Source organism: Pistacia vera, unplaced genomic scaffold (genome assembly GCF_008641045.1).
Source record: "Pistacia vera cultivar Batoury unplaced genomic scaffold, PisVer_v2 Contig70, whole genome shotgun sequence".
Classification (NCBI taxonomy): Eukaryota; Viridiplantae; Streptophyta; class Magnoliopsida; order Sapindales; family Anacardiaceae; genus Pistacia; species Pistacia vera.
Window position 1 is genome coordinate 250,241 of NW_022196557.1, and position 141,114 is coordinate 391,354.

General features: G+C 37.1%; 16 protein-coding genes and 1 long non-coding RNA gene across 20 annotated transcripts; 9 read left to right on the forward strand and 8 right to left on the reverse strand.

Annotated features, from left to right (window-relative positions):
• Positions 1-25,731: 25,731 nt before the first annotated feature.
• Positions 25,732-29,257, forward strand: LOC116114098. Its single transcript, XM_031400252.1, has 7 exons — positions 25,732-25,818; positions 26,551-26,660; positions 26,819-26,881; positions 26,971-27,018; positions 27,124-27,177; positions 28,848-28,905; positions 29,005-29,257. The coding sequence occupies exons 2-7, from the start codon at positions 26,568-26,570 to the stop codon at positions 29,052-29,054; spliced, it is 366 nt and encodes a 121-aa protein (XP_031256112.1). The 5' UTR covers positions 25,732-25,818; positions 26,551-26,567; the 3' UTR covers positions 29,055-29,257.
• A 2,294-nt stretch (positions 29,258-31,551) lies between these two features.
• LOC116114083 (uncharacterized protein K02A2.6-like) lies at positions 31,552-33,925 on the forward strand. Its single transcript, XM_031400237.1, has 4 exons — positions 31,552-31,729; positions 31,834-33,431; positions 33,560-33,705; positions 33,772-33,925. The coding sequence occupies exons 1-4, from the start codon at positions 31,552-31,554 to the stop codon at positions 33,923-33,925; spliced, it is 2,076 nt and encodes a 691-aa protein (XP_031256097.1).
• A 3,064-nt stretch (positions 33,926-36,989) lies between these two features.
• LOC116114103 (50S ribosomal protein L18, chloroplastic-like) lies at positions 36,990-37,770 on the forward strand. Its single transcript, XM_031400255.1, has 3 exons — positions 36,990-37,171; positions 37,253-37,414; positions 37,492-37,770. Exons 1-3 carry the CDS (start codon positions 37,037-37,039, stop codon positions 37,639-37,641), a joined length of 447 nt encoding a protein of 148 aa, XP_031256115.1. The 5' UTR covers positions 36,990-37,036; the 3' UTR covers positions 37,642-37,770.
• A 1,106-nt stretch (positions 37,771-38,876) lies between these two features.
• LOC116114104 (ABC transporter I family member 17) lies at positions 38,877-40,253 on the reverse strand. Its single transcript, XM_031400257.1, has 3 exons — positions 39,897-40,253; positions 39,329-39,516; positions 38,877-39,182 (listed from the first exon to the last, which is right to left on the reverse strand). Exons 1-3 carry the CDS (start codon positions 40,210-40,212, stop codon positions 38,928-38,930), a joined length of 759 nt encoding a protein of 252 aa, XP_031256117.1. The 5' UTR covers positions 40,213-40,253; the 3' UTR covers positions 38,877-38,927.
• A 685-nt stretch (positions 40,254-40,938) lies between these two features.
• Positions 40,939-44,696, forward strand: LOC116114094 (UPF0664 stress-induced protein C29B12.11c). Its single transcript, XM_031400246.1, has 5 exons — positions 40,939-41,121; positions 41,618-41,729; positions 43,998-44,069; positions 44,150-44,361; positions 44,454-44,696. The coding sequence occupies exons 1-5, from the start codon at positions 41,012-41,014 to the stop codon at positions 44,560-44,562; spliced, it is 615 nt and encodes a 204-aa protein (XP_031256106.1). The 5' UTR covers positions 40,939-41,011; the 3' UTR covers positions 44,563-44,696.
• Positions 44,697-44,812: 116 nt separating this feature from the next.
• On the reverse strand, positions 44,813-46,778 carry LOC116114093 (probable glycosyltransferase At3g07620). The gene is made up of 2 exons (XM_031400245.1): positions 45,903-46,778; positions 44,813-45,630 (listed from the first exon to the last, which is right to left on the reverse strand). Exons 1-2 carry the CDS (start codon positions 46,721-46,723, stop codon positions 45,147-45,149), a joined length of 1,305 nt encoding a protein of 434 aa, XP_031256105.1. The 5' UTR covers positions 46,724-46,778; the 3' UTR covers positions 44,813-45,146.
• Positions 46,779-51,837: 5,059 nt separating this feature from the next.
• LOC116114109 lies at positions 51,838-57,049 on the forward strand. Its single transcript, XM_031400263.1, has 10 exons — positions 51,838-52,131; positions 52,347-52,416; positions 53,406-53,530; positions 53,909-54,017; positions 54,132-54,195; positions 54,289-54,344; positions 54,788-54,895; positions 55,814-55,963; positions 56,246-56,416; positions 56,577-57,049. The coding sequence occupies exons 1-10, from the start codon at positions 51,923-51,925 to the stop codon at positions 56,808-56,810; spliced, it is 1,296 nt and encodes a 431-aa protein (XP_031256123.1). The 5' UTR covers positions 51,838-51,922; the 3' UTR covers positions 56,811-57,049.
• Positions 57,050-57,569: 520 nt separating this feature from the next.
• Positions 57,570-61,399, reverse strand: LOC116114105 (DNA repair RAD52-like protein 2, chloroplastic). Of its 2 annotated transcripts, none has more exons than XM_031400259.1 (4): positions 60,928-61,399; positions 60,802-60,839; positions 60,178-60,269; positions 57,570-57,963 (listed from the first exon to the last, which is right to left on the reverse strand). In XM_031400259.1, the coding sequence occupies exons 1-4, from the start codon at positions 61,275-61,277 to the stop codon at positions 57,826-57,828; spliced, it is 618 nt and encodes a 205-aa protein (XP_031256119.1). In that variant the 5' UTR covers positions 61,278-61,399; the 3' UTR covers positions 57,570-57,825. The 2 variants fall into 2 exon arrangements, with proteins under 2 accessions (XP_031256119.1, XP_031256118.1); XM_031400258.1 differs by lacking the exon at positions 57,570-57,963 and adding an exon at positions 58,520-58,846.
• An 871-nt stretch (positions 61,400-62,270) lies between these two features.
• On the reverse strand, positions 62,271-67,429 carry LOC116114112 (hsp70 nucleotide exchange factor FES1). Of its 3 annotated transcripts, none has more exons than XM_031400266.1 (9): positions 67,091-67,429; positions 66,908-66,999; positions 66,563-66,713; positions 64,224-64,351; positions 63,903-64,061; positions 63,630-63,815; positions 63,321-63,371; positions 62,415-62,565; positions 62,271-62,329 (listed from the first exon to the last, which is right to left on the reverse strand). In XM_031400266.1, exons 1-9 carry the CDS (start codon positions 67,344-67,346, stop codon positions 62,304-62,306), a joined length of 1,200 nt encoding a protein of 399 aa, XP_031256126.1. In that variant the 5' UTR covers positions 67,347-67,429; the 3' UTR covers positions 62,271-62,303. The 3 variants fall into 3 exon arrangements, with proteins under 3 accessions (XP_031256126.1, XP_031256124.1, XP_031256125.1); XM_031400264.1 differs by having other exon boundaries at positions 62,410-62,565; positions 67,091-67,428; XM_031400265.1 differs by lacking the exons at positions 62,271-62,329; positions 62,415-62,565 and adding an exon at positions 63,032-63,084 and having other exon boundaries at positions 63,165-63,371; positions 67,091-67,428.
• Positions 67,430-69,008: 1,579 nt separating this feature from the next.
• LOC116114107 (uncharacterized protein At4g14342-like) lies at positions 69,009-78,474 on the reverse strand. The gene is made up of 3 exons (XM_031400261.1): positions 78,383-78,474; positions 78,177-78,300; positions 69,009-69,259 (listed from the first exon to the last, which is right to left on the reverse strand). Exons 1-3 carry the CDS (start codon positions 78,472-78,474, stop codon positions 69,212-69,214), a joined length of 264 nt encoding a protein of 87 aa, XP_031256121.1. The 3' UTR covers positions 69,009-69,211.
• A 2,128-nt stretch (positions 78,475-80,602) lies between these two features.
• Positions 80,603-84,150, forward strand: LOC116114092 (U2 small nuclear ribonucleoprotein A'). Its single transcript, XM_031400244.1, has 8 exons — positions 80,603-80,827; positions 80,925-80,965; positions 81,053-81,182; positions 81,259-81,464; positions 82,309-82,485; positions 82,904-82,954; positions 83,063-83,227; positions 83,793-84,150. The coding sequence occupies exons 1-8, from the start codon at positions 80,746-80,748 to the stop codon at positions 83,796-83,798; spliced, it is 858 nt and encodes a 285-aa protein (XP_031256104.1). The 5' UTR covers positions 80,603-80,745; the 3' UTR covers positions 83,799-84,150.
• Positions 84,151-84,687: 537 nt separating this feature from the next.
• On the forward strand, positions 84,688-85,654 carry LOC116114110. The gene is made up of 2 exons (XR_004125508.1): positions 84,688-84,731; positions 85,297-85,654. It is a non-coding gene; the product is annotated as an uncharacterized LOC116114110 (long non-coding RNA).
• Positions 85,655-88,092: 2,438 nt separating this feature from the next.
• On the reverse strand, positions 88,093-90,878 carry LOC116114090 (eukaryotic peptide chain release factor subunit 1-3). The gene is made up of 3 exons (XM_031400243.1): positions 90,802-90,878; positions 88,682-90,137; positions 88,093-88,524 (listed from the first exon to the last, which is right to left on the reverse strand). Exon 2 carries the CDS (start codon positions 90,118-90,120, stop codon positions 88,807-88,809), a length of 1,314 nt encoding a protein of 437 aa, XP_031256103.1. The 5' UTR covers positions 90,121-90,137; positions 90,802-90,878; the 3' UTR covers positions 88,093-88,524; positions 88,682-88,806.
• A 2,814-nt stretch (positions 90,879-93,692) lies between these two features.
• On the reverse strand, positions 93,693-97,148 carry LOC116114084 (U11/U12 small nuclear ribonucleoprotein 48 kDa protein-like; the record flags this gene model as incomplete). The annotated part of the gene is given in 7 exon segments (XM_031400238.1): positions 93,693-94,249; positions 94,764-94,859; positions 95,521-95,635; positions 95,864-95,870; positions 95,977-96,363; positions 96,366-96,626; positions 96,629-97,148. Coding segments are annotated over 7 exon segments (1,515 nt in total), but the record flags the coding sequence as incomplete, so codon positions are not given.
• Positions 97,149-119,383: 22,235 nt separating this feature from the next.
• LOC116114106 (histone-lysine N-methyltransferase ASHR2) lies at positions 119,384-122,580 on the forward strand. The gene has a single exon (XM_031400260.1). It carries the CDS (start codon positions 119,417-119,419, stop codon positions 120,566-120,568), a length of 1,152 nt encoding a protein of 383 aa, XP_031256120.1. The 5' UTR covers positions 119,384-119,416; the 3' UTR covers positions 120,569-122,580.
• A 540-nt stretch (positions 122,581-123,120) lies between these two features.
• LOC116114097 (heparan-alpha-glucosaminide N-acetyltransferase) lies at positions 123,121-128,202 on the forward strand. The gene is made up of 13 exons (XM_031400251.1): positions 123,121-123,493; positions 124,994-125,131; positions 125,379-125,460; positions 125,647-125,723; positions 125,942-126,048; positions 126,137-126,254; positions 126,393-126,509; positions 126,603-126,694; positions 127,015-127,081; positions 127,178-127,256; positions 127,492-127,583; positions 127,690-127,833; positions 128,025-128,202. Exons 1-13 carry the CDS (start codon positions 123,137-123,139, stop codon positions 128,052-128,054), a joined length of 1,500 nt encoding a protein of 499 aa, XP_031256111.1. The 5' UTR covers positions 123,121-123,136; the 3' UTR covers positions 128,055-128,202.
• Positions 128,203-129,460: 1,258 nt separating this feature from the next.
• Positions 129,461-130,902, reverse strand: LOC116114096 (60S ribosomal protein L21-1-like). The gene is made up of 2 exons (XM_031400250.1): positions 130,598-130,902; positions 129,461-129,772 (listed from the first exon to the last, which is right to left on the reverse strand). Exons 1-2 carry the CDS (start codon positions 130,832-130,834, stop codon positions 129,515-129,517), a joined length of 495 nt encoding a protein of 164 aa, XP_031256110.1. The 5' UTR covers positions 130,835-130,902; the 3' UTR covers positions 129,461-129,514.
• Positions 130,903-141,114: the final 10,212 nt, after the last annotated feature.

Here is a 141,114-nt window from a genome sequence, read left to right on the forward strand (position 1 = left end):
AAACAACACCCTGAAAGGCTTCCAACCCTTAAAGCCTCCACAATTTTCTGATCTATGACTACAATTTTCCATACCTTGATGCTTGACCTACAATTCCTAAAAGAACAACCTCCAAGACATGCATCTTCACTCAGATTTGAACTTCAGTTTCCAGATCCACTTGCTTTAGCCTTTTCATTGGCAATTTCACTTCAATCATAACCCTAACTTCCATCATTTCTTGAACTATCTTCAAGCTCAGATATGAAAATATGAAGATGAGCGAGAAAGAGTAAGAAAGCAATGAGAGAGAAAGAAATGCTTTAGAGGTTTCCTAAGAACTCTCTTGAATAGTAGATGGAAAAGGTTAATTATATTAGGTATACTTGGATTCAAATCCAAATCAGATTGGTACATTTGTAATTTCTGTAAACAGTTAGGAATGTATTTATAATTTTCATAGGGTGTATTTGTAATTTCTGTAAACAGTTAGGGGTGTCTTTGTAATTTTCATAGGGTGTATTTTTGTGAATATTAGTAACTAGCTGATTCCGGTTTCGATTCCATGGGATGGGCCTGGTACTCAAACCCGCCGATCCCTACAAGCATACTGTGCTACCCTTAGTTAAGGGTAACAAAGTAAAACGAGTTGACATATCGATTTCCTGTTGAGTCATATAAATTTTAATTAAACATATAATATGAGTATGACCCTCCTATCAGTCACCAATATCCCTGTATCCATAAAAAAGTTATCTTGAGGTTGAAGATGATAAGTGATTTATATCCTCTATTAGTCAAAAAGTTGTAAATACCACCTTAAACTTTAATTTGGTTCTAAAATCTCTTAAACCCTTAATTGTATCTTAAAAATTTTGTTTCTTTTTTATATTGAGATACAAATTAATTAACTATCCAATCATCAAAATGCATACCTTCATTAAGTTTCTAATTCCAAATTTTTCATAACATATGTTACTTTCCTTTTTGTTTTCTCTAATAATTATTTAATTTTCCTGTTGTGGTTTACTAGGATCAAGAAACTCTCAAACCACTATCCCCCATTCTCAGCTATGGTTGACTAGTGGCTCATCTAGAACACAAGTTCCATTGGATAGCTATCGAGTAACCCTTTCAAACACTGTCAACAAGTTATTGCTCATCAATCTTGGAATGGTCAAGCAATGTCCCAATTACAAAAATCTCCTTCCATCAATGTTGTTGCCTTCGGGAGCTCGAGAGGAATGGCGAACACTCCTTTTCCCATGTTCCAAAGATGGACTATTGACGCTTAGAATGCATTTACTGTGACGAATCCAAGAGTTCTTAAAGCTTGGAATGCATTTCTTACGATAGATCTAAGAGTTCTTAAAGCTTGGAATGCATTTCTTACGATGGATCTAAGAGTTCTTGAAGCTTGGAATGCATTTCTTGTGGTGAATCCAAGCGTTCTTGAAGCTTGGAATGTATTTCTTGCAATATAACCAAGAATTCTTGAAGCTTGGAATGCATTTCTTGTGATGAATAATATAATTCCTATAGCTTGGAATGGACCTGATGGCACAACTAGCTACATTTCTCCATCTAATGCTTTAAAAGAGGGTCATTCCTCGAGCCAAGACTTCCATTATGAGCAAGGCAATTCTCATTGGTGCAACATAAACCTAAACCCTATTTTAGGACTTGCATACAATCCTAGGAACAACACGAACACAAAACTCGAGTAGAATGGCAAAAGAGGGAAAGTTGTTTAGTCTCGTGGCTCAAAGCCAAAAAAGAAAGTGGTCAGAGAGGATTCCTATTGGAAAGGAGTAGTGGAAACTCTAGACTTCAAAAAACCATTTTTGTTAAAATAATAAAGAAGACTGTTGTGCGGTGAAGATCGCTAGCCCGAAACCAGTTAGAGAGTTCGGAGTATGTCTCCACAAAAGATAGGTAACAAGCCCGAAAATGGAAATATACCGAGACAGTGTGAGTGATCGGCAAACGTCTATGAACATAACATTTGGCGAGCTGGGTTAAGAAACCCATTATAAGAATCATCCATTCGTTTAGCCAAACCATCTCGTTAGGTGTATGCTACCTACCCCGATCAGCGACATGCGGCCAAGTAGACTCCACATGCCTTTCATGCAGCTAAATCTACTAAAAGCCTATAAAAGCACCTACTGTCAAAGGGAACACCATCATTCCTTGCTATCGAGGAGTAAGTGAGCTTTCAATCATCGTTTAAACTATGATGACTCAGTTGATGTGCCTGCCATCATGATAGCCCCGATACTCCTTATGGAAAGAAAAGGGGGTGACATAAGTTCTAACCATAAATAAATGAAGTATCAATGGATGTAGGCTTTGGTTTTTTCTCCAGCCGAACCACTTTAAAAGAGTCCTATTCTTGCATCATTATCTGGGACATCCATCCCAATCTCATCCATCCTTATGCATTAAAACATTCTTTTTAGTTGACCCTCTGGAGTCACGCACCTTTTTGTGAATTGGATGTGATTAAAGTGTTGTGTGTGCTTGTGGAGAGATTTGGAGTATGGTGATTAACTTGTTGCTTAAGTTTGTGTGTTATGGAGTGTTGATTGTGTGTTGTGGGGTTGTTGAAATGTGTTGTGAGTTTGTTTTGGTATGGAACCAAATTTTGGAGTGTGTTGAAGTGTTGTGCCGAATTTTTGAAAAAATTGTGATAGCTCCAATGAAACACCAATCAACCAAGAAGAGAAAAACAACGGGTGAAAGGAGTAAAGGAAAAGGGAAAATGAATGATGATCAATTTGTGAATGATAAGGTCAAACAGAAGTATGAAGAAGACGTTCAAAAGCAAAGGAGTTTTATAGAAAAAAGGGGACTAGATTTCTTGAACTAACCTAGTGTTAATGATATGATAGAGGCTTTAGGATGACTTGATTTCTACAGGGAGCCCAACCACATGGCATGTGCACCATTAGTAATGGAATTCTATATGAACTTCCCTAAGTGTCAGGATGATAAGGTTTATTTTAGGGGTGTTCAAGATCTATGTAACTTGTGGGTGATTAATGACTATGCTGCATTTTTGTAGAATCCTAATTATGATGAGATAATTCAGAGAATAGCCAAGCCAAGAACTACTTGGTAGATTTCACAGCGTGGAAGGAGAAAGTTTCATGGTAGAAACTTGAACACTGACGTCCAAATTTGACAATATTTCATGTCTTCAAGACTAGTTCTAATTATTCATTATAGTACAATGGATAATATAAAGGCAACCCTAATTTACAACATTTACGCAATGAAGAGGATGAATGCGGGAAAGATAATTATGACTTATATTATACAATCAACTAGATCGATGAGAACTAGTTAACCTTTTCCTCATTTAATTATTGCTCTGTGTGCTAAGGCAGGTGTGCAAATTTGTCTTGATGAGATGACACTCCAGCCAGCCCCCATCTTGAACTTGAAATACATGTAGAAGCTAAATAGAGAAGCCGCCAAAAGCCAAGCAGCTCCACAGGGAACCTCCTCCTCCACAGCGACCTCAACCAAGGAGCAAGTGAAGAAGTTGACACATGATGTAGTACCAGCAATGGATGGGTCGCCAAATATAGACAATGTTTGAGATGCAACGTCAATAATGCATTCTTAGTGGAATGGACACAGTAGCGTTCCAATGGCAAGAATATGAGGCTGCCGCACCAGAAATTCCAATAAATGAGGAAGATGAAGAGGACGAGAATGAAGAAGAGGAGGACGATGAAGACACCATGGAGGATTGACCTCCTAAAGCACATTTTGTTGAACTTTAATTTTTATTTCATGTTATTTCATTTTCAGAACTTTACTTGTGGTTATGTTTTATTTCTTTTTGGTACCTTGTGTTTTTAGTTTGAAGTTTGAGCTTGGATATTTTGTGTTTGAGTTAAATAAGCCCTATTTTTAATCTTTATTGTGTCGTAACATTTTGATGCACCATTAGTTATCCTGTTTTGAAAGATTTTATGATGACGAAGATAACGAAGGGATGTCGAGTGGTTACATTGTGCATGCACTTCACGAATTAGATAGGGGGTACTTTTGAACCGAAATTTAGTTTCTCTATTTTTTGTGCATTGATGCATGACAATGAGGACAATGTCATTTTAAGTTTGGAGGTAGGGAGAAACAAAACAATTGTTTGTTTTTGTTTATTTGAGTGAATTTTATTGTTTTTGTGTGCATTGATGTTAGTTTTGTGTTTAGTTTTAAAGTTTATAAGTTTTAATGGAAATGATGCCCAATTGATTCTTATAGATCTGTGATGATTTTTTATTGTTTGGAATTTTATTTTTGGGAAAATATGTAGTATTTCTCTATGATTGAAATTGGGTTGACTCTACTTTAAACTAGAAGTTTCCTAAGTAGGTCAACCATGAAAATTCATTCATTTAACATGTTTTGAGACATTTTATGCAAATCTTGTAGAATGTTGATGATTTTGATGAATTCTAGAACCTATTTGAGAATCGCTTGAGGCAAAATCATAGATTAAATGTTATTGAGGAAATGATTTAGGCATTCTTTGGAATGTTTGATCCTTTCAAGCCAACCCAATTTTTAATTTGTTTTTAGTAACCCTTTTTGAGCCTTTCAATAAAAATCTACTTTATTTTTCTTGTGCAACCAATTTGTCCAAAATCTTTACACTAAACACTTTATCATACCTTTAGGAGAACTCTGGACCAATGTATAACTTTGAAGAGCAATGTAGGTAACGACTAAGTTCTCGATCGGAAATTCAAAAATTTGGGGATGGTGAAAAGGTGTTAAGAAGAGGCAACAACCCCAAAAGTTTTGCCAAATACTGTAGATATTGTTGCCTTAATTTAAAAAAAAATGGTTCAATTCAGAATCAAGAATAAAAAACCCATAAGTTTGAGGGGATCTAGAAGGTGTTTATTATAGTTTGGAGGTTGTGTGTTGAGGGAATGTCATGAATTATAGTAGCTCTTAGAGAATGCATGAGGAAAACCGAGTTTCCCTATTTTGTTTTCCTATCATTTCTTTGGAAGCCCACGACTTGAGCCTAACGATACAATCTTGAAAAGATCTTTTGATCCTTACTGATGTTGAATCTACATTAGTGGAGAGTCATTCGAAAAATAGGCTTAGAGTTTGTTAAATGTCTTAGACATTTTACTTGTTTACATAAAATAATTCGATAAGTTGAATGATGGATTGGATTGAGGATTGCTTACTTGGGGAATGGACAGAGGAATATATTTGATTATCAATTTCGACTTTTTGAAACATTAAATATTTTTCCTTAAATATGGTTCACTGACAATCTCTAAGACTTGCATTTTGTTTCAAGTTTTTGGTTTTGTTTATCATTTCTTTTTATTTTATTTTTCCTCTTTGCTCGAGAACGACCAAATCTTAAGTTTGGAGGTATTTGATAATCCTATTTTTCATAGTGTTTATGCATCATATTTCAATAGGAATTAGAGTACTTACCATGCATTTTGAGCTTAATTGAATAATAATTCCTTGTATTTGTCCACTTTGCAGTCCCAAAGGGTGTTTGAAGCAAAAATAGTGATTTTAAGCTTTTTAACTCAGAAAGGATCCAAAATTTAAAGAATTGAGAAGTTCTGAGATTGAAGGGAAGTATCTTGAAGACTTTTTCAGAAAGAAGACTAAAGAGATGAAGATTCAAGGGATTAAGTCAAGAAAGGGCATTTTCAGCATAATTGTAGAAAAGCTTGATTTTACCTTGGCAAAAATCCTACTGGATTGTCTGGTTTTGGAATTTTTGGGTTTCGCTTTGGCGAAACTGCAATTTTAAAGAAAAATTCAAAACTCTCTGTTTTGGACTGTAGGGTTTTCAACCACAAAAGGAAACACTATATAAAGGATGAAAGAGGAAATTTTGAGGGAGTTCACTCACTTGGGAGGCAAGAGAACGTGAAGAGAAGTAGAAGGAGCAAAGATTCATCATCTTAGAGAGATTTTCTTAATCCTTTACTCTCTTTTTTCCCATGATGAACTCTATTTTACTTTGTTTGTATAGTTTTATTTTCATTTCTATGAGGAACTAATTGTTTATCTAGGGTTTTGATGTAGCCTTGATACAATTACTCATCAATACATATGATTTAATATACTCTTTTGTACTAACTTTATTGATTGAGTGTTTATTTATATGTTTATTATATCTTTGAATGATTGGCCACCATGCAAATGATATGATGATCATGATGAGACCGAGAAGTGATTCATGATCTTTGCATCTTGCGATAAACACCATAGGTTGAGCGAAAACAAGAGATAGACAAACACGATCTATGTGACCCATATAAAATCTCATCTAGCTTAATGGATGCTTTGAACTATTAAACTTCAATTATTGGGTGTGGACGGTTAATAGGAATGAGTGGGCTAGCATAATCGGAGAATGAGTGCTAAACAATATGGGGGATTCGGTCTTCAATCAAGAAATTAGGAGTTTGGGTAGAAAAATCTATGTATTGGTTAAGAATATCTTGGTGAAATCAAATACCCTAGAGTTTTGAATCATTTGTGAATTTGTATTGATTAATCTTGCTTTAAATTTATTATTAAGTGTCTATATTTAGTTAACTTGTAATTAATTGTCAATATGGCATCTTTCCAATCTTTATTGCTTCAATTAGGACTCATTCTAGATAAACCGGTAATTAATACACTATCCTCCACTACAACAAAAATGGCTTACGGTAACATCGGACAGTAGCACTTTTCCTTAAAGTATTACTGTAGACTATTTATGGTCAGGGGCAAACCTAGCCCTTTTGAGCCTACCCTCACATTTAAAAAAAAAAATTGTTTATATAGCCCCACGAAAAAATTGCTATTAATATATATATCAAGCTTACCCTCATATTAAAAAAAAAAAAAAAGAGAGAGAAATGAAAACTATTATACATATATCCAGACCCACAAAAAACTTGTTATTAATATATATATTCTAAGTCCACATCATATTAAAAGTTTAAAACGCTCTCCACTCTTCTCCACAACTTCACCTGCTTTTTATGATTTTATCCCCAAAATCCTTTACTCTCTCATTCTCTTTCTCATGCTATTCGCTCTTAAAACTTTTGAAGATTGAAATTGTTAAAGCTTTCACTACTCAAGATGTTACAATTTCAATTAGCTTCATTTTATGTTTTATCAGTTTTAAGTATGTGTGTTGCTCATTTCAATTTAGTTTATTTTAGGGTTGAATCATACTTGTTTTTTGGAGGTTTTTTTATTCTAATTGGATGGAAAAAAGGCATGGATTTTGTAAGTTTGTTTTATGTTTTGTGCCTAAGAATATTTCTACTTTCCCAAATTAAACCTTAACTATAATTTACTGGACGTTATTCTTTACCTATTAAAAAAATTTGAGTTACTATCTATGTTTATACCAAGAAAGTTCCCATTTCTTTATTAATTCATATTAAAAGTCAATGCAATGTTGACTTGATTTAAGTTTTGGTTGATTTTAGCTTAGGCTAGGTTTGATCAAAGTCATGAAAATTTATAGTATAATCTTTGAAAGCCAAAAATAAAAAAGAAAAAGAAAAAAAGGAGGAGAAATAAGAAATTTATGTAGAATATTTTTGGTGGATTGTGGTTGCTATAAACTCTTTTGATTATATTGGATTTAGGTGGATCGTTAGATTCCTGTAGTTTTTTGCTCTCTTCACATTGAAGAAGTTTTTCCACGTAAAAATTTTCTTGTGTTTCCTTGTGAATTGAATGTTATTTTCAACACATTTGTTCAAGGTTTTGCTTCTCATAGATTTATTCAAGTGGAAAAGTATTGTGTTATTGCATTGTTTCCTTTCAGGTTTTTGATATTGTATTATTTCTTTTGCTTAAAGTTTGGTGATTTTTTTAAAGTTTTCACTAGTTGTTTAACAAACAATGGCGAAGCCGCAGAGGCCCCCCTGGGCAAAAATCTTGCGTCTGTCGCTGTCTATGATAACACTTGATGTTAAAACATTGCAGTAACAATTTTTATATATAACACTTTAACTTTTTGTAACACATTTTATATTAATGGTAACTTTTTTTTTTTTTTTTAAATGTTATTAATATATATCTACAATAGCATTTTTAAAGTGTTACAATAGACCTAATGCAATAGTAGATTTTTTATAATGTTACCATATAATCAAAATACAATAACATTTTATAAGTGTTACCATAAACCCAATTATTTATCGGGAAAAAAAAATATTATTCCTGCCAACATGAAATGAGGTTGATTTTGTCTCATTTTTATTATTAGGGGTCAAATTATATTTATTTGGGGTTTACTTTGTTACTTTTCATTGGTGTAGGGACCAAACAAATTTTTTTACAAATAGCGTAAAAGGAAGATGGAAGGTTATGCAAAGCCAAAAATGTCCACCCATCTTCATCGATTTTCCGGTGACCATCCAACTTCCACCTTTGGCGACCATTTTCCTTCTCCCACGGTCGACCATCATCACCCAAGACCTTTTTGGAGTCCCGCGACCAATAAGCTTCCTTCATCCCTGACCATTCATCTTCCCGACGACTTTAAGTTCTTAGTTTTCCTACAACTTCTAGACATCTTAGGGGCCGGTCCATACTCTCTAAGGTAAGATCCACCTTCCCTAAGCTTGGTTGACTTGAAATCTCGCTGGAAAAAGCAATTTCACCGTCATGACTCTTCACCTTCTTGGCATGATTTCGCTCACTTTTTAGTGTCATTTCGTCTCCCAAGTGTTCGAGTTGTCGACCATTTTAACAATAAGGGGCCACGCATACGCATTCAAGGGTCCTGTTGCCCAATCAATTAGCAGGGGTGTACGGGGCAACGCCCTAGGGCCCGTAAGCAATTTGGGTGTATTAAAATAATATTGACTCTACTAAATCAAAATATGGTAACATGTAAAAGTGTTATTAAATCAAAATATAATAACACTTAAAAGTGCTACCATATTCCTAAACTTTAACCGAGAAAAAACACAAATACCCGCCAACACAAAATTTCCAAAAAAAAAAAATAATAATAATAATAACACCTAATATCTCATTCACTCATCTTCTTCACTCAATTGTCGCAATTTTTACATCTTCACTCAAATTTCAACTGCAAACTTCCCCCTATAATAGTTGTTCGTTATCTCAGTGAAGCCACCTTACACTTAGAACATTTTCAACTCTTCCAGCCTACTCTCTCGAACAAAATACCCTATACTCAATCATCTTCATTTGGAAAAATCTAGTGAAAATCGTTCACTTTATCCAATTTTTAGCTTAAAATCTCCAATTCCCATAACATATTGAACACTAAATTGAAGGCCCCAGCCGTTAAGAGGTAAATCAATGAAGCTACGGTTCAGGTAAATCATTTTTTTTTTTTTTAATCTTGTCAGTTGTTTCCTTATGTTGTTTGGCTATTTGATAGTGAGTATGTTGTTCATTAGGGTATACAAACTCTGGGTGGAGGGCCGCTTGTAAAAAAGGTCATTTCTGGTTGCGTCACATTCTTGTTTTGCTTTAATAGTTTCGCTCTTGCACTCCTTCCTCACATTTGTTACTTTTTTTGTGCATTTACTGTTTATTGTTTTGTGCTTTGTTTGCTAGAATTCAAATTGCGTCAAAAGTGATAATGCACAAATTTTTAAGTTTAAAGCAATCGTCGACAAGCATAGAAGTATATTGAATAGTGACATTGGGGTTGCCACTGGTTGCAATAAAGAATTGTATCAGTTTATGTCATGCCCTGCATTTTTGTTAACTGCTTTGTTCTAAAGAATTGATTTTGACATCTAAATTTAAGGAGCCGAGAAGGTTACTAATTTGAAGCAGTAGATACAGGAATGGTGATGGGAATTTTTGGTTCCTCCAAATTGACCTTATATTTTTTGTTGTATCATCTACTTTCAGTAATTGACTACTTATACTAACTCAAGTCAAGATATCATTATTATTTCATTTGTGTAATTGTTCATCATTACTAAACATGAAGAGTTAATTAAGGTAAACTTAAAACTATGACCATTTTCATTCTTTATAGTATTTTAGTACTATATTTATTCTGATTTCACCGTTTTTGATTAATTTTCAATCTAAGGATATTCATTATGTATGAAAATGCATGAATGTTAGGCTACTAAAGAGATTGGTGGGACCTGTTGCCAGGATCCATACCCATTGACTTTCAATTTTGCCACTTCTCTCATAATAATATCAAACCCTTACTTGCCTTATATTTTAAATTTTACTGTTAAAAATAATATCAAACCCACAGCTGCATTTATAGATATATTTAGCTATTTATGTTGCTACTACTGTTACTGTGGTTGCTATTTGGCTTTCATGTTTGAGTTTTATAGGTTGCTTCTCTTGGAGGAAGTGTCTCTGGAAGCCAAACTGTTGAGCAGGTAGGCTCGGTGATTTCATGTCTTGTTGTATTGTTGAATGTTCTGCTTATGATTGTTGCACTTTTCATCTGCAGGAAGAAGTAGCTTTACGTTAAAGAGAGGTAATTCGTAGCTTTATATTATTTGCAAACTACAGTTTGCAATCTGCAGCCTGCAATTTTTTTTTTTTTTTTTTTCTAGATACTCTAATATCAGTTCTTTTTTAATTTAGAGAATTTAATTTTATTGCATATTTTGTAAGGTTATTGGGTTATTTAATTTTAAGTCCCAAAAAAGTTTAGTATAAAGATTAAAGAGTTAAAAACTTACTTATATTATTTTGATATAGAGGAGTATAAAAGGCATAACACGTGAATCACCTAAATAGTTTTACAATTTTAAATTACCGTCTGAAAACCATGTATAAAGTTTTATTGGTAGTTAATTAATGTTTACCTAATTTTACAATAAGGCTAAAAAGAGATGGAGATTTGACAAGTGAAATTATGTAAACCAACACTTAAACAACTTTAATTACACAGTTTTATGTCCTTCACTAGATTCATGTGTTGGAGTCTAGATTTGAATCATAAATGTTAATACACACTTTATATGATATTTATGACCTTTGAAATATTGTTTTATGTAATTTTATTGCACACAAAATTGTATGTCGTATGAGAACCAGAAAATGCAGCAACCATTATAGGATATAGAATCAACTCATATTCTCAGTTGAGTTTATATTGAATTTTTACCTAATTATAGAACATGTACTGTTACTGAAAATGTAAAGGAAAAAAGATATTGTTAATTATTTGCCTAAATTCGAACAGGTAGGAAAAAAGATATAAACATCCATTGATTTGGAGATAAGAATTGATTCGGAAAAAAGATGTTGTGGGAAGTATAGTTGCTTGGCTGCTGACAAAGTTGTCCTACCTTTTCAAAAACAATTTTAGCTAACTTCTTTTCCATTATATCATCTCTTTTAGGTTTCATCTATTGTAACATATATTATAATGATATAATTTGGAGATAAGAATTGAAAATATGTAATTTTGATATATCTTTTAAACTTGCATGGTGCCATTTTTTAGAACTAGTGATTGTGAAGTTGAAGATTTAAACATGTTATTTTCCTCTTTGTTTTGCATTAAATATTTAGGGTGCTTTTGTTTTAATATTTTCTTGAATTTACATTATATATGTGTTGTCATCTTTGAGAATATGCATGGGAATTGAAGATATTTTTTGTATTAATGGTTTTGTAGGTTGTGAAAATGCAAGAGTACTTTTTTGTTAAAGCACGATTGGGAATGGAAGATGGTATGCATGATGGTTTTTGTTGTTAGAATTTTTTGAATGATTGGAAACTATTAACTATTGTTCATAGTTACTTTTCCAATCATCTAGGTATTATAATGTAAAGAATGATTGGTGTATATTTATTAGGTATATATGAAACTTTTTGTATATGAAGGTTTATATGTTACAAAATATGATATGATATATGAAGCTTTTTGTATTAGATTTTATGGATGTAAAGGATGTTGGGTGCCTATTTATTAGGTATTTATACAAACTTTTTGTATATGAAGGTTCATCATCAATGTTCTTTGAAAAATTAGTGTATCATTGTTTATAATTTGTATTATTAAAATAACAATTATAACAGTTTTAATATATGCTATAACAGATACATTGATAGCACTTTCAAAATGTTATAGAAAATAATTTTGTAACATTTACAAAATGCAATGAATAATACTTTGGTAGCACTTTTAACATGTTATTAAAAACTCTTCTGTAGCATTTTAACAATGTTAAGAAAAACCAATCAACAACACTGTAAAAATGTTATAGATTTGTTATCTATAACATTTTGAGAATGTTACAAAAAAACTAAACTGTAACAGGTTAAGAAAGTTACAGAAAAATTATTTATAGCATTTTCAGAATGTTACAAAAAACTAAACTGTAACAGGTTAAGAATGTTATAGAAAACTTATTTATAGCATTTATGCAGTGTTACTAAAATCATTCGTAACTACGAATATGTGCTACAATGTACTTAACAACAACATTTTATGGCAGTTATTGAAATGATTAGTAACATACAAAATGTGTTATCAATGTCTACTTTTTAGTAACATTGGTTATCACAACATCCTTATAAATGCTACCAATTACCTACGGTAACACTTTTGGATATTATTGTAGGCCATTTTTTTTGTAGTGTTCGTGGGAACGATACTCTTCATCATCATTTTATTACTTGTTACGCCTGGGAAATCAAGGGCTAACGTGGGAAATCACATGATGGGGTGTGACCTGCTCCCATCAGAACGGTAAGCACACATCAGGCCTGCCATACGCTATGGAGCTCCCACGTGTCCATTTCCCTGCTCCAAATCGCGTGAAATCAGCTTGGAAGGTGGGCAATGTGACGTGAAGCCTGATTTTGTCCTGACATTCACACCAACCCATGGATTTAATGATGATTACTTGCACTCATCTCACTATAAAAAGAGGAAGACCCCTTCATTAAGGGGATTCGGCTATTTTACACTCTGAACTAAGCTTTCTCTCTCTCTCTCTCTCTCTCTCTCTCTCTCTCTCTTGTAACTTTGTATTTACTTTTCCCTAATCATTTGTAAGTTCGTCCGCTGTTGCGACCTAACCCATAATACTAATACAAATCAGTGGACGTAGAACTTGCTACCTTAGCATTCGAACCACTTTAAAAAGCTCTCATTGCATTTACTCTACATTCTATCCATAATCACGTGTGTCTCTTGACCAATCAATGTTACGCACGTGTCGATTAGTTGGTGTCAAAAATCATGCATCAACAGTTTGGCGCTAGAAGGAGGGCCCAGATTTAGTGTTCATCCTTCATCAGGAGAATCTCTAACCTATTGGTCCTACAGCAGTAAATGGCCCGCCAATCTGAACCTGAGCAAGCCAACCAGCGCGTTGAGGGAGTTCCCCTGACCCAAGGGGATACCTCTTCCAGAATACTTCCAGCCCCACAAATTGCTGCTGTAGATATCCCAGCAGCTTCGTAGCTTGACCCCACTATCAGAAGCTACCTGGAGAGGCTTGACAATACTCTCCAGACGGTCAACCAAAGGCTAGACCGTCTGGACCAAGGCGTGCCATCTAGAACAGTTGGGGCGGTGCAACCGCCAAAAACGCCTGCAGGTCGCTCAAAAGCGCGGCAAAGGGAAATAGCACGTGCCGCGAGTACTGCAGCACATAGACGTAAGGGTAAGCAAGTGGCAAAAAGCAAGCCTACGGGCTCCAAAGGGCCAGCGAACACAAACCGTGCCCCTAGCAAGGTGTCAGCAAAGCTGAGACTCGACGAAAAAATAAATCCCGAGCTGTCCCATGCCACGTCGCAGGTGAACCCAAGCAAAAGTGCTGGGCGGGACGATTCTTATCACTGCCAGCAGAACGATCCTGATCGCTATCGTGAGGGTGGTCCTTACACCTCGCGGGACGGTTTGTACCATCACGAGGGTCTTGAAAATACCCTGCACCGTCCATCGCCTTCACACGCCTCTAGCCAGCGTGTGTCGAGAGCGGTCAAAAGTGCCGGTCGAGGCGAAGAGGAGTCCGACCTCTGGACTCTCCTGAACCGTAATCGCGAAAGCCGGACCCGCATGGGTGAAAGCAATCCCCAACTGGCTCCGTTACCACAAATTGAGGAGCTGCAGCGAGCTCTGGACAGGCTGAGAGAGCAGCAAAACGAGCAGGCCCAGGTCGCCTCTGCATCCCCCTTCTCTCCCGAAGTGTTAGCTGCTCCACTCCCACCAGGTTTCAGAATGCTCGACATGCGGCCGTTCGATGGGAACCATGACCCGCAGGATCATTTGTATGAGTTCAACGACCTGATGGAGCTCCACCAGGTTTCGGATCTTGCAAAATGCCGTTGCTTAGCCGTGACTCTAACTTCTCATGCCAAGCGGTGGTTAAGGTCGCTCCCAGCGGGATCGATCAGTTCGTGGCCTTAGATGAGCACGACGTTCCTACGGCATTTCCAAGCAAATCGGAAGTTCTCGATGCCTTTGAGCTATCTCAACAACATAAGGTAAGAAAGGGATGAGTCCCTGCAATCTTATATCGACCGTTTCCACAGGGAACTCAACAAGGTGGCTCACGCCCCCGAAGAGTCTATCCGAACACTCATTATAGCTGGAGTTCGCCCGCAGACCGACCTGTGGAAAGAACTACAGGCTGAGGACGATGTTTCCCTCACCAAATTCTATAACCTAGCAGAAAAATATCTCCGTATCGAAAATTCATTGGTGGCACTACGTCGTCGCGATCACGGCTCTTCGAGCAGTATGTCTGGTCAGGGAGAAAGTAGAAGAGCTGATCGCAAAGGAGACATTGACGATCAGCGAAAAGGGAAGAAACCCCGTTACGAGCACAAAAAGTCATATGCTCCCGTTCCTTGTCGCAACCGCGACAGGCCCCAATATGCTCCACTGAATGCCTCTGTATCTGCCATTCTTGATAAATCCGAAGAAGCCAGTCTGCTTGGAGAACCCGAACCCATGAAAGCTCCTGCGACAGCCAGAAATAATAAAAAGTACTGTCGCTATCATCGGGACAATGGGCACCATACTGACGAGTGCCGAGCCCTGAAACAAGCAATCGAAGAGCTTATCAAGAAGGGGCACTTCAAGAAATACATCGATGACTCTGCTCCCTCGAAAGAGAAAGATCGGGGGGAGCCAAGTAAGAAGCGTCGCGATCAGAAAGGGGTGCTCGGTCTCAACTTGATTTTCGAGGGACCGCACTTCGCTGAAAATTCACAAGGTGCCCAAGAAAGGTATGCTCGTGAAGCACATCACGACCCCATTAGAGTGATGAGTGCAGATCGGCGACCACAAAAGGTTCATCAAGAGGAGGAGATTTCCTTCTTCGAGCAGGATGCGGCCAGGTTACACCATCCCCACGACGACGCCCTTGTAATCACTCCCCTAATAGGGCGCTATAACACCCAGAGAATGTTGGTGGATAACGGGAGTGCTGTGAACATCCTGTTCACATCCACCTTCGAAAGGATAAATCTGGACGAGGCCGACCTGAAGCCTACCTCGTTCCTGCTATACGGATTCACAAGAGACAATCTACTCCCCAAGGAAACAATCTCACTCCCAGTCACGCTGGGCAATCTTGACGAAGTGACCAAGATAATTGAATTCTTAGTGGTAGACTGCCTGTCAGCCTTCAATGGGATCCTTGGGCGACCTCTACTAAGACAGTTCAAGGCGGTCACTTCAATTTACCATCTGAAGATGAAGTTCCCCACCCCGACGGGGATCGAGGAAGTCAGCGGGTCTCAGCGCGCATCGCGTGACTGCTATGTGAAAGCAGTCCAGATGGCGCACAAAGGAAAGGGTATTCCGCGAAGTGCACCCCGCCAGGCCATGGCGATCAACAGAATCGATCCACGACCTAGCCCGGCCGAGGATAACCTAGACCCTCGCATTCAAGACTGCCCCTTCAGTGGGCCAATTGAGGACCTGACTGAAGTGCTGGTCTACCGGAAAAGCCGAGCAGGGTGTTAAGAGTCGGTAAAAATCTCAATCCCCAGCTCGCTAGCGAACTGACAGGTTTCCTCAGGGAAATCGTCGATGTGTTTGCCTGGTCGCATGCAGATATGGTCGGGATTAGCCTGGACGTTATTTGCCATACGTTAAACGTCGACAGCGAGGCCAAGCCAGTTCGCTAAAAAAGAAGAGCAATGGATTCGGAGCGGTATGCTGCATTAAAATGAGAAGTGGAAAACCTCCTCCAAAACGGGTCCATCCAAGAGGCACTCTACCCGACGTGGGTTGTCAACCCGGTCCTGGTAAAGAAGCCAAATGAAAAGTGGCAGACCTGCGTTGATTTTAGCAACCTCAACAAGGCCTGCCCGAAAGACAGCTTCCTTCTACCAAGAATCGACCAGCTCGTGGATGCCACCTCGAGGCGCGAGCTGCTAAGTTTCATGGATGCGTACTCGGGGTACAATCAGATCCCTATGTATGGCCCAGACGAAGAGCATACGCCATTCATTACAGACCGGGGGCTGTATTGTTACAAAGTTATGCCTTTCGGCCTCAAGAACGCTGGCGCAACCTACCAGCGGCTGGTCAACCGAATGTTCTCCGACCAGATCAGAAGAACAATGGAGGTCTATGTGGACGACATGTTGGTCAAATCCCAGGTCGCCTCAGAACACATTGCACATCTCGCTGAGATGTTTGACATCCTCCAGCTGTACAAAATGAAGCTGAATCCTCTCAAGTGTTCATTCGGAGTATCGTCAGGAAAGTTCCTGGGGTACATGGTTAATCAGCGAGGGATAGAAGTAAACCCCGAGAAGATTCAAGCTCTGTTGGATATGGAGAGCTCGACCAGCAAAAAACAGGTCATGAGCCTAAATGGGCGAATAGTAGCACTTAGTCGCTTCATATCGAGGCTAACAGATCGCTGCTTGCCGTTTTTCAATGTTCTGAAGGCCAATAAGAAATTCGAATGGACTCCCGAATGTGAACAGGCGTTCCAGAGTATAAAAGAACACCTTGGGAAGCCACCTCTCCTCTCTAAGCCTCTTCCGCAAGAGATTTTGCCCCTGTACCTGTCCGTCTCGCAGTCCACGGTCAGTGCAACCCTAGTTCGAGAAGGGGAAAAAGTTCAATGGCCTGTCTACTACGCGAGCAAGCGCCTATCGGATGCCGAGATGCGGTATCCTGAAATGGAACGATTAACCTATGCTCTGCTGATGGCCTCTAGAAAGCTGCGGCCTTACTTCCATGCCCATACGATCCATGTAATGACTAATTACCCCCTCAGGCAGGTCCTCCAGAAGCCGGAGGCCTCGGGTAAACTGCTCAAATGGGCCATGGAATTAAGCCAATTTGACCTGAAGTACAAGCCCAGGTCGACCATCAAAGGGCAAGCTGTCGCTGACTTCATTTCAGAATTCTCCTATCTCCCGAATGAGTTAGAGCAACAGCCCAGTGAAGTCATCCAAGAGACCATTCAGAACCTATCGACCTGGAGCCTCTATGTTGATGGATCATCGACCAGAAAAAGGGCAGGAGTAGGTCTCCTCCTCTTGAGTCGCGAAGGGGCTCGCATTCATGGCATCCTGCGGTTCGGATTCAAGGCGACCAATAACGAAGCTGAGTACGAAGCTCTGCTCGTCGGATTACAGTCAGCCAGAGAAATGGGCGCAACCGCGATCAGCGTCCACAGCGACTCTATGCTGGTCGTCAACCAAATCCTAGGAGAATACCAAGCCAAGGAAGAAAACATGATCCGTTATCTAAAAGAAGCTAAGGCCGCGTTCAAGCCGTTCAAGCATTTCACGATCACCTAGATCCCCAGAGATAACAACTCTGTGGCGGACGCCTTTGCAAAGATAGCCTCATCGTTGGACTCAGAGGCACCTGATAGCATTCCTGTTCGGTTCATCGAGACCTCGAGCATCAGTTCAACTGAATAGGCCATGAGTGTAACGCAATCAAACTCTTGGATGACGCCCATTTACAGGTATCTCAAGGATGAGATCTTGCCCAACGACAAGGTCGAGGCACAGATCCTGCGAACAAGATCTGCTCGCTACACACTCATCAGGGACCAGCTGTACAGGAGGGGGTTCAGTACCTCTCTCCTCCGATGTGTAACCAGTGAAGAGGCAGATTATATCATGAGAGAAATCCATGAAGGGATATGCGGTAATCACACCGTCGCACGATCTCTCGCAAACAAGATTGTTCGCCAAGGGTATTATTGGTCCCGAATCCAAGAAGATACCCATAATTTTGTCAGGAGGTGTGATATGTGTCAACGGTTCGCGAAAATTTTGCGAGCCCCCTCTCACAAGCTGGTAACGATGTCTAGCCCATGGCCATTTTCCATGTGGGGGATCGACCTTATCGGTCCCATGCCAGTCGGAAAAGGGGGAGTTAAGTATACCGTGGTCGTGGTTGACTACTTCACAAAATGGGTGGAAGCTGAACCGCTGGCCGCGATAACGACCAAAAAGCTGAAAGACTTCGTTTTCAAGAACATAGTGTGCCGCTACGGAATTTCTCACACCCTCATTTCGGATAATGGAAAGCAATTCGACAACGAGGAGTTCAAGCACTTCTGCGACGAGCTGGGCATTCATAAAAAATTTGCCTCAGTTGCCAGACCGCAAGCAAATAACCAAGTTGAAGCTGTCAACAAGACCATCAAGCACACTCTAAAGGCCAAACTTGGGGCAGCCAAGGGAAATTGGGCCGACGATCTCCCGGAAGTCTTGTGGGCATAAAGGACAACTCCAAGAACCTCCACCTCAGAAACGCCCTTTTCGCTAGCCTATGGCTGCGAAGCAATGATTCCTATGGAGGTAGGAACTGGTTCTCTTTGGAGAGACTTGTACGATGAGATTGAAAACGAAGCACTTATGAGGGCAAGTCTGGATCTTGTTGAAGAGCACTGCAGCAAGGCTTCGCTAAAGATAGCAGCCTACTAGCAACGTGCAAAGAGGTTCTTCGATTCAAAGGTCAAGCGAAGAGACTTCCAGGTCGGAGACCTTGTGCTAAAAGAAGTTCTCCTCGGAACCAGGGAGCCAAGTGCGGGGGTACTAGGACCTAACTGGGAAAGTCCGTACCGGGTCGACAAGGTGATCAGACCGGGGACTTACTATCTCAAAAGGCTGAATGGTTCAAAAGTACCCCGAGCTTGGAATGCCGAGCACCTCCGGCCATACTATTAGTAATCCCGAACTCAGCTCTCATTATAAATTAGTTTTTGATTTTTTTAGTTCCCTTTTTGTTGTAAAGTATTATTCTATTCGCTGGCAACAATTCGCATTTATTCTGTTTGCTTGTAACAATTCGCGTGTAATATTGCCTATGTAAACAAACTGAATTGTAAATTGCACTCATGTATGATAAAGCGAACAGCAATTGAAAGCAAAATGTATTTTCATTTATTTACAACAAAAATTGTTAAGACCCTATTAATTTCAATGGAGTCGGTCTCATTGCACTATGCCTGGTCGGTGGGGGGATCCTTCGAAGCAAGACCCGAACCCTCTGCCTGGTCAGATCCTCGGGCGGCTGCTGCTGCTTCATCATCTTCCCTCGCCAAGATCTGCAAGGCTTCCTGCCAATCCCTCGGGAGGTCGGACATATCCAGATCTGGGTTCTTTGGTCGCAGGGCATAGATGGACCCGATCGCCCAGTCGGCGGCCTTATCCTCGACCTTCTCTGACTAGATCCGCATTTCTTCAGTCAAGGAAGTAACTTTTCCCCGACTCTCCTGGAGTTCGGCCTCAAGGTCTAGCCTTCCCTTTTCGGAGGCCTCCCTTTCTTGTTCTGCTCGCTGAGCCCGCGTTAAGGTCATTTGAAGCTCCCGGTCCTTCTCTCCGACTTCCTTGGAAAGTCAAGCGGTTGTCCTTTGAAGCTCTTTCACTTCCTCCGCCCGTCGCTCAAGCTCCATCTTTTGGAAGTCAACTGTGCGCATAGCGACCGTCTTTTGGTTCAAGTATCTGTTCGCTGCCTCAGCGGACAGCGCTCTTTCCGCTTCAACGTCCTCCAGGCTCAGTTTGAGCTTCGTGATCTCATCTTTCAGATCGTTTTCCCCTTTCGCGGCACCCAGCCGGGCTTTCTCTAGGGACATTCTCATGGTGAGCAGAGCCTGTGAGCAAAAAGGAGTTAGAACGAAAAAGGCGGACATTCTTCAAGGACAATTCGTTTACCTTGCTTAAATGCTGAAACGACGTGGTCATCAGGTCAACATCGCCCGAATCGGCGAACTGATCATATGACTCCGATAGCCCACACTCAAGTAGAGAGTAGACTATCGGCTGTAGGTATTCGGGCAGGTTCCCAAGCACGTCCAGCACTGGTGTGTCCTTCGCCTTGTCGGTAGCCACCGTCTCTTCCTCGGGTTCCTTGCCTGACCTCTTTCTGACGTCCCTTTACGACCTTAGGGGTTCGTCCTCAGATTCGATCTCTGACTCGTTGACCTGAATCTGCTTCCTCTTCTTCGACTATTGAGAAATTGCCTTACGCCTCGGGCGAGCAGGCGATGGCTGAGCGACCTGTTCTGTCCTGGTCATCTCTTCCTCAGGACAAGGCTGGGGAGGTGGAACAGTTCGCACCAGCTGTGCCTATGTGGGGAGAGCAGCTTCGGCTCCCTTGGCCCTCCTCGATCGAGGGAAGTTGAATGGCGCTCGTCGGGGCTGCTCGGATTCTTTCGGAGGCATGGTCGCTGCATGCAAGTACATTAGTAACTAAACAAAAATTATTCTACGACCAGAAGGGAATCAGTGTAACTTACATTCTGGGGACTCCAAAGATGCGTTGTTACTAAAAAAACCGTACTTCCGCAAGTTCGCGATCGTCACGAGCTTCCTCGCGTCCCGACTTTCCTCGGGGAGGATTCCAAAAGACACGAGCCTGTCCGAGTCGGTGAGCAGGTCTTGGCTGGTCGTCTTGTTAACTGTAAAAGAATGCAGGTCATTAGAATAAAGGAAGCGTACAGCCAATGAACCTAGCGAAGAAGAACCTACTTGGTTTCTGAAAGCGACAGTGGCCGTCGTAGTAGAAAAAGAAAAACTTCGTCTCGTAGGCCCCCGCGTTGCTGGGATAGCTATGTATCCCTTCGGCGATGGTAGGTCACCGGGACAAGTAATAGGAGTCATTGTCCTTACTCTTTTTTGGAAAATACGCTCCACCGAGCTCCACCGCCGTTAGCTCGCCCAAGCCACTCTCGCGGCATGCGATGTACATTGCAACGGTGATGACATACGCGTTTGACGTCAACTGCATTGGTGCGATCCCGAAGTGATCCAGGACCGACCTAATAAAAGGGTGGAAAAGAATCATCCCTCCACCCTTGAAGATCTCTTCGGAGATCGCAGCTAGGCCATCAGAAGGATGCCGCGACGACCGGGTGGCATCGAGGAACACCTCTGCGCGGACGTCGAATTGTCTTTTTATCCTCTCGAACTCTTCTCGGGTGAGAACCGAGAAGACATCAAGGGATGCGTCCGCAAGAACGTCCCGCGAAGACGAACCGGCTCCTTCCTCGGGTCTGGACGTTGAAGGTTCCATTCCACAGTCTGTAACACCGACAGACAGAAGGTCATTTTAGCCATTGCACGTTGCCCTGCATGGCGGCATGGAACAAATTCCCTAAACCCTAACAGTCACTCGAGCCGCCATCCACGGCTCGAACCCGACGCCAGCGTCGCGTCTCTGATGAAACACCAAGAGACCCAACGCCATTGCACCCCCAAAATAAAGAAAGAAAAAGACCTTACCTTCTGGGCCGCGTGACCGAGGACGGTTCTTGTTTCGGATATCGGAGAGATGCCAATCGGAAAAGAAGAACTTCTGGTTTGCAAAGATTTTTCACTCGAGGCAAAAGGGATTCTGGTGGCATCATCTAAAAAATTTGGGCTTTTATATGGACTATGAACCGATGGTTACCACCCCTCAGAATCGAAACGACAGCCTTCTCTCTCTCCGCATTAAATGCGCCCTACATCGCATTCAATGTTGTGATGAGGGTTGTCATTTCGAGTGTGTCGTGCAATTAATGCTCTGTCAAAACAACGCCGGGTCAGCACACAATGCATTTAATGCGCCTGCCAGACGCTTTAACACGTGCAGAGCGCCTGATAGCGCAGAAACAGGCTCATTGAATCTCCAACCCTAAGGCACGGTAAGAAACGCCCGATGAAGCCAGGTCGCTAGGATGATGATTGTCAGGTCGTTTGGGCAAAGTTTGTGCGAGGTCGTGTTCGCAAAAGGCCCTGTCCCGAGCTTCTTCCATTTAGGTCGATATTATCAGAACCTCCAATCGCGGCATGACTTAGTTTCCAAGGTTCGATCCTCAAACCTTAAAAACTAGGGGACTTCTGTTACGCCTGGGAAATTAAGGGTTGACGTGGGAAATCACGTGATGGGGTGTGACCTGCTCCCATCAGAACGGTAAGCACACGTCAGGCCTGCCATACACTATGGAGCTCCCACGTGTCCATTTCCCTACTCCAAATCGCGTGAAATCAGATTGGAAGGTGGGCAATGTGACGTGAAGCCGGATTTTGTCCTAACATTCACACCAACCCATGGATTTAATGATGATTACTTGCACTCATCTCACTATAAAAAGAGGAAGACCCCTTCATTAAGGGGATTCGGCAATTTTACACTCTGAACTAAGCTTTCTCTTTCTCTCTCTCTTGTAACTTTGTATTTACTTTTCCCTAATCATTTGTAAGTCAGTCCGCTGTTGCGACCTGACCCACAATACTAATACAAATCAGTGGACGTAGGACTTGCTACCTTAGCATCCGAACCACTTTAAAAAGCTCTCATTGCATTTACTCTACATTCTATCCATAATCACGTGTGTCTCTTGACCAATCAACGTTACGCACATGTTGATTAGTTGGTGTCAAAAATCACGCATCAATATTACTTAATGCGACTAGTGCACTTGCTAATATACATATGGAATCACACACATCACTATACTTATTTGATAAACATAGTTATACAAAAAATAATTAGGTAATGCAAGTTATTTATTTATTTATTTCCATTAACAGTATGCAATTAGTAAATTGATTAAGTTGCAAGATAGCATTTTGGAGCGCCGGTCAAGGAAAAAATCTTGTGAACAATTTTTCCGTACATATCAAAACATGTAAAATATGCTTTTAATCTTCTCATTTACATTTTTTTGATTGAAACTGAATGCCATCGGTTGGAAGCCTTATCAATATGTTCAGATGTCACCTTTAAATTTTTATTCTGTTTAGATATATTTACTTGATGGGTTCACCCTGATTATGCTATCTTTGAAAGGACATGCTTCTGTGGTTTCCTCTTGTGTGTTAACATATGGATGCTTGTTTCACTATTTTTGTTGGTAGAGAAGGATACATTTGATAGGAGTAAAGAACAGATAAATGCTAATATTAACTAATATATCTTTTGAATTTAGGATGAAACGGACTTTCATATTCTTAAATTCAATATTAAATAAATTAAATCGATGAAATTCTAATCAATCACTAATGGGAAGAGGGTTTTTAATACTTAGCTATCCTTAAAGGGTGCGTTTGGATCAGGGGTATATAAGATAACAGGGGTAATTTTCGTTTATTTTGCTAGATTCTGGTGTTTGGTTTGCAAGTAATAAAATTTTACGGATATCTTTTATTGCAAATAGGGGCCGTTTGAATCAGGTTAATATTAGATAACTAGGGTAATATTTTTTAAATTATGCAGATGACGATGTTTGGTTGGTTTGTAAAAAATTATTCCCAAAATATTTTATGACAAACAGTAGCATTTGGGGGGTAAATTTCTAGGGGGAAGGGGGGGAGGGGCGCTTGGTTGTGGTTGTTGTTATTAAAACTTACCCTGGGGGGGGGGGGGGGGGGGGGGGGTTGTTGTTATTAAAACTTACCCTAGTATTACAATTTTTTTCCCATATTGCCCTTAAACAGTTGAGCATTTGGTCTAAATTAACCTTATATTTGTTAATATTTACAAAACACCCAATCACTCATGTAGGCTCTTTGCCCTCACTTTTAAAATTTTTCGGACGACATTGCCCTTGTTATTATCATTATTTACAGAAATGCCTTTATATCAGAACTAGCCACCACCGGCAGCCACTGTCGATTGCCACAGTAGGTTGCCAAAAGTTGCCATAATGGCGTACGACTGGCCGTATATGGTCGGTCGTGCATTGGTGATCTATGGCCGTGAAACGACGACTGATCTGGCCATGAAACAACTAGGTCTTTGGTCGTGAAACGGCCGACATTTCACAGCCAAAGACCTGGCCATTTCATTGCCAGATATGTGGATCACGGCCAGATTTGTGGCACTGCTAGCGGCCGCCAACAGTGGTGGCTGGCTACTGGCAGTGGCTTGGGGTGAGTAGGGGTATTTTTGTTAAGTTTAAAACATTTTTGGTTGTTATGGTATTTTTGCTAAATCTGAAAATTAGAGGGTTAAAGGAAATTGTTCAAAAAATTATAATAAAAAATATTGTTATATTAATATTTAAAAAGGAGGGCAATTTAGTAATCTATATAACATACCCATTCATTTATCCTTCCAACCAAACATATTATTCACCAATATATTCGAACTAACCAAACACATTTTCTAAACATTCCCAGTAATCTTCAAGGTGATCTTTTATTCCGTTAATATAATATCCCCCTATAATAAAACATTATATGATCCAAACACCCTCATAGTGTTTATTGTTGGTAATGTAGAAAGTAATTAGATACTCTCCCTAGGGGCTGTTATCAAAAGATTACCGGGTAATATGATTTTTATACCTATGTTGCCCTTTATTAAATACCATTTCAGATACAATTGCCCTCAAAAGTCTACTAAATAACAATTACACCGTCCCCCTACATTTGACAAATTAGCCAAAACACCCTAACCACAAAAAAAGTTTAAAAGTTAACAACATACCCTCAGCCACCCAAGACTACAATCAACCACCGGCGGCAATTGCCGTAATGGCGCAAGACTGACGGGATCTGGTTGACCATGAGCTGATAATGCCATTTCTATGTCCGTTTCACGGCCAAAGATCTGGCCTTTTAACGGCCAGATTTGTGGCTGTTTTATAGCCACATCTTTGGTTGTGAAACGACCATAGATCTGGCCGTGAAACAACTGTGGATCCATGGCTAGAAATGGCTTTTTCGACACACAATTGACCATATACTGCCAGTCATGCTCCATTCTGTTGACTGCCCGTGGTGGGCACGGTAGTGGCTAGCTGGTTGCAGTGGCTTAGGGTGGGTGGGGGTATTTTACTATAAATTAAAGTTTTATACGGCTGAGGTGTTTTAGCAAAATTTCAAATGTAGGAGGTTAAAGCAAATGATTCAAAAAATAATATTATATTAATATTTAAAAAGGAGGGCAATTTAATAATCTATTAACATATCCACCAATTTATCCTTCCAAACAAACATATTACTCACCAATTTGTTCGAATCAACCAAACACATTTTCCAATGCATTTCCTAAATATTCTTAGTAATCTTCAAGGTGATTTATATTTTTATTAATATAACATCTTCTATGATAAAATATTATATGATCAAAACGCCCCAAAGGGATAAATAATAATTAAAAAAAAAAAAACCCTTCCCGGACCCGATTCAATATTTTGCAAGGCCGGGTAAGTATCACCTGGGCTGGGCTGGGATACGCGCATCCTGAATGGATTCTTCAAAATCCAGATTTTGTACCAAACCGCGGCCCCACCCTGGATTTGCCATCCCTAAGTATACCTCTTAGAGTATCAAATCGGGTACCCTTTTGGCTCCTCTTTTATTTCTTAGCTTTTGACAGTTATTGATTTATAATCATTTGTTTCCTTCTGGGTATGTCTCAACTTTCTTATATATTTGTACCTGTTGTTGAATTTTGATTAAAAATAGTTTTTTGTTTTTCATTCATGGGAGCAGTTTAGAAACTGGGTATCATTGAATTTGAATTCTTTTTTTGTGGGTTTGTTTCAGCTGTTTCTGTTTTGTTCAGTAGTTTAACTTTCTGTTGGAAAGGATTGGAATTTAGATATTGAATTACAAATCTGATGGTGTGAAGTTAAGAAGAATTAGAGATTATTATTTTAGAGATCCATTAGATTTTAGTTCCCTCGGTGACATCATTTTGGGTTCTCTTTTTTTTTTTTTTTTTTAATTTTTTAATTTTTCAATTTCTATGTTATTGGTTAATCAAATTTAATTGAAGAGGAGTAGCCTGGCGTGGTTTAATTTGTTGAAAGACTTGCTATAATATTTGTTCTCGCATTATGCTTCTGAGCGGTAAATTATGATTCACTTTTTTTTTTTTTTTTTTTTTTAAATAATGTTAAATCGTTTATTTTCACTTAGATCTCTTTCTCTCTTTAGAAATTGAAAATGAATCAGGTTTTGAATGTTGGGTTGAATATTCTAAAATTTCTTGGAGATTATTTGCTTATTCTGATTATGAATCCGATTGACTTGGTTTTGTCTTGAAATGATATGACTTCATGATGCCTATTGTCAATAGAGTTTAATTGATGAATAATTGGGTTGTGTTTGTAACAAAAAAGTGTTGGGCAATTTCAGTTGCTTTTTGTGGCATTATGTCGGGCACAGAGGACGTAAAAGAGCAAGAAATGGTGGATGAGAGTGCCCCTGAGGAGTCTCAGAAGTCTATGCCATCATCTCAAGAGGAGGTTTTTTTGAAATCTTGTGCTTTATATATTCAATTTGGTTGAATCTTTGAAAGTGAGCTGGTAGAATTTCTATTATGGGATGCTTGATTTCAAGTCATTTGCCCTATTTATATATATGTATATATAGATATAATTTTTTTTTATTCTTAATTTTGTAGGAGGCAGCTGTAAAAAAGAAGTATGGAGGGATCGTGCCCAAAAAACCCCCACTCATTTCTAAGGTGATTTCTGATTAAGAATGTGCTTTTTAATAGTAAAAAAAGTGATTCTGGGTTGTGTTGTTATTAATAAAGATTGAACTTGATGTTAGGACCATGAGCGTGCTTATTTTGATTCGGCTGATTGGGCTCTTGGAAAGGTACTTTACTTTTGATCTTGCACTGTTCTTCTTTAGCTTGACCATGCTAGAGAATATGCATTAAGTTAGTTTCCAGGTGTTTTTAATTCTTTTCAATGATAGCAGCAAGGTGTTTCGAAACCAAAAGGACCACTTGAAGCTCTTCGGCCAAAATTGCAGGTATTAGTTAATACTTTCTTGAACTGATAGGACGGGTTTTGACCTTCTTAAACTAGGTATTAAATGTATATTGGTACGAATAGGCAATGAGCAATGGTTATGTTTATGACTTTAACAAACAATACGTAGACTGCCCCACCATACTAGAATTTTATGTCAGTAGGTAGCAAAGCTTGCTACTTTGAGCCCAGTGCTGATAAATGGAAGTCATTTTCCTAAAAAATAACTCCTAATCTTAATAGTATAAAATCAATGTTAAAGTAACTATTGTATTGCAAGCTTTAGATGTCATGAGATGCTGAATGTCAGACTGATGGTTTGATGGAGTGTAGATTTTGAATTAGAATCCTTATGTCATTTAACACCATCAAACAACCAAAAAAAAAAAAAAAAAAAAACAAGGGCATTCAATTATTTTCATAACATTGCAAACAAAATGGAAAGATTGTTAAAACTTGTATTGAAAAATAATTAGCAACTAGAAGGAATAATTGTTGAATTGGAAATGTACATTATTTTTACCGGAGCAAAAATGAGGTTACAGTGACAGGTGATTGCGTGAGAGTTGGATGTGTTGAATTGACTGCCGTTGGAAAATGTTTTGGAGACAAAATTAAAAATTTCTCTGCTAGAAGAAACAATTAGTGACTTGGAAAATGTACTAATTTGAAAGATATATACTGTAGGTGCAAAAGGAGCTATATAGAGGAGGTTGCCTGAGATTTTGATGTGGTGATAGAAACATCTTTTGAAAGTTTTAACATGCTTGAGTGCCAACTGGGTTTGTGGAGATTAATTCCTACTGACTTTAGTTGGGTGATAGTGGAGGCCTTTGAGGGTGGAGAGAAAAAGTCCTTAATGGTGATTAAATTGAATTTTTGAAGAAGTCCCTGGCCTTCTGTTTCTCTTCTTCTCAGTCTTGTTTATTTCTGGTATTCCAGAAGAGCTCAGTTTGAGCTCTTTGCTTTTTGATGTACTTTCTATTGTATACATTGTGTTCATAGAGTTGCCTTAGTGTTTTCTGATATTTTTTATACTAATGAAGGATCTAAAAGATAAAAAGTTCATTCTCTAGTGAACTGGATGCTTTAAATGGTAAGGAATAATCTGGCTTTTGAATACATTTCAGTTTTAGAAAGAGAAATATGGACTAGCTGTCTCAGCTTACCTGGAATTGAGTTCTTTAAAGTATACAAGTCACATTGAGCTTATGCTCAAGGCTGTTGGGAAACCAATATTATGGGCAATAAATTTAAGATCTTTACAAAAAGTTGAGTAGTTTCTGACTTTCTATCTAGTTAGTGTTTATGTATGTAGAAATAGGTTTCACATTTACAATTAAAATCATTTTGGGTCAGAAAAAAAGCTCATTCAACTGATATCAGTCGACATTCTTCTAATAGATATATTTCGATTTTCATGTTTAAAATGTTTCCCATATCCTTTGAATTTGAGGCTTTTGTTGATAATACTTAAAAGTCATAATAAATATGTGGGATTTAGACTATAGTGACTATTTTTTTTTTCTTGTTTTTAAATTTAAGTGTACTGTAACATTGGGTAATTGTTATACTATTTTCTTATTTTTTATGAGCTTGCTTTTTTTTATGTATGAAACAAGTTAATGTCTACATAATTGCTTATGGAGCTTTATATTTGTCATGTTACAGCCCACACAACAGCAAACACGATATAGAAAGTCTCCTTATGCTCCTTCTGATGGTGAAGGTATGCGTATGCTTTTTTCAATTGCAAGCAATTCATTCAAATGTCATTCAACAAGGGAAAAAGGAAGTCACCAATTGTTTTCCTCTCTCTTCTATGCAGATGCAGATGCAGGGAGTGCTCCCTCTGAGGAAGCAAGTGGAAATGAATGAGAGATTGTTGTTGATGAGGATCATTGATTGTTATTCTAATATCTAATTAGGTGATGATAATAAAGTTGGTGAAAATGATATTAGCTAAAAGGAAACAAATCACAATAGTTTTATGTAGCTGAGACCTTGTGTGAACTAAACTTCTTTTTCTGGATGTGGGACATAATTGCTTGTTCTATGATTCAAAAGCTTCTTTTTCTTCTGAGATTTAACACTTACTGGTAGGGGTGTGCAAAATTATCTGATATACGATCCGATTTGAACTGAAAAAACGGGATCTGGTTTTTTCTGGGTTGGAGGGCTGCTGCTGATGTTCTTCTGGGATATTTTTTATCTTTTCTTTGGATTTTCTTCTCCTGCCTAGTTTGTGTCGCTTTGTGAAGCTGCTGGTGTGCTGCCGGTTCTTGTCTCTTGGCTTTGTGCTGCTGGGTTTAAAAAAAAAAAAAAAAGATGCAGGCTGCTGGGTTTAAAAGCTGCAGGCCGCTGGGTTTTTTTTGGGTGCTGGCTGCTGGGTTCTTTGCTGATTCTTTATGCAGTTGCTGCTGGTGTTTTTATCTGGTTTTATTTGCTTTTATGCAACTTGTGGCTTAATTATTTGGTAATCATGCATTATATAATGTTAAGACCCCCCATACATAAGGTCTATAAATCCAAGGGCAAGGGAAGGAATAGGAATAAGGGGGTGTTGGGTGTGAGTTTGTTAACAGGGAGTGAGGTGTGCAATAAAGGTTGTTAGGATTGTTGAGGCTGTTATGAGTATTGACAGGTGGCTGTCAATTCTGTTACAGAAGAGAATAACTAGCTTATAAAAGGGAGAGAGAGTGGAGAGTAGGATATCAAGAAATATATTCTGGAATTGTGTGGGAGGCCCCAGCTCCTCGAACTGCTGGAAACTATCTGTTATTTCAATTGGTTTTGTTCATTTTTCATTCAGTATCCATTAATACAATTTGCCATTATCTGTTATTTGAGCCTATTGCTGCTCTGTGTGTGTGTTATGTTGTTGTGAGTCTCTGGTTTGTAGGAGGGTTCCAACAGTTTGGTATCAAAGCTAGGTTATGGTCAAATCGAAGATGGAAGGTAGGATGGAAAATATGGAAAAAGAGATGAAGGCCGCTGTACAGGAGGATATGAATTCAGTAAAAACAGATGTGGGAAGCCTTAAGGAGTACTTGACTGAGATGAGGGAATTGATGAGATCAAGAGAGGAGAGGGATGAGAAACGATACCATGAAAAAGAGAAGTCTCACTCAAACTCCGAGAATACAGAATCTGAGAATGGCCGAGAATAAGGACAAGAAACAAGCAGGGAAAGTGGGAAGGAAGAGAAGAAAGGCCAAAAGCTGGAACTTCTGATTTTCAGTGGAGAAGACCCCTTTGGATGGACTTTTCGCGCTGATCGATACTTCACTATCAACAAATTTGGGTCATCAGCAGGGCCGTCTCTAGAATATTTGTGACCCTAGGCAGGAGTTACTTTGGGGCCCTCTAATAATATAAGCATATATTAAAAAATTATTATTATTATTATTTTATTTTTTATTTTTATTTTTTTGCTTTTTGAGATGAAAAATCACTAGGAGAGGTGGACAGCAACCGGCAGGTTAACAAGGTTAGGTTGGTGGGGGGTTTTGGAGAGTAGATGTTGGAGAAGTGATGGGTGATGAAATTGGTGATTTCCAATGCCAAGATTGATAAGAAAATGCTTGAGAAGTCACGGCCCAAAAGGTATCGATGGCCGGCGATTGGCAGAGCAAACAGATAAGGTATGATAGGGGTTTTGGTGAGTGGGCTGAGGGGAGGAAGATGGTGGTGTCGGGGAAGGCCAACAATGTCGAGTACATGCTAAAAAGGCTGAAAATGACTGTCGTGTGGTGGAGTTGGGTTGCGAGATTCATAAAAAATTAGTCAAATCGAGGGCTATCAAGGTTGGGAAATGATAAAATGATGATTTCGGTCGATTTTGGTGAGAAAATCGATCGGAACCAAAATTGACCGAAATCAACTCCAAACCACTGGCGGCAGAAGAGGATTGGAGATGATTTATGTGAATGTCAAATTTTGGGATTGAATTAGGGGTGAGTAATTTGAGATAAGTAAATAACTATTTTAGTCTTCCATTGTTAAAAGAGATTCAATGTGTTAATTTAGGGGTATAAACTAGAATATATAAAACTAAAGGTACAAACTTGCTATTTTGTTAAACTTTGGGTGGGAATATATGTAAAAAGTTTATAATAAATTTAGGTTTTTTTGGCTTTTTTTTTTGGGGCCCCTTGGCTTAGATAAGAAATTATAAACTATTTTTATTTTTGTAAAATATTCAAAAAAAAATTAATAAAAAATTTGGGCCCCCTTTTTTTTGGGGCCCCTTTTTTTTTAGGGGCCCTAGGCAGGTGCCTCACCTGCCTAGCCCTTAAGCCGGCCCTGGTCATCAGAGATGGTTGAAGCCGTGGCAGTTTGCATGGAGGGTAGGGCATTGAACTGGTACCAATGAATGGAAGGGATAGAACCTTTCAAATCGTGGGATGAGTTCAAGGTTGCTCTAATCGCCAGGTTCTGGCCGTCATTCCAAGGTTCTACGCATGAGGCACTGGTGGCATTGAAACAATACTCCACCGTGACTGAATATAGAGAGGATTTTGAATCCTATACGGCGCCGTTGAAGGACTTAGGTGAAGAGATATTGATGGGAGTTTTTATTAATGGGCTTAGAGAGGAAATACGGGCTGAGTTGAGAGTGTTAAAGCCCTGCTCCTTGCAAGAAGTGATTGAGCAGGCCCATCGCGTGGAGGAAAAAAAATTGGGTCATGGATAAGAGTCGGCCCAAAACATTCAGGGCCTAAGGATCCAGGGAAAGCTACTCACGAGTTTCTAGCAGCCCAGACCCAAATCGACCCACATGGTGGTCCAACCCAGCAAAGGCACCCAGAAACCCCGACCCGACCCGTATGGTGGCCCAACTTAACAAAACCACCAGATCCAAGCCAGATCGCTTCTTCGCGCACACCCGATAGGAAAGAGAGATCATCGGAAAATGCAAGCGCAAGTTTCCGAGGGGGATCAGGAGGGGGTTTCCGGTGTTTGTCTGAAGCCGATATCCAATACAAGAGAGAAAGAGGGTTGTGCTTCCAATGTGACGAAAAGTTTGGCCCCAATCATCGCTGTCGAAGCAAATCACTGCAGATCCTGTTGGTGTTGGATGACGATGAGTCTGAGAAGAGTGAAGCCCCATCGGAAAATGACGAAAATCACAACCAAGAGGGAAACGATTTAGCTCTGTCCATGAACTCCATCGTGGGTATAACGTCAGACAAGACATTGAAGGTAAAGGGTCAGATTAGGGGTTCAGAGGTAGTGGTGTTGGTCAACAGTGGAGCGTCACACAACTTTATTTCTCTGGAGTTGGTTGAGAGACTTGGTATTGCAGTGGAAAAAGGGAAAATCTTTGGAGTGATGGTGGGAAATGGAGTCACTGTGAAAGGAGAAGGGGTATGTCGACAGGTTACTCTGGATGTGCAAGGAATTCAGATTAGGCAGGATTTCTTTTCCTTTGAGCTCGAGGGAGCTGACATTGTTCTGGGTATCACGTGGTTGAGCTCATTAAGGGACGTATGTGCTAACTGGAAGAAGTTGACTATGAGCTTTGAGGTAAATGAGGTTAGAGTTAGTTTACAAGGGGACCCTTCCTTGGTGAAGTCGGTTGTCTCCCTGAAATCAATGTTACGGACCATCAGTCACAATGGGGGAGGATTTCTGGTGGAATGTTGTTCACTAGGGAGAATACTCACGACCATAGAGGAAGAACTCTGTCCACGAGTTCAGGCAGTATTAGATCAGTATAGACACCTTTTTGACCAACCCTCCAAAATCTCTCCACACCGTACCTATGACCACACCATAAACCTTAAAGAAGGAGCACCAGTCCCTAACATCCGACCTTATAGGTATCCTTATTTTCAAAAAAATGAAATAGAGAAGTTGGTGGAGGAAATGTTAGCTGCCCGTATTATCCAGCCTAGTACCAGTCCGTTTGCCAGCCCGGTGTTGTTAGTCAAGAAAAATGATGGAAGTTGGAGGTTTTGCGTTGATTACAGGACGCTCAACGATATAACAATTCCCGATAAATTCTCAATCCCTACCATTGAAGAACTGCTGGATGAATTAGTAGGGGCAACTATTTTCTCTAAGCTCGATCTTCGATCCGGATACCATCAGATCAGAATCAAGGACGAAGATATCCCCAAAACAGCCTTTCGAACACATGAAAGGCATTACAAGTTCTTGGTTATGCCGTTCGGTTTGACCAATACTCCTTCGACGTTTCAGTCTCTGATGAACATCATTTTTAAACCAGTTCTACGTAAGTTTGTGCTTGTATTTTTTTATGATATTCTGATTTACAGCCCCGACTTGGAATCCCACATCAGACACCTGCGGCAAACTCTTAGGATTCTGGACGACAACAAATTGGTTGGGAATTTTAAAAATGTTTGTTCGGACAGCAGAAGCTGGAATATCTGGGGCATCTAATTTCAACTAATGGGATTAAGGTAGATCCGCAGAAAATTGATGCTATGGTTTCTTGGCCCACACCCACCAATGTGAAGAGTCTTTGCGATTTTTTGGGATTAATGGGGTACTATCGCAGGTTTGTAAAGGGGTACGGTAGCATAGCCTAGCCACTCACAAGACTACTGAAGAAAAATTCTTTCAGTTGGGACCAAGAAGCGCAACAGGCCTTTCAGGCCTTAAAGGAAGCCATGACTTCAGTTCCTGTTCTGGCAGCCCCGGATTTCAACTCCCCATTCGAGATTCACACAGACGCCTTGGGCTATGGTATGGGGGCTGTCTTAGTTCAGAATAAATGACCCATAGCTTACTTAAGTAAGGCCTTCTCCCCTCAAGCTAAACAGAAATCGGTTTATGAAAGAGAGTTAATGGCCGTCGTATTCGCGGTGCACAAATGGAGTCCGTACTTATTAGGCAGGAAGTTTATCATACACACAGACTAGCGCAACCTCCAATTCCTCAAGGACCAGTGGATTAAAACCTCGGAACAGCAAAAATGGGTGTCCAAATTAATGGGGTTTTCGTTTGATATTCACTATTGGCCGGGAACCACTAATAAGGTCGCTGATGCTTTATCCCGGCGAGAAGAGGGACCAGAATTATCATCTTTGTCAGTGAGTCAATTTACGGAGTATGAGGAGTTGGCAACTGAAGCCCATCAGGACCCCAAGCTTAGACAGCTGATTCAAGATCTGGTTGTGGCACCCAACAGCCGATCAAACTACAGACTTCGCCATGGCTGCCTATTGTACAAGGACAGACTGGTTCTGCCTAAAAGTTCTCGATTCATTTAGAAATTACTTGCTGAATTTCACTCCAACCCAACTGGTGGTCATTCCGGCTTCTTCTGGACGTATAAAAGGGTAGCCAATGTAGCTTATTGGGTAGGCATGAAGAAGGATATCCAGAACTTTGTTCAAACCTGCACCATATGTCAAGTTAATAAACACTCAGCCTTGAAACCGGCAGGACTACTTCAGCCACTTTCGATACCCACTCAAGCATTCGATGACTTAACAATGGACTTCATTGGAGGACTTCCAAGGGCCAAGGGGTTTGATACCATTCTGGTTGTAGTTGACCGCTTGACCAAATATGGCCATTTTCTGCTCTTGTCGCACCCTTATACTGCTAAGGAGGTGGCTCTAATATTCATGAAAGAAATAGTGAAGCTTCACGGGTTTCCTCAGTCCATCATTACCGACAGAGACAGACTTTTCATGAGTCAATTTTGGCAAGAGATTTTCAGGGTATCCGGGACAGCTTTGAAGTTTAGTTCCGCTTATCACCCACAAACGAATGACCAATCCGAAGTGGTGAACAGGTGTTTGAAGGCATACCTTCGCTGCTTTTGTAGCTCACGGCCCCGACAATGGCCGAATTGGCTACCATGGGCTGAATTTTGGTATAACACGACATATCATCGCTCCACCAAGATGACACCGTTCAAAGCCTTGTACGGCCGTGACCCCCTGATTCTCCTGAAGTTCACAGACTACCCTTCTCCGGTTGATGAAGTAAACCACCAGATCCATGAGTGAAATGCCATCCTTCAGGACCTCAAACACAACCTGGAAGTAGCACAGGTTCACATCAAAACACAAGCAGACCGTCATCGAAGGAATGTGCAGTTCTCTCCGGGAGATCATGTGTATCTTCGACTACAACCTTACAAATTTAAATCTCTGGCCACACGGTTGAATGAGAAACCAAGTCCTAGGTTTTATGGACCTTTTCGGATCTTGGATAAAATCGGCCAGGTAGCATACAAGTTAGAACTACCCCCAGTAGCCCGCATTCACCCTGTTTTTCACGTATCCCAGTTGAAGCATAGCCTGCATAGCTCAGTTCCGGTACAGCCTCTGCCTCCCTGTCTCACCGAAGACCTGGAACTGCAAGTTCAGCCTGCTGAGGTGCTGGATGTGAGGTCTCTTATGGATGGATCCACAGAGGTTCTCATTCGATGGCACGATCTGCCCTCTTTCGATGCCACATGGGAACCTTTGATGTAATCAACAGTCAATTTCCTCAATTTCACCTTGAGGACAAGGTGGCACTTCGAGGGGCGGGTATTATTAGACCCCCCATACATAAGGTCTATAAATCCAAGGGCAAGGGAAAGAATAGGAATAAGGGGGCATTGGGTGTGAGTTTGTTAACAAGGAGTGAGGTGTGCAATAAAGGTTGTTAGGATTATTGAGGTTGTTATGAGTATCGACAGGTGGCTGTCAATTCTGTTACAGAAGAGAATAACTAGCTTATAAAAGGGAGAGAGAGTGGAGAGTACGATATCAAGAAATATATTCTGGAATTGTGTGAGAGGCCCAAGCTCCTCGAACTACTGGAAACTATCTGCTATTTCAATTGGTTTTGTTCATTTTTCATTCAGTATCCATTAATACAATCTGCCATTATCTGTTATTTGTGCCTATTGTTGCTCTGTGTGTGTGTTATGTTGTTGTGAGTCTCTGGTTTGCAGGAGGGTTCCAACATATAATTTCAATTTTATTACAAAAATTATTTAATTTTAATAAGCATTTTTGTAAAATTCGAATCAATTTCGGATATTCGGAAAACCGGATATCCATATAATTTGGACCAGATTTGGATCTGGATATATTCTGATCCGAAAATCCGGATTGGATTAGAAATAAGCCCAACCAGCTTGGATATCTGGTTTTGTACCGTACTTGTGTCAATTGAAATTGAATGAACCTTTTTTTGATAGATTGTGCTATATGATAGAACAAAAATGCCCATAAACCTCAGTCTCTGGTTAATAAAAATAATAACTGGATTAAAATAAAATAAGATTTTGGAAAATTGATAAATTATATTTCAATTTCATTTTTCTTATCTTCCTCTTTCCTTGCGCAGCCAAAATGACCATTCCACTGAACGATACAGTGTTCATCAAATCACCAATGCAAAAATTACAAAGAGTATGTTTGTTTTAGTTTTTTTTTTTTTTTTTTTAAAGTAAGAGTTGAATGATTGTTAAAAATGTAAGATTTGAATATTAAAGAAACAGTTAATTTATTAAATAAAATATTAAAAATTAATAAAAATACCCAGTACCTACTCATTAAATACGGGCAGCGTACATGTGCAGGTCCATATCACCCAGACTGAAGATGTGGGTACTGGGTCGTTAGGTTGATTTAAAGTTACTTAACTTTTTGTCTTTTATTTCGGTTATTAAATGACATATGTAACCCTTTAGTTTAGCCGTTGCTTCGATTTCGATTTTCGAAGCTAACGGTTGTCAACTTTAGGGATGATTTTGCTAGTTTTTTAAATTGTTGTCCTAAAAAGTAAGGGAAAATATAATTTGAATCCACTATCCCTAATTTAAAGATCTCGTACCTTGTAAAACGGAAGATAGGATAAGGTGTAAAAGTGGAATTGGAATGGCAATGGCAGCTACTACAAGCTTTTTATGTCTAGGTGGTACTAAGCCAATGCCATCTCTTGTCACGGTTGAAGCCAAAGCCAGAACCAGAAGAGAAGACCGCACTGCCCGCCATTCTCGTATCAGGAAGAAGGTTTATTTTTTCATTAATTATTGTTCATAATCATGTTTTTGTTTAGGGTTTTGTTTTGATGATAAGGCACAAACAATTTAGGTTGAAGGGACACCAGACAGGCCAAGGCTATGTGTTTTCCGCTCCAACAAGAATCTCTATGTCCAGGTGATCGATGATACTAAGATGCACACTCTTGCTTCTGCTTCCACTATGCAGAAACCCATTTCTGACGAATTCGATTACACTTCTGGTCCTACCATTGTAAGTTAACCATATGTTGCTTTAATTTAATTTATTTGACTCTTTACGAACAATAATTTTCGCTTTATTGGCATTAGGAAGTCGCAAAGAGAGTAGGTGAAATCATTGCAAAGTCTTGTTTGGAGAAAGGGATTACCAAAGTTGCCTTTGATCGAGGTGGATACCCATACCATGGACGTGTAGAAGCCCTTGCCGATGCAGCTCGGGAGCATGGCCTTCAGTTTTAACATATCTGTACTCACCCATTCCTTCTTCTCAATGTCAACTTAATTTTTTATTGGAAGAAAGTATGTTTTTGTGAACAAGATATGATTTTGAGCATCTGATAACAAAATTAAGTTTTGCACTTCGATTTCTTTTGCTCACTTGGTAATTAAGAAAAATTTTAAAACTAAATTCAAAATACAGTAAGAGTTGCGCCCATGTTTTTCAATAAATGCTTAATAGTATAGGAACGAAATTTCTTTTGTGCAAAAGCTTAGAATTGGTTATGGTAAGCCTTCCCTGTTTTTCTGCTCTGTTATTTGTAATTAGATGCTGATTCATAAGTTTGTCGTTATGATTGGATTTCTGGACTCTCTGGATCTTTTAGTACATAGCAACTTTAAGTGTTTTGTTTGCTGAAGTGTAGGAAAAACCTATCATATCGGGCTGTAATAGTGGAGTTGAGTCCCGTAGGTTAAAACTTTTTCCATCTTTTAATAAGTATCATATATTGTACCTTCATTATACAAATTAGTCCCTTGAATTCTCCAGTGGATGCTTTGATTTGCCTCCCATGTCTTCTGTTTTGAAAGTAATCTCTCCTACTATTGTAAATATGTGAATTAATGTACTGCTAAAATCACTCTTTTTATAGCCGAGAGTTAACTTTCAAAAGAAAATTGTCTCCTACTTTTGTACGTTTGGGAGTTCCCTTTGATAGTTCAACAGGAGCACTTGCCAAACTGTTTTTTGCTGCATTTATCTTTTCCTCTACCTGCATTTCTGTCGCGGTTTTGTTTTGTATCTATTAACTTATATTATTTTTAGATATCTTGATGCGAGTCTTGCTCTTAGGATAAGATGTGACACGGTTGAAGGGTAAAGAGATAAGACTCTTTTCTTGAGCAAGAACGGCATTTTATTTGATATCTAATATTAATATACAACGTGATTATTTAACTTTAGTTCGGAACCCAAATGGTGTTTGAATCGAAGCTCAAGAACACTTAACTGTGTTTGTGACAATTATTGAGCAACAATTTCAGTGTGCTTCATATGGTAACTAGAAAGCTTTACAGTCACCCCCTTGAGGGTGTTCGAAGCTCAACACTTATATAGTGTTTGTTACAATTCTTGAGCCACAATATGAATTCAACAAAAAAAATAATAAGGCTAACAGCAACTGACAGTAGAGTCTTCTGCGTAAGGTGAAGAAAGCTGTAGGCAGCTTAGTAGAATAGCAAACAACTTAAAACAATGAAAAACGCAAGGCCAAGTACAAACAGATTGCACAAGGGAATGTGAGCTCCTAAGCGCTGAGTTCAAGAAACCTTAGTGCCATAGGATGCTTGGCTTCAGAGAGCATATCAGGTTTTAAAACTTCAACAATCACACCATTGACAAGAAGACAAACTATATCAGCAATCCTCTGGATTTGTTTGATGCTGTGAGAAACCATTACGATTGTCATTTCTTGTTTCTGCTTCAGTTTCACTAACACATCCTCTATATTTTGAGTTGCTATTGGGTCCAAGGCACTGGTTGGCTCATCGAGCAGCAAAACCTATTTTCAAGAGATCAAACTCAAATGCTTAAATAAAGTTCACAAAATAGCGATAGAATTAAGAAAGTGCCACGGACCGTAACCCTAATACAGTTCAGTGGAATGCACATTGTTGGATATGTTTTATGACATATGAATAAGGTTACCTCTGGTTCATTGGCTAGTGTGCGAGCAAGTGCAACTCGTTGAGCTTGGCCAACTGATATTTCACCACTGGTTTTATTGAAGAAAGAGGAATCAAGGTCTGCAAGAGAGAGCAACTTGTAAACCTCATTGTCACTTATCTTTTTTCCTCTCAGTTGTGGTCCATAACGAATATTATCAGCAATTGTTCCTGAAATGTGATATCCATAGTTAGAATTTATAAGTATTAACTTTCCCCATTTGTGGCTGCGACATGTTTTGCCCATCAAAATCCTTAGAACAACAAAGTGTCTTCTTTTTCATTCTACAGTTTGTTTATGTTCCAGTACTCGTATTCTTTATTTTCAGTTTTCAATACAAAACAAAGTGTTTATGATTAAGGTCTAAGGTTGAGAATCTACATTAAATGTAAAATGCTATAAGAACATGATTGATTATCCAACAGAATAAAGAATATTGAATAATTGTGCTAAGATCGATCCAACATAATACATATCATCAAACTCCTCGCTGAAGAAACAGACTGGAACATTAAAATAACAAATAATAATTAAAAAAAAATAACCTGACCTTCAAATAGAACCGGAGTTTGGAAAAGCATGCCAACTTTACGACGAAGATTCAGAACATCAAGATCAAGAATATCACGACCATCAAGAAACACAGTACCAGAAAGTGGCTCCCACAAACGATTGAGTGCTCTCAAGACCGTTGATTTGCCACTGCCACTGGGGCCTATGATCCCTACGATCATACCCTTTGGTATGTCCATGTTGATCCCATTGAGAATGGGAGCTCCGGAATCCGATACTTTGGTCAAATCGCGTATGTGGAATTTGCTTTCACTTGCTGGTATATCAACCACCAAAAGAGGTTCTTGAGACATTGTGTCTATGCGAATACGAGGAAGATAAAGAAGCTATAATATACATATATATATATATGGGGCGGTAAGGAGTAAAACGCCTGCCCCAGTTTTTAGTTGATTGTTGCTCTGAATGCAACCTTTTCCACTTGCTGAGTCAGCGTCGAAGCAAGAATATTTGATCCAATATAGATACCCCCAAAGTTATGGCATTTTGCTAGCAAAATACTCATACTTGTCAAATTATCAGAAGTACCCTTTCGATTTCTTTTGAGTAATTTTACTATTTTCATAAGCAATAAAATAATAAATACTCATGATTGGACGAAAATCCCCAAAGTAACTAATCTTTTTTTTTTTTTTGAGAAATAATCCAATTAAATTTATAAAACAATATCAACATTACATGAATAACTTATAGAATTATTCAAATAAATTGTAAACAACTTCTTTTAGTTAAAGATAACCCAACCGATTACTTTATTATTTTGTTAAATATTAGACTATATGAAATTATATATTTTTTGAGAACATTACATAATTTTTATTTTTTAATCTTGATATTTTTGGTTTTGAAATATGGAGACGGTTATACATAAATAAAATTGTATTAAAAATTAAAATTAAAACCATGGATCATTAGGTAGTGTAACGATGAAACTTTCTTATATTTATTATAAAGAATATTTAAAGAGCAAGGTAATTGACATAAACTGGAGAAGATTGTAGAACAGAAGGGTGCGTTCGATACGCGTTTGCTTGGTTTTATAGTTAATCATATTTAGTCGCACTAGGTCATCAAATTTTCTGTTTTGGATCCATGGCTCTCAATCCTCAACTTTTTCCCCATGGGATGCCAGTGCCCTTCGTCAATGAGCTATTCGTGCTTGCCAGAGATGGCGTGGAGTTTAATGTCGATAAGATTCCTGGGTTTGTTCCTTAATCGTTATTATTATTATTATTATTTATCTTCATCTCTAATTATTTTTTTGTGGATAAGTTTATCGTAGATCAAAGGAAATTAGGGTTATGGTAGATTATAACTGCCTAACATTAATTATATGTCGATTTAGGGCTCTTTAAACTTAATTTCCTGTGGAAATAATCCATTCTAAAGAGAAGTTGTTATAGAGTTTCGTAAATTTATATTTCTTTTACTTGCTGTGCGTTTCAGAGGCTTTATATTTGCATTTGGTAAATTTGATTTTATACTTCTTGGTTAGGCTTATTGAATATTGATGTCTTGGCCATTGAGAAGCTACTGTGTTCTTGGAAATGATGCATTGTTTGGACTTGGAAGAACAAGGAAATATAATGGGAAAAGAAGAAAATGAAATCTTTTATAATGATAATAAGTACCGAGAAGTTTTTCTGATGGAGATGCATTGTCTTAGCAATTTACCCTACTATTGCCTTGTGTTTTCAGAGCTCATGGGGGCAACGTAAAAGCGAAGGGGACAATTTACTTGTCAAATATTCGCATGGTCTTTGTTGCTAGCAAACCTGTTGGAAACTTTTTTGCCTTTGATATGCCCCTGGTACGTGATTAACCCGTGCACTGTTTTCCTGCTTAAATCTTGCCGCTTGATTCTTCTGAAATGCACATAGGGGATTGACACAATTTTTAAAGACTAATATTATAGCCAGCTTCCTTTTTTATTTTTTTCCTTGAGTCAGGTGCTGGTTGGTATCATGCATCTGCGTCTTAAGAGTTTCTAGTGTTACTAAATCACTAAAATTTCTTATCTGATATTATAGCACATTCCACAAATAATTATAGGATACACTCGTCATGTATACATTTTATAATTTAGTCATATTTAATAAAAGTTTAATGGGATTTATCACATGGAATTGATGTGCAAGTGATTGTCTAAATGCTTAAGCAGTGAACAACGTTCTCCATACCTTGAATCATGAATACACCGATGGAGTGCAATGATAATGAAGTGAAAGTGGGATTAATCAAGGAGTGATTTAGCAACTCATAAAAGAGATATGTTTGTTATGATTGTGACTGGTTCTCTAGGAAATTTTTGGTGCAAATTCTGGAAGAAGTGCATTAACTAGTGCATGCAAGCTACTAAAGATATTATATCCCACAAGTTTCCTTGAACGTATTTTATATTTGTGGCATTTTGGGTCTCCCTCTAGACTTTGTGTTCAGCCTTGTGAGTATACATCTTTTAGGTACAAATCTTATGAGGCACAGTTTTCTTTAATAGCTTGACTTGTCTGGCCCCGGACCTTCCTTCTCTTCGTCTTTCCACTTTTGACATCTTTGTATATCATCTCTAAATTTCTTNTTATTATTATTATTTATCTTCATCTCTAATTATTTTTTTGTGGATAAGTTTATCGTAGATCAAAGGAAATTAGGGTTATGGTAGATTATAACTGCCTAACATTAATTATATGTCGATTTAGGGCTCTTTAAACTTAATTTGCTGTGGAAATAATCCATTCTAAAGAGAAGTTGTTATAGAGTTTCGTAAATTTATATTTCTTTTACTTGCTGTGCGTTTCAGAGGCTTTATATTTGCATTTGGTAAATTTGATTTTATACTTCTTGGTTAGGCTTATTGAATATTGATGTCTTGGCCATTGAGAAGCTACTGTGTTCTTGGAAATGATGCATTGTTTGGACTTGGAAGAACAAGGAAATATAATGGGAAAAGAAGAAAATGAAATCTTTTATATTGATAATAAGTACCGAGAAGTTTTTCTGATGGAGATGCATTGTCTTAGCAATTTACCCTACTCTTGCTTTGTGTTTTCAGAGCTCATGGGGGCAACGTAAAAGCGAAGGGGACAATTTACTTGTCAAATATTCGCATGGTCTTTGTTGCTAGCAAACCTGTTGGAAACTTTTTTGCCTTTGATATGCCCCTGGTACGTGATTAACCCGTGCACTGTTTTCCTGCTTAAATCTTGCCGCTTGATTCTTCTGAAATGCACATAGGGGATTGACACAATTTTTAAAGACTAATATTATAGCCAGCTTCCTTTTTTATTTTTTTCCTTGAGTCAGGTGCTGGTTGGTATCATGCATCTGCGTCTTAAGAGTTTCTAGTGTTACTAAATCACTAAAATTTCTTATCTGATATTATAGCACATTCCACAAATAATTATAGGATACACTCTTCATGTATACATTTTATAATTTAGTCATATTTAATAAAAGATGACTGGGATTTATCACATGGAATTGATGTGTAAGTGATTGTCTAAATGCTTAAGCAGTGAACAACTTTCTCCATACCTTGAATCATGAGTACACCGATGGATTGCAATGATAATGAAGTGAAAGTGGGATTATTCAAGGAGTGATTTAGTAACTCATAAAAGAGATATGTTTGTTATGATTGTGACTGGTTCTCTAGCAAATTTTTGGTGCAAATTCTGGAAGAAGTGCATTAACTAGTGCATGCAAGCTACTAAAGATATTATATCCCACAAGTTTCCTTGAACGTATTTTATATTTGTGGCATTTTGGGTCTCCCTCTAGACTTTGTGTTCAGCCTTGTGAGTATACATCTTTTAGGTATAAATCTTATGAGGCACAGTTTTCTTTAATAGCTTGACTTGTCTGGCCCCAGACCTTCCTTCTCTTCATCTTTCCACTTTTGACATCTTTGTATATCATCTCTAAATTTCTTTTTTTAGTAGCGTGAGAAATTTTTACCAGGGAAAGAGGGATATAAGAGAAGGGGTTTTTGGAGGGGGGCTGGTCAATCAGTGGGTAAGTAATTTGATGTAATGCACCTATGACCAATTTACTAATTTTTAAGCTTGTCTATTGACAGCTCTACGTCCATGGTGAGAAATTTAACCAGCCAATATTTCAGTGCAACAATATTTCTGGTCTTGTGGAGCCTGTAAGTATACCATCTAGAGACTTCTTGTTCTTACTATTTTTAATTTATTAGATACTGATTATTGCATGTTTAAATCACAGGTGGTCCCAGAAAATGAGCATAGGGCTCTATACTCCACCCATTCTTTCAAGATTTTGTTTAAGGAAGGGGGTTGTGGTACCTTCATTCCGCTTTTTTTCAACTTGATTTCATCAGTTAGACAGTATAATCAACAAACAAATATGCCAGCAGAACCTCGTGTAGATCCTTTACAAGCATCACAAACTCCAGTTGATGAAATGATGAGACATGCGTAAGTTGCATATTTAGCTATATGATTTAGTGGTGAAGACAATTTTGTGAAAGGTTTGTCAGTTAAAATCTCATTTGTTTGCTTTCTTGCAGATATGTTGATCCGAATGATCCAACAAGAATCTTCTTGCAGCAGCCCACTCCAGATTCTCAACTCAGACGTCGCACCTATCAGTCCCGCCCTGCTGAAAACTCCATCTGATTTTAATCTTAACAGTTGAAGAATGTGATACTTTTTGCCATTGTACGTTGTGTAGTTTGAGTACATAATAAACATACTTATTTGGGTGTTGTATTGCAATAAATATCTGCTTTTAAGTAAGCTCCTATTTTTCCGATCTTAGGACTTCACACATTCAAGTCAACTGCCTACTGTCAAACATAGGCATGCTCCTCTTCTTTTATCTTGTAAAACTGAAGCTTCCAGTTTAGGCTTCATCTTTGTTCTTCCTCTTCAAGTTCTGATAACATATGTGGCGGTGGGTAGAAAGGAGACATCCCATCTCATCAAAATTTATGAATTAATGATATCAAACATGAGATTGAGAAAACCACTAGATTTACAGTACAAATACTGCAGGTTTAGTTGAGTGAATGCTCTTTGGTATATGCAGCAAGATAAGAATGTGGAGCATCATCAGCATACTGCTTAAAAAAAATGAAAAGAGACATAAAATACCACCAAACCCCGCGATTATGAGTGGCACACTGCTTCACAGAGTGCAATCTATGCAGTTGGTATTCTTGCACACCCTTGTTAATTAGATGCATCTTCTCTGCCAGAATTTAGTAGGATAAACGATGAATGTTCCTTCTCTGCCATAACTGATAAGCAATCATATGGAAGGAATCATAACCTCTTGGTGTTTTATGCCACACAAAGTGCCTCCTGACTTGGCAAAGATTATGGTACATGATCAGATACATTTTTCTTGATATGGACAACAGCTTCTCCTTCAAAAATGCAATTTCTCCATGGTTGATGACAACAGAAAATTTGCTCCAGTCCAAGACATCCCCAAATGGGAGGTCATAATAATTGGAGAGTATAACAGGAATACACCCGTATTGTATGGCATCGCTGACCCTTGCTGTGTTGACTTCATAACCTCTAACATGGAAACAGTATTTGCTCCTCTTAAAGCCTTCCTCATAAGGAAAAGGACTCTTGGAGAATATGTCCATAGAAGTATCATTTCCCCATAAAGCTATTAGTTCTTGGCGAACACGAGAGTTTTGTATTCGTCCAGCAAAGTATACAAGTCTATGCCTGCGGTAGACAGACAAGTGAATGAGTGATGTCCAAGCTTGCAAAAGTTAGATAATGTCTGACATTCAAGAAAATGTTTATCAGTGCTAAGTTCAGTTAAAGAGAAGTATTTGTTAGCGTAAACGGAATGCTAATTTTGTATTATAGAATAGAGAAAGTGTCAATTCAACAGACCTTAGTATTAGATTGAAACAGGGCAAGTGAAAATCCATTTTTTTAGATTGACAACGATCATTCTTTTCTAAGTGAACTAGAAAATAAGATGCATTTACCTGGCATGAGGAGGATTCAATGGCACACGATCGGAGCGGGGCCAGACTTGAGGAAGAGCCACATCTTTGTGGGATACATAAAACTTTTGGAAGTAACTAGAAGAGCAAGTAACCTGAACCGCATTGTTATGCAATTCCGCATTTCTGGAAGCAGCCTCTCGTCCCACAGAATGACAGTACACATAGAAATGGTCAGCACCTCCCGACGCATTCCAGAATGCGAACTCTTTGCTTATGCTGCCAGTGTATTGGGCTACAAATTCAGCAATGGAAGCCTCCGACCGGACTCGAGGGTCGTTTCTCAAGTTGTTGATGGAGAAAGGCAAGAAGAAAAAATGGGCATGTTGAGGAGTAGTTGTGATTAGAGAACTATGAAGAAGGGCAATCTTAAACATGTGTTCACTCAGGTAATTTCCCAATTTTGGATTTAAGGGGTTTGTGTGGGGAACAAAAATTCCAGCAAATGGGTCCATGGTGATGTTGCTGTTGTAGACATGAGGGTATATATAGATCTTGAAATTGCTCATCATTTCCTGAAAATCGGCAACAAATAGTTTCCAATTGTGATAAGGGCCCGATTGAATATCCGCTGTGATGTTTGCCTTAGTATTTATACTTGGTCCTAGTGCTTTTGAAGAAGAAGAAGAAAAATTATGATAATGAGGTTGAGTTGATATAAGAGACGGATGTAACTGAAGGGGTTTTGGGGGATTGTAGGCCAATGCCATGACGACTAGCACCATCACCAGCACCGCCAGTAGCCGCCATAGATAATGAACATGAAGGGGTTGGTTTGTCTTTCTCTTCTTCTTATTCTCCATGGTAGCTAGAGAGGGAAATGGAAGCTTTTCTGCGAGATTTATGCAACTTCGAAAGTAGGAAATTTAGCTGTCCGGCCATTCCAAGTTTCCATTTAACAAATGGCATAAAAATCTTTTTGATTTTTTTTTAGATTAAAAAATATGACATGGCATCTTAAGCGTAATTAAAGCAGTAAAAAGAATTTGGGTAAATAAATTTAAATATTTGTGGGTTAGAGTATAATAAAGAGAAGTTGATTTAAAATTTGAAAGGCAGAACACATTTCTCTCAGGTTCTTTCTCTCCCTCGTTTTTTCTTCCAATTTTCTGCAATTTCTCAATTTCTTTGCTCTTTGCATTTTTTTCATTTCTTGTCATTCCCGATTAAGTTATAATAACTGAGTCCTTAAAGAAACAGAAAAAAACCCATATACTCCCCAAATTGTAGGCACGACTAGGTCTACCCAAAATAGAGAAGAAGAAGTTGTGGTGGGAGACTTCTGATGATGAAGTTGCTCCATAGGAAAGGAGACGGTGTCGACGGAAGACATTCTATGGTGAAACAAGGGAGGGCAAGAGTTGAAATTGAAACTGAAGAGGAGGATGCCGACGCAAATTCCAAGCGTCGGACATGATCGCTAAGCGATCTAAAATCGCTTAAGCGACCAAGAGTAAAAGCAAAGAGATCGCTTAAGCGATTTGGGATAAGCGATTTTAGATCGCTTAAGCTATCGTGCATTTGGACAGAAGTTGATTCTGCCCGGACACGATCGCTTAAGCGATTATAACGCTTAAAGCGACCAACGTTAAAAGCAAATGATCGCTTAAGCGATCATGCGTCTGGGCACTTATTTATTGTCTTGTTCATGATCGCTTAACGATCGTAGATCGCTTAAGACCATATAAAAGCGAAAAATCACTTAAGCAATACTTAAGCGACCTGCGTCTGAGCACTTATTTATTGTCTTGTTCATGATCGCTTAAGCGATCGTAGATCACTTAAGGGACCAATAGTAAAAGCGAAGAATCGCTTAAGCGATACACTTAATCGTTAAGCGATTGTGCAGTGATCCTGCGTCTGGATACTTATTTATTGTCTTGTTCATGATTACTTAAGCGATCGTAGATCGCTTAAGCGACCAAGAGTAAAAGCAAAGGATCGCTTAAGCGATCTGGGAAAAGCGATTTTAGATGCTTAAGCTATCGTGCATCTGGATAGAAGTTGATTTTGCCTCGGACACGATCGCTTAAAGCGACAATGTTAAAAGCAAGGGATCGCTTAAGCAATCATGCGTCTGGGCACCTATTTATTGTCTTGTTCATGATCGTTTAAGCGATCATAGATCGCTTAAGTGACCAATAAAAAAGGAAAAAAATGCTTAAGCGATACTTAAGCGATCCTGCGTCTGGGCACTATTTTTGTCTTGTTCATGATCGCTTAAGCGATCGTAGATCACTTAAGGGAAATAGTAAAAGCGAAGAATCGCTTAAGCGATACACTTAATTGTTAAGCGGTTGTGCAGCGATCCTGCGTCGGATACTTATTTATTGTCTTGTTCATGATTACTTAAACGATCGTAGATCGCTTAAGCGATACATTAACGCTTAAGCGATTGTGCATCTAGGCAGAAGTTTATTCTGCCTCAGACATGATCGCTTAAGCGATTTGTAATCGCTTAAGCGACCAAGGTTAAAAGCAAAGGATCGCTTAAGCGATAGAATAAATCGCTTAAGCGATCATGCGTCGGGCACTTATTGATTCTGTCTTATTCGTGATCGCTTAAGCGACCAAGTGTAAAAGCATAGAATCGCTTAAGCGATAACATAAATACAACCAGATCTCTTAAGCGACTAAGTCTAAATACACAGGATCGCTTAAGCCAGAAATGAAATCTTTAAGCGATCCAGTGTATTGGATTATTTTTATGTATTTCACTAGATTGGTTAAACGATTAACACTATCTTAGACAATAAGGTGTACGATTCATTCAGTGGACCATGACCATTATTATATTTTAATTAATAGTTCTTTACGGCTATATTAAACATTTATGGTATATAATATTTACATCTATATTAAACATATCAGGTGTACGATTCGTTCAGTGGACCAAGACCGACCGTATTATATTTTAATTAAATTAGTTCTTTTATGGCTATATTAAACATTATGGTGTAGAATGTTTACGTCTATATTAAACATATCAGGTGTACGATTTGTTCAGTGGACCAGATGTTATTATATTTTAATTAAATTAGTTCTTTTACGGCTATATTAAACATATATGGTGTAGAATGTTTAAGTCTATATTAAACATATCAGGTGTACGATTGTTCAGTGGACTATGACGTATTATATTTTAATTAATTAGTTCTTTTACGGCTATGTAAACATATGTGTGTAGAATGTTTACATCTATATTAAACATATCGGTGTACGATTTGTTCAATAGACTATGACATATTAATTTTAATAAATTAGTTCTTTTACGGCTATATTAAACACATATGGTGTAGAATGTTTACGTCTATATTAAACATATCAGGTGTACGATTCGTTCAGTGGACCATGACCGTTATTATTTTAATTAAATTAGTTCTTTTACGGCTATATTAAAACATATGGTGTAGAATGTTTACGTCTATATTAAACATATCAAGTGTACGATTATTCAGTGGATCATGATCGATATTATATTTAATTAAATTAGTTCTTTTATGGCTATATTAAACATATATTGGTGAGAATGTTTATGTCTATATTAAATATATCAGGTGTACGATTCATTCAGTGGACCATAACCGATATTATATTTTAATAAATTAGTTCTATTACGGCTATATTAAACATATATGGTGTAGAATGTTTAGTCTATATTAAACATATCAGGTGTACAATTCGTTAAGTGGACTATGACCGTTATTATATTTTAATTAAATTAGTTCTTTTCGGCTATGTTAAACATATATGATGTAGAATGTTTACATCTATATTAAACATATCGGGTGTACGATTTGTTCAAAGACTATGACCGTTATTATATTTTAATTAAATTAGTTCTTTTACGGCTATATTAAACACATATGGTGTAGAAAATTTACGTCTATATAAACATATCAGGTGTACGATTCGTTCAGTGGACCATGACCGTTATTATATTTTAATTAAATTAGTTCTTTACGGCTATATTAAACATATATGGTGTAGAATTGTTACGTCTTATATTAAACATATCAAGTGTACGATTCATTCAATGGATCATGATCGATATATATTTTAATTAAATTAGTTTTTACGGCTATATTAAACATATATGGTGTAGATGTTTATGTCTATATTAAATATATCAGGTATACGATTCATTCAGTGGACCATAACTGATATTATTTTTAATTAAATTAGTTCTTTACGGCTATATTAAACATATTGGTGTAGAATGTTTACGTCTATAAAACATATCAGATGTACGATTCGTTCAGTAGACCATGATGTTATTATATCTAATAAATTAATTCTTTTATGGCTATATATAAACATATATGGTATAGAATATTTATGTCTATATTAAATATATCAGGTGTACGATTCGTCCAGTGGACCATGACCGTTATTATTTTGATTAAATTAGTTCTTTTCGGCTATATTAAACATATATGATGGAGAATGTTTACGTCTATATAAACATATCAGGTGTACGGTTTGTTCAGTGGATCATGACCGTTATTATATTTTAATTAAATTAGTTCTTTACGACTTATAAACATATGATGTAGAGTGTTTACGTCTATATTAAACATATCAGGTGTACGATTTGTTCAGTGGACACCTAAACCGTTATTATATTTTAATTAAATTAGTTCTTACGTCTATAATAAACATATGTCCATAAACATGGAAAAAAATATTGAATAAATTACCCTTAATCGCTTAAGCGATCTCGTCTATTTAGCCTTGGTCTACAGAGTGCAGAGCAGATGGTTGTAGAGTTCAATTTTATATCAATATTATTTTTTTTATATTACTTTCTTGCCAAGAACAACAAAAAAATAGAATAACAAAGATTTTTAGTTTTATGTATGGTGCTGATTGACAAAGACCGAAGTGTTCTTTTCACATTCTATTGAAATTAAAAAAATAATTAATAATTAATAAAAAAGACTAAATATTAAATAATCATTATGGAATATAATTTCTCACCGAAGTATATGCTTATGCATCGCTTAAGCGATCCAGTATAGCTTAAGCGATCTAGTACAAATAAGTCTGATCGCTTAAGCGATCTGCTGCCATATACCAAACTTATACCAGATCGCTTAAGCGATCTTCTGTCATATACCAGATCGCAATCATCAGATCCAAAACACATTTCAGCCATCTCCACCTACAATCGGTCCATCATACCCAAAACACATACCCAGAACAAATTTTCAACAAAAATTCACTCCTTTCAACCTGCATTACATCAAACACAACCCACAACCTAAACAAATAATCAAAATCATAACCCAAACCCCATCCATTATTAAATCTTTGTAAATCTAAATATAAAATGTAAAGAGGAGATACACATATTTACACGAAATGTCAGGAAGATGAGGAGGGGGATCTTTGGCGGAGAAGATGTTAATGGTGGAGGAAGAAGAAAAGTGTTAACGGCGGAGGAACAAGAAGATATAGAGGAATGAGGAAGAAGAAGATGTAGAGGAAGAAGGAAGAAGAAGATGTAGACGAAGAAGAAGATGCAGACGAAGAAGAGATATAGACGAAGCTAAGAAGAAACAACAACTAAGGTGGAGATGCGTTAATGGCGGGAGGAAGAAGAAGGTGTTTGGGTTTGTTTGCAAGAATTTCAGGTTTTTGAGAATATAGTATAATTTTTAAAAGATTACATAATACTTCATTAATCCTAATTAAGCACTAATCAAGTTTAATTACCCTTAATCATAATATGGCTATTTAGTAAAATTTTAAAAATTGATAGCCTTTTAATTAAATTCAAAATGAAAGGTTGTTTTAATAAACTGCCCCAAACCTACATAAAGATTGATGATGATGGGAGAAGGGAGAAGGGATGTACACTTTATGGATTCAAATAAAAGGAAAGCAAAAGGTTAGGGGTCAGTCTTAATAAGAAGAAAATTTGGGGACATCAGAAAATACAATTTGATTTGAACGAAATGAATAAAAAGGACAAAAGTGAAAACTTGTTTAGATGAAGAATGGCTACTTTTCTCTGGACCCATCCGCATCTTCTTCATCATCATCATCATCAACCTTGGAGGCGCACTAATTTTCAAAATCGATCAATTAGTTTCTCTAATTCTTCTTATCTTCATCGTCCCCGCAGAATTTACTGTAACTACGATGATAGAGGCAGGAACCAGCAGCCTAATTCTAGTGGAATTCAACTTTACCGTGATATTGAGAGGTTCTTTTCTTTTCTTTTCTTTTTTATCATTTTCTAATAAATTTGTTATCAAAAGAAACTATTTTTGGATCAATTCAAATTGAATTTCTTTTGGCTAAGCTTTGTTCTGATGATGTCAAAGAGTTTTTTTGGTTATACTTAATTCATTCAAAACGTTTACCTTGTTAATTATTATAACTTCATAACATGACGCAAGTGCTTTGTTCTATTTTCAGATTACTTACAGAGACGGTGCAGCAATCACAAGATGCATGGGGTGGTTCAACACACTGGACTGAAGTTGAGGTGTTGTTTCATTACTTATAGGTTTTTGCTTCATAACTTCGTCAATATATTTTCCTGTTACTATTTATACTTTTTGTTTATAAAATTTTCCCTCTTACATCATCCGCTTGTAAATTTTTCTACTAAGTTTTTTAGGTTCATATGGTTTTATTTTCTTGAATTTCTTAGTAGCAGATTTTTACCTGCAGTTACTTCTGCTAGTTTTATTGAAGGTTGCACCCATCCTGATAGCTTAAACTTTTTAACTGTATCTCAACAGCCCTCACCATACTTGTAACTAGATAAATAGCAGTAGAGTAACTGTTGACTATGATATATTGAAACTTTGGGTTTCAGCTTGGTTCAGACCAACTTGAGGACAGAAGCCTAGACTTTGATGGACCACTTTCCTAACATAAGTTATCTTCCTATATGATCTTTAAAAATAACACAACAATTACAGTTGTCAGGAAATTGCCAAAAGAACACCCATGAAATACATGCAATAACTCTAAGCTTTAGCATAAGAGATGCTGGAACCCTTTGACAATACGGCAACTGAATGCTATATGTAAATCACTATTTTATTCTTGTATATTGTCCCATACTCAAAACCCAGAATACTACTGCATCAGGGAGATAACAAAAAACGAACATGTGCTGCAGAAATTATTGGCCAATCTTAACAATTTCTGCCAAATAGCTAAATAGAAGTCCATCGCCAATACAGACAATTACAAGATTTAACTATGCAAAATATTATGATTTCAGATCAACTCACTATAGATTTCCAAAGAAATTTTAGAAAGGTAATGCATGTGGAATGTCATATTTGAAGGTTAATAAAAAATTTCAGGAATTCAAAACCTGAGATGAAGAACAGTGCATATGTCTCAGAGCAATGGCATGTAATGAGTGACACAGATTTTTCTTTTTAATATTCAAAGTTTTTGTTTTAAAGGATGTTACCTATAACATAATTTAACTAGTCCACCATGACAACATCACAGGGAGCATGGGTTCTCAAACCTAGAAGCACTAAACCCTGGTCAGTGGTCCATTTCATTGGTGGTATATTTGTTGGAGCAGCCCCTCAGCTTACTTACCGTTGGTTTCTTGAGCGACTTTCAGAAAAGTAAGTTGCTATTACATATGAAGGTTGTTTATCTGCAATTTCATGCTCATCTCATAATTTATTAGCAGGTATAGGTTCTTCGATAGTGTATATGTGGTACTTGTTGCAGCATATATGATGTCTATTAATACAAGTTTTATGTCCAGTCGTAGTATACACTGTATACTTCTGCATCCCATGCATGATTAAAATGTTTTGCTAGTAAATTGAAATATTTCACTTCAGCTCATGGTTTTTACATCAGCTTGAAAATGCATTCCAGGTTACTGTTCTCTTTTCTGTTAACTCTTTTTACAATTATTGGTGGTGGACTCTAACATAATCATCTATGGCCTAGAACTAGGAAAATGATGATTTAATTCTGTTTTTGTGAGGTAGGGGTGTTTTGGTGATTGCAACTCCGTATCCTAGTGGATTTGATCACTTCTACATTGCTGATGAAGTTCAGTTCAAAGTTGATAGGTGCTTACGGTTTTTACAAGAAACAGTGAGTTTTGACTCATAATCTACAGACTAGCATTCTTCTTATCTAAGGCTTCACCCACACACTCCCACTCCCATAATGAAAAATACATTGAACTCAGAGATGCATCATATACAGGTACAAGATCTTCCTACTTTCGGCATGGGCCATTCTCTGGGATCTGTCATCCACCTCCTAATTGGTAGGTCAAGATCATCCTATATTGTAATACTTTAAGGAGGCAACTACTTTGGTTTGCAACAGTTCATAAGATCATTGACTTGACTGTGATCAGGATCAAGATATGCTGTGCAAAGAAGTGGGAATATATTAATGGCTTTCAACAACAAGGTACTTTAATTATTCATCATACATTAACTTAAAGAGGAGATCAATAGAGAGAAAGACATTCCATGGTCCCACTAAAACTTCCTTTTTTTTTTTTTTTTTTTTTTGCCTCAATTAGAAATCTGAGATGAATCGGTAATTAAACTAACAAATGAAGCACTTCAAAAGAGGTAATTAAACTAACAAATGAAGCACTTCAAAAGATCTACTAGTAAATTCTAGGGTGGGGCCATCCTTCTTTATCTGAATAAACAAATGGATGTAAACAGGAAAACTATTATCCTCCTTTTGTTCTATTAGGTTGCAGATATATTAGAGTACACTTAATTTTGGCTATTTACAAAAATGTTTATCATCCTAATAATCATACTCAGTAAGCTATCATCCTAAGATATGGACTATCTAAACTCTCTGTAACTGATTTGATTTCACTCATAATTACGCAGGAGGCAAGCTTAGCTGTCCCTTTATTCTCGCCTGTTATTGTCCCAATGGCCCAAAGTATAGGACCCCTTTTATCACAAATTGCAGAATCACCAACAATCCGCCTTGGGGTGAGAATCTGAGTTACTAAATCCTTTGGGTTTGAATAGTCATGAAGCATGCTATTAGAGCTTCTGTTTGTTTGTTTTTTTTATTTTTTCACTGCTGTTATTATCATCTCATCTTTTCCAATTAAGTTACAGCATGTTCTTTTTTTATGATATTTATGGGACAGCTCTTTATTGAAATTCGGTTAGGATATTCATAAAGAACCTGTATATGTACTTCTCATGATACTCTAATCTCCAAGGACCATTGATAGGAGGCTTATCCAGCTCTTCCTAGAATTCTCACTCACGCCCAGTCATAGCTTCACTTGCAGTAAAGTGTGCTTATCTCCCATGTTTTGAGGCTCTTTGACTTATGCGGCCAAAGTTCTTCTTTTGATTGGTTCTTTGTCTCTCAGATCTAATATTTCTCCAAACACTGTTAATACTAAAGGTGCTTTGACCTCAAGTTGACTGCTGGATTCTCTAATAGATGGCATATTCTCCTTTGTATTGTTATTTCTTCTTCGTCATCATCCACCTCCAGTATGAATTATCTCTTCTATTTTTACCTTTATCACTGACACAAAGTTGCATCTCGTAGTAGTACATGTTATGATCTGTTTACTTGTCATTTTGTCTAAAATCAACTTTGGATTTATAAAACTCTACTCACAGTAATGTAAAATTTTAGCATTATGAAGCTATTGCTGTGGTTATTTAAATTATTTAATGGTATGAGTCCATGGAGATATTAGCTTGATGTGAACAGTGCTCTTCCTGGTATATACTGTTTGAAAATTATGCTTCCTGCTTTCGCTTATTTTCGTCTCAACATATCTTCTACGTTTGCCTTGGTATTTCATCTATCTTTCCATAATTGAGCTTGCTAACCACTAGCATTTTCTAAACTGATGACCTTTTCTAATGGAATACTTGCAGGCAGAAATGACTTTAAAACAGATGGAAAACCTTAGCCCTCCCATCATGAAGCAAGTTCTTCCTTTAGTCGAGCAACTCCCTCCTTTGTACATGGACTTAGTAAAGGGAAGAGAAGATTTTACTCCCAAACCAGAAGAAACTAGACGACTTGTATGCTAAACCTCCAACTATTTATTCCCTCAAATGTTTTTAGTTATTAAAGTGATGAACGTGTTATTATTTTGTTAAGATTTCCTTATTTTTCAGGCATGTTTGACTTAGCTATTTTGTCAAATTTAACATAATGATCTTTTTACGTTCCATTACTCTCTTTTTTTCATACTTCTAGAATGGATTGAATATTACTGCAATAAACTGCAACTCCCTCTGAACTTCAGTTTTCTTTTTGGAACTTACATGCTTCTTCATGATTGATGCTTATTTCTTCTTCAGATAAAATCATACTACGGCATTTCCAGGAATCTTTTGATAAAGTTCAAGGATGATGGAATTGATGAAACTTCTACGCTAGCTCAGGTGCTTAGCTCAGAATCAGCTATCAGTTCAATGCTAGACATGTCAATTCGCTTGCTGCCAGGAGATCATGGGCTCCCTCTGCAACAGGTACCTTTCTACCAATATCAAATATTCATTTGAGCAAATCTTCATGGCTGTGAACCATACACATTTTGAAGATGTTTCTTGTGTTAATTTGAATATCCCTGGTTTTTGTTCATTTCTTGGTGAAAGAAGCAAACATCTTAAACGTTGCTCAATCTTGCAGGCACTCCCAGATGTTCCACCAGCAATGGCTGATGCAGTAAATCGTGGAAGCGAGCTTATTGCAAATCTAACTATCGGGACACCATGGGAGACAGTTGCCAAAGAAGTCGGCAATTCATTAGGTGTGGACTCAAGGATTCTGCGGGCAAATGTATCCAAGGATTTAGACCTTCTTGTGGATGTGATCACATCTTGGATGTCTTCAAACTCAGGTCCAAAACTTCTGAGGCCATGATATATAGGAGTGGATCACCAAAGCCAAACTACACAGAAAAAATATTTAAAGGTTGCTACAATTGAGAATATGGTGAAAGAATTGATGTGCATATATGTTAATTTTTCTGTACAGTTTTGTATGATATCAGGGCTGTCTATTCGTAAGTAAAACAAACAAACATGAATATCCACCAATTTGAAAGTTCTTGTACATGTTTATTCCACTTGATTGTGGCACAACACAACATGCTGATTGTTTGTAAGTGTAGAAATGTTAATACTATCATATTGCACATTGAGCATATGTAGTTTGAATCATATCACCGGGAAAATGATTGGATTTTTCCTTCCATTCATGTTAGGGCCTTCTACTTTTTTTCTCCTACACCTTCAAATTAGGGATGCCAACGAGTCAGGTTAGGGATTTGCGAAAGAAACAAAAAATTTAGACCTATCAAGGTTTTATTTGTTTTTCCAGATATGATCATTAGGGTTTGATATTCACAGCACAGGTCCCCGATTCCCCTGATGCATTACAAAAAAGGTGTTCTGTTTATCGAAGAAACATAGTTTGCCCCCTCTAACCCAAGTTTTGATGACTTCTATGATCACAATATAGAAGTACTCTACACATGAAACTACATATGAAACTGATGTTCCACCACAGGCTTCATATGTATAAGGGGCTGCCCAGGCGATAGCAGTACCCCCACAAAGTCCTTGATTGATTTGTGTATTGAGAAATTCAGTTCCACAAAATAATCAGAAGATGGTTCAATTTCCTCAATTCCACAAACCAAACTTGATAAAGCTGTGAATACTTCAAATATTTACACCAACTGGAAAATGTATATATTGATTATGACTTTGACTTCTCAACAAAGTAAACAAGTAACTAGTTATATCTCGTCGATAAATTTCTAATCAAAGTACACAAGCAACTACATATACATCGTGGAGAAATTTCTCAACAAAGTAAACAAACAACTAGATATATTTTGAGCAAGTCAACCTCCTCATATTGTCTACAGCATCTATTCTTCATGATAGAGATACAAGCCAAGACCAAACCGAGCACACGCTCTGCAGAAAGCTATTTCCTCTGCTGAAGCAACTGGGTCTACAATGTCACTGTCACTTGATGACACTGTCCCAGTTGACTCACGGTGTGCCTGTCACAGCATAAGATGTCAAAATTTATAGACACTATCAATGATGAATCAATCNTCCTTCCATTCATGTTAGGGCCTTCTACTTTTTTTCTCCTACACCTTCAAATTAGGGATGCCAACGAGTCAGGTTAGGGATTTGCGAAAGAAACAAAAAATTTAGACCTATCAAGGTTTTATTTGTTTTTCCAGATATGATCATTAGGGTTTGATATTCACAGCACAGGTCCCCGATTCCCCTGATGCATTACAAAAAAGGTGTTCTGTTTATCGAAGAAACATAGTTTGCCCCCTCTAACCCAAGTTTTGATGACTTCTATGATCACAATATAGAAGTACTCTACACATGAAACTACATATGAAACTGATGTTCCACCACAGGCTTCATATGTATAAGGGGCTGCCCAGGCGATAGCAGTACCCCCACAAAGTCCTTGATTGATTTGTGTATTGAGAAATTCAGTTCCACAAAATAATCAGAAGATGGTTCAATTTCCTCAATTCCACAAACCAAACTTGATAAAGCTGTGAATACTTCAAATATTTACACCAATTGGAAAATGTATATATTGATTATGACTTTGACTTCTCAACAAAGTAAACAAGTAACTAGTTATATCTCGTCGATAAATTTCTAATCAAAGTACACAAGCAACTACATATAAATCGTGGAGAAATTTCTCAACAAAGTAAACAAACAACTAGATATATTTTGAGGAAGTCAACCTCCTCATATTGTCTACAGCATCTATTCTTCATGATAGAGATACAAGCCAAGACCAAACCGAGCACACGCTCTGCAGAAAGCTATTTCCTCTGCTGAAGCAACTGGGTCTACAATGTCACTGTCACTTGATGATACTGTCCCAGTTGACTCACGGTGTGCCTGTCACAGCATAAGATGTCAAAATTTATAGACACTATCAATGATGAATCAATCATGTGATTAGTTTACACCACTCGAGGAAAATCTAGAAAATCAAATATGCTAAATCTGAAAGAATACAAGTTGAATTTTTGCAATTTCATGAATATCCTATTCCTTAGGCCAGTCCTAATGACACAAAATAAAACTACTCAAATAGATGCATAACAAAGAATATCAAACAAAGACCTGAACTCTCAGTACAAAATTCACAAATCACAAGAATTGTACTCCATATAAAACATATGGTCAATACAAATCACCGTAATAGGTTTTGCTATGAACCAGATATTAAACTGCCCCAAACATGAAACAAATAAATAACACAACTTCTACATATTTTACTTTCAATGAAGAAAAAATAAATTATTTGGATTTTAAAATGATTATCTCACAGATTTTGGAAGAGTGCCTAATGCCAAGGTGTACAAGCCAAAATTCTAATTATGTACTCTAATAAATTGTTTATAATCATTCGCATAATTATATACACATCGAGCAATGCTATTCTTAGAAAGGAACCTACCTAACTTTACATACAAATGATGTAACAACTCATTTGATATAGTTGTATCACTTATCACATCCAATTATTCATATAGTATTGTCAATTCAATTGTCACATCACTTGGGATACTTATTTTAAGTATAGGGCCTTTAACCCATAAAAGCATATCCCTAAAAGATTGTCATAAAATCCTTAAAACTAGTCTTATGCCTTCAGCTAAATGAGCAGAATGACACATTCAATTTTTGCCTTAACTGGTAACTGGAAAGAGAAAAGAAGTCTAATTTATCAAAATTAAAATTTCAAAATTGCCTAAATAGAGAACATATAAGCAAAAGGGAGGGCTCTTAGATTTCTTAGGGACAATGAATTGTTTTGAATAGATTCTAGTTTTAAACTTCCCATACAAATATTAAGTGCATTGGAAAAAAAAAGGGCTGAGTCTTCTGGGTCTGATGCCAGAAATTGAAAATTAAGAACATGAGAGTATCAAGATATCAACCAAAGGGCGTCTTCAAGGCCAGCTATAAAAATTTATTGTCAGCTTAACATTAAAAGTATGTGAACTATAATGGATTAAAAGCTTATGCTTTGTAGCTGGTTGATTTGAGAGAGCAGCGATATTGAATCATTAGTTCTTGCAAAAACTCCAAAAATCTCACAGTAGTTGAGAGCAAATCAAAACTATAAATGACTTTAATTAAAACCTTTCTCATCTATGATATTGCAATAGAGTTATGGAGATAAATGATATGAAATGAATAATTTGGTGTAAGAAGAAGACCTCTCCATCAGATCCTCTTATAGTGAGTCGGTAGACAACAGTGACATTCCCATTGTCAGAAAAGATTACATCTCGCACTTCTCCACACCATCCTGAGCCACAAAGTGGTAGCTGTTAATAAACAATCCTAAAAACAAATCAAAATCTAACATTACCGATGGCAGGGCTAGCACGGTAACCGGGGCAATTGCCCTTATTCCCATGTTAGAAATTTCTTCACATTACCAATTTTTTTCGAAACTTTGTAGAATTCGCCAAGTTAAACAAAGCATTTTGGTTATTTTAATTGCGATTCTGCTCCTCTCGCTTACATTTACATTTAAAAAAAAAAAAAAAAAAAAAGGACATTGTGATATTTAACTTCCATATTTTTACATTTACATTTTTTTTAAAAAAAAAAAAGGACATCACAATTTTAACTTCCACAATAAAAACATGAATATTAATCATATGCTGATTAACATGAAAAAAATTGAATGCATTTCTATAGAAAGTACTCATTTTAGGGATACTTATACTTGACAAGTATGTGATGTTTTCAATATGTGAATATCTGGTGAAGTTAGTTTTGAATATTATTGGTTGATCTTGACAATTATTATGTTTAGAGAAAGAGGTACAAACCAGGCGCATAGAAACTCATCATCCTGTTGGCATGATACCTACAAACCAAAAAAAAAAAAAAAGATCAAATTAGATCAGATCGGATCAAAACATGAAACAACAAATCATTAAAAATGAGATTCCTACCAAGGAATGGATTTATCAAGAGGATTGATGACGTTATCAGGGATCCTCTTATTGAGATCTCGTAGAATTTCAGCGAGCGGACGAGTGATACAGGAAGAATTGGAGGGAGAGAAGGACTTGTTGAGCGGCACCACATAGTTGGAATTGGGAACTCCTTTTTTACTACTCTTACTATTTTCACTTCCATTGGCGTTCCCACTGCAATACGCAACTCCTGACCATCCGATTCTCCTGCTCTGATTCACTCTTACGAGATTGTTAGTGAAGCAGGTCGATGAGGATGATGATCTCGGGTGCAGCACAGCGGCGGCGTTTTTGGTGTTGGTTTGCAAATGCAATTGCAGTGCCATGGCTGAATTGCAAATGCAATAGGAATTGGTAACAAGATTCAACCTAGAATTTGTTGTTGGTGGTGGTCTTAATCTTATTTTCAACTGTCTCACGCAAACGTAATTGCAATTAAATAATTAATAAAATAAAATGGTTATTGGGTATTTGTATTCCCATTGACACACACAAATAATATCTCAACCAAACCCCTCGTGTCTGTGGTGTGGTAGCTGCAGCTGGCAGTCCTTTCTTTTCTTTTAAAACAAAACAAAACTGCCTCTTTTTAGGGTATACCTCAATCTCAAACATTACATATAATTACATTTATCCCCAGGCTTGGGTCCAAAGTCCAATATCGACAGGTACTTTTTGATCCTATGTTGAAACTATTAAATATATATATATATATATTTTTTTTTTTAACAGATATTAACCTTTTTAAGGATGAAATAGGTAATTCACGCAAAATATTGTTTTAAAATTAGAATTTGACAAGTAAGAGGCGGTTATATTCCTAATATTTTAAAGCTAGGCCAAAAATTTACAACCACCAACCACAATATTTTTTTAAAATAAATCTTCAACAGAAGAAGCATGCCACGGTCTACTAAATGTCAAGTCAAAGTGGGTGAAAATATACTAAACACATCAAATAAAACTCTTCTAAACCGGAGCTGGGTCTGGTGACGTGGGTGAACGCAGACCTTATTTCTGGTAAGCAGCACAACTGCATGCCATAAAGAATGACTCTTCAATTCTCAATTTTGGCACAGCAAGAGAAATCCTTATAATCAGCTCAAAATATCATTATTAATAATTTAATAGAGAAATGTCTTGCCATAACGAATTAATTTTATATTGATGATCCTAGCTTTCTTTTTATCTATCAACATTGGACACTTCCACTAGTTAGTACAGAATTTCTTCAAAATTTGCGAGAAGCCCGTTATCAGTCTTTCTCGGTTAAAAAGAGTGAGATTTACATATCCATGATCACCACCAGTGAGACATACATCATATAACCACCGTAGTACAGTTGCCCATCATCAAATCACGTTGGAACCTTTGTCCCCTGTTGGAAAGAAAATAACAGTTATATGAAGTTCTATTCTACCAGATAGCAATTTAAATCCAGCAAAGAATAATTCCTACCATACCCAGCCTTGTATGAAAAACTAGCTCCACTTCTTTACGGAGGGCTTCCAAATCCATAGCATAATCTCTTTGATATTCCTCTAGCATTAAATCCCGCAGCTGCTGCCTTAACCTCTCCAAGGCAGTATCCAAACCACAAAAGTCCTTTAAAACCAGGGCTTNTTTTTTTAAAATAAATCTTCAACAGAAGAAGCATGCCACGGTCTACTAAATGTCAAGTCAAAGTGGGTGAAAATATACTAAACACATCAAATAAAACTCTTCTAAACCGGAGCTGGGTCTGGTGACGTGGGTGAACGCAGACCTTATTTCTGGTAAGCAGCACAACTGCATGCCATAAAGAATGACTCTTCAATTCTCAATTTTGGCACAGCAAGAGAAATCCTTATAATCAGCTCAAAATATCATTATTAATAATTTAATAGAGAAATGTCTTGCCATAACGAATTAATTTTATATTGATGATCCTAGCTTTCTTTTTATCTATCAACATTGGACACTTGCACTAGTTAATACAGAATTTCTTCAAAATTTGCGAGAAGCCCGTTATCAGTCTTTCTCGGTTAAAAAGAGTGAGATTTACATATCCATGATCACCACCAGTGAGACATACATCATATAACCACCGTAGTACAGTTGGCCATCATCAAATCACGTTGGAACCTTTGTCCCCTGTTGGAAAGAAAATAACAGTTATATGAACTTCTATTCTACCAGATAGCAATTTAAATCCAGCAAAGAATAATTCCTACCATACCCAGCCTTGTATGAAAAACTAGCTCCACTTCTTTACGGAGGGCTTCCAAATCCATAGCATAATCCCTTTGATATTCCTCTAGCATTAAATCCCGCAGCTGCTGCCTTAACCTCTCCAAGGCAGTATCCAAACCACAAAAGTCCTTTAAAACCAGGGCTTCTATTGTTCTGAGTTGCAGTAGATTCTTAATCGCAACAAGGGCCTGTACCAAAATGAAATTAAAACGAATACATCCAATCAAAATAAAGCTTTAATCTTAACTCTAAGTAACATTTGCTGAGCAAAGTTTTTGCTAACATCATGCATATGCTTAAATATCAGTTATATAGATATGGTTCTTATTAAAAATATTCACATTCCAAGTTCAAAGTTATCATTTCAGCAACCAAAGCAGCACTGCCAACAATGCATGGACATGTGTGGAACACTAAAAACCAGAAGAAATAAGTTCAAGAGACACCTTCTCCTGTAGATCAAGATCAGTTGATGCTGTTAGATCAACCACAGACTTCAAGAACAAGCGATTACTGAAAAAAGGCAGCTCCACTTTGTGCATATTTTCTAATTGACACTCAGCCAACTCAGCAACAAGAAACACAGCTTTTCTACGAAGTCTGATGTCAATGCTTGAGTTGCTCAGTATGTCCTGAAAAATATTAATCATCAATTGTAATAGTTAGGGAAATAAGTTACTTTATATACACAATTTCTTCATTCTCCCTTCTCTAATCACCTGAAGCATCAAATCTCCAGCTTCAGCATAGAACAATTCCTGACCAGCTACATTATTTCGAATCAAGGCTGAAACAGCATATAGTGCTTTTACAGCTTCTTCTACGAAACTAGATTTTACCATCTTCATTAGCTTTGACAGCGCTCCAAGATCAAGGACCTAAGACACTTAAAATTATTGTTAATAAGTTTTTATTTCGCATGTCTCATTCAAACCAAAAGTCAAAATCCTCAAACACGTTTATGATCATATTCTGCTTTGCAAATATAATTAAGCCAAAAAGGTTACACCTGTTGAAAAATAACAGAAAAAGCAAACTACCTGCTTCTGAACAAATGGGTTATTTTGACTGGCTTTCCCAAGAATCCATGCAGAAACTTTCCTTATATCTGTGTCCGGGTGATTAAACTCTCGTACAAGCACAGCAAAGCCCCCAAGTTTGCTCAGATCTAAGAAACACAAGATTAGCTATGAGAGCCACTAATTTGAGTAAAAGAAAAAAATAACATGAGGACACCCCAATATTTGGGAGACCCTAGAACTCAGAAAAGGATTTGTTACATAAAGAACTTCAGTGTAACAATGCCCTGAAAGCATTTATCATCAGCTGCTGTGCAGATATGTACACTAACTTCCCATCTTTCTAACAAAAGAAGAAAAATGGAATTCAATGGCATTACGGTTACACTCTCCAGCACAGTACTTAGGTGATACTTCTAATTTAAGAAAGAAATTTTCTGTGCAAAGACCCATCAATCATAGCACATTAAGTTATCAGAAAATGTCTGCCGTTTGAGCTCCTTATAGTGAGCAATGTCAGCACAAGAAAATTATTGGAACATATATTTTGACATTTCTTCATTCAAGTTTTTAGCTTTTATGGAAAAACGTGTGCTTATGTAAAAGCATGTGTTTATGAGGAAAAGAAGTAGCTTAAGGAGTGCTTTTGTAAATCAAATAGAAAAGCAATGGTTAAAAATTAGCTTAAGGAGTGCAAGTAAAAATACCTTTGCGAATTATTTCAACCGTTTAAAATTGCTACCTCAAGTTCTAACATCAATGTCAGGAGTCTAATGCTCATCTCAGGAAATTGCAAGACAAACGGAATAGGCCAAGTGGATTGATAGGGTGGCCAAACAAAAACCCTTAGGTGCCCAAGTTATCAGGTGAATCATTAATTATTAAGACTAATACCCTTTTTGGAATGTGTTTATATATTTTAAGTGTTTGTAGAATAAATTTAGTACATAGGAGTGCTGATCTCCAATTTGTGCAGTGTTCACATTTGAAGGATGTGATATGGTAGTACCTTTAATTTATCACAATACTAAATTGTCAAGGAATGAACCCATAATATAATTGTAATATATTCATCTCTTTTAGTAATATCACACTCTTCTAATTCATCCACTAAATAAAACAAGAGAATTTTCAATTTGAAAAAAAACAACCGTAAATGTTATAGAATTGCCACAAATTTCTAATTCTATCCCCAAAATTCATTACCCACCTTTTTCACATTTGTCATATCAAACATCTTCAATATTCAAGAGATGATAATTTTTCCAGAGGAGACAAATACTCACACTTAAAAGCTTTCATAAGTAGAAACTTTCTCAGCTGAGTTAAAGATACCATCGAATATGAGAAATGACCATATAGCTTTGCCTTCATGCTAATGTACATCTAACTTCACTATATTAAAAGGTTGTTTTAAGGCCTCAAAAAGTATTTCATCATTCTCATTCATATTTATGCTTTAAATGTGGGTGAAGCTAAGGGAGGAAACTAAAAAATAAGTGAAACGTCATTTCCAGAATTATTTGCCTCGTTTATGAAAATCTTTATTCCTTGAATTGCTTATGATAACAAATATGAAAAGAGTGGATAATGAATTTTTGGGAATACAAATAAAAAGCAGTGGCACTATCACATCATTAATTTTTTTTTCCCCAAATTGAAAACTCTCCGATTTAATTTGTACGAATTGGAAACTCTTCAATTTAATTTGGATGAATGGGAAGAGTGGAATATACTTAAGAGAAAAAATATTGGAAATATATTAAGGCTTCATTCCTAACCATTGGGAATCAGGATAAATTAAAGGAACTCTTTATTCACTGCAAAGTTAGATATTAGTGACTACTCAATTCTATGAGAACACTACAGAAAGGAGGAGAGTACTGGCACAACCTCATTTGGTGCCTCCCTTTCTAATACTAAGGAATTTAGCTCCACTAAATTTATTTTCCCAAATGCTTCAAAATGCACACAAACACAATGCAAAGTAGTATTTAGGCCCTAGGCCTAGTAATGAAAAACTGTTTTACTGACTCGAGTGTTAAAGGAAACCATTGGCCACCCTGACCTTTTCTATTTGTCTTGCCATTTCTGGAGATGGAAGCACTATTTTCCCAAAAGAAGCATCAAGCACTATTTTCTACTTGAACTAAGTTTAGACATATTTTGGCCACCATTTTTTGTTGATAAAAGAAAGTAACCCATACTCTACTTCCTTTCCCCATAAACACGTGGTTTTCCATAAAAGCAAAAAACCATTATCAACAACATTAAAAACAACACAGTAAACTATATATTCAAAGTTCATATTCATTGTAGTGTGTATGTGCATTAAGATAAAACAGAAGAATCATACATACCATTTGCGTTATCTATGGGCTCAACAAGAATCAAAAGCTCCTGCAATGCACGGTGGCGATCTTCTAAAGATAGAGAAGAATTATTTAAATCATCTATCGCAATTTGCATCAACTGTGCATCTGATGGCATTTTCAACTTCTCCATGAGTTCCTGTGTCAGCACTAAAACAAACATCAAAATCTGAAACGTGCTAAAAATAGTAAAAGCAGTTATCAAACATGAAAAATCCACTTGGCACAGCTGAAATAATTGGTGACAAACATAAATCAATAGTGTTTCAGCACAAGAATTATTATTCTTAAAATAGGCCAAATTGAATTAGCTTTGAAGAGAAGATGTTTGACCTTTATTTCCATTTGACGCTTCTTGAGCTCAGAAGGAGATAAACGCTGGACATCTTGCGCGGATTCCTTCAACTTAGCTGGATCAGAATGACCTAAGAACAAGACGAAACGGAATAAAAATAAAAATAAAAATAAAATTATTAGAATTAAAAATAGAACTAACAATTAGTTAAGTAACCGTACCTATGGCCCACTGTAACATTCCATCAAGAGAAGAAAAACCGCCGTCAAGCTGATCAGGATCGCTGACAACAGAAGGCGCCGAAGAATCGTCGTTAGGTTCAGTCTTACGCAACAGATCCTCCTCTTCTTTGGCAGTGGACCAAAATAGACTTGCCGAAGATGAGTTATTTTCACGCTCCGCCGTCACCGCCGCCGTCAGTAAGAATAATAGACATAGAGTAAGAGAGTGACATGTAGCTCCACTCCGTCGCCTCATGGAAATAATCCAGATACTATCACCGCCAAACCACGTAGCTTCTTTTTTCAATAATCGATTCGTGAAGTTTGTTGCTCTCGCTTTCACAATTTTATAAGCTTGTGTTCGATTGTTAATTTACACGTCATCTCCTCCAATCGAAACCGTTAATTTCCCATCTAACGGTACTAGATCCTTCTCTACTATTACATTTTGATTTTTGATATTATTGGATGTTTATATAGAAATTAAAAATATATGAAAAATAAGCTATTGATACAATATTTAAAATAAATTTAAATTAGAAAAATTGTAAAAATAAAAATTAATATGGTACTTTATATAAGAAAATTAATTTTAAATGAAAATAAACTAGTGTTAAAAGTTGATAAAATAAATAATTTTAGAAATTTAATAATCCAAGAACCACGCCCAAAATGGGAACAAACACCAGCACTAAGTATTTGAAGAAGCAACCAGTTAAAACTACTTGTGAAAAAGAGTAAACGATTTTTTCCCACCTAAGGTTTGCCTTAATGACACTTTCGCATCCAACAAGTTTCAAAATACCATTTTCCCAACCAAAGTTTTCATTAACATCCAAAATACACTTCATTTTCTTAACCGGTGTTCAACGAGTTACCATAAGTCAGAGTAAAAGAAATTCTGTAGAATAGAGACCGATGGATCGAATAGTGATGACTGATTGAATATTGACAACTAAAAATCAACTAATAACAGAGAACCTTAACTTTGTGATGGTTAGCAATTGACAAAAGATCAGGTACTGAAGTGAAAAGAGTTTTGTAAAGAGGAGACAGAAGGTTCAAATGGTGGTGACGAGAGAATTTTCGCCACCGAAATCAACTTTGAGTAGTAACAGAATATTAACTTTGAGTGGAAAAAATGGTATTTTGAAACTTTGTTGAGTGAGAAAGTATCATTAAGGCAAACCTTCGTTTACCCTTGTAAAAAGATACCTGTACATATAAAATAGAGGGTGCAACATACCAATTCCAGGTAATTGATGATCATTTACAATTTATATTTATATGGATGAGAGATGAACACCCGAAATTCACTACCATCCATCAGCAATGGATCGTCGCCTTTTACCGTAAAGCACATAACTTCTCTATTGATGCTCATCAGTATTTGCCGGAGTTATAAGGAACACTAAGATTCACGGATCTCCACTTTCCTCTGAACAAAATACAATGACTTGAACACTTCAGACCAGAAAATTTCACCTAAAATAATGGACAGTAATTTACAATAAAATTCAGTTGATTTTAAATTTCCGATCAATACTTTAGAATAAGGAATCTTTCTTGCAAATTTAATTCACTACCAAGTGTTCCCAGTGTCACATGAAAACCAACATAAAGAGATATTACAAATAGGAGCTATAGACATAACCCNTACTTTATATAAGAAAATTAATTTTAAATGAAAATAAACTAGTGTTAAAAGTTGATAAACTAAATAATTTTAGAAATTTAATAATCCAAGAACCATCTAAAGTATTTGAAGAAGTAACAAGTTAAGGGTGTGTTTGGTTTATTATTTTGAATAGGATTTTAGGGATAGTATTGGATAGTTAGATAGAGTTATTATTACAAGGTAAATTTTAAAAATTTACCAAAAAACCCATAAGTTTACTAATTTAACTAAATACTCCCATATATAAATTTTTTGTAAAATAACAAAAACACCACCACCACTCACAATTTCCACCAATACTTTAGAATAAGGAATCTTTCTTGCAAATTTAATTCACTACCAAGTGTTCCCAGTGTCACATGAAAACCAACATAAAGAGAGATTACAAATAGGAGCTATAGACATAACCCAAAACATTCACTTTCAAGTCTCAAAAGCATGTTTCAATCATCTTCTCTTTCAGGGAGCAGGCCGCAAGGCAAGAGCACTTTCTGCACATACGGATAGAAAGAATGAACATTAGGGAATTTCCATCAGTAAGTTAAGATTTAAGAAGAGTAAATGAAACATTTATTAAGGGTTGTGAACTTTAACTTACAAAGCTTGAAAAGTTAGACACAGAATATATAACCATTCATTCTATTTTTAATCCAATGACTAAAATCTAAATGCCACTACCCAATAACATCATGCATAATTGGATTAAAAGGGGGTGCTAAAGACAATCATCAACACCATTCATTCTATTTAATCCAATCATTAAAATCTAAAAGCGGCTACTCAATAACATTGTGCATATCTGGATTAAGAGGGGTGCTACAGACAATACTCAACACCATTCATTAGTACAGTTACTACCTCCTTGACCTGTTTCACTTACAAAATAACACTTTTATCTATTTATTTGCACCTTAATATCTAAATAAGAACTCAAAGAGAGTCTTTAGAGAGGTGGTTGCACAATGCGTGCAGCACACACATGTTGACATGGCCTCCACGATCTGACAGATATAATTTCACAAACTCATTATCTATCTATTGACAATATCACAACCATGCCATCCAACAAATCAAGCTTGCTTAATGCTTCAATTGCTATAAAGCCAAGTTCCAAACTGTTATTTTTCAAAATGTATTAACATACTTTAGATGACATCATTCCAATGAATATTTAAAATTCTCTCTGTTCTCCACTACTCCTTTATTTACTCACAACATTGATAATTTTTCTTATCTCTTCTCCCTTCTTAAACTTTTTATTATTCCTTTTAATAAGAAAAAATCAGTTTCACTTTGTACTCCCAAACAAGCAAGAATTACTTAGATAGATAAAAAGCAAATTAAGATTTCAATGGTAGGCAACTAGTGCATACTTGCACACATAGAAAAAACATGCAGACAATACAGATGAATTATAAACATCATGCGTATACACAACGCCATGTCAATGTCACTTGTAATAAATAGGTGAAGTCCTCATCTTATAGTGACCAATACTGTCACATGATTGTGCAGTTAATAATCATTTACAAGCTATTCCCACCGTTATTAAATGATTGCTTATGATGAATACCTCCCTCGCAAATCCTTTCTCACACCCAAACAATCCAGAACACAAGAATACACCTCCAAACTATTCAATATACAGTAAACAAAGCAACAATTCACAAATAGCAAAATGGCATGAAATGAAGATAAGTATCACTGTAATATTGCGAATAAACGGAAACAAATGGAACAAATGAAAAGACAGACTGGTCTTCGAGGGCCAGCACCTCCCAGGACAGACACCAACACAAATCTCAGAATTCCTCCTACAAACTCTCATGCTCTCCTTTTTTTTGACACTCAGATCCTAACTACCCTTGCCACCTGTCCATAGCACCCAATTTCCCCTTTTGTCCCTCCTTAGCCCTTTGTTTATACCTAATTGAGATATGATAAACCAGCCATACTAAGGTTTACAACCGTAAAGGGCATATTAGACATAGGAAGGTTGTTAAGGGAGCAGGGTCCACAAGGTACAGTGTCATGGATGAGAGTCTGTGTTGAGAATAGAATTGCGTGAGTAAGGGTAATTGTGGAAAGAACTGTATATAAGAGCAGCGAGGGTCTTGCAGCAGGGGTATCTTTTTTGGCATTGATAAAACAGTGGAGGTTCCTGACTCCTCGAAATGCCAGGGTTTTTGGGTTACATTCCAATCATCACATATCATTTCTGTTTCATTCAAGTTATCAGATTAATACAAATTGTGCTGAGTTTTTATCAGTTCTGTTCTTGTTGTTCTGGTTATGGATTGACAGTGAGTGTGTGAGAACTGTTGCCTTTTGGTTGTGGTTTTAGTTTGTTTGCAGGTGTACTGTATCATTGGTATCAGAGCTAGGTTGGGGAATGGTCAAATCCAAGATGGAGAATAGGATGGATAATGTGGAAAGGGAGATGAGTACGGTTAAAGAAGACATTGGAACTTTGAAGATTGATATGGGTAGTGTGAAGGAATACTTGATAGAAATGAGAGAATTATTGCGCATGAGAGAAAGAGAAGGAAGAAGAGCCAGAAAGGGAAAATCATCTTCATCCGCAGAGACTTGAACTCCAGTAGAAACAAGGAACCAGATCGGGACGACAGTGGGAAAGAGGATAAAAAGAGTACCCGCAAGCTTGAGTTGCCAATCTTTAATGGCGAAGACCCATTTGGATGGTCCTTCACAGCGACCGTTACTTCACCATCAACCGTTTCAGGAAACAAAAATGGTGGAAGCACAGTTTGCATGGAGGAAGAGCACTGAGCTGTATCAATGTTCGAATCCAGAGCACCATTCCAGTCGTGGAGAGTTCAAAACGCATTGATCGATCGTTTTCGCCTTCATTTAAGGGATCCTCATATAGGGCTTTAGTAGCCTTGAAGCAAGATGGGACGATACAGAATATAGGGAACAGTTTGAAGCCAATGCCGCGCCATTGAAGGATCTGGGTGAGGATCTGTTAAAAGGGATATTTGCGAATGGGTTAAAGGAAGAAATGAAAGCTGAGTTCATCTGTCTCAGCCAATTCATTGTTTGGGCTAATGGATCAGGCCCACAAATTGAGGAAAGAAATTAGGTGCTGGAAAAACAAAGGCCCAGGGTGTTTAAAATCAAATGGGCCGTGAAGGCATATTCGCGGGTCAGCCCAAACCCGGAAATCTCACGCCCTAAACTGGTGGACTCCAACGCAAAACACCAGATTCCTTTGCGTTTTCGTCAATACCGTAAACCACCTGACGACGAGAGAGGGCGACTGAGTCTGTGGGTGTCCGTCAACCGGAGGCCAACTTCCCGACTCTCCGATGCCGACTCCAGTCAAGCGAGAGCGTGGTCTCTGCTACCGTTGCGACGAGAAATTCGGGCCAAATCACAAGTGTAAAAACCGATCTCTGCAAGTTTATTACTTTTGGATGATGAAAATCAAACCCACCTGAAATGAGAACAGAAACTTACGAAATGCCATCGGTGAAGGTAAATCTCTTGCTCTTTCCATTAACTCTATTGTGGTATTGCGTCAGGGAAAACTTTGAATTAAAGGGGGAGATTGGGAGTGAGAGTGTGGTGGTGTTGGTGGATAGTGGGGCTTCCCACAATTTCGTGTCCCATGAGGTTGTACAGAAGCTGGGATTAAGATGGATAAGGGAGACCCTTTGGAGTCATGGTTGGAGATGGGTGTACTTTTCGGGGAGAGGGATTTGTAAGGATGTGAGACTGAAACTTCAGGGATTGAGATACAGCAGGAGTTTTCCCCGTTTGAATTAGGAGTGCAGACGTTGTTTTGCGAATTACGTGGTTGAGTAGTTTGGGGGATGTAAGTGCCAATTGGAAGAGATTACAATGGAATTTGTCTGGAATGGCAAGAGTAAACTGAGAGGGATCCTCAACTGGTAAAGACTGAAGTCTCTCTAAAAACCGTAGTCAAGTCTGTGCAGGCTGCGGGAACGGGCTACGTAGTGGAATTTGGAGCCATAGGTCTTAAGGAAGAACCAACGCAGGAGGAAACTGACCCGGGAATTCTGGAGGTGATGAATAGCTACCCAAAATTGTTTGACCAAGATCCTAAATTACCACCCCATAAGACCCATGACCACCCATAAAACTCCACCCAGGGTCCAAACCACCCAATATCAGACCCTACAAATACCCGTACTTTCAGAAGAATGAAATCGAAGGCTGGTTGAAAGAATGTTGACTGCGGAATTATACAGCCTAGTGTTGTCCTTACCCAGCCCTGTCTTACTTGTCAAAAAAAAGATGGAGTTGGCGATTTTTGTTGATTATCGGGCATTAAAAGACATTACAATACTCGATAAATTTCCGATACCGACCATTGAAAGTTATTGGACGAATTGCTAGGGCAACGATTTTCACAAAACTCGATCTCAAGTCCGGATACCATTAAATTAGGGTGCGGGAGGTGACGTTCCCAAGACACCTTCCGCACAAGAGGGACATTACAGTTCCTTGTGTGCCTTTCGGACTCACTAATGCACCCTCACTTTTCAAGCCTAATGAACTCAATTTTCAGACCCGTCCTTCGTAAATTCATCCTGGTCTTCTTTGATGACATCCTTGTGTACACGCCCTGCATATCAACCCACATCCAGCATTTACAACTAACTTTTCGATTTTGCAGGAACACCAGCTGGTTATCAACAAAGAAACTCGTTTGGCCAATCAAAACTGGAATATTTGGGTCATCTGTTTCAGCAAAGGGAGTGGAGGCAGATCCGAAAAAGATCGGCCATGGTATCTTGGCCGCGACCTATGAATGTAAAGGGTTGAGAGGTTTTCTTGGACTGACAGGGTATACCGGGGTTCGTAAAGGTTATGGTTCAATCGCATAGCCCCTTACTCAGCTACTTAAAAGGACTCCTTCACTTGGAATGATTCGCCAACTACTTTGATCGGCTCAAGGAAGCCATGACTACTGTCCCAGATTTAACAGTACCATATTTCACTCTTCCCTTTGAAATTCAGACGACGCATCTGGAAGAGGCTCGGGGCTGTTTTGGTGCAGCAGGCTCGACCTATAGCTTTCCTCAGCAAGGCTTTTTCCCCGACAGCCAAGCTAAATCGGTTTAGGACCGAGTTGATGGCATTGTTTTTTCTCAAGAAATGGAGTCACTACTTACTTGGCAGAAATTCATAATTAAGACGATCAGCACAGCCTCCAGTTTTTAACAGACCAACGATCGAAAACCCCGGAACAACACAAATGGATTTCCAAGTTGATGGTTTTACCTTCGAATTCAGTACTACCCAGGAGCTTCCAACCGAGTAGCAGACCTCTTTCAAGAAGGGAAGATGGGACTGAATTGGCACACTTGTCAGCCTTATCTGCGGTACAGTTCTCAGATTTAATACATGGGCTTCGGGGACACAAACAGATCCAAAACTCAAGGAAGTCATCCAAGACCTTCTCCTTGACTCTTCTAGTCGACCCAACTACCGTCTCCGCAAGGGCTGCCTCTTCTATAAGGACAGGTTAGTTATTCCAAAGACGTCCAGATTTGTCCCCATATTACTGGCCGAGTTCCATCAGAGTCCTAGTGGCGGCCACTCAGGTTTCTTCAGAACGTACAAGAAAGTCTCTTCAGTAGTTTATTGGGAAGGTATTCGGGGGGATATACAACACTTCATCAAAGCTTGCACTACCTGTCAACTTAATAAACATTCCTCATTAAAACCGGTAGGCCTTCTACAGCCTCTTCCCATTCCAGAACAGGTTTTTGAGGATCTATCTATGGATTTTATCGGAGGGCTACCACGCTCGAAAGGAGTAAATAGAATCTTCATTGTTGTTGACCGCTTGACCAAGTACAGCCATTTTTTCTGTCTTGGTCACCCTTACAATGCAAAGGATATGGCTGCCATATTCGTGAAAAACGTGGTCAGGCTCCACGGATTCCCTAACTCCATTGTTTCTGATAGAGACAAACTGTTTATGAGTCAATTTTGGCAAGAGTTATTCAAGACCGCCGGTACTGTTCTGAAATTCAGTTCGGCTTACCACCCACAGACCGATGGGCAAACAGAGGTGGTCAATAGATGTCTCAAAGCGTATCTCCGCTGTTTCTGCAGTTCTCAGCCACGACAGTGGCCAAATTGGTTAACTTGGGCAGAATATTGGTACAACACAACCTACCATGGGTCCATCCAAATGACTCCCTTCAAAGCTCTCTATGGCCGAGACCCCCCCACCCTTTTAAAATTCACAGACTACCCTTCAGCGATGGAAGATGTCAATGTCCACATGACTGAAAGGAATTCCATGTTACAAGAGCTTAAAGAAAATTTAGTTAAGGCTCAAGCCCGCATGAAACACAATGCTGACCTTCATCGGAGAGACGAGTGCTTCCAGCCTGGTGACTCAGTCTTCCTGAAGTTATACCCTTACAGGTTTAAATCCCTTGCCCGGAAATTGAATGAAAAGCTCAGCCCCCGTTTCTATGGGCCTTATACGATTTTGGAACGCATTGGACCAGTGGCTTACAAATTGGATCTGCCACCCACTGCCCGTATTCATCCTGTCTTCCATATTTCTCAGCTCAAAAAGTCCCTACATCAATCGGTGCCCATCCAACCCCTACCGGAATCACTTTCTGAAGACCTGGAATTATTGGTCCAGCCAGACGCGGTTCTCTCTGTGCGCACTCTTTTAGATGGATCCAAGGAGGTCCTCATCAAATGGCAGCATTTACCTGATTTTGAAGCTACCTGGGAACCATATGAAGTGATTCACCAGCAGTTTCCTCAGTTTCACCTTGAGGACAAGGTGAATCTTCAAGCGGGGGGGGGTATTGATAAACCAGCCATACATAAGGTTTACAACCGTAAAGGGCATATTAGACATTAGGAAGGTTGCTAAGGGAGCAGGGTCCACAAGGTACAGGTGTCATGGATGAGAGTCTGTGTTGAGAATATGAATTGCGTGAGTAAGGGTAATTGTCGAAAGGGGAACTGTATATAAGAGCAGCGAGGGTCTTGCAGCAGGGGTATCTTTTTTGGCATTGATAAAACAGTAGAGGTTCCTGGCTCCTCGAAACGCCAGGGTTTTTGGGTTACATTCCAATCATCACATATCATTTCTGTTTCATTCAAGTTATCAGATTAATACAAATTGTGCTGAGTTTTTATCAGTTTTGTTCTTGTGTTTTCTGGTTGTGGATTGACAGTGAGTGTGTGATTGTGTGAGAACTGTTGCCTTTTGGTTGTGGTTTTAGTTTGTTTGCAGGTGTACGTATCAAGATACTAGGTCCAGTTCCATCACATTATGTGCACATGTTTGAGACATAAGGTGAGAAACAGGTGTCCACCTCAAAAAAATTTAATACATAGAATCAATGACCTTAATTTTTACATTAAGTTATATTTCATATCATTACAGTAAAACACTATGAGTCGCCACTCAATCTGACATAATGTCTAAGATAACTAATTATGCATGTTAGACATAATGTCTTATATTGGAAGTGCATTAATCCGATGGTTACAAAATAGGGAAATTTGTATAAGAAATGTGATGCTCTTTAATCTTGCCCCATGCTCTTGCAACCGACTATGAACTATTAATAGGATCCTCTTTCACCAATTATATTATATCAGATTTGCTAAATCAAAGATCATGCAATTCCATCTATCAAATTGGTCAAACATTGACAACCATAAAGGAACAATAAGCTGGAAAGTTTTCTAGCTATTAATGAAGTTGGGGACATCATTTTTCATATTAAGCCTTTATCATGTTGACTCTTCATTACTAAATCAAAGGGTGAGCCAATTATTACAAAAATCAAATATACCACATATGCAATGATAATGGATAGATAGAAAATGATTTCATTCCACTTTTATAACCCTAGTCATGGAATAAACTACAAACTGAATCCCCAAGCAGGCTGAATCAAGTATTACCTCAAAGAAGGCACTTGCTTCAAGCATAGTTCCATTGGGTGTCTTCCCAACAGAAACCATGACTCCACTTTCATTCTCTCCCCAAGAAACAATTTATAAGACATGATTATCAACTAAGAAGCCAATTAACATGTCAAGATGGTTCCCCAAAATCAATGTAAATGAACCTCATACAACTCACTAGGTTATAGGAAACCTTATGACCCAAGTTAAAATACATTGTAACTACAACCAATGAGCATAAAATAATCAATCAGAAGCAGAATCATAATGCAAGTTGAAGGCTCTCAACAGGCAAGACTGTTTCCAAGAAGAATAGAATGCCAAAAGAAAAATCTGATTGCTTGTTAATCTTTAAAAGGATATGGCCTCACATTTATGGAATAAGAAAACAGTCAACTCGAATAGTTGAAATTAAGGATTTACTGTGTTGAGTTAAGCCCAGAATTGCATAATTAAATGATGTAAATTTAGACTCTATTCAAAACCATAAGAGTACAGATGTGAGCTGAAATTTATGCCATTCTCCGCAAGGAGGATTATAATTTGGCGCTGCACCGCTAGTGCACCTACCTCTTGCATACATGTGGGTCACCACTGGATCCACAATGACTGTAATAAACTTGTGCAATATATAAAGACATATTGCCTAACTTGCCAAATAACGGAAACTATTATTAACCAATTCAATAACTAACCCTGGAGATAGGAAACTTTATAATTGCCAATATAAAGAGACAAAACTTAGACAGACAAACTAATATTTCAACTATATATAGCCAATTAAATCAACTTACTTTTAACCCCACTATGCTTTATAAAAGGCCAAGTCTTTCAACTCAAAAGTCATCCAACCTTTATTCATATTCAATAGCATTTATTTTCTAGTTCTAATTATATCTCTATAGCAACTTCAACTTGAACTACACAGGTTCCTATAAAACAACTAAACCATGTAGTTTCTTGAAGATGCAAAATTGGTCATTGTGAACTGAAAAGAATCTAGTTCGCTTCACATAGTTTGTTTACAATTATTTCTTGTTAATGGTTTTATGTTAGTGTTATAGTTAATACACCATTTCTAAGGTCCATGGCATCAATAGCAGTAAATATCAAGAAGAGTATGCCTTGATACGCATACAGATGTCAGCCACCTTCATGAACCTTGAAATCTATTTATGTGGAGAAGAAAGATTATTATAAGGAAACAAGGAAAGTCGATCCCACTAGCATAGTTAATTCTATCTTCACATAAATAGTTGAACAGTTTTGCACCTTGATCACTAAAGTTCGATGCAACCTACATTATGTACGAGAAAATCCAAGTATATTCAAACTCTTATGAAATAGCCCAAGCTACATCTTCAAACATAAAAGTATATTCAACCATGAACAAATAAATTTTGAAAAAGCCAACGAAGAACAAAGAAATTAAGTAATAAATTAAGAAAAGGAAAAAAAAACCTGCATAAAGTTATAGTGCTCTCTTCCAATGGATTCATTCTCAGCAATGGCAAAGTAAGACAAAATGGGGTAGTGCCCAACATAAGACGCATAGCTATCACGCTGAATATTCACTGCCCATTCACTACACAATGCAAAACCACTAATTACAACAACAAACCTTACAAAATACATATAAATGTCATAAAGAATGACTAGAAGCTCACAATCTGTTCAAATCAGCATGGCCAGTACCAACATATTTGGTCTGCAGATGCTCTAGCTGGGAGTTTATGTTAAACCTATCACTGGCCTGCATATTATTAACAAGAAAGCTTCTTAATTTACAGTGTTTCAAAAAAGTAAAAAATAAAAATAAAAAAAAATAAAAAAAAAAAGAAAAAGAAAAGGAAACTTAGAAACTAGAGATTCATGAATAAAAAATTACCTGCATCTTTAATGTACTGAAGAACAATGAACGGAAGGGGAGGGGAGGGTTTACTCGGTCTTGAATCTTGAATTGTAAATACATGTAAAATAAATGATATAAATCTCAGTTAGATGATGCTTGGTAACAGATATAGTTAGGACTCACACTCATTTTAACATGTCCCTGAAACATTATAAAGATGAAACCTTTCACATTTTGAAATTTTGCTTTACTGTAATGATTATTGATTATTAACTCAATTTGTTAGGAATTTATTTAATATTTATTCTTCATTATTGTGTAAATAATTCTATAATATTAAAGAAATTGCAACTATAGTAATTACAAATAATGTAAAACATGTCCAAAATCATCTGGTAGACGGCAACAAAGCAACACACATCATGGAAATATCAGAATGATTCCAGGGTGCAATGTATTACCTCAAAAGCTTTGTGGTAGTAGTCTGTCTGACTCAAATAGTATAACAAAGAAGCACAACAAAAGGTAAGAAAATACTGCACACGGCAAATTTGAACAATTAAAGTGAGAAATATTGGAAGCATCAACCTTGACATAACCCACAATACAGTATAATTAAACTCTTAACATATAAAGTATATAATTCCATTTGTGCAAAATAAATATGAGAGAAAGTAATTAGTTTAAACCACCTTATATAGGTGTTTTAGAAACATAAGTGAATGAATAATTTCTATATATTAACATATAGTTTTACAAGTGTTAGGTGTTCATGAGATATATATAGCTGACTCAAGGCTAGAAATGATTATATAAATAATTTTTATTATGTGATTAAGGAACCATAGTCCTTGATAGTTCCTATATGCATATATGCTTCTTTAGTCAATATTATTCAATTCAACCATATCCTATTGAATATAATCTTGTGAGGTGTCATAGTAAAGAAAAAGATAATTGAAATCCAAGTTCTACCACTCAAACCCAGTCATCAATAAGGGCATGTACTATATTTAGCAATTAAATGCTCTTCATGAAATTTACACAACTAGCCCAACTTCATTTTCTTGCCAATATGCAAAAAAAGACAAATTGCAACATTTGCTTTGACACCCAAATTCATGCATTCTTTCTATATAGAGTACAATTAAATACCGTTTACATATATAATTATCTTTAGAACTAAAAGATATAACATAAATATTCTAAATATAAAGGGGCAAAACAAGAAAAAGAAACAAAAAAATACAATGCAATAATTTAATCAATTTAATTAGAGTATAATATACATCATTCCCAAGTAGTAACCAAACCCGAAAGTGTGAAGGCGTAGGAATATATGTTATGATGTCATCTTTTCCCTTTGTTTATCCTTAAACATATAAATTTAATTTACTAAAAGTACTTCAAAAAGGTTCCTCATACATTTGATCAAATATTACTTGCACCAATCCAGAACAAGAAAAGCTTCATGGACAGTAACAAAAAAAAAAAAAAAAAAAAAATCGAATCAACACTGCTTTTACTCGATTAATTACATCTTTCGAAAGGAAAATAGAAAACGAAATTACCATAAATTTTGTTATTCTAAAATATATTTATGTCTATTTTAAACTAACACGGTAAAACAATAATTAAATAACAAAATTTCTATCGGACACAATGCAAATTTTTCACTCGGGCATTGGGAGAAAATGAAAAAGAAGAAAAAAAGATAATGAAAGAATACTTACCAGCGCGACGGCGTTCTGGTCACTCGGAAACCTTTCTAAGGCGCGGAGTTGGTGGCAGTCCACAGTGGATAAAAATTGAGACGGTATTTCAGAGGAGAGTTTGAATCTTGAGAGGGGAGGAAGATGCATTGTTTTATGAGTGATCGGGTGTGGCAAAGATTACTCTTGAAGAATGAGCTGCTTAACTATAGAAGGCAATAATTTTCTGCCACGTGGGAGGAGAGTTTTTAATTTTTTATAAAATAATTTTAAAATAAAATAAAATTAAAAAGTGAGAGAGAGAGAGGGAAAGACCACCTCTTTTGCACGTGAGGGGTTCAAGTTCTCATTTCTTTAGCGGTTTCGACCGTAGAAACACCCTAAAGCTCAAACGGCTAAACGCAGCGTCGTAGCCAAATCGCCGTCGCCGCACTTGGTGAGTGTGGAGTAGTTGCTTTGCTTAGACATGGTGAGACTTACTGCCGACTTGATTTGGAAAAGCCCTCACTTCTTCAATGCCATTAAAGAGCGTGAATTGGATCTTCGAGGTTCCTCTTTTTTCTCTTTCTTTTTATTCATAACATGAACATATTTTTTTACCTAAAAATCTATAAATATTTGTTTTTTTTTTTTGGGAATTTGTAGGTAACAAAATTGCTGTAATTGAAAACTTGGGAGCTACAGAGGTCAGTTGTATATATTTATAAATGGTGGTTGTTTCAAATAGAAGGACTTTTGTGAGTTTGGTTTTCTTATTGTGGGGGTGTTGGCAGGATCAATTTGATACTATTGATTTGTCCGACAATGAAATTGTGAAGCTTGAGAACATGCCTCTTCTTAATCGTTTGGGTACTTTGATTATTAACAACAATAGAATTACTCGAATCAATCCCAACATTGGAGGTCAGTTTTTTAAAACAAGCGCAATGCAATGTGTTTTTACCTTTTTTTAGGTGTTTGACATTGCTTTCTGCTGCAGAGTACTTGCCAAAGTTACACACTTTAGTTCTCACAAACAACAGGTTTGTCAACTTGGTGGAGATTGATCCTCTCGCATCACTTCCCAAGTTGCAGTTCTTAAGTTTGTTGGATAATAATATCACCAAGAAGCCTAATTATAGGTTGTATGTCATTCACAAGCTGAAATCTCTGCGGGTTCTTGATTTTAAGAAGGTCAAAAATAAGGTAACTCTATCATCACCAGATTATGCACTCAATGTATGTATGTACATTCTTTCGTGAAATGGCACGGCTAAGAATTTAGAAACTTGTGAAACATCCAAACTTTTTCCTCCTGTAATGGAAACATTTTAGTCAATTCAATTGAAGTTTGAATCTCTGCATGCTTTGAAATTAAAACTAAAAGATAAGGATAGAAAGGAAGGGAAATTAAACAATCTTGCTAGTTTTTTTTTTTTTTTTTTTTTTTTTTTTTTTTGTATGGCTTTGTTGATTAACAAGTATGTTTGAACAAAGATTTTATCTCATGCAATGGTAAGTGTAGGGACTTCAAAGCATAATACTACAGATTTTGGTTTAAGAACAGCCTCTTCATATCATGCTGTTTAAGTTATCCCTTTAATATCCCGTTGGACATGACAGTGGCTGAGTAATGATTTCTAAAAAAGAAAAAAGATATCCGCGCAGGATTAATGTGATTATGTTTTTAGCCATGATGATGTGAAATATTGATATATGAGGTGGATAGATTCTAGCTGAAGTCTGTGTCTCCATGTTTTTCCAGACTTTGAAATGTTGTTATCCTTTCTAGTTGCATATCTTATAAACTATTACTCCTCGTATGCTCGTTATGTTACATCCATGGTGTTTGCTTAAGTTATACCTAGCTTCACAAAGAAGATGACTGAGTTTCAAATAGAATGACATCATATAGTGGCTTTGGTGTTATCATAATAGGGATGGTAAAATTCTCGAAAACTTTAGAACCTAACGTTTTTGTTTAGATAGTCTAGAATCCGTTGCACATTTATTTATGAATTGATTTTTAATGCATATTTTCGGGTAATAGGAGAGGCTGGAAGCAGCAAGTCTTTTTGCCTCTCAAGAAGTTGAAGAGGAAGCTAAAAGGGAATCTGCAAAGATGTCCGCACCAGTTGAAGTTCCAATTGTTTCAGAAGTTCCTCCAGAGGATCAACAAACTCCAAAAGTGGTTGCCCCCACTCCTGAGCAAATTATTGCTATCAAGGTATTTTGTTTATTGCATCAAAATACATAGTCATATGAGAAGCTCTATTATGCTTTTCTGTAGATTAGAGTGCAGCAAAAGGTTGAAAATCATATGATTTAAACAACTTGACGTTAGACAGCTAAATATGATAAGTTGTTTGAATTTCCATGCAAAAGAAAAAGTAGTTATTGGTTATTTGAAGATTTGTTAATGTAGGTTCAAACCATGAGAGAGTAAACGTAAATATAGCATAGTTTGAGTGCCTACTGGGAAATTATTTTAAATATTGAAATTCTTGGGTGATCTTGTTGTCATGTGATATTTGCTTCTCTCATAGTGCTAATGCCTTAAAATGACTTCTGCATGTTCTGTTACAGCATGCTCAAACTTATATCGAGGTGATATTGTATCTCATTGTTGTGTCATTTGTATGCAGGCTGCCATTGTGAATTCCCAGACTCTTGAAGAGGTTGCACGACTTGAACAGGTACTTGCTTGCTTAATAGAAAGAATGTTTTTTTGAATTTGTTTTGTTGTCTTCCATTGTCTGTGCTTGATATTAACAGTATCCTTCTACATGGAATATGCATAACAGGCTTTGAAGTCAGGTCAGCTTCCTGCAGATTTTCAAATTCCAGATGATAATGACAAGAAGAATGGCAAAGAAAAAGATGAGAAAATGGTCTCAGACAGTGGAGCTGAAGTTGAGTCCAGCAATATGGAAGAACATGGAAATGATGAACCTGCTCCCATGGAACAGGTATCTCTCATGCCTCTTTGTGCGTTTGTACTAAGTTCTTTTATTTTCATTTGATTCTTTTTTATTCTCTATCCTTTTCTTTCTTCTCTTTGCTTGTCTGTCATGAGGATTATAAAGTCCATGCATTCAGTTGCTAAATCTATGATTTAAGTATTTAATTGGTTTTTGGTTAGTGAGCTTTACTTTAATCTTTTTATGTTAGATAAACTTCAATTTTTAGTAGATTGACCAGTTGCCTGAGTGGACTGAGAGATGTGATTTTATGGGATGCTGTATGTGGAGATAGGGGGAAAAGTTTGATGTCAATCTTCCAATGCCTAGATGTGCATGCACATTGGAATTTGTTAGTGAATTTGGTAGTTTAGTAAACATTTAATCCAATGCTTTTTGTGGTTTTTGTGTGTTCTAAAACCATCTTCCTTTTGTTATGGTACTGGATGCTTATGCATTTCACTTGCTGCTAATTTGTTGGTTTGTTTTTCATTTGCTTCATCAGCAGGCACATTATTATTTGGCATCTGTCCGGGTTTCTGATATTAATGCCATGTTTTTTCTGTTTTGCCAGGAATAGAAGGCTAGTCTGCATTCCAGTCTATGTGAAGTCTTCTCTCTTTGAGCTTGACGGGTTGTATCGTCAAGAGAACATTTGAATTAGTTTTAGAATTTCAGCTTATCAGGGGTTATATGCTTGTAACACTATGCCGGATGTGAAAAACTTTTCTGTGCTTCTTTGACCCCCCCTCCCTGCTCTTTACCCGTTTTCGTTGTCAGGACTGGAAAAACTAAGAGAGGTAGTTTGTTTCTTCAGCTAAAATGTAGGCATGGCCAATGTATAACTTGATATGTTAGGATGTATACAACGTTTACCATGTTCTACCAGAATTTGGAAATATTATACCATTATTTTGCCCTGGATTGGTGGATTTGCAGTTTTAAAATGAAGTATTGCTAGCTTATCAGCACAATGGGAATTGAATTGCTGGACGCCTGAGATTAAATTTGCCAGGTGTTTCAATAGTTGATTATAATAAATAGTTATTGAATCAAATATTTAAGTACTCGAGATATTGATGCAGGGGATGCTCGATGTGTAAGCAAATTAGCTTGTTATATGGCATAAGCTGCAGTTTCAGTTAGAGATTTTGGGAAAAAACAAAACATTTTATGGTCCTTGGTTGTGATGAAAATTCTATAAGAAATGTATTAAACTTATTTTACTTCTGGGCAGACGATTTTTTAATAGTGGTGTTGCATTGAAACATTTTCTTTTTACGGTGATGAAACATTTCCAAATTTATGAGAGAATTGTTAATGGAGGTTGCGTATTATCATTCTCAGATCACTTGAGTTTACTTTACCACCACATCTTTCTTATACGCTTTGCTTTGGCATCTTGAAATATCAGACTTGAACGCCCATTTCACCAAGTTCACAAAGTACAATACAATACCGGGGCGCANATATGGAAGAACATGGAAATGATGAACCTGCTCCCATGGAACAGGTGTCTCTCTTGCCTCTTTGTGCATTTGTACTAAGTTCTTTTATTTTCATTTGATTCTTTTTTATGCTGTATCCTTTTCTTTCTTCTCTTTGCTTGTCTGTCATGAGGATTATAAAGTCCATGCATTCAGTTGCTAAATCTATGATTTAAGTATTTAATTGGTTTTTGGTTAGTGAGCTTTACTTTAATCTTTTTATGTTAGATAAACTTCAGTTTTTAGTAGATTGACCAGTTGCCTGAGTGGACTGAGAGATGTGATTTTATGGGATGCTGTATGTGGAGATAGGGGGAAAAGTTTGATGTCAATCTTCCAATGCCTAGATGTGCATGCACATTGGAATTTGTTAGTGAATTTGGTAGTTTAGTAAACATTTAATCCAATGCTTTTTGTGGTTTTTGTGTGTTCTAAAACCATCTTCCTTTTGTTATGGTACTGGATGCTTATGCATTTCACTTGCTGCTAATTTGTTGGTTTATTTTTCATTTGCTTCATCAGCAGGCACATTATTATTTGGCATCTGTCCGGGTTTCTGATATTAATGCCATGTTTTTTCTGTTTTGCCAGGAATAGAAGGCTAGTCTGCATTCCAGTCTATGTGAAGTCTTCTCTCTTTGAGCTTGACGGGTTGTATCGTCAAGAGAACATTTGAATTAGTTTTAGAATTTCAGCTTATCAGGGGTTATATGCTTGTAACACTATGCCGGATGTGAAAAACTTTTCTGTGCTTCTTTGACCCCCCCTCCCTGCTCTTTACCCGTTTTCGTTGTCAGGACTGGAAAAACTAAGAGAGGTAGTTTGTTTCTTCAGCTAAAATGTAGGCATGGCCAATGTATAACTTGATATGTTAGGATGTATACAACGTTTACCATGTTCTACCAGAATTTGGAAATATTATACCATTATTTTGCCCTGGATTGGTGGATTTGCAGTTTTAAAATGAAGTATTGCTAGCTTATCAGCACAATGGGAATTGAATTGCTGGACGCCTGAGATTAAATTTGCCAGGTGTTTCAATAGTTGATTATAATAAATAGTTATTGAATCAAATATTTAAGTACTCGAGATATTGATGCAGGGGATGCTCGATGTGTAAGCAAATTAGCTTGTTATATGGCATAAGCTGCAGTTTCAGTTAGAGATTTTGGGAAAAAACAAAACATTTTATGGTCCTTGGTTGTGATGAAAATTCTATAAGAAATGTATTAAACTTATTTTACTTCTGGGCAGACGATTTTTTAATAGTGGTGTTGCATTGAAACATTTTCTTTTTACGGTGATGAAACATTTCCAAATTTATGAGAGAATTGTTAATGGAGGTTGCGTATTATCATTCTCAGATCACTTGAGTTTACTTTACCACCACATCTTTCTTATACGCTTTGCTTTGGCATCTTGAAATATCAGACTTGAACGCCCATTTCACCAAGTTCACAAAGTACAATACAATACCGGGGCGCATTTGTAATCAGTCATTCATATAAATGGCTGCAATTTAAAGTAACCATCTAAAGGGAAAGAAATTCGAAAAGCTATTATGAAAAGATAGTTCAAATTTTTCATATAAATGGCTGCAATTTAAAGTAACCATCTAAAGGGAAAGAAATTCGAAAAGCTATTATGAAAAGATAGTTCAATTTTTTTGACAATTAAGCTTGGCTCTGAACCCAACACAAAACTTTGAATAGAAATTACAAAATTTTCATGTCCCTAAGAATCATCTTGTTTGAAAGATGCCAAAACTTATGCAGCCAACTCTGAACGAGAGGCCCATGGCAATGGCATCCTAATAGTTTGTATTCACACCATCAGCTTATCCTGTAGCTTCCATTTCACAAAATCTATTCCACTAAATTTTGCATTTTTAAGCTTCTTTTCTCCCATGATAAATATGTAAGGAAAGAACCCGTCTTCTTCATATATCCTGATTTCGATAGAATGGCCTGGCCTGTTACAATAATTATATAGACGAATCAACAAACAAAATACTAAAATTGCGGAAATGAAATATTAATCTGATGATTATAAAGAAGATTATAAAAGGAAGCTCCCTCAGAAGGATTAGTTTTCAACATATACATTCAGACAAGGCTGAAACTTATAATATATGTAGTTAAATCATTGGGAGGATAAATCATTTCACAAACACCCACATTAATGAAACACATACAAAAACCAAGTAAGGAAACAATCTTGACATTGGAAAACATAAAAACATGAACCGATAATGGATTTAAAATCTGATTTTGAAGTTTCTCTACAAGAACAAAGTAAACAAAAACAATAAAGAGAATCAAAAACTAAATGAAAATCAACAACAATAATTTTAGATTAGATTTATATACACGTATTGTAGACTATACATACATACTGGAAAGAACAGCCCTCCTACCCTCTGAGTTTGATAGGAATCAGGTACTTGGTGTTTTTACTTTTTATAGCAAATTTAAGTTCCAAAACCCTAACCCTACCAGGCGTCAATAAACTAACCATGGTTTACTAATATTGTATTTGTATGAGATGGTAACAAGATTTTACCATTTTCACCCTTTTAAGTGACAAATTTATGGATTTTTTAACGTAAAAGACCCTATATATTATATTTTTTATAATTGAATTTAATATATGTGTTTTTCAAGATGAGATTTGGAATATAATAATTGATTTTATTAACGAATTTGTAGAAGGATTTCATATTATTATGCTGAAGATTTTATTTAATAAAAAGAAACGTTTTAGAATTAATTATAGGTAACCCAACATGACGTGTTTTGGGCTTCAAACCCAAAAATAATATCATGAAGCCTTGTAATGCTAAAACAAATAATATCATATTGATTCATTTACAACACATTCAACACTAAGGAGACGTATTGTAAAGTTCCGCATCACCCCGTGCGAGAGGGGGTGCCCATATATATTGGCTATTGACCTTAACCTAACATGACGAATTTTAGGCCTAAAGTCTAGAAACAAAACCCTGACACCCTGTAATGCCAAAGCTTACAATGTCATGTTAGGTCATTTATAACAAATATGTGATTATTACAATGGATTTGGTGAACAATTCAGAAAATAGTCACATTTAAAGAGATTGTAAATGCATATTCTACCAGTCTAAAAGGAATATGTCCCGAAATCACTGTAAATTAAAAGATAGGTTACCAAGGAAAAACAGATTGACAATTTCAGTAATCCTTGTGGAATTATTGATGATTTGGCAAAACAAATTTACACATTGAATTGATCAATCACTGCCTTCCTCACAAACATAAGTTAAACAACCAATCACAATTTGAATTTTCATGTATAAATGAAACAATCAGCACAGCAGATAATCACCAACCAAAACTTCCCTAAGAATTTCAAATTTCACAACCCAACACAATACAGGATACTCTTACTTTAAACATATATCATAACAATAATCATCATAATATCATCCATGTTATAAGGTTCACAAAAAAGTAAATGTTCAACAGATACTTCCGCCATAACCAAAAATAACAAAACCAAATGAGAGTATGTCAAAGACATAGCATTTTATTACAAACCATCCATAGCTTGCATACCGATGATATATATATTATATATTATATATCTGAAAGGGGTCTTTGTCCCAACAATAACCAAGCGACCAACCACACATGGCCCCTTCCATCCTTAAGCAGTAGCCCTTCTGACCTTTCATTTCCATGATTTCTTTGCGTTCGATCATACCGAGCTGCTCCATCACAAAGTCCATGTGGCATAATAGTATTAAGCTTGCTTTGCAGAGACATCATGCAATTGCCCCTGATAACAAAAAATATAAGATGATATACAGAAAAAGGAAAACTACTAGAAATGAACTCCAATTATAGACAAACATTGTGTAAGCCCAACCAATCAAGATAAGGCTAATACACAAAACACAAATTGTAAGATTAAAGAGGAGTGCAGGAATTTAAACCTCAATAGAACTTTGAAGAACTTTTGGAACACAGAAACTGGGAAGCAAGCGCGACATGTCGCGCACTGGTACAGGGTTTTCACCCCATCTCCCTGCACCAGCAGTGGAGTATGTTTGATTGATTGCTATTCAGAATCACCGTAAACTTCTCCATCATCAGAAAACTCATCAAATGTCCTCATATCAAGCTGGTAACGGAGGATTCCCCCAATCCCACCAAAGCCTCTGCAGAACTGGGATCCCTCTTGCGACTTGTTGGTAACAAACTCAAGTGTGCAACCAAATCGCCTGTATTCATTAGCAAACCATTCGAGAAGTGGCATCTTTTCCTGAACCTCCAATTCAGCATTCGTGCCAGAGTCACGGAAGCTGCTCTGGTTTGTTTCTTGCTCCTTGTTCAAGTGTTTTATTATAACTTCGTTGTTGGTGGTGTTTTTCAAAGTGTACCTATTCATATCCAGATTTTCCCAAACAATAAGTGTCTCAACAGCACCCATTTCCAAAGCTTTCAGTGTGTCATCAACACCGAAAACATACTTTCCAGTGTCCTGACTTATTTCTTCGAAATATTTCCCTATCAGGCGCTTCTCTTGTATAAACTTCACATTTGAAAGGATTTCAGCAGACAACTCAATTGCCTGATTAAACCCATTCTCCCCTCCATAAGAAACATCCACAACATTCAGGATTTTCGCCTGAAGGCGGGGATCAAACATATCAGACTGACTAAGCTCAGTTTTAAAGTCAGCTGAACCAGCAAGTATCAGTCCTGAAACATTGGGCTGGCTAGTGGAAGGATTGATATAAAACTGTGTAGCAAGTTCAGCGGTCTTCCTTACATAGTTGTGGCGCTTTTCCATACGGAGCCGAGCAAACCGTAGTGCTGACTGACCTCCTCTTCCATGCTTCTTAGGAAGGTCAACAGAAAACTTATGAAGGACCTCACGTGTGTTTCCACTTAGTGTACCAAAAAGAGTCCCGTTACCATCCATGACAATAAAACCAAACTTGTCATCAGATTCCAGAAGTTCATTCAGAGCTTCAGTATGAAACTTGTTATCACAAAGGTAAAGAGATGCATTAATAGGCCTGAAAGGCTCAAAGTCAATAGTGACCTTCTTTTCCTTGCCATCATCAGTGACAATTGTTCCCGTGTAAAGCACAAGCCCATTCGGAGGAACCTTGTTGTAAAGCTTCAACCTTTGCTGAGCAGACGTAATGGCCCCCAAAACAGATTGACGATTAACCCTACTTTTGATGTTCGAAGCAGTTCCAAATTCATCACCAAGCATTTTAGTGACACGCGCAATCTGATCACGCGGAGGCATGATAAGAGAAATCATGCTTGTTCCATTGCCTCTTGCTGCCTCAAGTGCTTTGATTAGCTTCTTAATCTTCCATATCTCAATGTTTTTATCAGTCTCGTGACCGTCTGCCATCGCAAAAAATGCAATAACTGCCCCCCCCCCCCCCCCCCGCCCCCCCCAAAAAAAAAAAAAAAAAAAAAAGAGCAATAAATAAACAATAAACAACAAACAAAACCATAATAACTGAGTTTATATATTAAACAACAGCACTTGCAGAAAGATGCTGCATCACTAACTAAATAAAAAATTAAAAAAAGACACTCAACACTCAAAATTATAAATTTAAAAAAAAAAAAAAAAAAAAAAAAGAAGATATCCACCAACACATCTCAACTCGGAAAAGAACACATTTCACATGTACGCAATCATATTAGATTATATTATTTCCAAGAAAAATAATAAATGCCTTTTTCAAGCCAAACATCCAAATATTCTTTTTATCTCTAATAAATAAGAAAATATCGGCTTATTGTCAGAATTAAAACGATCGAATTCAAAGCCATCACTTTAAAATTATCTAATTAAATAACAAATAATAATAATAATCATGTTACGGACATAATACAATTCAGATATCAATCAAATTTCAGAGTTTCAAATCTCAGTAAATCGATATACAAAATCAGCAAAAATAAAAAATAAAAAATAAAAAAATCAGAGAAATTGAAAAGGCTTTCAGATGAATTGATGAATCTACAAACAAATCGAGTAAAAAGATAGACATGTATGCGGATGAGGAGGAAAGAGAGACACCTGAGAATTGCAGATCGAATTTGAGGAGAGAAGGAAGAAGAAAAGTTGTAATTGGCTTAAATTCTAAGAGGAGGAGGATAACATGAGACGCTAAATACAAACGAAAATAATAAAAGGTATTTATAGTGTCACTAATAACCAGGTATCCCACCCTAACCAGACAATTTAACCATGGTTAGGTTTTGCTTTATTTGAGTTTAGTAAACCGACTTAACTAGAGCGTTTGAGATAAAAATTTGTTTCACCTTGGATTTTCTGTATAAACCCTTATTATTAAGAAACTACCAAAGACACCCAACATGTTGTTAATAGAATTGGTTAACGGAGACATCGTCTTTTATATTAAGACTTAAATAACCTTATAATCTCCAAAACAAAAAAAAAGAAAAAATCAAACAATTTAACAACATCAGGGAAGAAAGGAAACATTCCATCATTACTTACTTAAAGAAACACTCAATTTTCCGCCACTGTTTTTGGACAAAAAAGGGGAATCCGATTCTAAAAGAATTTGGGAGGAATAGGGTATTCCGAGAGTGGAAAAGGGTACAAAAATCCTTCTCAACCCTCTTTTTAAATGTTTTTCTATTTTCATCTTTAAAAAATTGTATTTAGATTTTAATTATTCTATAATTTAATTAAATATCGATAATCATCATACTTTAAGAAAAATAAATTATTGTTCTATCCCCACCATTTATATCCATCATCAGTGACAGGTCTATGCCATTACCATTGTAATCAGTTGATCAATGTCATTGATCTAGACTATCACCATGACCGACAAGTCAATTCCACCACCACTGTAGCCAGTCGGTCATCATCGTCAAAAGTGGGAATCAAGTGTCACCTACAACGCATTAGATATATGTGGCTAACAATTTGTCTATCTAGGCAAGTTCCGAGCAACCTATTATATGATGGAGATTACATCACGCACAGTGATCATACTACTACGCATGACATTATCTTCAACATAATCGACAACCTAAACTTGCCCAAATCAATAGATCGTCGCCCACCAATATCCTACACACCAAAGGTGACTGCATGGTTCCCACCTCCAGTGGTGTTGACCAATGGTAGGTCAAATTTGAAAATTTATTTATTTATTTCATTAAAGAGAAAACATTCATTTTAATTGTTAAATAAAATAATATTATATTGATTTCTATTTATAATAGTTTATGTTAATTTAAATATATTTGTTATAAAGTTATTTTTATCTGATTAAATATTAATGATTAAATTGTGTGATAATATAATAATTTAAATTTAGAGGGTAATTTTGCAAATTTAATTCCAGTCCAAAAAGCGAAAAAATAGTGAAATACTTGTGTTTTGATGTTAACTAGAAAAGAAGAAACTAATAAAATAAAAAAAAGAGCAATGTTAGTTTTACAAAGACAATCTCCACCCTTGATTTTCATGATTTCTCTCTCTCTCTTTCTCTTTTTCCATTTTTTCTTTGTTTTTTTTTTTTCTTGCTGATATCATACAACTCTCTTTGTATGTGTATTTGTAAGGATAACATTTTTCATAAAAAAAAAACCATCTGGAAATTTCTACATGAGAGTTGTTGAATCCAAGGTGCAAAACAATAAAACAAAATTTACAGATAGAGAGATTCTACATAAGAAGTATATTATGTTGTGCACCAAAAATCCTAAATCACCTCTCCTTTACAAGAATGAAAAAGCTTCTTATCTTCTCTACCAAAACCTGTGGTATTGTCTTGTGATTGTAAGCAATTCATGATGTGCAGATTGTTGACCATCAGCTTTTATGCAATTGAATTAGATGATAAAAACAATTATAACAAAAAACAAATCCTTGAACATTTTCCGCAAGTAAATTTAAAAGTGCTCTGGGACACCACAAGCACACCTGTAAATCTTTGGACTTTGCTCCAGAGAGAATTTGATTATCCATGAGTTTTAGTAGCTAAATAATACATCACTTATCACATTAACTACCAAAAGAAATGAACCACAGTTACTTTCAAATCAGATCAAGCAATGTAATTTGTTTAGTTCCAAATCAACCAATAAATCATATCAATTTTCCAAAACATGGGATACCATCATGAAGTTTAAATCTGCCAGTGTTAATTACCACCACCTAAAAAATCTTTTTTATCTATATCCATAAGCTAAATCACTACAAACCAATCAGAATTCCTACTATTTTTTTCTCCTTGTTTATCCAAAAATGCTTAAATGCAAAGTTTTCTGCCTGAATGAAAATTAAAATAATTGACTTCGACTCATTTCAACCCCCGTCTAGTTTTAGAGTTCAGTCAACTAATCCACACAAAATGAATAAAGATTTTATGTATACATATCGTTTTAAAAAAAAAAAAAGGGTAATGATTATGGAAAAAGATATGAATGCAAGAAATGCAAAGTAGTTCACATGAAGCCTAAATTCCTGACACTGACAGTCTTATGATCATATAATTTATGATTATGATGAAATGACATGATAGAAATTTACAGAAAAGTGCTATGTTCCTGTCTAATACGAAAAGAGTCAATAATAAACCAAAAAAAAAAGAACTAACCAGATAAAGCTGAGCAACAAACAAAATAACATAAATAAGGATACAGGTGCAGACAAAGTGTTGTAGCATGCTCCAAATTTCTGGGTAAAACACGCACCAACAAAATCCCTACTATTGATCAACTCTTAATTAAAACCATATTTAATATATATATATATAAGTATAACTAGAATGACTTACCCCCGCGGTTGAAATAGAGCAGATTTATCATATTAAAAAGGAGAGGGCCCTTTTGTCTATCAGCTGCTGGTGCATTCATGGAATAATTCCAGAATTATATGGTTACTGCCATTGGATACATCATTGTTGTGCACTTCATGAGATTCCGAAGGCTCGTATCTATCTTCGAAAGCATTTTCTACCACAGATTGTGCATTATCATAGACTTATATTTTTCTTCAATGAGAACTTGATGAATAAGATGATCTATAATTGTGATAATTGGACCTGCTAGATGTTTTGATCTCTTGACGTTTGGTTCTAGTCAACTTCACATCTTCTCACTCTCTTCTATGGTTGCTCTCATGGGACAGGTCATCAATTCTGCGCCTTTCTATGCTTCTAGAATGATCCTCTACAACATGCTTATCACGATGCCCATGAAGGCCCTGCTTCATTAGCACATGATCTCTAGTCAAAGCATCCTCAAATATTGTAGATTTGATATCACGACCATAGTGAGATTGTTTCCTGTAATGGTTTGGGCTACCTCTAGTTGCTTCAAATAAATTGTTATTGTTTTTCCTACAATTCATATTAAGATCCTGTGCAAGGGGTCTTGATGAAAGCATCCATCCCTACCTCTTCATCTCCCTTCACAAAACAACTGATTCCACCTGCTTGCTTAATTTCATCCATGTGTTCCTCTATTATATCCCTCATAACCTCCGAAACAATGTAAACAAATGGAGTATGGAAACTATCATTAAACTTTAAATTTCAAATTGATGACAATGTACCAAAAAAGAACTGCAATAAAAAACAATGAGGCATTCTTTTAGTATGAGAAAACAATAAGACATTAGATACAAGAATATTATGACTCCATCTTTAGTAAGAATACATGAAGATTTTAATCACAAATAATTTTTGTCAAATTGATGGGTTCTCTCATTTAGCTTTCTCCCAGAAAAAACTTTCAAATATTTACCAAAGTTCAAGACTGTGGAGGCAAGTGTTTGAAACTGCACGGATCTATTATGCATAATTTATAATCTTTTCCATCCATAAGACTAACTTCTACGCTAAGAAAATAAACATATCAAGTAATCTCTCCTCAATTACAAAGTTCAACACATGCATTTGACAAGCCGGGATGTCATCAATTAGGTAGGAAGTAAAACATTAGATAACAGAAAATGTAATCGTTAGAAAGACCTTTTCAAAACTAGATTCTTACCTTTAAAGTTGTTCTTTTCAACTTTTTCCCACGATATGACATTCTTCAGCATTTGTAATCTCTTTCTTCAGCCAATAAATCCTCTTTCGTCTTATTCTTACTTGTTCCTTATTTAAACAAACAAAGATTTGTCAACAACAGTTTATTCAAACCATCTTTCATGTAAAAAAGATAATTGTCAAGAGAGAGGACACCAGATAAAATACTAGTAATTTGCTGTTATGTTCCCTGAAGTGCCTCTTTCTGGTTGTTATAAGCATTTTACTAAAACTGTTGACAAGTTAAATGTACTAACCCACTACAACAAGCTGACTCCTTGTGTCATGCATGAGGTTGTTTCCTAAATTCTAATATAGTTGCCAACAGCAATGAACTAAATGCACTTAAAAGAAAACTGACCCCTACCTCATGAAACTTGTGCATAATGATAATGTTTAATGATTGAGAAAGTTAAGGCATATCCTAAATCTAGAATTAGGTAAACATGGTCTCCTAAGAAAAAAGTTCCACACAAGGGAAACACCAAGTTAATGCACTTGCTGTGGCAATATATATGCCTGAAGAACCAGTATGACCAAATAAAGTTTCAATTATCTGAATTGTAATTTAGGTTAAAGCCAGGTATCCTAACCATCCACATGGCTAATGGCATCATCTAATGCTAACAAGTAGCTTTCAGTTTCTTGAATCATGTTTTAAATTGTAAAATAAAACATATGCAACTCATATTACTTACATATTTAAGAAAGCTAAATACCTGGTTAGATGATTGTTTCTTAGGAAGTACATCATGCTCAATTATAGGTCTATATGAAGGACGTTTTTTCCTCTCCTCATTGGCTCTATTAGACACATAAGCATGCTCAGCCATTCTACAGATAAAGGAAAACTCTATCAGCATCAGATCCTTAGATTCAAGATACACATATTTCAGACAATAATACTATCACAGCAAGTTAAAGACAATACAAAGAAGCTCTAAAGTGGATGTCAATTGAATAGGAACCATATAAATAAGACAATCGATTCATACCAATACCATGGAACAATAAAAATTCATGAAAACATAAATGACAAATAAGATAGACAAATATTTATACCTTATTGCTGACATATTCATGAACCAATTCACCTACTTTACTCTCATCTACAACCCTTTCAAGGGGCTTATCAACTTTGACATTCATAATCTCACTATGGGTAGAATGTCAACTTTGATCTTCTTCTTTTAAATCAGAAGACATAGTCGAGTTTTGCTCTAATGGAAACAACAACGGTGAGGCACTTTCTAATATGCATTGCTTAAAAATGTTAAGAGCAAATAATTTTGCACTCAGTTGCCCATATAAAACAGAAAGCTGAGAAGCCAACAACATCAAAGTCTGAGATAAAGCAGGACACTTCAAACTCATACTCTTTAAATTCCCCTCCAATTCTCGGCCCTTCAACAACTCCACAATCGCCGAAGCTTCCCTTATAACAGCTTTCAAACACAACCCAACCAGAACAAGTATATGATCCCTCAAATAAACATTAATCACAATACCAAATTGTGACGAATTAATGATTACCGATTTGTTGAAATCACTCTCTTTCACCCTTTTAACCCCAAAATTGCACAAACAACAGTAAAGGAGTACAGATTTAAGTACTCACAAGCACTCCAACCCTCAATTTCTCTCCTAATAAACCAGAAATCAGAACCTAAAATCCTGAACCCCAATTCATCAAAACCTTCAATCTTTGTCTTAACTTCTTTATCATAATAACAAACATTAGCACATTCTAAAGATAAAAAACCAAGCAAAGTAAAAATTCTTTTACTCCTTAAAAGACTATCTAATAAACAAACAGGACCAGGGCAATCTTTATAAAAGAAACTAGAAAATCCAGGGTAGTAATGTAATCATCTAAAGAAAAGTAGAGCTCCTGGTTTAAATCTTGAATGGCGAAATGGGGATTTTGATGGTATAATGTTGAAAACGATAGTAGGCTATTTTGGTAATTTGGAGAGTCAATTGAGATAGGAGATGGACAGTGAAAAATGTGGTGGAAGAGGGATTCAGGAGGCATGAGATGGTGGGGGTTGTAAGGGCAGGGGAGGAAGTGGTCGTTTTGGGGCTTTGGAGGGAGAAATTTGGAATTTGGAAGAGGTTGGTGAGAATGAGAGATGAGGGTTTTGAGAGAGGAGAGTGTTGTTGAGCGATCATACGGGTTTGGAATTTGGGTTAAATTAGGGTTGGGGTTTAATGGAGGTGTTGAACAAGGGTTCACAGATTTCAATGTTTCGGAGACTAAATGAGAGCAGCCCTGCCTCTGTGAGTAGTTTTCAATGACAAACGAAAACAGGAACTTATCACCACCACAAAACTTAACTTCGGTTGATCAATATTTCAGAAATTTTATATATCCCTATTAGCAAATATCACCACCTATCACCACAAAATTAGCCGCCGCCGCCACCACCACCACCACCCAATATTTCCAAAATTTCTCCCATATCACCCCTGTTACAGTTGCCTACTCAAAAACATTAGAAGATTTTACCTCTTTCTTCCGTTGAATATGAATTTTGGGCGATGGTCATTGGTCCAGATCAATATCTATAGCAAGAAAAAGCCCCGCCTCCTGCAGTGAGAACGAAAAGTGTTATTACCAGCTTTGAGAGTCTCAGAACAAAAACCCAGAAATCACCAAACAAATTCTACAACACCGTGATAGCAACCATCACCACTATTAATTGTAATCCGGATTTTTCACCACCGGAAAATCCGGCGATGGAGTCAACACCTACTAAAAAAACCAGGGAAGGAGTTGGCACCTGAAAAATCCGGCGACAGTACTACACCTACTGAAAAATAGCGCATTTTGGGAATTGCTTTATAATAATAATAATAATACAGGTGTACGTTCCAAAGGTATACAGGTGTACATTCCAAAGGTCTAACATAATGATACGGTAGATTTGTGATTGACATGGTTGAATTTTATCGGCGATGATATAAACAACATTATTATCCTAAAGTATAAATAAATAAACATTTTTAATTATTTTAGATATTGCATTGCATTGCCATCCAGTCTTTTCATATTCAGCGTATATATACTGGGCAGCCTAAAGGCTTCATATTCAGGTAAATACATCTCTAATTTTTTTCTTCTCTTTCTTCGTTTTCTTCCCGCTTTGAATCTTTTGCGATCTGGGTTCGGCTTCTAATATAGGTTTCGTTTCATTGATCCATCACCGAGTGCCTTCATTCTCGTAAGTCTTTTTCCGAAATTTGCTTCTCTTCAATTTGCTTCTGATTATAATTTTCTGCTTTCAAATTCTCTAGTTTTTTCTTCTCTTTCTTCGTTTTCTTCCCATTTGCACAGATTGATGCAGTTTATTCAGCACTTGGTTCTATGGGTTACAAGAAACTTGCGGTTCACATATCGGAAACTGGGTGGCCATCTAAAGGAGATGAAGACGAAGCAGGGGCAACACGAGATAATATGGGACTGACTGATCATATTTGTCTTTTTGCTACACTTTTGTATATATATCATTTACCATTGATAATACCTTAATTTATGTAGGTTCTCCTTGATTGTGGTTTTGTTCTATTGATCGTATAGTGAGTGACTGTAATGGGCAATTTCCTTATTTACTTTGTCTCCATTAAGGTACTTCCGTCATGCATCTGCTGCAGTTATTGTGCTCTCCAAAAATTTAGCTCAGTATATCAACATAAACAGGTTAGTTATCAATTATATAGTTGAGTGTTCTGGTTAATTTTCATTGTGTTTTGCCAACGTAATGCGACATGAGTTCCATTCTTTGTAAATAAGTAGATGTTACGATCAAAAGGTTAAACGCAATGTCATGGGCAATTTCACCGGTTCAAGCCTCCAAGGGCAAGGCAACTGCCTTAGACGTCTCCTTAAGTTCAGCCGTCTAAAATATATGTATATTTAGTCATTTTTTGAATTTAACTCAATCTTCTTATTGAATTAAGGCAAATATATCTATATTCTATCTTTAAAATTAGACAAAATTAATATTACTCTTTCAATATCAACCATCTTGATAAGCTATTTACGTTAAAATTCTATATGTACACATTCCATTTTATAATAAATAGTATAATTTAATATAATTGTCTAATTAATTTTTTTTTTAACTTTTCCTTTTATAAATATTTAACATTTTAGTCTCTCTTATGGAAAATAAAGGAGTTACCTTTCAAAGTTTTTTTCTTCGCAATATCACTCAAAATTATACATAATATTAATATAATCATTCTTTAATGTGAATGCTATAAATCTCAAGACATTCTTACTTAATAATATTCATATATATTATATATTCGTTGTAAAATCTAAAAATATTTGAAATATAACAAAGTAAAATATATTCAGTTTTCCTACCATTTTAATCAATTTTTATTGCATATATAGTATTCTCTTAATAATAAAAATTCTTAGTTATAAAATCTGTATATATATAAAGAAAGCTTAATACCCCCCTTGATTGTTTGACAAGTAGTACATTTTGAACTCATTTTGGGGCTGTAAAATTGTTCCATCTTGACACGTAGGATTTGTGGTTATCATGTAATTGAATTTTATTGGTGAATATGTGAATATATATTAATTGTTGCATTGGTATACAAAATCCAAAGGTAAAAGCATACCTGTTTGAGTGACATGTAGGACATATTTTTCTTCTTTTTTTTAGCTCTAAAATTGCTTTATTTTGGAGCTCTAGAATTGCTCTCTCTTGCCACGTTGGATGTGTGGTTTAATGAGATATTAATGCATTGCATTGATATTCCAAATGTTCATATTAACCCAAACTTTTATTGATTAGGTTTAATGAGATATTAATATACTGCATTGGTATTCCAAAGATTCATATCATCTTGATTACATTACGTAGCACATTATCCAAACTTTTCTTGATTAGATTTAATGAGATATTAATGCATTATATTGGTATTCCAAAGGTTCATATCATCTTAATTACTTTACGTAGCACATTTTGGAACTCGTTTTGGGGCTGTAGAATTGTTTCATCTTGACACATTGGATTGACAAGTAGGATTTGTGATTTAATGAGCAACCATGCAAAGAATGTTCATAGTGCAGGACAAAGGGATCATCAAAATATACGTATGCAACTAAATTTAAGGTCAAAAAATTATATAAGAAAATTAAGCTTTTATATATGGTGTGTAGCTGCGTTGTGTGAACATAAACTAAGTACATTCTCACATACCTTAGTGTGACCCAATTTAAGAAGGTTAGTGTTGATGCTTGATTTTGACACCAACAACTTGTACATGTAAAGTGCTAAGCGGACTTAGAAATTACACGTGATATGGAAATGTGCAACGAAAGAATAAACAAGAGACAATTTTTTAAGTGGTTGTGATGCTCAAAAGCAAATCCTACGTCCACTATATTTGTATTGATAGATGATTACAGTCAGGTTGCGGGCAGCAAGCTGAGTTACAATCTAGAGAGAATTTAAATACATAGAGAGAGAGTCTGCTATTAGAAAACTAAAAATGACCAGATCTTGTAAATGAGAGAGGAGTCATCTATTTATAGTCAAGGGATTCAAGGTAATAACCATGATTTTGTAGTCGGATAGGTGTGGTACAATTCTTACCTTGCTTCCCATTGGCTAACTGTATAGGAGATATCCTAAATCGCGTAGGGCTTGGGCAAGTAGACAATTTCTAGCCACTCACAAGCCAAGCTTTCACCTGCCACACTGACAACAATCTTACTTCTTCCGTTCTTGTGCGACGTGACAACGTCTGGACGACACAAACCTTCCTAAACTCTGATTGACCCTTGCTGTTGTGAGCTTACATCAGCCCTGATTTTTTAGGCATAACAGAAGCCCCCCAGTTCTTAAGGTTTAAGGATTGAACCTTGAGAACTTCATGATTATGCCATGACCTGACTTATCCTGAGTGACTCTTGATCGAGCTGTATGAGACAAGCAGTTAAGATAATGTGAAACTAGTGGTTTAACCCGACCAGTGAAGTATAAGGAGGTTGCAGTATAGGTCTCTAAGAATAGCACAAGCGACTTGAGGCGACCTTCCTCCACAAGTTCAGCGACCTGGGTCAGACATTGCTTAGTGTTATACCAACATGCTTTGGACTCCATCTGTCACTCACGACCTGAAAATACTTAGTATATTTTTTTCAAAAACAAGAGGTCACATCGTCTCGAAATCGATACATGGAGAAGAGTGTTTTACTCAAACAACCTCTTTAGATGTTACCCGTTGCGCTTGATAGCTAGTCTGGTCAATAAAGTAAACTTTATTCTGACATACGTGTCTCTTGCGTAATAAGTGTCAGACATGCTAAAACAACATTCCCTTTCAGAGCATTAAATGCAGATGAGGGCGCATTTAATATGGAGGAGATAACTGCACCGACGCTTGGTTACTCTAATTCCACAAAGCGTGAAGGTTACTCTTCATGTGGATTAACGACACGTGGTTGTAATCAATGGCAAGAAACGTATCCCGCCCAAGCATCGCTTGCTAAGGAAACCAATCGTTGCCTTTCCCCCTATAAAACCCCAGGTTCGCCTCAAGTTTTATCACATAACTCACATTTTCAGAGAGAAAAGCAAAGCTGTTGCACTTGTGAAATCAGTCCATTCTTCTTCCAGTTAATGCGCACTCTTCATTACAACAGGAAGTTCGTCCCCAATAGTCAAGAGGTAAGGAGGACTCTCCTTTATTTCCCTCTTTTATTTCTGTTAAAAGCTTGACTTTACAGTAATTGTGGGTATGAACTGTCTGGTAAACCTACACGATGCATGTTTCTGGACAGTGGTAAAAAAGGAAAACTTTTTTTTTTTTTTTTAGAAGTGAAAACTTGGGGCACGAATTCTTGGGAATTCATTCTCAAGGGTTTTTAGGGTTTTGCTAGGGGTTAAGGAAGGTAAATTAAGGTTTCTTTTACTCTTCCACATCATCATACGGGACACTGTATGGACATTAAGTCATCTCTGTATGTCGCCCCTTTTTTAGATTTTAGGAGCAATGGACACTTCAGCGACCAGAATGGCCGAGGGGACGAGCTCGTAGGCACTGAGCACCTCAGCAGGCCTCATGCAAGAGACATTATCAATGGCCACCAGGGACGAGATACAGAAAGCGGTGGACAGTTCGAGCTTAGCGTAGATGTCTACCAGCACATGATGTACACAGCTCGGAATCCCCTAGAAGGAATGGTCACGATCTTCGAGGTGATGTTTAAGTATGGGGTGTTGATACCTTTTCATCCCTTCATCAGATCAATCCTCGACCACTTCAAGGTTATGCCATTACAGTTGATGCCTAATATGTATATGATAGCTGTTGCTATGTATATCGCATGTGGTAAAAATGGTCTTTGCGAGCTGACAGCGTTAGAGCTCGCATGCTCTAACTATTTGAAGAAGAGTAAAGATAAATACTCTTTTTACCTCTCGAAGTGATCTTCAATCGAGGGAGGAATATTTGGTTACCCTAGTAATGTCGAGGCTTATGAAACCAAATTTTTCTTTTTTGCATACGATGGTGTTTGTCAATTTAGGGAGCTGAGTAGGTTTTCCTTTTCTTTGATTTGTGGATTGTCCCTTTTTCTTCAGCTCCTCTTTGATAGGTGAAGTTAACAAACTTTTTTGTCTCTTTGCAGAAAATAAGACGACCAGGTTAACGACTCTGACAGACTTTAACCGCATTGTGACGTTCGATCGTCTACTCGAACAGAGTCGTGACGCAAGACTATTCGTAACTATTGCCAACTTGCAAAAGTACGGTTTCTTCAACCTGGAAGCATCTTTGGAACCCCTAGCTTGTAAGTATCTTCACGCTTAGGACCTTTTTTTTTTTTTTTTTTTTTTTTTTTTTTTTTTTTGCAGAGGTGACCTTTTTGCTAACATGTTTCTATGGTGCGTAGCGACCATGCCACCCAGGGTTCCAAAGCCATCAACGAGGACTAAGGGGTTCATATTTCCCTAGGTTGACCCGATCGAGCCGATCCCCGATGGTATCCCTATAGGAAGGATACATATTGGTGCAGAAAGACGAACATCCACAGAGCGACGTGGAAAAGCTTCTTGGCCTGTGGCTACTCGCGTCGCGAAGCAGAAAACCATGGGCCAGAAGGCCAACAAGAGGAAGCAGTAACTTGCTGAAGAGGAGTCAGAGTCCAAGCCGAAGGGCTTCGGGATGCTGCCGTAAGGATTGTAGCCTTACTAGGCTTTCTGCTCAGGGGTGCCCTTGAGGAGTGCCCCTAGCACTTCGGCGGTCCTTGAGAGCTCGCGTAGAGGAGAGGGGGAGGTCGCGGTTGCCCAAAAGAGAGCGGGCAAGTAACGGGTTGACAAAGTGTATGTTCCTCTGAGACTAGACCCGCCTGTGCTTGATTCCATGGGGCAACTGCCAGAGCACCTACAGTCGATGGTGTATACCTTGCTGAAATGCCAACTGGCTGCAGCCTTTGAGAAGTTCGTGGCTTCTCGACCCGCAGACCTGGTGGCTACTGAGCTTCAGTTGCAAAGCCGGGTAAAACAGTTTGATCTTGTCAAGGACTTTTTAGTATCAATTGATTTTCTAACTTTTATGATTTTCGAAAAAAAATGAGGCTAACTCTTGTTTCTTTTCTCATACAGTCCTTGCTTGCCTTACACATGACCCAACAGAAGATCGATATGGACTCTACTAGAGGATTCCACGAGCTAAGGGAGGAGAATACCAAGCTAAAACAAGACTTTGCGGCTTTGGACGCAGAGGCGAAAGCTGTTCACATTCAAGCGAATCAGTACTTGGTAGAGAGAAATTATGCTTTCGTATAGTGGACTTCCAGAAGGTCGAGCTTGAGAAGAGATGCGAGGAAAATAAGGAGCTTCAAAAGACAGTGGCAAGACTAACCAAAGAGTGTGGTGAGAAAGAGAAAGAGCTGAAGGTGAACTCTGAGCGTGCCAGGAAGGCGGAGGAGGACAAAGCTCGAATGTGGGAAAACTTTGAGAAGCAGAAAAGGGCTCTGGAGGTGGATCTCGAGCTACTCCAAGGGTGAGTCACTTCATTAACTAAATAGATGAAGCGGCAAAACCTTGAACTCGAGAGGAGAGCTGCTGACTAGGCAATACAAGCCATCTGCAGCTTGCGATCGAGGAATCCAGGGATGGACCTCTCCGACTTCCCAAATGAATACCAGGACATCCTTGCCTCCATGGCCCAAGCTAATGATGCCAAGGAAAAAGAGGGACAAGAGCCTCTTCCGGAGGATGACCATTCGGAGGCATACGTCCCTAAGGACCAAGCAACTGATCAGGCAGTCGACGACCAACCAATGGATATAGAGGTTGTACCCAAAGAGCTTGGAGGCGGGGACCAGTGATTGCCTCTTCTGTTTTTCAAAAATTTTCTTTTAACACTTTTTTTTTTTTTTTTTTTTTTTTTTGGTATCTTTCTGTTGTTCATTGTATTTACTAAGACATATATATAAAAGAAACATTTTCAGCCACTTGCGATAGTACTTCTATAATTCAAGCACTTCACAAGACTAATATTATACATCTGATCAGGGAACTTGTAAAAATATTGTAACGAACAAGATCATTCAAAAGAGCATGATACAAATATTCCCTCAAGAGAAAGCAAAACGATCTTATTCATAAAGATTAGAAGGGAAACTTTACAAGCAATAGAAATGAACAAGATTAAGAGCGGGTTCGAAATTACTGGTAATAAGGGTGAAGATGCTCAGCATTCCAAGCTCGCGGTACTTTAGAACCATTAAGCCTCTTGAGGTGATACGTTTCAGGTCGTATTACCTTAGTGATGCTGTAAGGGCCCTCCCAGTTAGGTCTCAATACCCCCGCACTTGGTTCTCCTGTACCGAGAATGACTTCTTTTAGAACCAAGTCACCTACCTGAAGTCTCTTCTCCTGACCTTAGACTCGAATAACCTTTTCGCCTGCTGCTAGTATGATGCTATCCTTAACCGAGCCTTTTCGCGGCATTCTTCAACTAGGTCCAGACTTGCACGTAAAAGTGCTTCATTGTTTATCTCATTGAATAAGTCTCTCTGGAGTGAACCAGTCCCTGCTTCCACTAGAATCATAGCCTCATAGCCATATGCTAGCGAGAAGGGTGTTTTCGAAGTAGAGGTTCTCAGAGTTGTTCTATATGCCCATAGAACTTCTGGGAGGTCATCGGCTCAATTGCTCTTGGCAGCGCCAAACTTGGCTTTTATTGTGTGCTTGATGGTCTTGTTGACAGCTTCAACCTGACCATTGGCTTGCGATCTTGCGACTAAGGCAAACTTTTTATGGATCCCCAACTCATCGCAAAACTGCTTGAATTTCTCATTGTCAAACTGCTTTCCATTATCAGAAATGAGGGTATAGGGAATCCCATTGCGGCACACTATATTCTTGAAGACGAAGTCTTTGAGATTCTTAGTAGTGATCACGGCCAAAGGCTTGGCCTCGACCCATTTGGTGAAGTAATCCACTACGACCACAACATACTTGACGCCTCATTTTTCGGTTGGCATGGGTCCGATAAGATTAATTCCCTATAAAGAGAATGGCTAGGGCTAGTCATTGTTGTCAGTTGGTGGGAATGAGGTCGCAGGATGTTCGCGAACCGTTGGCACTTGTCACACTTTTTCACAAAGTTGAAAGTGTCTTCCTGAAGTAGAGGCCAATAATATCCCTAACAGACAATTTTATTGGCAAGGGATCGTGCGGTGGTATGATTACTGTAGATCCCTTCATATATCTCCCTCATAATGTATAGTCTACTTCTTCGTCGGTTACACATCGGAGGAGAGAGGCGCTAAACTCCTGCTTGTATAGCTGATCTCTAATAAACGTGTAATGAGCAATTCTAGTGCGCAGGATTTTCGCCATAGTCTTGTCACTAGGTAGAGTCTCATCTCGAAGATACTGAATGATTGGAGTCATCTAGGAGGTAGATTATGTTGTAGCTACGGTCTGCTCAGGCGAGCTGATACTAGGAATCTCTATGTACCAAACTGGAACACTTTTTGGCACATCAGAGTCTAGCAATGAGGCTATCCTTGCCAAGGCGTCCGCGAGAAAGTTACTGTCTATTAGGATTTGCTTGATCGTGAAGCGCTTGAAAGGCTCGAGTGCGACCTTAGCTTTCTTCAAATAGTTGAACATGTTTTCTTCCTTGGCTTGATATTCTCCCAAAATCTTATTAACAACCAACTGGGAGTCGCTGTGAATATTGATCGCATCCAATCCCATTTCGCTTGCTAGTCATAGACTAGCAAGCAGCGCTTCATATTCGGCCTCATTATTCGTAGCTTAGAACCCAAATCGAATAATTCCATGAATGTGAGTCCCTTTGGGACTGAGTAGAAGACCGGCTCCAACTCTTCTTCTATTCGAGGAACCATCGACATAGAGGCTTTAAGTTGACAAGTTCTAAACAGCTTCCTAGATGACTTCACTGGCTAATTGCTTGGATTCTTGATTTGGCTGGTACGAGAACTCCGAAATAAAATTGGCAACAACCTGCCCTTTGATTGTTGTCTTTGGTCTATAATGTAGATCGAACTGACTCAATTTCATTGCCCATTTGAGTAACTTACCCGAAGCTTCTGGCTTTTGAAGAACTTGTCTGAGTGGGTAGTTGGTCAAAACATGGATTGTGGGGCATGGAAATAGGGTCACAGCTTCCTAGGGGCGATCAATAGGGTATAAGCTAATCACTCCATCTTTGGATACCGCATCTCGACGTCCAGTAGTTGCTTGTTTGCGTAATACACTGGCCACTGAACTCTGCCCTCTTCCCGAATGAGAGCTGCGTTGACCGCATACCGAGAGACGGACAAGTAGAGGAATAGAATTTCCTTAAAAAGAGGCTTGGATAGAAGAGGTGGCTTTCCGAAGTGTTCTTTTATACTCTGAAAAGTCTGCTCACATTTTGGAGACCACTCGAACTTCTTGTAAGCCCTGAGTATATTAAAGAATGGCAAGCAATGATCTGTTGCCCTTAATATGAAGCGACTGAGAGCCGCTATCCTCCCATTTAGGCTCTAAACTTGTTTTCGGTTGGTCGAACTTTTCATATCTAGGAGAGCTTGGATCTTCTCGAGGTTGATTTCGATCCCCTTTGGTTAACCATATACCTTAGAAACTTTCCTGAGGATACTCCGAATGAGCACTTAAGAGAATTGAGCTTCATCCTATACTTTTGGAGTATGTCAAACATCTTAGCGAGATGCACTATGTGATCTGAAGCGACATGCAACTTAACCAGTATGTCATCCATATAAACTTCCATCAACTTTCTGATCTGCTCGGAAAACATATGATTAACCAGCCATTGGTAGGTTGCCCCAGCGTTTTTCAGGCTGAAGGGCATGACCTTGTAACAGTACAGTTCTCGATCTGTAATGAACGAGGTATGCTCTTCGTCAAGTGCATACATCGGGATCTGATTGTACCCTAAGTAGGCGTCCATAAAACTCAACAGCTCATGCCTGAAGGTGGCATCAATGAGCTAGTTGATCCTTGGCAAGGGGGAACTATCATTTGGACAGACTTTGTTGAGGTTGGTGAAATCGACACAGGTTCGCCACTTTCCATTAAGCTTCTTTACCAAGACTGGATTGGCAACCCAACTTGGGTAACGCGCCTCCCGAATAAACCCATTCGAAAGGAGCTTATCTATCTCACTTTTCAAGGCAGAATAACGCTCTGGATCCATGGCTCTTCTCTTCTGATGAACCGGCTTGATTGCACTATCAATGTTGAGTGCATGACATATCACATTCGGACTGATCCCGATTATATCAGTATGAGTCCATGCAAAAACATTGACATTCTCTCTGAGGAAGCTCGTCAAGCTTTTGGCAGGTTAGGGGTTGAGATTACTCCCAATTCTCAACACTTGAGTCGACTCATTTTGATTGACTAATATCTCAAATAGATGCTCAACTGGCCCACTATGAGGGCACTCCTGGATGCTAGGTTCCATGTTGTCCTCTACTAGGTCGGGTTGTGGCTCGATCCTGTCGATCACCATAGCCTGTTTGAGGATACTTGTTGGCCTTCTTTTTCCCTTGCATGCCATATGCACTACTTTTACGTAACAGTCGCGAGATTCGCATTGAGATCCTTTCACTTCCCCAATCCCCGTCGAAGTGGGGAACTTCATTTTCAGATGATCGATAGAGGTGACGGCCTTGAAACTTCGTAGTAGAGGTCGTCCTAGAATGCCATTAAAGGCGGATGGACAATCCACTACCAAGAACTTCGTTATCTTGGTGATAATCCGATTTTTCCTATGATTTTGCATTGAATTTCGATAGGATTTAGGATACTTCTCATACAATTTGGGCCATAATTGCTATCTAATTCTATTAATTTGTCTTTGCAAGCCTAAACGATGATTTTGAGCATAAATGCCAGTTTTGAGTGTAAATTACGTAACTTGAACTTGGAAACTCATAATGACCTGATTTTAGAAGCTTTGGAAAGTAAGAAGCAGAACTAAAACTTTCATGTTTTGGGTTTTTCCTAATTCTAATTGGACAATGGTGAAAACTTGGCTTGAAGTCGTGAACAATACGTGGAAACTGAAGAAAAACGTCTTTGGACGTGCTTCAATAATAACCTGAGCTGTTGACCTTGGATTGTGCTGATTCTTGAATGAGTAGAAAGATAATTTAAAGGTCTAAAATTATATGTTTAACACTTTTCCAGATTCAGAATCTTTCATGCTCAAATTTGGCTCGAAAGATTCTCGCCGCGGCGAAACTGCGTCAGATGTGAAAAATAAAACGACGCGTTTTGGTTTGCTAGGGCTTGGTCCTTAAGTGAAAGAGGTATAAATTAGCACGAAAATGAAAGAAAAAAGGTCTTGGTTTGTCATTTGGAAGGCAACTCTTGGAAGGAGAAGATTATTGAAGATTTGGGCTTCAAATTAGAGAAGATTTCTCCATCTTTTGCTTTTTTTTCAATGATGAATCTTGATTCAGTTTGTTTTTGTTATTTTATTTCGTTTTTGAGTATGAACTGAGTTGTTTAGCTAGGGTTTGAGGTAACCTTGATACAATGATTCAAATTTATATGAATTGATTTACTTTGAGTTTTAATTTCATGATTGAGTGTTTATCTCTTTGCTTAATGACTTTTGGATGCTTGATCACCATTCAAATGTGTGTTGTTCACAATGAGACTGAGAAGTGATTTGTGATTGTGTCTCTTTGGGATAAATACTGTAGATTAAGCAAACGCTAGAGATAGGTTTAGCGATCTAGAAATCTAGAGTATTCCATAAAGCTTAAAAGACTTTGAACTATTAATCTTCATTTTGTTGGGTGCGGAAGTTTAATGGGATAAGTAGGGAAATGTTGCCTGAGAAGGCATGTTTTACAAATTAGGGAATTTGATTTTCAATCAAGGAATTAGAACTTGGGTATATATTCTAAATTTGGGTTAGCGTTATCTAGGTGAATCAACACCCTAGCATTTTTTAGCACTGTTTAATTAGTTAAGTTGTTGGGTTTTGCTTTATTCATTATCATTCATTTATATTTTGTTAATTTGTATTTAGTTTGTTAATTTTCCATCAATCCAATTTATTATTTCTTCAATTAGGACTTAAACTAGAGAAATCGGTACTTAGTAACACTATCCTCATGGGAACGATACTCTACTTATCACTTTATTACTTTTTGCGACTAGTACACCTTGCTACATTTGCATGTTTATGAAATCACGCATCACTTGGTCACTCTGTTGGTCTCACCCAAAGTGACAGGAAGTGCGATCATTCCCCTAGGAATCAGATAGATCCATAGTAAAACCGTAGAGAGGGATTAAGGCAGGCTTCAGGTTCTGCCTCGTCAATTGCATTTTTTCGAAACTTGCTAAACCAGGATGTTCACAGCGCTTCCATTGTCCACCAACATTTGTGGACTTCACACCGACCTATTTTAGGCGCGATGACGAGTGCATCCTCATGGGGACGTATAATCACACCGCGTCTTTCTTTGAGAAGGTAATCTCTTCTTCCTTCGAACCTTTGTGGGTCGCGGAGCCATGCTCATCACACTCACAAGGTCATGACGAGTTTCCTGAGCGTACCTTTCTTAGGCTCCCGAGAATTCCTTACGAGGTGTGGTCCTCCAAAGATGATCCCCACATAGTAGAGACCCTTACACCATGATGCTTTTCCCTTTTTCCTCTTGATCCTTTTCCCGAATGGGAGTCGGACCATCAACATACTCCTTGAAGTGCCCCTGCTTGATGAGGTCTTCAATGCTTGCTTGAGAGCCTAACACCATTGGTGTGATGCCCATTATCCCGATGATAGTGGCAATACTTTTTTTTTGTCCTGGCTAAGGAGATTCTTTATGGGCTCTAGCTCTCCGACAAGCTGACCTCCTCTAACTTATCACCAGAATAGCCGACACTGAGGCATTCAAAGGAGTGTATGACTTTTGTCACAATCGCAATGGAGAACTTAGGCATAAGATTTTTTAGGCTCAAATCGCTGCTTCTTTCCTTTCCGTTGATCATCATTAACCCATCTACAATCAGCTTTTCTACTATTCTCCCTCCAGTCGGGAGCACTGGTCGAGGGAACGGAGTCGTGGCGATTTAAGAGCGCCACATAATTTTTTATTCGGAGATACTTCTCAGTAAGGTCATAGAAGCGGGTGAGGGAAACATCATCCTCAGATTGCAGTTCTTTCCACAAGTCAGTTTGCGGGCGAACCCCCACAATAATAAGGTCTGAATGGACTCTTCGAGAGTGTGAGCCACTTTGTAGAGTTCCCTATGGAATCTATCTATGTAAGACTGGAGGGATTCATTCCTCTCATGCTGTATTTTGCTTAGATAGCTCAACGGTATCGAGAACTTCCTATTCGCCTAGAAGTGCCTCAAGAATGACGAGCTCATTTGTTGCCACGAGCTGATAGATCTTGCGGGAAACGATCTGAATCAGCGCTTGGCATGGGCAGTCAGAGTTATTGCACAGCAGCAACATTTGGCCAAGTCGAGACTGGGGTGGGTTCCATGAGGTCGTTGAATTCATAAAGGTGATCCTGCGGATCAGAATTCCCATCGAACGCTCGCATATCGGGTATTCTCAATCTCGACGGAGAGGAGCGCTAACATTACTGGAGAAAAGGGAAACACCTCAATGACCTTCGCACGCTAATTCTGCTGAGCTTTAGTTATCCAAAGCCGCTGTAATTCTTTAATCTAGGTTGTGGAGCTACCTGAGATCACTTTTTGTAACGTGGGTTCGACCCTCACGATTGCAGTTGAAGAAAGACCGCAAATCAGGCTTTTCCTCAACTCGGTTGGAAGCTCCAACAAACCTTGACGCACACTGGCTAGAGTCGTGTAAAGGCCAAATGGTTTGGGGAGTTTTCCCACCTCTGCGGTGGTCGAAACCAACTCGCAGACGACGGGGTTTTCTGTATGATGACGGTTGAGATCATCATTTCGGTGATACTAGGAATCTCCTTGCCTTGCACTCTTGTGGGGGTGCCCATGCGATTGCGTGTGGCTGGGACGCTCATGCTTTGACATGTTCAATGCCACGGGTTTTCAACCCGTTGCATGACCGGTGTTCGCTAGTCCCTCGGAGCCCTTCGGCCCACTATTTGCCACTGGTTTTCCCTTACTTTACAAGCTGCAGTGTGCGCGGTACGGGCTTTGCCCTTTTTCGCACTTTGCCTAACCTGTAGGTGTTTTTGGCGGTGGCACCACCTCGTCGGACTTTGTGGTACACCCAATCTAGCGGTCAACCTTCGACTACTGTTGGAGAGTATGTTGAATCTCTCTAGGTAATCCATCACGGCTGGGTCGAGTTTGAGCTTGAAGGAATATTCGCCATTACTCTACTGGACTAGAGCACTTCGAGAGAAATGTCATCCTGTACCTAGGGGATCTCCTCATTGTCGAGACTAGTTCACTCAGTTTCAAAACCACAAGCCATTTGCTGATGGATAGGACCGATCGGTTAGAGATTCCTGATAAAGAGCGGATCTAAATCATCAGGCCTTCCTTTTAGTGCCAACTGTTGATCTTGATTTTGACGCCAACGACCTCGCACGTGTAAACTGCTAAGCAGACTAGAAATTACACGTGATATGAAATGTGCAACGAAAGAATAAACAGAGACAATTTAAAAGGGTTGGATACTCAAAAGCGAATCCTACGTCCACTATATTGTATTGATAATGATTACAATCAGTCACGGGCAGCGAGCTGAGTTACAATCTAGAGAAATTTAAATACATAGAGAGAGAGTCTGCTATTAGAAAATTAAAAATGACCAGATCTTGTAAATGAGAGAGGATCCTTTATTTATAGTCGAGGGATTCAAGGTAATAATCATGATTTTGTAGTCGGGTAGGTGTGGTACAATTCTTACCTTGCTTCCCATTGGCTGACTATACAAGAGATATTCTTAAATTGCGTAGGGCTTGGGCAGTGGACAATTCCTAGCCACTCACAGCCAAGCTTTCACCTACACATTGATGACAACCTTACTTCTTTGTCCTTGTGCAACGTGGTAGCGTCTGGACGGTACAAAACCTTCCTGAACTCTGATTGACCCTTGTTGTCATGAGCTTATGTCAGCCCTTATTTTTTAGGCATAACAGTTAGTTCCAAAGTTATGGCAATGCTACCGAACAAGTTGATGATAGCTCCAATGACTCACTCTCCCATGGCTCAACAACCGTAAAGCTGGAAAGAGATCCCACGTGCAGCTCAAAATCTGAAGCTGCCATTCAATGTTCACCAATCTAACACAAACATAGATGTAATACCACAGAAGGTACTGTAACGCCCCACTTGAGGTACATAGCTAATGTTTCTCTTCTTTTGCTCTTATTTGAGCCGTTTATTAGTGTTAGTTGTGTTGGCTTTGATTAGTGGTAGTTGATACTTGCCTTGAAATTGGTTGAAAATAGAAGGAGTTTAGTGTTCCGCTTCGCCGAGGCGAAGAAGAATCTTCGCCGCGGCAAAGAGGTGTTGAAACCCCGGGAAGCTGCTAGACAGCTTCGCCGCGGTGACAGAACTCTTCGCCGCGGCGACGTGCCGACCAAATGTTTGTTAAGTTTTAGATATTTTCTTCCCTAAGCAATTTGACCATTCTACATCACCCTAAATAGTAGGAAAAGTGGGCAGTAAAATGTAAGGAATTTTCATGGAGAATATGTTAATATGGGGTGTGTTTGTAATGAATCAAAGGATATAGATAGAATTCCCAAGGAAGAGTAAGGGCAAAATGGGAATGCTTGGCATAAATTGTATTAAAAGGAATTAAGTCATTGCAACCCCTTCATTCTTCTTCTCCACCGCCATTCTCTTTTCTACTTCCTCTCAAATTCTCTTTCTTTTGTTCAAGGATTTTTAGAGGGCTTTTGGAGTGATTTGAGGTAGAAATCAACTAAGGCATCCTAAGGTAAGGATTCTTGCTTTGGATGTGAATTTTGTGAGATTTGTGTATATTTGAATATTGAGGTCTTTTGGTTGAATTGTTTAATTGTTTAAGGGTAGAGAAATCAAGCAAACCAGAGAAAGGATGCTAGTGAGATCTCTCCATCACAGGTAAGTAAATCCCAACCCAAGTAGAGATTTGAGAACTTCTTGAATAGAGAGTTAATAGCAATTATGTATGTATGTATGTATTACATGTGATATGCTATTGTATTAAGATTTAAATGGAGATAATTATTGCTTTGGTGTTGTTCATACACTTCAATTATGAGAAGTGAGATGGGGTTGGGAATGTAGTTTGAGAGGGATTGAAGATATTGGAAATCCTTTTGGAAGTGTTATTCTATGGCAGGATTTATGGCTATGTGAGGGAGTTTTCTCCCATTTTAGATGGTTAGAGAAAGACATAGAATTATTGTTATAGTAGAGTCTTATTATGCACTTGAGTTGTTTGATGAAATGTCTAATAAGGTTTGAGTATGAGTAGTGAATCTTAATTCTGCACACATTGCATTTGCTTTCAATAAGGATTAGTGGAGATGAACCATCCATATGCATTAATTGTGCATTGAGAAGTGACTTAAGAAAGAGTAGAAAACTTTGTGTATGCACTTGCTCTATGAGTAGAGAACTTTGTGAATGCAACTACTCTAAGGGTAGAGAGAATGAGAAGTGCTAGAGTAGAGTGAATGAGAAGAGTATTAGAAACGGGTTGATACTTTGTGATCGTCACCCGATAGTTACTAGAAACGGGTTGATGCTTTGTGATCGTCACCCGATAGTTATTAGAAACGGGTTGATACTTTGTGATCGTCACCCTAAAGTCATGAGAAATGGGTAGGTGCTTCGTGATCTCCACCCGATAGTTATGAAAACCGGGTAGGTGTTTTGTGATCCCCACTCGATAGTCATTAAGAGCGGGTTGGTGCTGTGTGAACTCCACCCAATAGTCATGAAGTGTGAGATGGTGTTGTGTGAACGCCATCCGGTCGTACCTCCGGTAAGATGAGGCCATGATGTTAGTAAGAAAGTGTGAGGAAGGAATTAAGAAAAATAGTTACGGGGATAGACAAATAGAGGGTTTACTTACTGAGCATTATTTTGTGCTCACCCCGTCATTTTCCTTTGTGGATGCAGGATCTAGGTGATGATGCAGTCAGAGGGGCGTCGGCAAGCGATGAGTAATAGCTACACTGTTTCCCCTGTTTTTGTCTTTTTAAATTGCATTTTGTAAATAATGCTCTTTGTGTATAAAAGACTTATTACATATAATAAAAAGAAAAGTTTTGGGGCCATTTTCTATTATTATTATGCAAGCATTTTACTAGTTATAGCAGTTGTTACAGGTACCAGAACCCACCTGAATGAAACATACGCATATAAATTTAATAAAATTGCACTAATATACCGGCAAAAGTTGATCAACACACAAATGTGAAATGGGGCAGATAGGAAATATGAAGGCCATAATTGAAGCAAGCAACAAGAAGAATGTTTAGTTTATACATTAAATTCACGTTTTTACTATTTTCAAAGGTGTAATTTTGATTTCATATGAGGGTTATTGACAAGAGTAATGATATGTGCACTAACTAATTTGTACTAATCTAAGTATTAATATTGAAAATTTGAATTTTTTTTTCAAGAATTTTAAATTTTTAATGTTAGTATTTGGATTAGTACAAAATGATTAGTACACATAATATTATTCTATTGACAATGAGCCAATCAAGGAAGCGACATAAGTATTTATTTGTCTGTAATGTAATGTTCAAAATGTAGTGAGGAGGATTTGTCGGTTTTAGTTGGTAATAACAATGTCAAGACTTCACACACGTACACATTGCAGCATCACCGAGACCAATTGATTTAAGTGAAAGTCATTTCAACCTATACTTTATTATTTATTTATTGTTATTAAAAAAATTACTTATTAAATAGAAAAAAAGTTTGTACTAACTCCGGAATTCCGAATCTTACTTGCTAGGTTAAACGAATAACTAGGCAATTAAATGGAGTGATCCTGTAAATTCTGAACATTTTTTTTATTCAGCTACTTTAGTTAGTGGGCTTTTTATGGGTTAAATAAATTAATTAAAGTACATATAAGTTGATTCAAACATTTCGATGATAAAAAAAAATTATGGGTTTTGCTTTTATTTGTTGTTCTCTACCAAAATTAAACCACAAATCTTACTTGTCACGTTAGGTTTGATGAACACATTGGATTGACACATTAGGTTTGTATTTATTATTTCATCTATAATTAATAATTAATAAAAATTATTGGATCTGTATTAATAATTAATAATAATATTAATAATATATGTGTATTGCATTGACATTCCAAAGCTATAATCATTTTGACGCATTGGATGTGCATTAATAACAAGTATACATATGCATTGGATTTTTATTAATAATTATGGTCTAATGACATCTGCCTATGATTGCTATTAATAATTGTATAGGTGCATTGTATTGATATTGCAAACCTTTCTTCGTATTAAATTTGTATTTAATTGTGTTGGCATTCGAAATGTCTAAAAAATGGGTTATAAAATGGGCGTATGTTCAGTTATGCATTATCGTAATATGTTTGTGGTGTCAACAATACGTCTGGTCTTTTGTTAATTGTTTATAAGTCATGTTAGTTTGTGTCAATAATATGTCTGTTTTCTATGATTTTTTTATTTATATATATTTTTGTTGTTGTTTACAGGTCAAAAATTTATGAATTGGCATAGAATAAAGGCAGGATGTCCGATTGACATTGTCAAATGAGTTGTTATTTTGATCTGTTCTTCTGAACTGTAAGTATATCTTCTAACTATTTTAATACGAAACTGTAAGTATATCTCCTAACTATTTTAATGGTTATTATTTGATTGAATGATTGTTTTTCTTTGGTCAATCTATTTGAAAGATTAATTGTGTTGGTCCTGTCGAACGATAAGTGTATTCCTTAACAATTTTAATATAAAGATTAATTAACTTTTGTTGATTTTGTTTTTAGGTAACAGTTGTTATATGAATGAATAATTGTTCCTTAACAATCTTAACATAAAGATTGATTAAATTTTGTTATGTTTGTTTTCAAGAAAATGTTCATATACTTTACAAAGATCAAATCGAGGATGATACTATTATCAACCGAACTGTGAGTATTTGTCATATCTATATTAGTAGAAACAGTTCATTTGTGTTGAATATGTTTTCTGTAAAAACATTCATGTATTTTAATTTGTTGTATGAATAATTAATTGTTTATGTCTAGTTGATGTGCGAGTATATAAGTTAAATGAATTAATTTTGGCTGATTCCGTTTTCCAATTAATAGGTGTTATTTGAAATATTTGTTCTCATTCCTAATATGATAATCCCTTAAATTTGGGTTAAGTAAACCATTCATTTTATCATCACACACATTTCAGTTTCCATTGAACAATTAGTAGTAAATTGACCATAACTTGCTCAATAAAAATCCAATTAATGAGAGGATTGAATCTTTAGAAACTAGATAAACAAGGCTTTAATTTGATATGTTATACGCTTAATTTGGATAGCTGTAGCCCCACTTACAAACTATTTCTTTTATTATCACACACATTTCGGCTTCTACTGAACAGTCAGTAGTAAATTGACTATAAGTTGCTCAATAAAAATTTAATTGATGAGAGGTTTGAATTTTTGAAACTACACAGATAGGGCTTAAAATTTATATATTATACACTTAATTTGGATAACTGTAGCCCCACTACCGAAACCATTCCTTTTATCATCACACACATTTTGGTTTCTACTGAATAGTCAATAGTAAATTGACCATAACTTGCTCAATAAAAATCTAATTGATAAGAGGTTTGAATCTTTATCAACTAGACAGACATGACTTTAATTTGATATATTATAAACTTAATTTGGATAACTGTAGCCCCATTTCTGAACCATTCCTTTCATCATCACATACATTTCAGTTTCCTTTGTTTCTCAATCTCCACTAAACAGTCAATAGTAAATTAGTCATTACTTGCTCAATAAAAATCCAATTAATGAGCGGTTTGAATCTTTGGAAACTAGAAAGATAAGGCTCTAATTTGATATATTATATGATGAATTTGGATAACTATAAACTTGTTTCCAAATCATTCATTTTATCATCATACATATAAAACAAATTCAATTTTAGTGATGACGATGGAAAACAAATATTGATATATAGTTTTAATTGTATTTTTCTATCTTTTTTTGTTGATTTTTGGATTGACTTTGTTGTTTGATTTGTGGGTTTTGTGAGTTTTACAATTATCATCTTTCTTTAAAATGTTATCATCAAATACTTTTTTTGCTATATATGGTGGTCAATTCTAATTGCAGTAGATAGATTTGTGTTACAGAACCTTTATCTTCATGGCTTCTTCAATGTTTTAATTAAGTTGCCTTTAGATTATACTGTTAGAGTTGTTGTTGCTTTCTATGTGGGTTCTCTTCTCAACATTTTTTTTTTTAATTCTAAAATAATAATAATAAAAATAATTCATTTTCTCTTCTCAACAATCAAAATCAGTTTTTTCCTTTGGTTCTCAAGTCTTTTGCTTAAAAGTTTACATTTTTCAACAAGGTTTCTCTTCATCTGATTGATTTATAGGCTTATCAATAATACCCAGTGAGTAGTGGGTTATACTGCAAATATTTTTGCTTTTCTTGACAAAGTTTAAAACTTTGATTGCAGATGTCAAATGGTAACATATTTGAGAAGAATCATGATGATATGGACTTTGAGTTTAATTTGTGAATATTTTATTTATTGATTTTTTAATTATCAATTCAATATAGAAAATATATATTTAAAACACAAAAAAAATCAATAATAATGTAAAAAAATATATATAATAGATATGCGTGTGCAACGTAACTTGAAAATAAATATAAGTTACAGAAATTACGGAAGGTCAGTATAAATTTTAAGTATAAATAATTGATCTTGATAATATTAAAGTGATATTAAATATCATACACAATTCACTACAAAATACTGACATCGAATATCAAAGATATGCCTACTGATATCGAATTTCAAAGACATGTCTGCAAAAATAATATCAATTGTATAAGGGGATGATCTTAAAAATCTAATTAGACCATATATTATTCAGGTGATCTTCTCAAGTTGGATGAATGATTTAATGACATCTATCTATAATTGATATTAATAATTATACAGGTACAATTATTAATTATATAATAACACAACTTTGTATATATATACAATTTATATTTACTTTAAAATTTGTATAATTTAACAATTATTATGTCTTAATCTAATTAGTTTATTTTGTTAAAATAAATTTGTTTACAATCTATTTCAAAAACATTGAATAAACATACCAACGCAATACGCGAGCCCCATGTTTAGTGTCAATATAATAGTATTAGTTATGAGAGAAAGTTTGTGAGATCATATGATAAATGTAGTATTATCCATTCTAGATTTTCTCAACAAAAGGATAGTATTAATCTTATAAAGTTTATATTCAAATTTAAACCTACAAAGTGATAAGGCATTACCTAGTAATTGATATATTATTTATTTTAAACTAATGAATTAATTTTATATTTTCACTCTTTCAATTATGAAATGACATGTTACAGTATTTTGTATATTAAACTTTATAAATGTAATATTATAATTTCAAAATTATCTTAAATTTTTCATAATTGATGTATAAACTTAGGTGGTTATGAGATGTAAATGAATAAGTGATTTAGTAAATAAATAATAATAATAAATAAAACGTACCATCAATTAAAATAAAATATAAATTTTAAAATATCTTTTGAAATATGTAATATTATTTACTCTATGTGATAAATTAAAAAAAAAAAAAATATATATATATATATATATATAATAAATTTAAAATACAAATCTTACATTCGTTATTCGTATGACGATGTGGGATTGTTTATTGGCAATTTGGCATGTTGTATTTCAAGTTTTTTAAATACCACGTCAACTCATATGATGATGTGGCAAACGGATGACGTGGCATCATGTGATCTCCCTAATATTTCTTATCGTCCTAATAAACTGCAGAACAACAAAAACCCTAATCACACTCGGCGGTGGTCGACTAAAAAAATGGCGGCCGAAGGCCTTCTCAGTGTGGCGGAGATCGACGGTAGAGGTAGGGGTTTAGTATCCACTCAACCATTAAAAGCCGGCCAAGTTGTCCTCAGAGATTCTCCCATTCTCCTCTACTCCGCTTTTCCTTTACAAAACCCTTCTTCTTCTTCATACTGCCACCATTGCTTTAGAACTTTACAATCTTCTTCTTCAATCAATTGCTCTTCGTGTTCAGCTCTGTTCTGCTCCGCCACGTGTCTTTCTTCCGCCACGTCATCCACGCACTCGCCTTATGTCTGCCAATCTCTCACTCGTCTCTGTAACTCCTCTCACTTCTTCCTCAACCACCCGCTTGAACGCCAGCTCCAATCGTGTTTTCTAATTGCCGCTTACAATTTATCCCTCGTTTCTCCTTCAAAGTTCCAAACTTTACTTTCATTTCAAGGAATCCCCTCTGCTAACGACGCCTCAGCCGCCGAATTTCTCCACTCTCTTATCTCTTCTCTTTGCCTTCCTCGTCCTAATTCTACCCCCTTCTCTCTTGAACTCACCGCGGCTTTGCTCGCCAAGGACCGGCTAAACGCCTTCGGCTTGATGGAGCCCTTCAATGGCGGCCAGAGATCGGTTCGCGCTTATGGGCTTTACCCGAAGGCTTCGTTGTTTAATCATGATTGCCTTCCGAATGCTTGTAGATTTGATTACGTGGACACGGCGATGGAGAATGAGAATAACGCTGACATTATTGTTAGGATGATTCATGATGTGCCTCAAGGGAGGGAGATTTGCTTGAGTTATTTTCCAGTTAATTTCGATTATGCCACTAGACAGAAGAGATTAATTGAAGACTATGGGTTTGCTTGTGACTGTGATCGTTGCAAAGTGGAAGCTAATTGGTCTGACAATGAGAATGAGAAAGAGGAGGAGGAGGCTATGGAGGAGGATGAGGATGAAGAAATGGCGGGTGCTGAGAATGAAAATGGGGAGAATGATTTTCCGCACGCGTATTTTTTTATGAGATATATGTGTGATGGAGACAATTGTTGGGGGACATTGGCTCCTTTGCCACCTTCAGATGTTTCTCCTTCGACTGTTATGGAGTGTAATGTCTGTGGCAAACTCAAGAATGATGTCGTTGGAGGAGAAGACACACTTTCCGTGGATGACTAGTTAAAAATTTTGCAGCTGCTGTAAGTCTACCCACATTTTGCTTTATGTTCTAATTGTTAGTCAACATTTATGTAATATGAAATAATTTATTAGTTTATTTCTTTATGGTACTTAAAAAATTTGTCTCAGAATAGCTGAATTTGAACTTACTTAGCTTTTGCCTTATATAGCTTGATGTTTTCGCGTTGATCTCTCTTAAGTTTTAATAACAGGATTTGTTAAGCTGATTCCGTAAGACTGCACCAATGTACTATGAAAGCAACCCAGACCTGTCAAACTTAACTTCTTAATTTTTACACTTCCTAGTATGAGTATGACTGCTGAAAGTTTCTGTGTATATAATCGTAAATATGACCTTAAAAAAGGAGTATGACAAGGGAAAGTTTCATCCGTAGTGTCCATTATGTTTTGCTGGGATATCAGATATTATAAAAGGAGAGTTGAATGAAGAAGAAAGAACAATTAGAGAATTCCAAAATCAACGAATTTGAGTGGAAAAGAATCCATGTATTTTGTTATAAGTCCCTATTGTGAAATGAAGAATATCTTAGTCATTGCTTTTTTCTAATGCATGTGCTGTTTGCTGAAAAATTAAATCTTGGGTTGTCTAAGTGTTTAATTTTCAACTAGGGGTGATCAAAATACCCGGAACCCGAGCCGGAAAATCACGTACTTGGAAATTCGGTTCAGGTTATGATAGAAAGAAACCCGGATTTTCTGTTTGGGTACTGGTTTGACTGCGCAAAAGTCTGGGGTACCCGAACCAAACCAGTTTTTGCCTAAAAATTGAAAACAAAATTGTGTTTCGAATTAGTAACTCTTTCATTTGCTTCCAATTGAGATGGGTAGGTCTCTAATTTCCTTCTCAAACATTCCTCTGAAATTTTCGCACATACCCAGATCATTTCTTCCTCTCAATCACTCAAACCAGTGGCCATTTCTCAAACCCAGTGACAAGTCCTCATCTGGCTATCAAAAAGTTTCAGTTTTGAGTACAAAACCGGGGAGAAAACTTTGTACAAAGGCTGTGTTGTCTGAGACTTCTTATCAGAAAGAGTATCCTAAAATTGGTGCCAAATCCACTGGACCTATTCCTCCTAGCCAACTCATTCAAGTTGTTGAGATTGCTGCTAAAACAGGTGCTGAGGTTTGGTTCAATTTCATTCGTCAATTTTTTGAATTACCCAATCGATGTTTTGGTTTGATTTTTTATGTATTTTTGTTAGTGGTAATTTCATGGGGAAGTTGTAATCTAGAGTTTGTGGAATTTGCTTTTTGTTTTTGGGGTTGATTGTTTTGTTTAATCAACAAGGTGGATTGGTTGTTGAAGTCTGTAATGTTTTGGATTGTGAAGTTTAGAGACTGGCTTTAGTATAAGAAGGAAATTCCATCCAAAAACCAGGTACCCCGTAACCAAATCGAAAATTCGGTTTGCTTGAAAGCTGGGTCACCCCCAAACCGGTTCAGTTATTGGGTACCTTTATAGCTTGAACCGATTTTCCGGTTTGGTTCAGCCAAACCCCCAACCGGTTCAGGTACTCAGTTTTGAACCAAACCGAATTTCAACTGTTATTTATTAGAACCTGAAGTTAAACATGTGTCTAATGACTTGGTAGGAATTTCTGTCGATTTAGTTGTGGTGGTTTGGTGCCTTCTGTGTTTTCTTCATTTGTTTCTTTCTTTTGCTGGTTCTCTCTTATTACTAATTCTGTGTTCTTGTTACAGGTTTGAATGGTAAGAGGAAAAATCTGTCGTCTTCTTCTTGATCACTGCAATGTAGCAGTCTTACTTTTTTTTTCCTTTGATAGGAGTTGTTGGTGTATTTAATTTGCTCTTCTATGTGGTGATTGTTGAGGGTTTTAATTAGTTACATGGTTTTTAGAAAAGGATTTTGTGTAAGATTATTTCAACTAAAAGACAATGACATCCTGATTGAGAATGCCACTAGATATTTTGGATGGCATTGAAATCAGATTTAATTGCCGCAGATGCCGGTCATAGAACGAGTAGAATAATCAGATTATTATTTACTTAATTTTGACCTAGTTTTGAGTCATTCTGCAAGTGGAAATAGTTAGTTTTATTCTACTGTTGGGATAAAATCTTTAATCTTATTAAAGATTTAGGGAATGCTTGTCTTATAATAATAATAATGTCTAAAAGAAGCTGATAGAAATTCTTTTCTTATCTTTTTCCTCTTTTACGCAAGGTTATCTTAACCCCCCACCGGCATTAGAGAATTAGATGCCATAAAAGAAAGAAGGAGAATAGAAGCCGCACCGTTCCAGGCCATGCGTTTATCTTAACAACTCTATTTATTATTTGATATAAATTTACCTCTTTATTTATTTTGTTTCTTTAATTCATTTAGTCGATTATCATACCTAAGTTTCTGTTTTTCTTTGCACAAAAATATTTCGAAAATTGTTTTATAATACAATTATCAAAAAATGGATAGTATTTTAATTTTTAAAAATCATTATGAATGATAAGTAGGTGTTTTTGAGTAGGTTTGAAATAGCCTAAAAGATAAGATAAAATGAAACGGCGCGAAGGGGAAGTTAGAAAATGGAGCGTAATAATTGGAGGTTAATAACGGAAGGATGGGCAGTCCTATCCTATCAATCCAAACATACTTGTATTTGTATACGTAAATTGCACCATTCTATAAATAAAATTCATTCACTCTCCTCCTTCATATCTCACCCCATGGGGAAGAAGATGCTCAACAATGATAATAACAACCATCAAGACTCTGAGATGGTCATCCAGATTTCTAAATCTTCCCCTTCTCTCAAACCCAATGACGAACAAGATCCTTTGATTCTTCCTTCATCAAACTCCAAGCTCTCTCATCACCAACACTCACCTCCACGACAACCCCGCCTTGCTTCTCTCGACGTCTTCCGCGGCCTCACCGTTGCGGTAATCTTATCATCATCATTATGTTCTTTCATATTCAGATTTGTTTCAGGATCAGTCCGGTTAACCTTTATATTATCTGCATTTTTTTATTACCAGCAAGCAATCAGACGTTAGATTTCCCTTTTTATCAATTTGGCTGCCTTTCCAAGCAAAGGATATTTAATTATTTAATATTGTATATGGCATGCATTTGCCTGTGAATGTGATGGTAATGCCTTTATTTATTATGATACATCATCTTTTTTTCTGGTTGAATTCATTACAAAGCATTGATAGTGGTTACTGACATGTATCATGTACCGGCCCCTCCCATTTAAACCCTTATTAAATTTTGGATCCACCTACCGTTCTGGGGTAAAGTTGCCTGGAAGCGTATCCTCTGGATTATCCGGGTTAACCCGATTATAATATATATCTATATTATCTTTTCCTTAAAAATACAAACATGTTTATAGATAGTTACCATTTGAGTTTGGCATTGAAATTTCTGAGTAAAATGACATTTCATTTGACTTGTCGTAGATATTTATCTTCATTTTGAAACTGTAGATGTTCACCTCGCTATCATTTTGTTTTTCTAGGGGTCTTAATATGTGCCGTGAGGCCTTAGGGGACACATTAAGACCATCCTTTTCTTGGAGAATAAGAGACATGGGTTAGGGACGGCCAATGGCCTAATCAGATCGCTTTCTAAATTCTGATGTGGTATTAAATTAAATATTGACAGCTAGGATTTAAATTTTTATGTCAATAATTAAGAAAATTAAGAGAGATGGATTTGTCTGCATCCACCTACCTAATAGAGAGTGCACTGATCAATTGTATAAAAATATCTGACATTGTCATTAACTTTCTATTGCTACAAATAATAAATAAAATCTATTTACCATTTTCTAATCAAACCACTGTCTGAACAATACTGTAATTCTATTATATCACTTTTTTATTGACATTATTTGAAAACATTAAAAGTTTGAGTAACAAATTAATAGATGTTTTGTAAAAATTAACATAAAGTTTACGTTTGATGTTTAACAAATTAATAGTTGCGCACTGCTGATTATGGTTTAATTAGACTTTTGAAAACCTCTGAGTTTCACAAAAAAGGAATAACATGAAGCATTATTGTCACTAGTTGTTTTAAGTTTGTTGTTATAACATTATAGGAATTTAAATTAGTGAAATTCTGCTTCTTTGAAGCTGACATTTAGCTATTGTGGTTGAACACGGTGTCTAATGATGTCTGCTAATCTCTGAAAAAGTGTTGCTTTGGAGCTTTTTGTTTTCTTGTCTGCTCTGAAGTTGGTTGGATCCTTCTTGCATTGTTTATTTGTATAAAATGACTTTTTGGTTCATCAGGAATGAAATGACCTTAGCACCATGTTTCATTATTATATGAACATTAAGATTTTGTTTAGATTACATTATTAATCTATTGTAAGACACTGCTATATAAATGTTAATTTTCTCTCTTTACATATCTTTTCATTCTTGATGCAGCTTATGATTCTTGTTGACGATGCTGGTGGAATTCTGCCTGCAATTAATCATTCACCTTGGAATGGTTTGACCCTTGCAGATTTTGTCATGCCATTTTTTCTCTTTATTGTTGGTGTTTCTTTGGGGCTTACGTACAAGGTATCTCTTCGCCTAGGAATTTCTTTAGGGTGTGCTATGGTGTCAATTGGGTTCAGTTGCTTTAGTTCTGGTTTGCTTGCCAAATTTTCCTGCATTACTGCTGAGGAAACACAGAAAGCTATGATAAAACCTTTTAGTGTATGGTATAGAATATGATAACAATGTCATTGGTCATTTGCTATTTCTATTAGTACTACAATCGACATTGATAATCTCTTAAAGCTAACAATATGTTTTTCATATTCAGAACTTGTCATTCAGCACTGTTGCAACTAGAAAAGCAGTATTACGGGCATTGAAGCTTTTTGTAATAGGCCTTTTTCTTCAAGGTGATCTACTTGATCTTTTACTACTAGACCATTTATATTGCATATAGCTAAGTGTTCTTTCCTTTCACAATGATAATATATCATAAGGATTCTGTTGAGCGAAACCATGTTTTGTGGAATTGACATGCATACTTTCGTATGCTTGCACTCTGTTCTAAATCTCTATTATCTTTTTCTACTATCCAGGAGGCTTTTTCCATGGGATCAATGATCTAGTTTATGGAGTGGATATTGCGAAAATAAGATGGATGGGAATTCTGCAGGTATGGATTTCTGATAGTTTAATAAGTCGTTTGCATAATGAAAGTGGTTAATTGGCTTATGGTTTGTACTTTGATGTTAACTTGACAGTAGAGATGACTGCTGAACTGTGACTTGATGTTTTCCTCTGCAGAATTTATAGCCAGATTGACTGTGTAAATATTTGTTGCCAATGTGTTACACAATGTAAAAAATGACACTAACTTTCTTTCCCTTGTAGAGAATTGCAATAGCATATCTTGTAGCCGCATTATGTGAGATTTGGCTAAAGGCTAATGACCGAGTTAGTTCAGTATTATCTCTATGGAAGAAATATCGATTTCAGTGGTAAGTGTGATTAAGAACAATAACATTTATTGTATTGGATTATGCTTTAACTGAAGCATTCTGCCACTTCTCTTTCCATATCTTACAGGGCTACATCTATGGTGCTTACTGCAATATATTTGTCTTTGTTGTACGGCTTGTATGTTCCTGATTGGCAGTATGAGAATCCAGTTGAAACCTCTTCCTCAGCACATAGGATATTTTCAGTGAGCTTCAATTTCCTTCTTTCTTTCTTTCTTTTTAACCTAAATATTTTACAAGCTTTTAAGATCTAAAATTCTACTGTAAGATTTTTGTTAAGGAACTGGTGCCTAAATGGCTGTGTTATTTTTTTCCATCGAAAGGTAAAATGTGGAGTACGTGGTGACACTGGACCGGCTTGTAATGTTGTTGGAATGGTTGATCGAAAAATATTTGGTGTTCAACATTTATATAAAAAACCAATTTATTCACGGACAAAGGTATCATTCAATTTATTGTTTATGTTTCTCACCATCTTTGTTTCCATGATTTGTGAATCATAAAATTTTCTTCCCTTTTTTTATTCTTCACAGCAATGCAGTATCAACTCCCCTGATTATGGTCCACTACCTCTTGATGCACCTTCATGGTGTCAAGCACCTTTTGATCCTGAAGCTCTTCTGAGGTTTGTCTGCAGCTACTTCGTAGTTTTCCATTCACTTTTTAAGCATAATGTGCAGTGTAAATTGTAAGGTCTCTTAATTGACAGAGGGAAAATACCATCTCTTTTGTTAAATGGTCATATATCTTTCCTTTATGGAGTTATCCATTTTTTTTTTTTTCTTTTTTTTTTTTGAGTAAGTTAGTTATCGATTATTTATGTCAATATCTTAAAAGGAGGAGGTAGATTGACAAGATGATCTCAGAATCAATCAATTGCATATACTTTCCCTCTTGTGTTTTAGCTTTATAATTTCAAGTTTCCTGTCTACTTTGTGGTTGTAGTTCAGTGATGGCCGTTGTAACCTGCTTGATTGGTTTGCATTACGGACACATCATCGTCCATTTTAAGGTGTGATGTTCATATTTCTATGCCATAAATTTTCTTTCTTTTTCTCCATGGAGCTTTATCTTCATGTTGAGTTTTTTCACACCTTGCCATGTGCAGGATCACAGAGATAGAATGCGTAACTTTGTAATCCTGTCTTCTTCTCTTGCAGTCTTAGGCCTTGCCTTGGACCTCTTTGGTAAGTACTTTCTTCGTGCTTTTCTAGGGAAATGAATTCCGACAACCTTGAAATATCAACCTTTTTCATTGAGGTCCAATATTTCAGAAAGTTACATCGAGTGTCAATGAAAAGGCTGATCTCTAGGGGGATTGATAAAAATTTCCTTATTTTTTCTTAGAAACGTATTTGAAAGAGTTGAAGTTAGTGGTAATAATAGTTTGACAATATAATTTTATCTACTTTTTTTCTGCAGGAATGCATATAAACAAACCTCTATACACATTCAGTTATGTCTGTGTTACTGCTGGAGCTGCTGGCATTCTATTTGCAGCAATTTACTTCATGGTTAGATTTCTATTCATCTCCAGTTGTAGAAACCATCGAATTTTGTTATTAATTTTTGTTTAGGCCATTTTACTTATTTTGCTTATCTTGTGGGCTTTTCCCTCAGGTTGATGTGTCTGGTTATAGGCGCATAACTTCGGTGTTGGAGTGGATGGGATTACATGCACTGCTGATTTACATACTCATAGCCTGCAATCTCCTCCCAGTAATTCTGCAAGGATTTTATTGGAAGCGGCCGGAAAATAACATAGTAAGTTAGTACTTCTCTCGTGAATGTCCTTATTTTGTGAACTTCTTTCGATTCATTCATGCAAGAGTTAACTCTTATATACATGAGCGGATCTGGATTTTACCTACCAGATTTTTGGTTCACATTGAAAAGTTATATATTCGAACTTACAATATTGCAGTTTAATGGACGTTTGCTTTTATGTGTGTCAGCTAAGATTAATTGGGATCGGGAAAAAATGAGGGGATGGCACAGAGGTTGGAGGATTATAAATTAGGGAAAGATTGAACGTATTCGATTGGCAAAACCACCACACAACATGGTGAAAACATAGCACAGAGGGGTCAGGTCCTTTTGTATAGTAAAAGTTGGAGGCCAACTTATTCACGAAAATCTGTTTATCTCTCTCACGTATCATGTAGAATAACAAATAATTCAGAATATAGGATAACTACACAATGTTTTATTGACTCATAATATTATGCTATACATTATATACTCTTCGATTAATTAATATTTATGGATAAAACTATATAATTAATGAAATATTCATATCAACGATTTTATAAGGTAGAAGGTGAAAAACAAATAGCATCTTTCATTCTTCCCTTATTTGCTTAGTTATCAATATAAATATATAGGAAGGCATTCCAACCGTTTCGTTCTATATAATGCAAATAATTTGTTGATCAATATTGAATCATGCTATGGGTTCAAATGAACTTGAAAACTTTCAGAAAATGCTCAATACATGAACGTTTAATTACATTTGGTCTTTTTATAGGTGTTAAATTTATCATATGTGCCATTAAATCAAATAACTAAGAAACTCATAGCTTTCTGTAAGAAACATAGCTACATAGTATGCTACGAGTAACCTCGGATTCACGAAGTTAAAACATTCATAATTTGCATTCCAACCATTGATCGGTTTAACCGAGACCTGAGCGCTTCACTAGGTCAGGTTGATATTTTCCCTATTCACCCAAAACCCTAGAATTTGGTATGATGATCGACGAACGAATGTTGAAGCTTTTGAAGAAAAAGTGCTGGTGAGTGCAATGGTGGTGATGGAGTTGATTTTTGACGAGTGAATCGATCAAAAATCGAAAAAATTGATGACGACTAGATCTTCGATAGATTTTCTGAGGAATGAGCTCAAGGGACGATTAAGATTGCATTTGGAGTGTCGTTGTCACTTACCAATCATTGACCGTTTTGTATTTGGAGTGTATTTGCTAAATTTTAAACCTATAGTGACTTAACTACAATTTTCAAAAATGTATTTGCTAAATTTTAGAAGTTGTAATTCGATTTGATTGGCCGGTCAAACCAATTTAACCAATCAACCCGAGACTCGACAACTTTGTTGGGTTTCACCTCGCGATGGTTATTAAAACATTGATCCCAACTAATGGAGCAGCAAAAGCATATTCTCAAAATTCAAACCCATAAGAAACCTATGAATGCCAAACAAGTTGTAATTTACACGATGATTCTCAAAGACCATAGCAAGCAAAAGCATCACCATAATCTAAAAGAATTGATTAAATTACCAAATGTTTACTCAAATTTGAAACTATTTTGGTCACGTCATTAAAGAATTGCACCACAAACATGATTAGACAACGAAAATTGTTGGACAAAGTCGAAAAGAAATGAAAAGCCTTCACCTAGAGATACTTTCCAGCAACAAAATAAACTAGTAACCACCCTTGAGATCATTAACGACATCGTATGGAATAGGAGTAACTGTCTCAAGGGTAGCACCTTCCACCATGAAACCAGGCTTAGGTCCTTGAGGTTGTCTCTTTGTACTGATCTTCTCACCTCCAGCTTTCGCCTCTGCCTTCAACTCATCATTACGGATTTTCCTCAACTTGAACTCCTCCTTACATCTTGAAGGTTGCACATGCTCCACCCGCACATGAATCCTCTTCCTTATAATTCTATTCCCAACCTACAATTAACACAAATATCCAAAAAGAGTCCACACACCTCACTTACATAGCACAGAAAAACTGTATGATTTATAGCATTAGGATCCATCATTACTATCAATACAACCAACAAACCACAGTCTCAGTTTGAGGCATATAGAATCATCTAAAATACATCAAAACTATTTCGGATAAAATCAGTCACTTCTTTAAAGCATACATTAACTAATTGACCCTAGTAGTATCAATAAACTAACCCTGAAAAATCAACTAAAACCCTCTTTAACAACTTAAAATCTAAAAATGTAAAGTGTAGTTTTCACCTAATATGCTATCAAAACACCAAAATATTTAACAGATACCACAAAAGCTAACATACGTCAATAACATTATAGCATAAACTTATGTGAAATATTTGGTGTAAATGATTAGTTAACAAATTCAACCCACCCAAATTCTAGTAAGAAACTAACTACAAACAATCAACCAAAAAACCCCATTTTTAATTACTATTTTTTTTTTTCCAATTTGAGCAAGAATTGCTATTGGTTCATTACTGAACATTAACTTTACTAAGCCAGCAGCCTCAACAGAAAAAATGCTGAACCACCCCAAATTCAAACAAACATTTCAATTTTTTATACGCTTTGGACCCCAATATTCTGGTTTTCTCACAAAGCTCCCCGACAAGTCTGGCTTCACCCTCCTTCCCCATGACCAAAAGAAACCATTAAACTACTTCCAATCAATCAGCTAAAAATTTAAACCCCTTTACCTAAATCACTACAATTTATCATCCCATTTGCCATTTTGTAAACATGAGATCTGAGCTTAAAGAAAGAGACCTGTTTGTTGACTTCGACACCAATAGAACGCTTGGTGACATTCCAGACGTGACCAGTGCGGCCATGGTAGAACTTATGGGGCATGCCCTTGTGCACTGCACCATTCACCTTGACGTCCACGTAGTCTCCGATCTTGTAGGTTTTCAAATACGTTGATAAGGCTATGTATCCCTTCTTCCTGAAGGGCCGAGCGAAGAGATCTCTTGTCCTTGCTCGTACCCCATGTCCGGCCGGCATCTTTCTTCGACTTTTCTTCTTTACTCTTCAGTCTTCACTCTGCCTTCATTTCGTCTTCTTCGTTTTAGTTTGTATTTATATCTCAACCTGAATTATACACCATAACTTCCGTCTATTGTCTAGGGTTTGCTTTACTATTGCAATTCGCTTGGGCTGGGCTCTATACTGGGCCCAACTCAATTCTCCTATAAGTGAAAAGGCTAAGTAATAGCCCCCTTAAACTTTAGTTAAATAACAATAACGCCCACCATGTTTTAATAAAGTTAAAGTATTTACCAATATTTATGTGACATAAAATAATTAAAAAGGGATGTGCAAGCTCACGATTCGTCAGCTCTTAAATGGGCAAGCGGGGACCCATAGCAAGCAGGTGAGAGTCATTTGCTAGCTGACGAATTACGAGCTGTCATGTCAGGGGACGAGGGTTATGAGAGAATGTTGTGAGATTGGATTGTAGACCTTGCATTACTGTAAAGTTAAGGTCTCCCTCTGCCTATTTCTAAGAACTATAAAATACTGCATAGGCGGTGATGGTATAAATAAGAAGATGGGAGAGAGACTGATTATATTAAAACTCTTATTTAAATGAAAATTCCTTTGTGTTTTAGAAACAATTACACTTTATGGAATCCACCCATCATAAAACCTATAAACTTGACCTACACTAATATACAGGGACGGATCCAGAAATCTTTATTAGGGTGGGCCAAACAAAAATTTTTAGTTCTAAAATTGAGAGTGGGCCACAATTTTTTAATATTTGACAATAAAAATTAAGGGTGGGCCAAAGTCAAACTAAATGAAAAAATGTATTTAATTTTTATTTTTTTAAAATTGAGGGTGGGCTTAATACACTTTGGATCCGCCCCTGCTAATATATGACAACAAATTAAGAATGGGTTTGGAGTCCATCATGTATAATAAGATTATGTTCACTATAACAAATTAAACTTCTAAGCACACATTAGTTAATTTACAAGGGGGTGTGTGTGTGTGTGTGTTTTTTTTTTTTTTTTTTTGTTTCAATGAATTCATTTTTTGTTTTATGAAATTATTGAAAATATTAAAAAGGATTTTAATATATTAAAAATAAAAATATGTTCAACATGTTTATCTGAAAAATAATATTTTGAAAATGTACAAATGAAAATGTATTCGACATATTTGTTTGAAAATGATATATATTCTTTTAAGTTATGTACATACTATTTGAATGCACGTTTGATAACAAACATAACCAAAATGGATCTCAATTTGGTTTACATAAAGAAGTGCATTAGAATATGATATAAATCGAATTAAAAGAAATTATCCGTAGAAGATTAATAAAAACAAAGTATATTATTTTGAAAAGAAAAAACAGTTTTTTTTTTTTTTTGGTCTCTTCCTTGAAAAAAGAAGTGGACATAGTAAAATGTTGAGATGTAAATAATGTCAAACAATTTTTCATAATTTATGGGAATGAAAACGTCTAGCATAAATTTTATATATATATATATATATATATTATTTAATTTTACAAAGAACAAAATAAAGAAAGTTTGTATATATATATTTTATAAAATAAATATCATTTTTAAAATTTGTTTGTCAAATTAAACTATTGTCAATTGTTTTATGTTTCAATACTTGTATATATATATATATATAAGGGCTAACTTAGAACTCACCGCTACGACCCCTTACTTAAATTGCGGATACTCAAATGAAGAATTGAACCTGAGACCAGGTGCCTATCCACACTATCTTCAATTCGTTTTAACCGTATAAATTACTCACAGATGGATTATATCAAAATATTGAAGTTAGGAAAAAAAGATAAATATAAAAAATATGTATTTTGATGCATTTTTTTAAGGGGTCGAAACATAAAAGTGAAATTACTATAAAAAGTTATAATGTTTTACCATAAAAACTAGATAAATTTTTGAATATTTTATTAGTAGAAATTTTATTGTAATTTAATTTGGAGGTGTTGTTATATGTATGAGCTTAATAACTTGTTCATTAGTAATTTTTTTTGGTTTTATTTTACACTCGTTAAAATATTATAAATTTATTTCATATCGTCAAACACATAAATATATTAATTATACAGAATATTATAAATAAGTATTCATATTTTTGTATAACTTATACCCAATATATTATTTATTATAAGTTTATTTACAATTATATTATTAAGTTTAATTAATATCTCCACTCCTCTAAAATGAGTTTCTAACTAATCAACTCGTTTTTTTGCGAATAAAATTATGTAATCAATTATGACCCACATCCTGAAATTCTAACAACTCAAACCAATCAGTCCTAAGGTATTATCGAGGGCCTAATTCAATGATTGAGGCATCATTCAGTGATAAATAACATAATTTTTAGATTGATCCAACAAACGCAGTTCTTAATGAACCAATTCTGTGTTGGAGTTGATATAAAATCCAGGTTTTGATAGTATCAGGAGGGATAAAGAGTAGCTAGTGCCTGGTAAGCATGAGAGAAAATATAGCCAATAGACCTTTGGGTGCATTTGTTACTATCCGAAACCCTTGGGTGTGTTTTACCCTCTTCAAACCTTGTGGAGGAAATTGTCGTGAATCCTTACTCGACATAAGAAATGAAAGTATTAATAAAACTAGTTGGGTGTAATGAAAAGACCATTTCCCTTTCATTTCATCTAATGTTAGTAACCAAAGCCCATTTAACTAGGGTTGGCAATTTCCAAGTATGGGTATGGGTAGTGGTTTCTCCGACCTTGCCCCCAGACACAAGATGAAATTTGGAATGCATTCCCATCCCCGAAATTTAAGGGTCGAGATTTAGACACCCCTGTGTCCGGTCAAATTCTGGTTGATTCTGGTGGACAACATTCAATCTGACACCGCCACCTAAACCACTAGCCTCCACTCTACAAAACTCCTCTAACCTCGACACTTGGTAACCCCCCATTCGCCAGTCGTGACTCACATCTACTGTCGCGATTGGATTGGTATTTCTGACCAAAGTCTGGCTAATTCTGATGTTCAAAATTCAATTAGATACCACCACTTGAACCACCAACCTCCACTCTACAAATCCCCTCTAATCTTGGCACTTGGTAGCCACTCGTTTGCTGGCTATACCGTCGTGATTGGGTTGAATTTCCGGCCAAATTTCGACTAATTTCAGCATCCAAAATTCAATTTGACACCACCACGACACCATCTGAACCACCGGTCTCTACTTTATAAAACTCCTTTAACCCCAACACTTGGTAGCCCCCTGTTTGCCGTCTATGACTCGTGTATTGAGTTGAAATAGTGGAAAATGGTAACTCGGCATAGAGAAGGCCCCAAGTCTCGGTCCAACCTGTTAAACCGATCAGGCTGGGCCGGGTTTCAGAACATAGATATACATATAGAGAGATACATAGAAGCTAATGTTGTGTATATGTTTTCTTTATCTTTACATCTTCTCCATGGAGGCTTAATAGATAATTGGTGGCATGCTAGCTAAAAGCATCTACACTTGAGAATTTTCAAGCTGTATGTCATACCTTTTATGATTTTCGCAGAATTACTTGACTGCTGAGGAGGAGATGAAACTGGAGCGTCAGCTGGAACGGCTTCATAGAAAGGATTCAAACCCCATTATAAATACAACTTCTTTTCATAACAAGACAACCTCATGGCTTCCCATTGAACTGATCCTCACAATAAGCCACAGATTGACGAAGACAATAGTCACAATAACTGTCTGAAATATCTGGAGTACATTAAATCAGTGCATATATCTTCATAAAATATGTCAAACTTGCTTCTCCTGTTGCAAACTTACTACTAGAATCATTTGCTTCACTCGAAGCTTATCTCATCAGCCCGTCCATCAAACACTCCCAAGTCTAATTAAACTCAAACATGTTAACTGTGATTTTATTCTCAGAAGCGCCTGCATTCATTGGATCCGTCTCCATTTTTCCAAAAATATTGCAAAGCGAGCAATGCATTGAGGACTGTCTCCGCCAGTGGCGGAGCCACATGCAGGCCTAGGGTGGCCATGGCTTCCCATAAAATGATTGTAAAAGTATAATTACCCCATTTAAAACATGATTTTTTTCTTGTATGGGCACTCCAAAATATGAGTTTTCATATGATGATCACTCTTTATATAGGATTATTATTGGTGAAAAAGTTTGTGATTATCTACCCTTTTTTAACTCTTATTATCCTATATTTCAGAAAAAAAAAAAAATCCTATTATAAAAGTTTTATATGACGAGCATTTTTTATATAGATTATTTTATTATTTTATCTCCTTTTTATTTTTCCCTTGCATAACAATAAACCCTTTTTTTTTTTCTCCATATACTTGCTTTCTTTAACATTTAGAACTTATATCTTAATTAAGTTTATTTACAAAAAAAAAAAAAAATACCATATATTAATGTAAATTGTGAGTTGGATTTTAAATTTTGTAAAGCATTTTTCTTTTGGAAAAAAAGAATTCATATATTTATGTTCATGAAAACTTAAAAAAATTTTGGCCACCCCAATATTAAAATTCTGGCTCCGTCCCTGCATGTGGTTGTCTTTCTGGTTTGGATAAACTTTCATAAGACCTTGGGTTGCAAAACTGCCACAATTGACACATTGTTGTGAAGAAGAATCTCCTCTACAAAGAACAAGAGCATAAACTTTGTCAGGCTCTTGGCCGACAATTGCAGTGTAAAACAACCCTTCATGAAGAGTTACATTAGAAGCAGGAGATGAGAGAATCATCAGGTTCCAATTCTTCTCAGAAATACTATTAGTTGTGAAGTTCCCTGTTGTGTCGATTGATGCTTATAAGAATACAAGAAACGAACAAAAACAAAGAGGGAAAAATCATTGAAGAAGGGTTATGCATTCCCATTAATTTGGAGAAGATGAACCAGCCATGCACGCACTTAACATAATTTATTGTAGTGAAACTTCATAAATTGAAGACTAAAGCTGCTTATTTTCATGACTTTTGAGTACATATGTGAACGCAGTTTGAGTTAGTGGACGACCGTGTAAAGCTGTTTGTACATCTTTTTCCGTGGGAACTAATCTATTAGACCGCGCCTTCAAAGACTAATATAGGTTTTCCATTAAACAGCAATGTGATTGTGATATTAATAGACGATAATTTGATTTTAAATTAAAATTTGGTAATATCATATATGTTGATATGTGATTTTGACACTAACTAAACACACGTGTGAAATGCTGAGCTGACTCAGAGAACACACGCGATTGGGGGTAGGATAATGGATAAAAGATGAGGAACGGTGTTTAAAGTGGTTCGGATGCTTCAACAAGCGACTTTTATGTCCACTGATATTGTATTAATATACTGAGGTCAAGTCGCATTCAGCGAGTTAACTTGTAAGTGATTACAAAGAGAGAATATGTAAGCTATTACAGAGAAAGGTTAGCTAATACAGAGTAAAATGAGCCAATCCCACAAACGGGAGAGGAGTTCTCTATTTATAGTGGGATGAAATCACGTAATGATTACTAAATCCGTAAATGGGTCAGATTGCTGTGCAAATCCTTCCTTGCGCCCCATTATTTCACCTGCTCGAGTAATTCACTTGAGTTTTGCAGGGATTGGACACGTGGATCACCTCCATCCTTTCGTTAGCCTGACGCGCACCTACTGCACTGGCAGGAGCACGCCTCTTGCGTCAGCGTGCGACGTGGCTGCACCTGAGCGACACCTGGAATTACCTAAGCTCTGACCACTTGTACTGACAGGGTTCTGTGTCAGCCCTACTTTTCCAGGCATAATAGAAGTCCCTAGTTTTTAAGGTTTGAGAATCGAATCTTGGGAACTACATGTCATGCCTCGATTTGATGCGTTTGAACACCGGTTGACCGACCTGAACACACAGCAGTCGAAGAAACATTTTCATGCAGGCGACTTGAAATAGCCTTTACTTTAAGGGTCAGCGACCTGAATTAGACCATGTCTAGTGCCACAACAACGACCTTGATCTTCATCTGAGTCTCACGACCTAATTGCACTTTGGAATTTTTTGCGTAAGGCAAGAGATCATGTGGCTTTGCGATCGATACTCATTCAAGTCGAAGAGTCACGTCGCTTCGCGATGAGACATGAGCTGAAGAGTGTTTCACATAACGACCTCTTCAGATGTTATCCATTGCATTTTTGCAGCAGGTACATTTAATGAAGTATCTTTTGCTTTGACAGACGAGTCTTGTGCGTAATAAGTGCTAGCCATGCGCATTAAATGCGAGCCATGCTGAAACAACATTCTTTATCATCATATTAAATACGGATGTGAGCGCATTTAATGTGGAGGGAAAACGTGCCATCGCTTGAGCGTTTTCAATGGAAGAGCATGACGATCTGGTTTCTCAAAGCGTGACGGTCATTCTTCTTCGCTGATCTGTGACACGTGGTCACGATCAACCATGAGATGTGTTTTCCGCCCAAACGTCATTTGATTTCGAGAAACCAAAGCGCCATTTCCTCCACTATAAAACCCCAAGTTCACTTCAGGCAATGCCACAGTATTCATCTTCTTAGAGAGAGCAAGACACTTTTGTGAGCTTTGATCCTTTGCCTATCAGATTGGTGCACATTTGATATCCAGAGCAGGAGGACTAATCTTCTCGTCTCAAGAGGTAAGGATGATCCTTTTGCCACTTTTACTATTTTTTCTTGTTTTCAATAGTAGCCATGCGATGACAGTCTGTCGAAAGTTGATCGGAGATGAAATATTCTTTTTGGGATTGAGCCATTGATGGTGGCTCTAGAAGCATTATGTTAGGGTTCTTCTAGAGTTTAAGGGAGAAAGTCTTTTCTTTCTCCTCCACGTCATCGTACGAAACTGTGTACGAAGACTGAGATTTCCATACATGTCACTTTTGCAGACCGCAGTAGAATGGACCCCCTAACGACCAGAGCCGAGGAAGAGACCAGCTCACCTGTGCAGAATGCTCCTATGGGTCCCCCTCGAGAGATCCTGTCGATACTTACAGACGAGAAGCTTTAAAGGGTAGTAGACCAATACGCTATCAGCGTGGAGGTCTTCCAAGACAGGACACACACAGCTCGGAATCCACCACGGGGGTTGGCCGCGATCTCCAAAGACATTTTTAAGGGTGGGGGGCTGATCCCTTTCCACCCCTTTGTTAGGTCGGTCTTCGACCATTTCGGGGTCGCACCCTTGCAGCTTACACCGAACGCGTACATGATTGCTGTTGCCATGTACATCGCGTGCCATGAAAATAGATTAGACGAGCTAACTGTGCTAGAGGTTAGTTGCTCGTACATCCTGAAAAAGAGTAAGGACAAGGATTCCTACTACCTGTCCAGGCGAACTACCATTGAAGTGGGATACACAGTTACCCGAGTAATGTAGGGCCATATGAGACAAAATTCTTTTTCTTTTGTCATAACAACATTTGCCGTTTTCAGGAGCCAAGTAGGTCTTCATTTCTTTTGAGCTCGCGAATTTTCTTTCGCTTTTTGCTAACTAACTCTTTGTTTCTTCGTAGCTAACAAGACGACCATGTTAGAGCTCCTCGAGGATCCGGATAGGATTGCTACCCTCAGTTTTCTGCCCGAAGAGAGTCGAGACGCAAGATTGCTCGTGACAACCGCGAAGTTGCGAAAATACAGTTTCTTCAATTTAGAAGCGACCCTAGAGACCACACTGAGTAAGCCTCTTGACCTTAGCTTTTTTGATTTCGCGTGCAGGGAACTGTTTTACTAACGATGTTTACGTACAACGACCATGCCTCCTAGAGTGCCCAAGTCATCATGAGCAAGGTAATTTTCCTTCCCCCGAAGGGGTGCCACCGGACCAGCTAGAGCAGCTCCCAACGATCCCTCCGACGGAGGCACATCAGCAACCGATTCAGCCTCACCTGCCGGCGCTGCTCGCCCGAAACAGAAAACCACAGCCTAGAGGCTTAAGAAGAGGAGGCAAATTTGGACTGAAGAGTCGGAGTCCGAACCGGAGGGTTTGGGCATCCAGCCCGAGAGGCCGCAACCTTACCAAGCATTTCACTTTGGAGGGCCAGCTAGGGGCGCGACCGACATCTCTATCGCTCCTAAGGGTCAGCAGGTAGGACAACAGGCAACCACAGTCCCCGGGAAGAGGTTGAGAAAGGAGTTAGGAGAGGGGACTCTACCTGCTACAGGAATTGACACCCCCGTTCTGGAGTCAATGGGACAGCTATCGCACCATCTGCAGTCGATAGTCTTTGCATTACTCGAATGTGGGCTTGCAGAGGCTTTTGAGCAGTTCGTGGCCTCCGGTACCATGGACCTGATGACCATGTCCTTCCACCACCTAAGCCAGGTAAACAAGCTGCCCTTAGCGAGGATATTTGCTTATGCAATATAAATAACTTTATTCTCTTCGTTATGCAGGCCCTGCTCTCCATGCACTTGTCCTTGCAGAAGGTCTAATTGGGGGCTGCTGAGGGATTGGTGGATATGAAGGAAGAGAATGCGCGACTTAAGCAGGAGCTAGAGGCCGCGCGAGCAGACAGAGACTCGTCCATCGTTCAGGTAGAGTAGCATTTGTCTGAAAAGGATACTGCACTTCGCAGTGGACTTTCAGAAGTCTGAGTTGGAGAAGCGCAGTGAGGAGGTGAAGGACCTCCAGAGGACCATGGCCAGACTCACCAGGGAGGCCGGTAAGAAAGACCGAGTGCTGCAAACAACCTTTGAGTGGGCCATGCAAGCAGAAAGGGAAAGAGGTGAGCTGTGGGAGAATATTGAGAAGCAGCGGTCAGCACTTGAGGCTGAGCTCCACTTTACTTAAGGTTGCGTCACTTTGCTAACTGCGGAGATGCAACAATAAGGGGCGGAGATCAAGAATAGGGCTGCAGAATGGACGATTCAGTCCATCATTGCCCTTCTGTCGAGGAATCTTGAGATGGATCTGTCCGACCTCCCTGACGAGTACTGGAACGAGTCTTGCTTCCATGGTGCAGGCCAAAGCTGAGGAAGCGGCTCGGGGACCTAACCTGGAAGAGGAACATCTTGAGTTTGTTCCAGAGGAGCCCACACCCGATCAGGCTGTCAGCGACCAGCCTGGGGATGAGGATCAATGATCCGCTTCTCTTGCTTTTTTTTCCCTTTATGCCTTATGTACTTTCCCTTTTTATAAATAAAGATATTTCTTTTTACAATCTTTCACGAGTATTTATAATTTTCGCATTCTTACATACGAGATCGCATTCTAACTGTTTACAATAATATTGGTACGAGTTTATGCGAACAGACTTGTATCCATGGGAAAATGATTACAAATGAACAGAATTGTACACTTGCTATTACAAAGATTGCAAAATTTAAGAAGTAAAATCTTTACAAGGAGATAATTGAGTTCGGAATTACTGATAATATGGTCGAAGATGCTCAACATTCCAAGCTCGGGGTACTTCGAAACCATTCAGCCTTTTGAGATGATAAGTCCCCGGTCTTATTACTTTGGTGATACGGTATGGTCCCTCCCAGTTTGGTCCCAAAACTCCCACACTTGGTTCTCTAGTACCAAAAAGGACTTCCTTTAAAACGAGGTCACCAACCCGGAAGTCTCTTCTTCTGATCTTAGAGTCAAAAAACCTTTTTGCGTATTGCTGGTAGGCTGCTATTCTTAGCTGAGCCTTGCTGCGATGTTCTTCAACTAGGTCCAAACTTGCGTGCATGAGCGCTTAATTGTCAGCTTCGCTGAACAGGTCCCTCCGAAGTGAACTAGTCCCAACCTCCATAGGGATCATTGCTTCGTAGCCATATGCTAGCGAAAAAATGGTTTTCGAGGTAGAGGTTCTTGGAGTTGTCCTGTAGGCCCACAAGACTTCAAGAGGTCGTCGGCCCAATTTCCCTTGGTTATGCCATGTTTGGCCTTTAGAGTGTGCTTGATGGTTTTGTTGACAGCTTCAACTTGACCATTTGCTTGTGGTCTTGTGACTAAGGTGAACTTTTTGTGGATACCCAGCTCGTCGCAAAATTGCTTGAATTCCTCATTATCGAACTGCTTCCCATTATCAGATATGAGGGTATGAGGAATCTCATAACAACACATAATGTTTTTGAAGATGAAGTCCTTGAGCTTCTTGGTGGTGATCGCGGCTAATGGTTATACTTCGACCCATTTGGTGAAGTAGTCCATCGCGACCACCGTATACTTAACTCCCCCTTTACCAACCGGCATGAGACCAATGAGATCGATTCCCCACATGGAGAATGGCCAGGGGCTGGTCATGGTTATCAGCTGGTGGCAAGGAGCTCGCGGT

Bases quoted from the DNA above. Each gene is read 5' to 3' on its own strand.
- LOC116114090 (XM_031400243.1), bottom strand. From the start codon at position 90,120: ATGGCAGACGGTCACGAGACTGATAAAAACATTGAGATATGGAAGATT.
- LOC116114112 (XM_031400266.1), bottom strand. From the start codon at position 67,346: ATGAGGCGACGGAGTGGAGCTACATGTCACTCTCTTACTCTATGTCTA. The intron at 67,000-67,090 runs GTACGGTTACTT...TCTTGTTCTTAG, and splicing joins AATGTTACAGTGGGCCATAG to GTCATTCTGATCCAGCTAAG. The intron at 63,372-63,629 runs GTGTCTCTTGAA...ATTTTGGTACAG, and splicing joins ATCTTGATCTACAGGAGAAG to GCCCTTGTTGCGATTAAGAA.
- LOC116114105 (XM_031400259.1), bottom strand. From the start codon at position 61,277: ATGGCACTGCAATTGCATTTGCAAACCAACACCAAAAACGCCGCCGCT. The intron at 60,270-60,801 runs GTTTGTACCTCT...TTTGTGGCTCAG, and splicing joins GATGAGTTTCTATGCGCCTG to GATGGTGTGGAGAAGTGCGA. The intron at 57,964-60,177 runs GTCTTCTTCTTA...ATGCTGTGACAG, and splicing joins TAAGAGGATCTGATGGAGAG to GCACACCGTGAGTCAACTGG.
- LOC116114097 (XM_031400251.1), top strand. From the start codon at position 123,137: ATGGAGCGTAATAATTGGAGGTTAATAACGGAAGGATGGGCAGTCCTA. The intron at 126,255-126,392 runs GTGAGCTTCAAT...TTCCATCGAAAG, and splicing joins CAGCACATAGGATATTTTCA to GTAAAATGTGGAGTACGTGG. The intron at 127,257-127,491 runs GTAAGTACTTTC...TTTTTTCTGCAG, and splicing joins CCTTGCCTTGGACCTCTTTG to GAATGCATATAAACAAACCT.
- LOC116114107 (XM_031400261.1), bottom strand. From the start codon at position 78,474: ATGCAGGCCAGTGATAGGTTTAACATAAACTCCCAGCTAGAGCATCTG. The intron at 78,301-78,382 runs GTGAGCTTCTAG...TGCATTGTGTAG, and splicing joins CATGCTGATTTGAACAGATT to TGAATGGGCAGTGAATATTC. The intron at 69,260-78,176 runs GTTTTTTTTTCC...CCGTATGTGCAG, and splicing joins AGCACTATAACTTTATGCAG to AAAGTGCTCTTGCCTTGCGG.
- LOC116114094 (XM_031400246.1), top strand. From the start codon at position 41,012: ATGGCTCTCAATCCTCAACTTTTTCCCCATGGGATGCCAGTGCCCTTC. The intron at 44,070-44,149 runs GTAAGTATACCA...TTTAAATCACAG, and splicing joins TTTCTGGTCTTGTGGAGCCT to GTGGTCCCAGAAAATGAGCA. The intron at 44,362-44,453 runs GTAAGTTGCATA...GCTTTCTTGCAG, and splicing joins GATGAAATGATGAGACATGC to ATATGTTGATCCGAATGATC.
- LOC116114083 (XM_031400237.1), top strand. From the start codon at position 31,552: ATGGAAGGGATAGAACCTTTCAAATCGTGGGATGAGTTCAAGGTTGCT. The intron at 31,730-31,833 runs GTGAAGAGATAT...GTGATTGAGCAG, and splicing joins GGCGCCGTTGAAGGACTTAG to GCCCATCGCGTGGAGGAAAA. The intron at 33,432-33,559 runs GTATTTTTTTAT...TTGTTCGGACAG, and splicing joins TTCTACGTAAGTTTGTGCTT to CAGAAGCTGGAATATCTGGG.
- LOC116114092 (XM_031400244.1), top strand. From the start codon at position 80,746: ATGGTGAGACTTACTGCCGACTTGATTTGGAAAAGCCCTCACTTCTTC. The intron at 80,828-80,924 runs GTTCCTCTTTTT...GGGAATTTGTAG, and splicing joins GCGTGAATTGGATCTTCGAG to GTAACAAAATTGCTGTAATT. The intron at 82,955-83,062 runs GTACTTGCTTGC...TATGCATAACAG, and splicing joins AGGTTGCACGACTTGAACAG to GCTTTGAAGTCAGGTCAGCT.
- LOC116114103 (XM_031400255.1), top strand. From the start codon at position 37,037: ATGGCAATGGCAGCTACTACAAGCTTTTTATGTCTAGGTGGTACTAAG. The intron at 37,172-37,252 runs GTTTATTTTTTC...CAAACAATTTAG, and splicing joins ATTCTCGTATCAGGAAGAAG to GTTGAAGGGACACCAGACAG. The intron at 37,415-37,491 runs GTAAGTTAACCA...TATTGGCATTAG, and splicing joins ACACTTCTGGTCCTACCATT to GAAGTCGCAAAGAGAGTAGG.
- LOC116114109 (XM_031400263.1), top strand. From the start codon at position 51,923: ATGGCTACTTTTCTCTGGACCCATCCGCATCTTCTTCATCATCATCAT. The intron at 54,345-54,787 runs GTACTTTAATTA...ATAATTACGCAG, and splicing joins TAATGGCTTTCAACAACAAG to GAGGCAAGCTTAGCTGTCCC. The intron at 56,417-56,576 runs GTACCTTTCTAC...TCAATCTTGCAG, and splicing joins ATGGGCTCCCTCTGCAACAG to GCACTCCCAGATGTTCCACC.
- LOC116114096 (XM_031400250.1), bottom strand. From the start codon at position 130,834: ATGCCGGCCGGACATGGGGTACGAGCAAGGACAAGAGATCTCTTCGCT. The intron at 129,773-130,597 runs GTCTCTTTCTTT...TGTTAATTGTAG, and splicing joins GTGTCGAAGTCAACAAACAG to GTTGGGAATAGAATTATAAG.
- LOC116114098 (XM_031400252.1), top strand. From the start codon at position 26,568: ATGTCGGGCACAGAGGACGTAAAAGAGCAAGAAATGGTGGATGAGAGT. The intron at 26,661-26,818 runs GTTTTTTTGAAA...TTAATTTTGTAG, and splicing joins TGCCATCATCTCAAGAGGAG to GAGGCAGCTGTAAAAAAGAA. The intron at 28,906-29,004 runs GTATGCGTATGC...TCTTCTATGCAG, and splicing joins TGCTCCTTCTGATGGTGAAG to ATGCAGATGCAGGGAGTGCT.
- LOC116114093 (XM_031400245.1), bottom strand. From the start codon at position 46,723: ATGGAGAATAAGAAGAAGAGAAAGACAAACCAACCCCTTCATGTTCAT. The intron at 45,631-45,902 runs GTAAATGCATCT...TGTCTACCGCAG, and splicing joins TTGAATCCTCCTCATGCCAG to GCATAGACTTGTATACTTTG.
- LOC116114104 (XM_031400257.1), bottom strand. From the start codon at position 40,212: ATGTCTCAAGAACCTCTTTTGGTGGTTGATATACCAGCAAGTGAAAGC. The intron at 39,517-39,896 runs GTCAGGTTATTT...ATCACATTTCAG, and splicing joins AACTCCGGTTCTATTTGAAG to GAACAATTGCTGATAATATT. The intron at 39,183-39,328 runs GTAACCTTATTC...TCTTGAAAATAG, and splicing joins CACTAGCCAATGAACCAGAG to GTTTTGCTGCTCGATGAGCC.
- LOC116114106 (XM_031400260.1), top strand. From the start codon at position 119,417: ATGGCGGCCGAAGGCCTTCTCAGTGTGGCGGAGATCGACGGTAGAGGT.